The sequence below is a fragment of the Indicator indicator genome, chromosome 4 (genome assembly GCF_027791375.1).
Source record: "Indicator indicator isolate 239-I01 chromosome 4, UM_Iind_1.1, whole genome shotgun sequence".
Classification (NCBI taxonomy): Eukaryota; Metazoa; Chordata; class Aves; order Piciformes; family Indicatoridae; genus Indicator; species Indicator indicator.
Window position 1 is genome coordinate 19432969 of NC_072013.1, and position 138036 is coordinate 19571004.

The 138036-nt window shown below is 38.7% G+C and overlaps 4 protein-coding genes across 4 annotated transcripts; 1 reads left to right on the top strand and 3 right to left on the bottom strand.

Moving 5' to 3' along the window:
• The first annotated feature begins 7975 nt into the window (after positions 1-7975).
• On the top strand, positions 7976-61206 carry PPP4R4 (protein phosphatase 4 regulatory subunit 4). Its single transcript, XM_054400329.1, has 25 exons — positions 7976-8065; positions 8530-8603; positions 27558-27660; positions 30647-30794; positions 31539-31612; positions 33661-33767; positions 35959-36066; positions 38208-38329; positions 40696-40818; positions 42910-43079; positions 44133-44252; positions 44924-45001; positions 46400-46483; positions 47698-47880; positions 48572-48677; positions 49471-49618; positions 51562-51706; positions 52539-52580; positions 52665-52733; positions 54924-54999; positions 55413-55493; positions 55828-55921; positions 56358-56428; positions 57194-57332; positions 61182-61206. Exons 1-25 carry the CDS (start codon positions 7976-7978, stop codon positions 61204-61206), a joined length of 2580 nt encoding a protein of 859 aa, XP_054256304.1.
• A 3260-nt stretch (positions 61207-64466) lies between these two features.
• On the bottom strand, positions 64467-69649 carry SERPINA10 (serpin family A member 10). Its single transcript, XM_054400638.1, has 4 exons — positions 68917-69649; positions 67195-67468; positions 66355-66502; positions 64467-64658 (listed from the first exon to the last, which is right to left on the bottom strand). The coding sequence occupies exons 1-4, from the start codon at positions 69623-69625 to the stop codon at positions 64467-64469; spliced, it is 1323 nt and encodes a 440-aa protein (XP_054256613.1). The 5' UTR covers positions 69626-69649.
• Positions 69650-91862: 22213 nt separating this feature from the next.
• On the bottom strand, positions 91863-96441 carry LOC128981692 (alpha-1-antiproteinase 2-like). Its single transcript, XM_054400621.1, has 4 exons — positions 95793-96441; positions 94569-94839; positions 92619-92766; positions 91863-92057 (listed from the first exon to the last, which is right to left on the bottom strand). Exons 1-4 carry the CDS (start codon positions 96439-96441, stop codon positions 91863-91865), a joined length of 1263 nt encoding a protein of 420 aa, XP_054256596.1.
• Positions 96442-121709: 25268 nt separating this feature from the next.
• Positions 121710-126267, bottom strand: LOC128981691 (alpha-1-antitrypsin-like). Its single transcript, XM_054400620.1, has 4 exons — positions 125607-126267; positions 124671-124941; positions 123565-123712; positions 121710-121919 (listed from the first exon to the last, which is right to left on the bottom strand). The coding sequence occupies exons 1-4, from the start codon at positions 126265-126267 to the stop codon at positions 121710-121712; spliced, it is 1290 nt and encodes a 429-aa protein (XP_054256595.1).
• Between the last annotated feature and the right edge of the window lie 11769 nt (positions 126268-138036).

The window sequence follows — 138036 nt, forward strand, 5'->3', positions numbered from 1 at the left end:
AAAAGAAGCATGGCCAGCAGATAGAGGTGATTCTGCCACTGTGCTCTAGTAAAGACCTTATCTGGAGTACGTCATCCAGCTCAGGTGCCCTCAACACAAGAAGGACATGGACCTGATGGAGTAGGTCCAGAGGCAGGCCACAAAAATGATCAAGGGGCTGTAGCACCTCTCCTACAAGGACAGGCTGATGGAGCTGGGGTTGCTCAGCCTGGAGAAGACTCCAGGGAGACTTAAGAGAGGCCTTTCAGTACCTGAAGGGGGCCTACAGGAAGGCTGAAAATGGTGTGTTTCCAAAGGCCTGTGGTGATGGGACATGGGGTAATGTTTTTAAATTAGAGAAGAGCAGGTTTAGGTTGGACATTAGGAACAAGTTCTTTACCATAAGGATGCTGGAACACTGGAACAGGTTGCCCAGGGAGGTAGTTGAGGCCCCATTCTTGGAGATATTCAAGGTCCGGCTTGACAGGGCTCTGGGCAGTGTGACATGGTGAAGGATGTCCCTGCTCATGGGTTGGACTAGATGACTTTTGGAGGTCCCTTCTGATCCAAACCATTCTATGACTCTATGACATATGGCTGCAGCCCTAACAAGGAATAGAAAAATGTACTTGCCTTCCCGCTACTGAAAACCTTTCAGAATATAATCAACATCTCTGTAGATCATTTGTGTACTATTGTGTGCAAGACATCTCATTCAAGAAAGAATGCACACAGGACCTCTTAAATTCCAACTCAAATTTGCAGCTACAGTTGCCTGTCATCAACATTGCTCATTCAATAAAAAAACGTCTTCATTGCTTGCTTGTGTGTTAATGTCTTTATTATTCCTTGTTTAGGAGAGTACTGTACATAAAGTAATGGAATTTGGACAAAAGTTGCAAAAAGATATAGAAGCATATCACTGAGGTCACAGTATACTGATGTATTTTTTTTCTCCTGTTTGATTATATGCTCCTTACAGCTGATCTTGGTATAGGAAGAGGACATCATAAATTATATACTATGCTAATAGATTTTTATTTCTGCTAAAAGACTGGCAGATTGTCTGATGCTTTCTTTTATTATGAGAGACAGGGAAGAGAGGAAAACTCAGGATATTTCTAGTTGATAAGAGACCAAGACAGTAGATTAAGGTGCAGTTACAGCAAAAATTACACTTCTCTTAGGTATCTGCAGGCATTTCTTGGTTCTGTGAGAAGATAGAAAAATGACAGGTTGTTTTGCTTACTCTTTTGTTCTATTTTTTTTCCCCAAGTGCTCAGGCCAAGGGCAGAAATAAGCATATTAAATGTTTTCAAGGACAGTTTCAGTTCCAGGTAATCACTGTTAATGATCTGCCAATGCACAACATGTGAAGTTACTTCCAATTCATACTCTCATGCGAACAAGGCTGAGGCACAACTGATGCATCATCCTCGTGTTCTGTAAGAAATTAGTGGAAATCAATGAGAGTTCCAGGAGCAGGATTTGATACAGTAGCTTTAATACTTCATCCAGCAAACCTTATTTATGTAGTACTGAACAGGAGATAGTGGTGGCTGATAGTGTTGGCTCACTGATAAGAGCTGTGATGGCATCTTCACAGGTAAGTTTAATGAGGGGTCTCAGCAGTCTTTATTCATTCCTTCATTAAAAGTGTCTTTCCTTCCAGGCTGTGTAAATTCAAATTTATGAGACAATTTTGCTAGTTTACAATTTTTCCAGTTTACAATTTTTCCTCCTTATCTCTTTTTATTTTACTGTATGTTATCAAAAGTAAAATTGTAAAAGCAAAAGAAATTGATTATTCTCAAATGCTAGTGCAATTGACAGTGCTGATCATGAATACAGTGCAGAAAAAAATATGTGGACAGGAGATTTCTTAGTCATTAATCTGTTTTACATTGTTCCAGAGTTTGCAGCTCTTACCTGAAAGAAGTGACTTGCTAAATTATGTCAAATTACATTTTCTAATGTAGTAGCAAGTATATTTTTGATATGGCATAGGAGTATTCTGATTCTTTCCTCAAGAATACGTTTATGGAAGCAGCTGACTTTCCTTGATCAGTACTGAGCTCGATATACAATTTATAGACAAAGGGACTGAATTAAGAGTCCTAAATTGTAATTTGAAAGCAAGCATATGCCTGGAGGTTCAGAATGCCCTTGCCTGTGTAGTGGGGGGAACTCTTATTGCCATGGTGTGAACTGGTTGTACAATAGGCATTAATTTTCTGAATCCCTTTGAAAAGGGATAACCAAGGGAACCAAACATTTGCTTAGCTTTAGAGTAACATTTATCTTCCTGAGCCTTTGTAACCTGAAAGCGACAGCATTGAAATGTTGTGACAAAGCTTTGTAAACAAGAAGTAAGCATTTGTGTCAGGGAGTCAGCTGTTAAACTCTTGGTACATACAATTCCATTATTGACAGTGCAAAGGGACATTTTGGTTAAAATGCCAATGACAGATGCAACAAGTTTGCTTTACCTCCCAAGGACTTATTTAGATCAACAGTTATTGAAATACCAGGAAGCAGTGAATTGAAGATAATAACATATATAACACTTTAACAAGCCATGCCATTTGTCTGCTTGCATAACTCATGTCCATATATACATATTTATTTTATCAGTAATTTCCAAATGATTTAAGCCAATATATCAGATGGCCCAAGAAAATTGAGGTGTTTGATGCCTTTATTGTAGAACTTTAGCTGACGACAGATCCTTCTGTCCTCATCTCTGAATTTAACAGTCCTACAGATCATTAGATCAGGGACTGTATCTAGTAGATACAGGGGTCTGTACTGGGACCAGTATTGTTCAATATATTCATTAACGACCTGGATGAGGAAACAGAGTGCACTGTCAGCAAGTTTGCTGATGACACAAAACTGGGAGGAGTGGCTGACACATCTGAAGGCTACACTGCCATTTAGTAAGACCAGGACAGGCTGGAGAATTGGGCAGGGACAAATTTATTGAAAGGGCAAGTGCAGAGTCTTGCATTTGGGAAAGAACAACCCCATGCATCAGTACAGGCTGTACACACATTCGTTCTTAACATAATTCTTAACAAATTACTTCCCTGAAAATTTTATTTGCAATACTATATTCTGTTTATCTTATTTCAAGAGAGGAGAAGTCAAAATGCAGTCAATTCTGACAGGACTGTCAGGATGATTAGCAAAATAAAGAGTATGGTTTAGAGGTGAAGACTAAAGGCTGAGCTTAGCTTGTTTAACCCAGGATTATAGCAGATATGTCTGTGGTCTTTAAATACCAGGAAAGGAAAAATAATTTGAAGGAAAACACTGGCACAAGTGTGAAGAAATTTTGTAAACTGACTAACAATTTTAGGTAGCAAATCTGAAGATTCTATGGCAACCAATGAGCAAAGAATACTTGAGCACAAAAAGTTGTTAATTTAATATAAAGTTTGACATGCGTATGAACATGTTCATGCTTGTTGTAGGAAGGAACTGGACTTACCAAATACCCTTATGTTATGAATGTAACAGTGCTGGTTTTTGGTTCTGAGGCAGACTGGTGTGGCTTGACTATGTCCATACTGGTACAGTCTCCTAACCTCCTGAGTTTGGGTGCTTGTATCTTTACTGCTTATGGGGAGGTGTCTGGGCCAGCACTAGTGTCTGTCCTGAACCAGGGAACCATGTGGGAGCAGGCAGTCTGGCCTTGGGGACCATGCTGATGGTTTCATTGTGTGAAAAGGTAAGCTCTTGACACTATACCAGGCCTTCTACCATTTAATCTGTTACTGATTCCAGAGTTGTTTTCCCTTTCCTGCTCATTGTAAAAGGTTCAGAAAATTGCTGGTGGAATATGGTCTGGACCTCCCCACTGAAATACTGATGGCACTGACATTTTTGCATTATTGTTAGTATTTCTAAAATGTAAATAAATCCTGCTTTATGTGGATATTTGAAGAAAAAAATCCCAAACAACAATGCAAACCCAGAACCCAACAGTAAACCTGAGGGAAAACAAACAAACAAAAAAAAGTAGTTTTTTTCAATAGAAAACAATCCACTTAAACTTTGTAAAGTACTTTGCTATTAGATCCCACTCTCAGGTCAAAAATCATACAAATAGCTGGAAGGTATGAAGAAAAATGTCACTTTCTGTTTGCTCTGTTGTTACTCTCTCTGTGCACGTGCTATTAACTGCTTTTGGAGAGAGGGTAGCAGATTAGATACTATAGAAAACATTACTAGTTCTTACAGAGTGGCATGAAGAATGTAGTGATTGCAATCCTACAAATTTGACATATTATATAAAAACAAACCCAAATGTAAGGATCTTTGCTGTGTTCATGTAAAATAATCTTTTTTGGGGGTTTTCAGATCTTATTTGAGGATACTAAGTCACAGGAGAGAATATGGCAGACCAGGCAATGAAAGCATGAGTACATTCCAATGTTTTCTCTTACTCCTTTTAATTATATAGTTGTTACAACAGGTTGAATTGGCAAACGAACAATCAGAAATTTTCTGCAAATGGCAATACAAAAATGAAACAACAGTTTCTTAGCAACAAATTGGATAATATGCTAAAGAATATGTTTTCCTTCTGAGGCTTGTGTATGCTATGTTCCAATCATTTTTCTGAAGTAGGCACATATTTTTGTGCATGTTTCTTTTAGATTAATGTTTTTGACTTAAGGTTTGACTTGATATGGAGCTGGAGTTTTTCTGAAGAAACACTGTTAATGGCGATATTCTTACTTGGAGTATGAATGGAATAAAAAAATCTTGTTCTGTAAGGCTAGGTCATTAGAAGAAACATTAAAGCTGCACTTTTTCTCTTCTTCCACTAGTTATGAATGCCTTTTCCCAGATGCTCCCAAGTTGTGTCACTCAATGAAGGACTGTGTTAAAATACAAGTTCCAGTTCACTCTGGATTGCATAAAAGCAGTATGAAATAGTTCTTCATTCTATTACAAGAGCTATGACAAGGTTAGAATGAAGTCGAAAGTAAGTCTTTATGTGGGAGGAGAGTAGTGGAAAAGGGAGGAACTGAAGGCACTAGCAGTGAAAGGGAAGTCATGTGTGACTTTCATCACAGATGAGAATGACAGACCACTTGGGGCGAATATGCCTGCAGATATACTATCTGAGATGATTAATTTTTTATATATGTAGTTTTGAAACAAAATATGCAAGTTTCCTTCCCTCCACCCCCTTTCTATTTGGCAAATATATGGGTGAAAAGGAGATATGTTTATATTGAATCTGGGCAAGCTAATCCCTACTGTGGTCTTTGTTCTAATCCAGTATTCAATTTACAGGAGAGAAAAAAATTCTTATTTTTATCCTGCTTTTCACATTTCTATGATATTTATAGATCTCACTGATTTTAAAGCTTATGGTGGTTGTGATTGCACAGTGCTTCCCAGACTCAGTTATAAGGACAGATTTTTAAAGGCATTAAGGGAGTTGTTTACATATTTCTAAGAACCCCCACTTCTCCAGTGGTTTATAAAATTTATGTAAAACATAAACCTAAAGTCCACATTTTTCAGTATTTAAAAGTGAGTTCTGAAATACCTGATTTGAAAACTGCATTGAGTTCCTAATTCAAAGCACACCAAAGAAAATGTCTTTGGTCTCTTAAGATCTTCGACATTCCTGAGAACTGTTTGCAAGCTGAAATAACCACAAATCGGCTGTGAAAGAACTTGCAAAGCCTTAATGTCAGAATTCCAAAATTGGAGAAAATAACATTTTACAAAACTGGAGGTAGTTAACTACTCTGAGAGCCTAGGTTCAATTGTGGCTATCATATTAACTATCTGATGATGTACCCTGGTTAAAAGGATAATGCAAAGGAGATACTCAAAATAGATTAGAATTTTCTACTAGCAATTCTGTTGTACATTGGAAAATACTGGAGATGCTTTCATTTTTAATTATTTTACTAGTTTAACTGAGCACAACATTTGGCATGCTACACAGAGAAGTAATAGACAAAGGACCACATTTATTTTTTCCTAAATAAAGACTGAGGTACTTACCAACTATAAATAAAAGTTAATAAAATTCTGAGCAATATACTACATCATGTTATCTAATCCTTACAAATTCTGGAATTATTTGTACACTTAACCAACAAAACATGTTGGGCCATGAGGGTAATTCACAGTTACAGTGAAATGTGATGAAAAGATTAAAACAAAAGACACATTCTATAAGACCACGCTTTGGGAAGAGATAATATTGTATCCACTCAAAGAAGGCCTTGTAAAATATTTACAGGCATTTTTACCTCCTGGTGAGGGTGTGATTGTTTAGTTGTGTTCCATGTAATCATTGAAAAGACCACTGACTTAAGGCCTGAAGAATTACTTAGCCGCGTAAATGCTAGGTACAGCTGCATGTGTTGATTCTTGTTCTGCATGCATTTTGAATGTCTAACTCACCCTAAAAGAAGCTTGCTATTTTTTTTTTTTAAAGATAACATTTTCCACATTTATTTGTCCACCAGTCAGGGGTATTTTAAAATGCCATACCTTTATTTTGAAATAAATACTCTCACTTGTACATTCAACATGCTATTTGTGAGACAGAATAATAAATCCTACAGTATCCAATGCCTAATTGCATGTATCAGGCAGAGTATTCATATGGAAATCTGTCCTGCTGTAAGTGTGCATGAGTAATGTGACCTGAGTCAGGGAAAAGACTAAAAGGTGGAAGTCATGCCTTTGGTATACAGTCACAGTTCACTGCCAGGGACTTGAAAGATAGTGTTTTCTAAGTTTGGTTGTTTTTTTTTTTTTTTTTTTTTTTTTTTTTTTTTTTTTTTGGGGGGGTGTGTGTGTTTCTTCTTTTTTTTGTTAGTAATATAAAAACGTCAATCGGGGAGAAACCGTCTTTGGAATTTCCATTTACATATTTATTGCTTTCTTCTGTGTGATTCTGCTTTGAAATAGCTGTGATAGTAGGTCAGCACACTGGTGAGGTGGTGCTCGCTACCCGAGCTGAGTGGACCAGCAGCTCCACGGGGGAGGCCGCAGTAGTGGAAGAGGTGCTTCAGGGAGGCTGTAGCTATGAGAAGGAAAGCCCATGGAGGCCACAGCTGTGGAAAAGAGCCCTCGGGCAGCCACAGCAGAGCGGAGAGCGCTCGGCGGGGCAGGCTGGGTTGTAGGAGGCGGTGAGCAACACGCCGGGGAGCGAGGTCCCGCGCGTGGGTAACGGCCGTGAGGAGGGGGCTCTCCCCGGGCGCTCGCTCGGATGTTGCCGCGCACGGGCAGCGTTTTGCCCCGCGGAGGCCGCTGTAGCGCCGCGTTGCCCGGGCGACCGGCACAGCGGTGCTGGGGCGGCCACTCCGCGGGGGCCAGCGCCTTGCGAGCCGCGAAGCTGCCCCGGCCCGACCCGGGTGCCCATGCCGCGCGCCCCCGCTCTGCTGACGAGGGCGCTTAGGGGGCCGCGCCGCGGGAGCGGGACGGGGGCGGGGACCGTCACTGCACCACAGCGACCGTCCCTCCTCTCGGGGTGGGAGGGCAGAGGCGGCACCCGGGCACCGCGACTGGGTGATGCACCATTTCGCGCTCTGCCCCGTCGCTGAGGAGCAGCTCCGCGGCACGGGCACTGAGCGGATAGGTTCAGCGGTCCCCTTCGCGCGCCCAGGGACAGCTTGGTCCCCTGCCTACGGCTCTGCGGGCAGGGGCGGCCCGCAAAGAGGGGAAACTTGGCTGGAAACTGCTCCCACGACGAGTTACCATCCCCGCTCCTTACCTGCCCGGGCCAACCGGAGAAAGTTTCCCTTCAGGAGGCTCGTCGGGGGCCAGCGGCGGCGAGCGGCCGCTGCCGCAGTGTGCGCGCTGAGGCGAGTCTGCTGGCGGCGAGCGCGCTCAGAGCGGGCGCTGCGCGGTGCCGCTCCTGCCTCCTTCCGTGCGATGTGAGACTCGGGGGAAAGCATCGGTTGCCAAAGGCTGTAGTTGTTACATGCATCCAATAATTTTCTTCTCCAAAATGGATTTTAGTCAAAGCAATTTATTTGGCTACATAGAAGACCTGCAGGAACTAACTATTATAGAAAGGCCAGTACGCAGGAGCCTGAAGGTATATGCTGCAAAATAGAACGATGGTTTAAAATCCTTTTGGAATTGTGTCTATTTCATTTATGCACGGCTAACGGAATAAACAGGTTTGCTTTTTTTTTAAAGCACCAGGATACTAAAAATTGTTCTCAGGCATTTTGAAATAAACTGGAATTCTGTATAGCAAGGATTTAACATTTTCCATATAGGAATATTAAGATAGGAAAAAAACCAACCAACCAACCAAACTTTGAGTAATTGATAATGCCTGACATGAATCTCTACTTCTATGACATCCCATCTTTTCCTAGTAAAAGATTTATTTGATTGAATTTGAAATGTTGGCTAGGGATTTCAGGGATTAAATCCAAATTACTCATGGAACTATCCCTTGCTATGTGGGGAGGAAGGGGTTGCTTTAAGAAGATTAATATGATGAAATAGTAAGGCATTGTAAACTCACAATCTCTATTTCACACTTGACAGACGCCAGAAGAAATAGAAAGATTGACTGTTGATGAAGAGCTCAGTGATATTGAAAGGGCTGTTTATCTGCTCAGGTATTTCCTAAAATACTACTGTGAAACATTGCCTGACCATGATGCTCACATTCAGCTTTTGTAGTGCTTTACTATTCACTCCATTTGTTTTATGTCTTTCAAATAGTAGTTTTTTTTTTAACTTTCTGCTACGTTAAAAGTACAGTCAAGATAAAAATAGGTACTGTAATTTTTTTTTAATGCATGAAATAGGATGCCTAAGTACATGCATATTTATTTTTCAAGCTTGTGATCTGGCTCTCACCGACTTGTACTTCATCTTCTTTTCTCCTATAGTTGATCTTGCAAGATTACCTGAGTGCTAACATTAATAACTTAATATTCAGTCTAAAGCTTGAGCAGTAACCCTTGGCTGATAACAGAGCTGTCAGGGACATACTGTATACATCTGGGCTTTCAGAAGAGAAAACCTGAGAGATTAGTTTTACAGTCCTTGGGAAATGCTGTAGAAGATGCTGTATTAATACTTGCCCATTTTCTGCCTTTTCATTTTATCTGCTTCTTTAAAGTATTTACGTGCAGCTACTTGAATAACTTAAATTTTGGTAATTTAAAATACAGATCTTTCAACAACTGTGAAAATCATCTTTGAGAATACAAATGTTCTGAGGAATTTTGATTTGAATATGCATTTTTAAACAATATCTAGTAACTGAAGAACCAGCTGCATCTCCCTCTCACTTGGCTTATTCTGCTATTTTAAGTGCTCCTCTAGTCTGTGCCTGTTTAGAGTAGATATATTCAGTGCCTTAATTTTCCCTTTTTTTGGGCATATGGCATTATTTTTAGGTAAGCGTTTCTGTCTACTGGTGCTACTTTTGATACTGAGGGTATTTTTTTTTTAATGCTAAACTTCAATAAATAGTGGATTTTTAAACTTGCTTTGCTAATAGTTCCTGTAATGGAAGCAGTCTGTTGTCTAGGGAAATTCAGAGGAAACAGTTTGCATGTGGTGAATATCACAGAAAAGGATGCATTGATTCTTATCTCACAGCAGTTGGCATAGCTGCATTTTAATTCTTTTTTTCTTTCCCTGCGTGGCAGCTCATTTCTTTTCCAGTTCCCCAAGATCATGTTTCCAGCAGTATGTCTTCAGTGGATCATTGCCTTGTTAAAGGTTAAAAGGGTCCACTTAATCTCTTTCACTTTACTAATTGCTTTTCAGCTTGGCCTTGAACTTCTCCTGACATTTTCATCTGCTTTCACTCTACTTGAAGAGCTTTTCTGGGGAGATAATATTATTTATCTTTTGATGAAGTTTTCATTTTTGACTCTACATTGTCCTCATTGTTGAAAGGTAGCTTCATTGCTGCTTAATAAGCTTTTTGTGAGGCAGTCACTTGCTGGGATTGTCTACTTACGTTAATACAATAATTTACTGGAAGCTTTTGCTATTCCATAGTGCATTGCGTTCCCTGAGTGGATTATAAGCAAACAGAGTTAAAAAGCTGCCTGTAACATAGGTAGTATCCTTTATACAATATACAAAGTTATGCATTATTTGCTGTCCTTCAGGTTGTCTCCCCTCTTCTCCCTTCCTCACCCCTCTTCTCCCCTCTTCTTCCCTCTTTCTTCCTCTTTTCAGTTTCCCCTTTCCCATGCTAATTTCAATTTTGGTAATCCTAACAAGTATATATAATTCCTATTTTTAGGGGATGACTATGCTTTCAGTCTCCCCTTTTCTGCCAGTACTGTCATCGAGATAACTATGTAATGCAGATTGACAAGATGATCTAGCCAAAGCTGATTGTTTTTATCTTTTTAGTTTTCAGCTAAATCAACCTGATTTGTTTCATTACGTGGATATAGAAACAGTTGTGCAAGCAAAAGCTCTCCTGCTGGCCAGTCACTTTAGTAGACGTAAACACTGGGTGAACTTCAGCTTTAGATCATTATTGGCCCGAGTACTCAGTTTTAATTAGGTAACATTCTGCCATTAGAGTAAGCAAGTTCTAATTTAGTAAGAATGCAGTAGCAAATTGGACTGTCATTTGTTGTAATCTCAATTAACCTTCATTCTTCATGAGGAACTGGGCTTCTTTAGACCAGGTTGTCAGGATTGTTTATGAGTTTGCCATGGATTTAGGTACCTGGAGGGGGAGTGTCTAGGATCTATGTTTCAGAGCTTCAGTCTGAGTGCTTGGGACTTTCTAACTGAGACTGTATTTTGGATGTTGCTGGCCAAGCAGAAGAACAGGAATAACAAAATTGCTGTGTGCATCCCAACTATGTTGGTTTCAGGGCTGATAGTTTACCATAAAACCATCAGATTAAGTATAAGAGGCCAAACGTTGCATGAAAGTGACTGAATAGTTTGCATTCCACTTCAGGACATTGTGACCTCTAGCAGGACCATGGCAATAAACAGATCAGTGATTTTTATCCCTGCTACAAACTTTTGCCTATAGTGTCTGTGTTTGCTGATGTTTGATGTTACTGTATTTTTTTTATTTGTCTCAGTGGAGCTTGCTCTTTTATGGTATGCAGCCAGTAGCAAAATATGTATTCTTTGCCTGATGTGAATCTGGTTTGGATACAAGGATGCTTACTGGCATGCACACTAGCATGCTTTCTTTTCTGAGACTTTTCTGATGGACTTCCTTAGAAGTTTTTACATTGTTGTGTGTGCTATATTATTTTGTATTCAGCTCCTTCTTGTTTATTTGTGCCTCTTTAGTGTTAAAACTTTCAGGCCTTAACATACCTGTCATACTCAAAATCAGGGTAATAATGGAAGACTGAATTAGTTACCCGTTTGGGACCATACTGTACCTGGGTTTTGGAGTGATCCTATCTCTCACGATAGAAAACCACACAATCATTCTCCAAAACATTTAGCACAGTTTTTGCAGACACAAAAGATACTTTATCTAGATTGGAAACAATTCAATGTCTATAAAGTTAGTGTATGTGAAAAAAACCCCATGAAACAAAAGTTATACTTCATTGTAGCCACCTTTGATTAGCTAGGGTATTTCAAATTCTAAACATCTTTTATACAATATTTGTTGTTAATGCAGGTGTCAAACCCACTACTACTATTTAAAAGATTTTTTAAAAATTCCTCTTCTAGTTTTTAGTCTTAATCATGTTTATTTTGGAGATTTTGTTTTCGCTATAGGTGCAGGCAGCTTGCCTTTGAATTTAAATGAAAACTTTTATTTAACTGTAACTGTTAGGAGCTAATTTTCTGATAAAAACTTTAGGTCCCTTTTATTTCTGTTTGTTTCATAAGAATTGATTACTGTATTCTGGTTATAGACCTTCTGAATTTATGGTCCTCATGCATACACAGTACTAAGCACATTAGAAAATAATTCTTCTAACTATACTGGCAAGCTGTAAATACTGACATAAAAAGTATTGCTTCTTTCCCTCCCCTTCCCTTCCCCTCTTTTAAGTCACAGCTTAAATACTGTAAAAGTTTCATTCTTGATTCATTTATTTTGGCCAGATAAATTAGTTATTTGACCTTGACTCTGTTATGCAAATAAATTAATGTATACAAAATTGATTCTTTCACTTCAAACTGAAAAGTGTATCCATAGCCTGAAATGATGCTAAGTCACATACTTCTATTAAAATTTGGATTTTTGCAAATACTTCTGTTCATGCTAGTACTACAGCTGGGGAATTGTAAACATGCAGATTAGAGTTAATATATCTCTCTAAGAAACAAAAAGAATGGGGAAAGAGGAGAGAGAGAAAAATATTTTCATTTCAGTTTGGTTGGCCTAAGAAATATGGCAATGCCAGTCCTCTCCCTGTTCAAGCTTGTATTCTGTATTGGCTGTTATGCCTGCGCAACCCATTGGGGAAGTTATCTGAGGCAAACCATGAAAATAATATTTAATTTTAAATCAGACCAACTGTCTAATCCAGGACTTCATGCACCTGAAAAAACCTCTGTGCCAGTACAAGAGATTGGGTAGCATCATGGGAACAGCACACATGAGTGAGTGAAGTGGCTTTGAGACTTAGCAGTATGTTTGGATGGTTCATTTTCATGAAGCAAAGGTTTCCTGGTGTATAGTTTCAGAGGCAAGGTAATAATGAAGCTCTTCATATATCAGAAAGAGTAGCTCTTATATCCTTTCCTTATGTGATTGGATTACAGATAAATTTTGTGTGCTAGCGCTAATTCTGCCATGTTTCCAACAAAATCTGTGTGACTGTCTGTGCTACTGTGAGTGGGAGCATGAACAGAAAAGAAGCCACAGCTGGCAGATCACTTTCCCATCGATAGCAGAACACATTGAGTTCAGGTTACAAAATCACAGAATGACAAGGTTTGGAAGGGACCTCTGAAGATCACATAGTCCAAGCCCCTACTAAAGCAGGCTTGCCTAGATTGGGTTGCCACAGGAATACATCCAGCTGGGTTTTGAAAGTCAACAGGGAAAGAGACTACAACCTCTCTGGACCTGTCCCAGTGCTCTGTCACCCTCACAGTAAAAAAATTTTTCCTTATGTTTAGGTGGAACTTCCTGTATTCTAGTTTGTGCCTATTGCCCCATGTCCCATCACTGGGCACCAGTGTCTGGCCCTGTCTTGTTGACACCTGCCCTTTAGGAGCTAGTATTGAATCTATATGTTGAATTTGTGAAGTCAAATACTGGTTGAAATGATCAGAGAATATAAAGTATCAGCTGTATTGTATTTCATTATCCCCTAGACATTAAATGGACTTCTGGAAGTCATCATGAGAGCTGAAATGTGTGATACAGGTGATAGCTCTTCCTAATGCATGGTCAGATTTTTCTCTGGAGGTGTTAGTGGTGTTTCAGAGTATCTTTGTGGCATAACAAGGAGAAACTAGGTAGCTCTTTGAATGTCTTTTTCAATAGTAAACACAATTCAAAGGATTGTGAGTTTTCTTAACGTGTAAAAATTGTTCTGTTGACCTGGGAAAAGCTTATCATGCTGTCTTGGATAAGATCAACATAGGAAAGTCATGCTAAATATTTACTATGTTTCTTTCTTTCTACATGACAGATCCCAAGCAGGAATAGCATGTTGCCCAGGAGGAAACCAGGGGTTTGTTTTGTTTTTGTTTTTGTTTTTGTTTTTGTTTTTTTTCAGATGAGCACTGACATTTAATGAATAACTTTCATGGTTCATTTTGAGATGGCACGTAATTGATGTGTAAGGATAATAATTCTCCTTTATAACACCTTCCTTAGAAAGCTCCAAGTGTTTATAACAAAATTTTGGTACTTTTAAAGAGCTTTTATCCTCATGCTTGTTCAACATTACTTATTTATGTTTGTATCCTTTGCCTGATTTGGCCAGAGTTAGTAGTATACACTAGCTTATGTCAGGATCTGAAGGGGGGTTGTAGCCAGGAGGGGTTTGGTCTCTTCTCCCAGGCAACCAGCACCAGAACAAGAGGACACAGTCTCAAGCTGCGCCAGGGGAGGTTTAGGCTGGAGGTGAGGAGAAAGTTCTTCACAGAGAGAGTGGTTGGCCATTGGAATGGGTTGCCCAGGGAGGTGGTGGAGTCCCCATCCCTGGAGGTGTTCAAGAGGGGATTGGACGTGGCACTTGGTGCCATGGTTTAGATAGTCATGAGGTTTAGGGTGACAGGTTGGACTCGATGATCTTTGAGGTCTCTTCCAACCTTCTTGATTCTATGATTCTATGATTCTATGATTCTATGATTCTATTCTATGATCTGGAGATGAATCCAGTGTAAACCACAGGGGAAAATGCAATGTTTTGTGTTAGAGTATATCAATGGTACAAACTCTTCTAAGAGTAGGTCAAGCTATCCATTTATGGCAACTGAGAACAATTTTCACAGGATGGTGCCCTGTGATATAATTATTATTCTGGTGTTTTGAGGACTACTTTGTTGTAGGCATAGGGGACCTTCAAATGTCATGGTGTGATGCCTCCAAAGCCCTGCACTGACTCCATTTTTGCTGCCAGAGAGAAGCAGTAGTAGGTAGTACTGGTTCAGTTATTCTTCCCCTAAAATCAGTAGTAGGCATTTCAGTATCATTTTTTTTCTGCTACTGATTTAAGGACTTCAAGAACTAGGACTGAGGAACTGGGACTGCAGGCTTGGGCCTATGTCTGTGCCTCAGCTGATATGCTAGGACAGGAATAAATTGAAATGAGATAAATAGCTACACTGAGATTTAAAATTAATCCTGTTCTCTGGCATATACTTGCTGAACTGTTTTATGTAGCTGTTTTCTGAGTTAACTTTAGTAATATTAATGTTTTTATCTTTTTTTCCACCAGCTGGTAGTCTAAATGCCAACACTGTGGTAAAATTACACTGGGTCTTTGTCAAGTCTCAGAACCCAAAGCTTTATGTCACAGGAAAGAAAGCAGAATTATTGCATTACTTAAGAAATTTTTGCATTGGAAAAACAGAATAGGAGTGCAGACAGTTTTTGAGGCTAAGTAATTCAAGGATGTCTGCATTATTCTTTGAGAAGTTTGAATGCTTTGATAGGGGCATTTGAAGTGATTTCTGTAGTGAGGATTTCTATTGATATAGTTTGGAAACCCCTATGTTACAGCTAAATAATAACTATAATAGCTAGTAATTCACAGTTACAGGACTTTGTGCCTGAAAAAGAAGGTCACTTCAGATTCCGAAACAGATTGCCACAAGTGACATCTCTAGCCAAAGACAAAATTATGCCCTCAGGGAAGGATTTTTAAAAGTAGGCTAGTGATGCAAAAGTAGCAAGCTTCTTTTAATTTGGATTGATAGTGGTGGGAATGCTGTAAAACTGAGTTGTTCTTGATCTCACACTTAGAGAATTAAGATGTCACTGGCATTCTTACATCTTGATTTCTTCTCCTGCCTGATGTATAGTTCCAGTCTGAACAACAATAGTATCCTTTGCAGGCTTTGCAAGTAAGGGTTTTCACAGTCTTATGCCTCAATCTGTTAAAACTAGTTTTATGTGACTTACAGTCACTGCATTTCTTGAAGTTGCTCGTTTCTTGGTGAAAAACCTTGCTGGAGACAGTTTTGAACAATATGGAATCTTTCAGACGGAATGTTAATGTCTGGGGAAGAGCAATGCCTTTCTGCTTGATGAGTCATAATAGGATGAAAACAGACAACCACTTGGAAACTTCTGCTAGATCTTTTAGGTATATCTATCTGATGTATGCTTTATTGCCTCTGGCTTATACTTTTACACAGGCAGGAAAATGTACCAGATGTTTCATATCCATATTCTTATTTGAAGGGACTCTTGATGATGCAGGTATTCTTGTTTAGGCCCTACCTTTTAGTTTCTTTTGCGTTCAAATGAATGTTTCTGCATGTTTCCTTTTGCAGAGCTTTACCCTACAAGGGGTTAATGTTGAGGAATAAAAATACCAGACGGTGGATATATTCCTCGGTATCTTGGTAGCGGTTGTTTGAGGAGCAATTTTCTTTATTCTGTGTTGTGTGACTGTAAGTTCTGAGAATGTGTTTAGCTGTTGTGCAGATTAGCTGAGTCATTCGTTGTCAGTTGTATCAATTTACAGCAGGACTGAAGGGAATTGGGATGCTTTCTTGACAATAGTTAACATCCTGCCCATCTACCTACCCCTTACATAATTATGGATTTTAGATATCTACCCCTTTCCTAACAGACTCCAGAGATAGACAATAATTCTTAGTCTAAATATATAATTTATATATTCCAAAATTGTGTATAATTCCAAAATCACACACACTTTGTTTACAGAAATATGTTACGGTGTGACTTTAGTCCCAGTGTTTCTCTGTAATTCCTACTTTCCTGCTCTTCCACTGTTCTTAAATTAGCTACAGCATAAGAAAGTCAGATTCAGGCTACGTGTAAGCAGGGGGAGATGAACTGACATAAATGGAATTGAATCATTGTAATTGTATATGAATCCAAGATAAATACAGTTAACTAAGAGGTCTTGGTGTTTGTCTTTTTGTTGTTGTTTTTTGTTGGTTTTTTTCCCCTTTTTTACTTTATCTACTTAAGGAGAGTATTTTTAGGTCTTCAGATTTTTTTTTAATATTTGCATTTTCTATAAGCTTTTATAAAGGTGACCAGCATCTCCAAGTCAGAATAATGTATAATGATGAAGAAAAGGTGACCTCAAACAACATATTTCCTCATTCTTTCTTATTGGGAAAAAGAAGTAATTTATCTGTTCTTTTTATCCTCATGTAGTTTTCAATAATACTTTAGTTTCAGACAATTCTTCTGGCTTTGCAAATAGATCAATACAGACATTTTTTCCTAAATAATTTTTCTCATGGTTTTAAAAAATTTGATATTCCAGATGATTGTGAAAAAATAACTACAGGAATTTTCTTTTTTCCTTCCCTGATATATCTTAAATCAGAATGATATAATTTGTTTTTATTCTTTTTAAACAGCAACACACTGTAACTTTGAATAAAATTGCAAAAGTTGCCATAGGGTTTTCTGTGGCAATCAAGGAGGATGAGAAAAAGTATAAGCAGAAAGTCCTGTAGCCCAGGTTTTGTTGCTTATAAGAATAGCTTTATGTACAAACTGTCAATCATTCCCCTAATAAGAAGCTCTGAGTCCACATTTCTTGAAGTAAAAACTCTGAACCAATTTAAATAGGTGTCATCTGTCAGGTGTCCCTGACTTACTGTTCAACAACAAAGAGCAGCATTAAGAACTGGAGCTATCAGTTTCATGGTGAGATTAAATAGAAGTTGTTCAAAGCTGCCTGCAACTCTGACACATTTCTGTTTACCAGTTGGAGAAGAATAAGAAAGTTGAATTCAAGCTGGGTCAAAGCATTGATAACTCTATTGATATAAACAGAGCTGCACAGCAGGAGAAGTGCTGTTGTACTCAGTAATACATTTTGCTTGCAAGGGGTTGTCTGCAAAATGGGATGATTCACTGTTTGCCTGTGCTGTCTGAGAAGTGCAGCTGACCAGTTTGTGGTCTGACATTCCAAAGTAGTATATACTCCTTTTCTTTTCTTGCCCCTCTCTCCTGTCTCCCTTCTTCCTTTTTCTTCCCCTCACTCCCACCTCCTAGTGAAATAGTCTGTTACCAAGAGTATATTGAGAAAGATAGACTAGGGACAGCAAAGAAATGCTTTAAAAATGTTAACTGTGTTTTAAAAATATGAATTTATTGTATTGTCTCTGACAGACTAAACATATGTAGAGGATGAATGCTTGAATATACATATTTACATGGTAATTTTACTTACATTGTTGTGTATGTCTGGAGATAGAAATGCTGACTTTAAAGGGAGAAACAGAAAAGATGCCATTTTCACTGCTGATATTGTAACTGAGCTTTTTGAGGAGGAGGATTTATGTCCATATTGAATAGCAAAATATGAGTCACTGGCTCATTGCTGCTTGCACCAAAACTATTCTGTTATAAACAGTTAATCTCCTTTATGTAATTTCATCTTGTAACAGTGTGAGAGCTGAAATCCCCCCACACCATCAATAACCAGGCTAGCTCAGTCTGGAATCAAATGAAAGCTGTATTTACAAGCAAAACTGCAATCTACAATGAAATGCAATGAATATGTAGAAATATACGCTATTCACAACATTTACAAATATATACAATCAACAGAAAAGCACAACCAAGCTCCCTTTGCTTCCCCCAAGGGGCCTCTCCCCCAAACCAGAAGGAATCCCCCCAGGCCCCCCTGGCAGAAGGCAGAGAGTCAAGAAGCAGAAAGGCTGTTAGACTTAGCTAGTCAAGGTCAGTGTGTTATCTTCAGCCAGAAAAGAAGCAGCAGCCAGACAGCCCAACAAGTCGAGTCAGACTCAGACTGCCCCAACTTTGTTTTGAGTAGAGATTCTTAAACATTTCTACCTCTTCAATGGAAGTGTTTAGAATAATCATTATTTTGCTTTCTTACACCCAATAGTGACTTATTTACATTCTTTCGCTTTCTCTGCTTGAACTTTGAGAAGAAAATTTTAAAAGACAGTTTTAAACCATCACACATCTGAAAGCTCAGGATTAGGATACCTATTTATCTGCCATTTTGGAACATGGAAGTATTTTAGTATATAGTCTTCAGGGCATTTTACAGCTGCATCAAATGCTAACCACCGAATCAGTCGAGAAAAGAATGGTGACTGCTTAAAATTAACCTGCTTCTTTAGTACAGGTTCATATCTAAGAGTACGTCTATTTCGTCTTTTCCTTACCACCCCATAATGCCGTAGGATACTTGTAACTTCTTTTGAATCTTGCTTGCCTGTTGAGTTACACACAAAGTGAATACTTGCACCATGAGTTTGTAATAAAAGACTGGCTGCATACTGGTACGGAAAAATCAGCCCTTAAGGGCAGATAATTGTGCTTGCCCTCTGATCACTTAAACCGTTCTGCTTCTTTGAAAGTGATGTTAGAAAGTAGATTGATTGATCCAGATCTTTGTATCTTATTTATTGCCAATTCTGAAGGCTTTAAGTACTTAAATTTTGAGTGCCTCATCTTACTTCCTCATAAATGAAGAGAATGATTTTTTAAAAAACAGTAATTGGGAAGTGACATCTTTTGGCTCTGTAGTGTGTAACCCATGGGTTGAAGAAGATTCTAAGATTTTAGTACTTGTTGGGTCATTTGAGGAGTTCATGACTCACTGTATGTGAAGGCTGTAAGTACTAGGAAGGATTTGTCGTTTTGTTGTTTGGTTTTCTTTTGGTTTTGTTTTGATTTTTTTCCCTTCCATCGTCTGTATGACTGAGGGTTTGCCTTAAACTCATTATCTTCAGGAGACTACGTACTGAATACTAATGGAGATGGTTTATGTGATCTATAAAGATTTGTGTTGGCCCTGTGATGCTTGTAAAAAACTTTGGAGTTCTGGATGCTCTGAAGCAACGCTGTTATTATAAGCACTGTGTACTGTTTCTAAGTTAAATTCTACCTATAAAGATGAATTTGCATGGATGCCATATCATATGCCAAACAAGAGTATTATTCATTAATATAATACATTAATATTCCACAATGAGTTTACACTAAAGACTTACTGTTCCATACCTTCTAGTGATCAGGTAATTCTGGTCATTTTCAGTAACAAACAAACCAAAGGGGTGGTGGGAAAGCACTGTGCAAATGCTATTGAATCAATGGTTGCCACTTACTGTACTTGTTATTTTTCTGTGTTATTTTTATTTTCATAGGATACTGATACTAGCAGATATTCTGGTGGTTAGCAATGACGTGCTGTGAAGCATCTATTCAGTTGAGCATATTTGACATACATTCAAACGAAAGAAATACACTTTTCTTCCAGAGATGATTCTGAACTAATTTTAGTAAATGTGGGTGGAATTACTGCTAAATGCTTTATTTATTCTTTCCATTGCAGAATGTCGCAGTCTTTCTGGGATAATTGTACCGTTAGAAATAATGTGAAATATGAGTATGTGAGAAAAAAATAGTTTAACAAAAGGCTGTTTAAGATCACATTGTAGTGATTTTGAGGGTAGGGAACTTTATTTGGAGGATAATTACTTAAATCTAGTTGTGTAGGCAGGAGGATTCTGATGGTGTGCTCATAGTATTTCTAACAGGAACGTAAATACAGATGAATTATCTGTATATGTAGTACTCATTTTTATCTACTGTTTAAAATTATTTTGCCAAAGAGGTGGAAATTTGCAAGAGTTGTGTCATCACTTCGTTTATTATGTTGACTGTATTATCTGATTTGATTATCTGTCCACTCCAAGCTGTATGTCATCAATGGAACAAATCTCATTTGTTTCAGAGAGGCATAACTCTGACTCTTCATTTTAATTAACTGGATTTCAGCCTACTTTCCAAAGTGAACATGAATCTAGCACTTTGTTTGACAGAATGTGAATTAGCTTGAAATTAAAGTAATTTTTAGTTACTTGCATGTTTACCTCAGCTGCATTTCATCTATGGTTGCTTCGATTGATGAGAAAGTAATACTAGCAATAATTTGTATAATAATTTGTAGAAATTTAATGTTAACTGTTTGAAGGTCACAGATTTCCTTTGTTGAGAAAAAAAAGAACTTCTTCTACAGCTAAAGCTTCAATGAGTTTCTAAAATTTCAGATGTATTTTTCAGTGCTCACAATTTTACTGCCCTATTTTTGAAATTGAAACATGAGCTCAGCTTACATTGGTATATATGATATCTATCTACTTGCAATCTCTGTCTCTCTTGATATATTTCTCTTGCATATGGGGAAAAATATTATGAGCAATGGCTTTATCCCTTGCATTCAGTCTCTCTTTTTTTTTTATCTTTTTATTGCGGCTTTTCAATAATTCACTGCGCTTTTGTTTATTCCGTGCTCAGCAACCTTTACAATGTCTGTATTGGTCTTTTCATGTGCCTTTTCTTTTGTCCCAGTCTGTGAATTGTCAGCTCATAAAATCATAGAATAGAGTATAAATTATATTTTATGTGCCGTTTGTCTATGTTACCATGGTTGATGCAGCAACTCTGATTTTGTTGTGCTGCAAGTTATAAGCCTATTCCAGAAAATACAAATTATCCAGAGAAGGAGACTCCCCAACCCCCCCCCGAGTAGTAGTTGCTTTCCTAATCTTGATGTACTTTTCCTAATGGTATGCAAAGGAATTCCCAGTGGAATTAATATATCATTTTAAGTTTTTTATAAATGATTGAAGAGACTCATAGAATGGAACAAGATAAAGGCAAGTGACATCTTCTGTTAGACTAGCCAAGGTACGAAAAAAGAGACAAGTTTTTTAGACTTACAAGTCCATCTTCTAAAGGAGAGGTTGAAATACACAGGTACTTTGTAGATCAAGAACCTCTAAAGATTCAGAAATCAAAATTCAGAAGGTTCTCATCAACTTCCACAATGGTTAGTTAGGGTGTGAAAAACCCAAAACCTCTAAGAATTGATTCAAGATGGGATATGTTACAACTTTTGAGTCTGTTTTGTATAATGCCTCCACACTTTTCAGACCCATGAATAGAAGACAACTAATAATTAGATTTTAGTACTTGTTACATCATTTGAAGTGTTCATCTCTTTTGTGACATGAATAGCTAACTCTGGGAATGAAATACTGATATAACAAAGACTGGAGAATGAAAAGAGATCCAGTGTCTAAATTAGACTATAAGATAAACTTAGGCTAGCAGAAGTAATCTGTACTTCTAGAATTTGCTTAGCATCTGTGATAATTTTTTTTCTCACTTTTCTGTGTAGAAAAATTACAGGCCTTGTACTTTTCCAGAAGACTTCTTATATCATATAATGCATGCTGTGAAATGACAAATCTTGTTGAAAGTGAAAATTATAAATTCTGAGTTGGCAAATAAGGACTGGGTAGAGAGTAAAATAGATCAGCTACTATCTTCTTTTTTTTGTTGTTGTTGTTTATTTTTGTTATACCACATAGGGTTTGGAAATTGCATTATCTAGAGTGAAAAGACTGCTTTTACTTTTCAAATTTAGACTGAAAATAAAAGCCACTAAGATGAATTCAACCCAAAGACCATACAAAATGCAATATGTCTTATAAGTCATCTAAAGAAAAGGAAAATACTAATTTTCTAGAAGACAGTGACATTGGAATTAGGGTAGTATTTGAGAGGACAAATGTGTTCATTTGAGGCACTTTTTAAATTCTTGAAGCTTTTCTTAAAATGCAAGGGAGAAAAGCTTAATATTTCCTCATAGCACTTAGCGTGTAAATTCACAGAAACTGATGATATTAGGAAGAATGAAGTTTTTGTGTCATTATAGTACATTTGTTTTGCTCAAGAACAGAAAGGAGCATCTGTGTCAATTATAAATCCTTTCTCTTCTTGACAGTTATGTATATAATAATGTAGTTTTGAGGTTTTACATATGGTGCCCAGGTATCTATGGTCTTCATAAGGTGTTTGAGAGTGAAGAATGTGCAACATACATTTTTATTCTAATACATAAGATTGGTTACAATATATAAAACAGTTAATATGATAGGCATCTGTAATTATATATATCTGTAGTGTGTCTAAAATAGTACTGTTTTAAAATTCTTGATATTAGCTTTTCCTGAGAAGGAAGCCTTTTTTTTTTTGACTGTTCCTGCACAGTGACAAAAATATAAGCAGCTTGATACATCAGATACCTGATTTTGAAAATATGTCCCAAATAGTTTGTGTATCTTTGCAGTTTTAAATCCTAGGGCAAATTATCAGGCAAAACATCACTTTAATTTTAGATGCTTTTAATATGTTATTTGCAACATGGTAGAGGATAGTGTACAAGTGATTTTGTGCAGCACTTAGGTCTATAAAATCTCCCTTGTACTATGTAGTTTCAAGACTGTTATTGTTTGTACAACTCATACTTCTCAGTCTTTGTTCAACAGAGGCTCTTAAATGAAGTTATATTAATGCAATGACAGATCCTTCCAAGGAACTGTGTTTGTTTATAGCGTATTTTTTACAATATTCATCAAATAGATGTTCAGAAACTCCTGTTACATAATTGATATTTACAGAAGTATACTTAAAATCTAAGAATTTATATAGTGAAATGAAAGGAAAACTACTGCTTTTTACCAGTGTTAAGATTGTACTTTTACAGAAAAAAACAGATTGCATTGTATCGAAGGAGTGTTCACCTAGAAATAAAATGAAAATTAGTCTTAAAGTCACTCAGTATTTGTGATTTCAAGACATTTTTCTGCTTTCTAGAATTTTTTCCCTTTTTGTACCAAAATCCTGAAATCACACAATCGAAGATAAATTAAAAAGGAAAACTTGTAAATGCGTTAGTTTTCACTCAGCAAGTTTAATAAACTTGAAGTCTGTGTCTGCCTGTCTGCATAGGGAAGATTACTATATTTTCACATTAAAAGTAAAGAAGACATTAAGCAAGTTTTATGGGCCAACACTTTTATGATATTGATGGAAATATTTATCTGGATTTCTGTTTTTCTGTGGCAACCAGTTGATTGTATAGGAGAACAGAAATTCTGAAAGGAGAATTGAAATGGAATTGTTCTGAATGGGATAAATCCTGTCAAATACTGAGATTTCGTACAAACAGGAAATGAAGTTTAGGATTTATGAATCGCAGTCACAGAATAGTTTAGGTGGTTGGGATTTGCTGGAGATCATTTGATCCAATGGCCTCCTCACAGCAGGGCCACTTCAAGTCTAATGTAATTTGATGTTAGATCAGGTTGCTTGAGGCATTGTCCAGATGAGTTTTGAATGTCTCCGAGGATTGTCCAACCGTTGGACACTCTTTTTTAGGTGTTTAACAATGTTCTTTGTGAATTTATTTTTCCTAATACTTGGTTAATTATTTAATACTTTATTAAATTTTTATCAGGTTTCTAATCCCTCACTCATTGAATTTAGTAAATTTTTACCTCTGTTTTCAACAAGTGCATGTTTAGACCAACGCAGAACATTTTTGAATCTTCCACTGAGAATAATGTCTGTTACAGAGTGTTATAATGGTAATCTCATGCACCCACCAATCAGAACTTTTAGGTTTATAAATCTAAGTTACCCAAAGCAAGGACTTAAGTGATTAATTCAGTAGTGGATATTTAGCAAATTAGTTTTGCTGAACTGATATAATTAGCCACAATATTAAAGAAAAGTCAGTTCATAAGCACACTTAGTTAGAGCTTGGGCAAACATTGTGTCTTCTTGACAATGCTGCATTCTGCTCCTGTCATGGTGTTTTGCAGGCTAGTGCAAATGAAGGAGAGACGTGTACGTTGATCTTCTCTGTTTCAGATGCCATTATGGTAATATTCTCTTGGGGAACGTTCAGTGGCTAATCTTTCTTCATGCTGTAGAAGGAGCTGTAGTCCTTCATTCCCTTTCCAGATAGAAGTGTTTCTAATTGGGTACCTAGGGACTTTTTAAGCTTTTTTGTTCCTATTTTGCAGAATTCATTTTTAAAAAATGCTTTTGAAGTGAAACTGAAGTTGATTTTTAAGCATCCTTTTTAAGTAGTTATTTTAAAGATAAGAAACCTTATTGTGTGACCTGAACTTGCTTAAAAACTCCTATCCATGACAGGAAACACTTGTCCTGAATATTGTCATAGAATCATAGTATAGTTAAGGTGTGAAGGGACCATCTAGTCCACCTCTGTGCTCAAAGTAGTGTCAATTAGAGCAATATACTCAGGGTCTTGTCCTGAACTCAGATTTTGCATCCTAAGGATGGAGACTCTACCACCTCTCTGGGCAACTCATTCCAGTGTTTGAGTACTCCGACATACAAGAACTTCTTTTTAAGATTTTAAGTGGAATTTCCTGTGTATTGAATTGTCCCCATTGCCTCTCTTCCTGTCACTGGACACCATTGGGAAGAATCTGCCTTTCTCTTTTCTACTGCTTCACATCAGATTTTATTCATATTAAATAAGACCACACACCTTCTCTTCTTGAGAATTAAAAAAATTCCTGGTGTCTAACTTTCCACTCAAATATTAGATGCTGTAGTCCTTTAATCATTTTAGTAGTCCTTCGATGAACTCACTGCTCTTGCCTCCTGTGAGATGCTCATGATCTTCGCTGTGCAGCCCAGGATGCCGTCAGCCACTTTTACCATAAGGATGCATAACTGGCTCCTAGTCAGCTTGGTGTTTACTGGGACCTCCGGGTCCTTTCCTGCCAAGCTTCTTTCCATTTGGCTGGTCTGTAGCCTGTACTGGTGCATGGGGTTATTCCTCCACAGCTGCACATCTTGCATTTTGTGCTGTTGAACTTTGTAAAGTCTTGTTTCTTCAGCTTGTTGAGGCAGCATAGCTATGTGGTTTATGAAGCCTTCCTTCCAGTTTTGTGTTATCTGTGTACTAGCTGAGGATGCATTCTAGCCCATCATCCAGGTCATTAATGAAAGTGTTAAAATGGTATTGCCCCCAGTGTACACCCTGCAGGTCTACATGTGTCTGGCTTCCTGCTGGCTGCTTTGCCACTGATTACAACCCTTTAAGCTCAATAGTTCAGCCAATTTTCAGTGTGCAGGAATTTCCATTTGTCTAGCTCATACTGCATCAGTTTATCCATGAGAGTATTATGGGAAACAATGTCAAAATCTTGCTAAAATAATTTATAAGACTTCCACCTTCCAAACCAGTCATCTCATTGTAGAATGCTGTCAAGTTGATTGCTCAGGCAGGATTTCACCTTCGTAAATCCAGGCTTGCTACTCTCAGTCACTTTTTTTTTTTTGTCCTTGTTTTGTTCGTAAATAGTTTCTAGGAGGATTTGCTTCAGTCTCGAGGCAATCTTAAATATAATGTAGACTTCATTTTGTGAAAGTAGAAAAACCAAGTAAAACCAAGTGCAGGGGCTAGAGGGAGAGAGGCTTAGTGCGACACTTGTGCATGAGAAGTACCAGCTCTTCAGTGAGCCTTCTAGTCAGACCAGCTCTGGTATCGCCAGCTGCCAGCTAGCAGCTGGTGTTGCAGAGGTGGAAGGTATTAGGACAGAAGTGTTCAGGCATGAGAGCTGTTCCCCCTGTTGAGGATTCCCAGCATTGTAAAGTCACCAGGATCTCCTGTAGGATGAACTTATGAGTCCTGAAGCTTTATATTTAAATGATATTATCTATGTGTATTTTTCTGTAGCACAAAAGAGGTTGAGCTAAATTGCTTCTAAATGTAGGGCTCTGTTGAGTTCTATAGTTAGCACTGTTAATAAAGGAATAGCACCTTTGTTACATTGAGATGGTTGTGACTCTGAAGAAGAGATTTAGCATTTATAAAAAATATATTTATTAATACAGAAATGTCTAAGCATTAAGCAATAATTCACCATAATCCTGAAGTCTTCAATGTTTAAAAAAAATCTGTGGTGCAGCTCCTTTGGTAGACATAGAAGAAAAATCTTCAGCAGTTGGAAAATTACAGGCTATGTAGGTGTTGAAACGCCTCCAGCTTCACATTCTTACTTGGCAGCAAGCCAGATGCTAAGCATTTCTGGTTTAAAGGGAAATGCTCCCTTTTTCTTTATATTTCTGATGGATAAATGTTGCATTTTGGTTGCATTTTTTAGTAGTTAGGATTTTTTCCATCTTGACACAAAAGAAATAAAATTTTCAATTAAATAGCTTCTCCAAATTACCATGGCCTGTATTACTGTGTTATTGCTGGATAATACAAAGGCATGAATCTTTTCCTTGGAAGTTGTATCTTAAGAAGTTGTGGGCTTCATCCACCCTGTGACCCTTTTCAGCTCTGGAGTTCTCCGTTCTACTTTAAAGCCTTGTTGGAATTGGTATATGATACTCAGGGACATCTGCCATAAACATGAAAGGCTTTACTATTCATGGCTTTCACTTAGATAATGGTTTTGAATAACGCAAAAGTGTCACAACCTGTAAGTAAATCAGTATTATTCATTACTTTAAGTCCATTTTCAGTAGCTGATGGAATACCGTCCTTTCACTGAGTATAGGTATTACTGGGAGATGTGTTTCTATTGAGAGAGCTCTTGCGTGTTTACCAAATAAGATTGCAGGGATGTTGATACTGAAATCAGTCTGAAAAATCATGTTCGCCAATACTCATCTCATTATCCGACTGTTTTCCCTACAAAAAGGAAAACATGGTAATTTCTGTTAAAATGTTATACATGCAGTGTAGTTTTTGTTTATATCTTTTATTTATCCCCTTCCTATGCTTTATCACTTGTTATAATATTAAAATTTCCACAAAACTACTGCCTTGATATACAGTTTGAAAAGATCTTTCAAATGTTTTTTCAAAGCTATACTAAAATTAGAACATGCCATATTAGAAATTGTATGTTACAGTAGTTTATTGTTGGTATTTTTTAATGTTATTTTCTATTAAATATTATGTACAAAAAGTAATGCCTCTCTTGACTTACTATAGGAATTACCTGGGTAGTGTTGGCTTGTAATTTGGTAGGGTTTTTTTAAATGAAAACTGTGAGTTTCTAACCATCATAGAAATTAATGTATTCTATGTTTGTATTTTTGTAAGTTCTGGCCAGGATATCCAAGGAACAAGTGTGGTGGCAAATCTTCCAGTCCTGGTGCGACAGAATCCTGCAGAAACACTGCGTCGGGTTTTACCAAAAATCAGAGTAAGTTGTGTGTAATGAGGTTTGAATGTATCTTTTTCTGTCAGTGTAAGTATTTTAATAAAGGCAAAAACATCCCACTTTTGCTGTAAATTCAGCCTCTAGGGGGAGGTGTGTTAGGTAGACCTTGCACATTAATTCACTGAATGTACAAAATATTGCAGATATTATATTAAAAAAAAGTTTTGGCACAAAGACCATTTATATATTTAGCATAAATATTTTAGGTCTGAGATGAACAAAATCAAACAAGCAATACATCATAATATATAAATATGCCATATCTAAGTAATTATTAGATGTCAGTAATTTTGGTTATGTTAACAAAACTAACACTTTGTTCATCATTTAGATGTTAATATAGGTTTGAGATTATTAAATAGTTTAAAAATTCTACAGTTAAAATAAAGGGGCATCCTTGTATGGGCTCTTTTGTATAGAGATCCCCACTCTCTGGATATCTGCTTGCACCTCTTCATGAACCTTGGAAGTCATTGAAATGCAGATTTAGGGAAAGCTTAGCCATTTTTCTCAGCATTTCTTGTGCAACAAATGGCTCCTTTCAAATGGTGGTAGTAGTATTTTTGCTATTTTTCCACCCTTGGGCAGAGGGAAATTGCAGGTGTCTGTCCGATTAGTAAGATTTTTCCAAGTGCTGTGATTGCAGAAAACTGTGGCTACTCATGTTGAAGTAGCCTTATTCAATGCTGTCTGATTAGTTGGAAACTCCTTTTCTGTTTATTTTCGTAATATACCAGTCTCCCCTTGAAAGCTTTTGTTCTTCTCTGGTTGATTTTACAGTTTAAGAAGAGGTGGAGTGATTTTCACCCTGTCTTTTGCCTAGCATTGATTTTAAGGTCCATCCGCATTGTATCTTTGAGCTTCTGTAGTGTCCATTATTTCTGCGTCTTTCTAGTCCTAAACGAAGATTTCTGTTGTATCAATGGAATTACTAAAATGATTGATAATATTTCTACTTGCAGCATTTTTCAAGAGAGTTCTGTTGCTGCAGAACATAAAGTGATTTAAGTTACAGGTGATACTTTTCTGTTTTCCAGTTAATGGAATAAGCTATGCTTTCTAAATTTTGCAAGTTTTAATGCCTGAGTTTAACTTGTAGACATTAGGATAGTTCAAGAACATGCCAATATCCTTAAATTCCATTAAATACGTTTGCCTGAATAAGGTAGACAGGAAAATCTTTTTTTCACCTTGAGAGAGAATCTGTGGAGGGTCAGTATATATAAATAAATTTATATTAAGTAAATTTATGTCATTCTACTTGAATTCACTGAAATTTCAATGAGGAGACGCATACATTTTCTTGCATGGAACTGTGCAGTTCTGAGTGCAAGCATCAATGCAGGCAGGTGTGTAAGCAATCTAGAAATTTACATTTCAATGTCTCCCGAGGTCCATGAGGAGGCACATCCAGAGAATGTGTTCTCACACATGATTATCCAGAGTTGTGTGGATCTGTGGAGGAGACTATTTGGAAACTTTATTTGACGGTAAGTAATCCTGTTTGCATTGTGTACATAAAATTGAATTCAGCCTCGTTATGCTCTGATCTGAAGTGGTTTCTTCACATCTACAGTGTGAAAGTAGTTCCTTTGATTATTTGGGGATTTTTTTTCTTAACAGTTGTAATCCAAAATCCCATAATAATACATACAGGAATTCTGATTTCAGAAACATTTGAAATATAAAATTGGTAGATGTCCTTATTCTTGACTGTGGGTGTTACAGTAACAGTGGAGGAACAAGAAAGGAGACAGGCTGTGGATATAAAAAAGAGGGCAGTTTCCATGGCCATTAAATGCAGCTATTGTATCACACTTAGCTGTGCAGTACTGTTTCTTTTTTTCATTTTGGGGGGCAGGGACACAGAATGCCTTTACAAATACACATGGTTGTAAACTGAGACACCTGTCGACAGAGAGATGCTGGTTCTCTTTGAACTCAGGTGAACTGTAAGTTAGACGTTTGCATACACAAACTGGTTGACATTTGCAGAATGAGAATGTCTTGTTTTACTTTGAGGTAAGCAAAGCCTACTAAATAATTGCTCAAGATGTTCTCTGCAAAACATTATTTCCTAAGCAAAATCTCTCTGCTAGATAACACTAAGGTGCATAATGGATATTTTCTTAGTCTTTTCTTTGGCTGATTTAAAAAAAGAAATTAAAATATTAGCATACTGTTGATTTTGATTTGTGATCTGAGAAAACAGTTCATCTCAGGCACTTTTAAAAAAGAAGCAAAATCGTGTAAAATGTTTAAAAGGAAGTACGAACTTTGAACTACTGAGTTTGGGGTCTCATGTAAATGGAATGTAATTCTTCAGTAGTACAATAATGTGCTCTGTTTTCTCAGAAGAAAGATGTATTTAGAGATGTAAACAAAAGCAATGTTCACCTGGCTGATAGATTTGTACACACTTAAAATGAATGCTCTGTCATAGATTGCATCCTGCAAGCTCTTAGGCATGTGCATGAATATGAAAATTAAATTGCTGGTTTGTTTAATTAAAAAAATTTAGTAATATTTCATCCTTGAATTAACTTTAACTGTTGATGGTTTTAAAGACCGCCTATTGAATTATATTCTTTTATGTTAAAGCTAAGTACTAGTAAATGCTGAGTTACTTCAGTAAATTCTAATTCGATATGCTTTACTCAAGACTATGCACGCATTTTCATCTGTGTTCCAAGTCAGTTGGCAAGAGATGAAATTTAAATTGTGTTCTGCTATTTTAGTATCTCTCACTGGATGTATGAAATACTTCTTTTCAATTCTTGTGCGTAAACAACAAGCGCAGTTGTTGGCTGGTCGGGTTTTACCTCTTACTTTGTAGAAAAGAAAAATGTGTTTTGTAGTTTACCCAGGTTGGTGTCTATTCACTCTTAAAAGTGAATGGAAAGATTTGAACGTCTTTCAGTACATTTCTGCCTCATTCTCTAAATTGATATAATTTGTAATTATACAGGAGGTGCTGCATGTCGCAGGAGTGGAAATGCAATTAACAGCTGCTGTTTCATTTCTGACTGTATTGCAAGAGGAGTCTGTGTCCATTCATACATACTCCCACTCCTTCCTACACATCATTCTCCAGAACCTGGAACACAGAGATGCAGGTTAGGGTAGTACAACTATACTAATGATACATTAGCATACATTAATTCTGTATGTTTTGTTTTCTTAGTGACTGTACAATGCTGTGTAAAGCAGTGCATGCAGTCATTCTGACTTTGTGTCTAGACTTGCATGAATGGAAAGATTTTTGCATGCTGACCACTTACATTGTGATAATTAAATGTAATTCTGATTGAAGCAAACAAACCCACTTTTTCTGAATGAATAAATCCCCAAATTGTTACTGAGTCCAAGCTTCTACTGAAATACCAGGATTTTGTGGTTAAGGAAATGGAGGGATGATGGTTGACATTTATTCTGTGTAATGATTATTTTTTCTTAACTTCTTTGATGCTATTTTTAGGATACAAAGGGAAAAAATGGCCTCTTGTAAAACTAGAAAGTTTCAGTGGGCATAAGAAAAGAATATGCCCACAAAAAGAAAAGAATATGCCCACAAAAAGAAAATTTTATTAAAAAAAAAAGAAACCAACCCAAGATTAATATTATTAATAAGTATTTATTAATATTATATTGGAAAGGTAAAAGAAATAGGGACAGAATCTGCTTCTCATCTATCCTACTTCTTAGGTTGAAGTCTTGAATGTTAATTTAGGGGCTTTTAGCTATATAGCTCCTTGAAGAGGATCATGTGAAAAATGAGAAGTAATTTTGTAAAAGTGATGTGTGGTTTGTTATACTTGCTATATGTACAACATAACATATAACTCATTTCTTTCTAACAGGTGTCAGCAATGCATGGCTAGAAACTCTTCTTGCTGTAATAGAAGCTTTACCAAAAGAGACTGTCCGACATGAGGTAATAATATTCTCCTACATATGCTGACAACAAATAATATTTTAAGCAAGTCTCATTTACTTAGTGAGATTTCTGGCAGTTCTATGGCTGTGAAAACAGTAATGCTTATGGATCATGCCGTAAGAGAGTAATGTGCTAAAATTTTAGTGTCCTTAAATAAATACTTACTTACTTACAAACACTGCACTTCCTATTCTCAGTGTCATTTTTTCATGTATCCTGTTTTGGTTTACAAGATGGTATTTCATTCTGTGCTGTCTCAAAGAAGCTACATTTGGTTTGTTACTGGACTGAAATTCTGGTTTCTGTTACAAGTGACTGAATGCTATAGATCCATTTCATGGTGTACCTCAGTTGTTCCTGATGTACCAAAACCCCAGTATCCTGCTAGCACTCTTTCACTCTGTAGCTCAAGAAAGAGAAAGAAAATCTGTTGCTAAGTCACAATGTCACTTCCCTTTACTCTACTAATTTATTCGATTTTGTTTTAATAATTCATATTAAATTGTTAAATTTAAAACTTCAAAAAGTTCATATTTTACCATGTTCATAATTTAAAGCAACACAGAGATTTAAATACCAAATAGTTCACGTAGTATAAAAGTACTAGTTGAAATTAGTGGTTAATCGAAATCCAGCACAGCTTGAAAAAGAAACTGATGAGCAGTTTAGGCTGAAAAGTTAGGTTGGGAAAAAATCTAATTGTAATGTAGTTTTAAAGATGCCATTTAAACAAAGTAGAGTTTCTCCCCTGATTTGTCTCTAAGAACACATTTTTAAGTTTCCACAAATATCTGCTTTGGGAAGATAACTGACAAATTAGTGTTGATTCAGCAGTTATACAGCTACCTGAGTCTGAAAAGGGGCCTTTTGTGTTTTGGTGGAGGATCTTTTTATCAGAAAACTTGGAATATTCTAGTTGTTATTTTTTTCTTTTTTTGGTAAGCAAAAATCATAGGGTAGTCATGGATTCCAAGGACATAAGGGTAGGTCAACCTGCCCAAATATCCTGTCCCTGGCAATGGCCACTTTGTAGGAGAGACTGTCTCTATTTGTAGATCTGGTGCATTTGCTGTCACAGTTCAAAGACCAAATAAGTAATACAGTTTTGTAATTAACTAATTATATGTTTCTTTGTCTGGTGTTATAGTTAGAAACAAGCCTTATCTACTGATTCTAGTCTGGATGATCTATTTGTCCTTAAAGTGGTATGATTCTCTCATGTCAAAATTTCAGCTGGTAATAGGAAGAGAAAAATTATTTCAGAATATTGTGATACTTTCCTGCCCTATATATTATTCTTTTGTGGAGCTCTGCAAGAGAGATTGAACAAGGAACTGTGGCATACTACAGGAGATTCTTCTTTGTAATATTCCTTTTGGCCTGGCACCTGGATTTCTGTGTTTATTTCTGGGGGACAGGAAAAAAAATCTAAGTATGGTGTTCTGCAGACCTTTCGTAGTTTATTTCTGGCACCATAGAGGTAAGCCAACAAATGACAACAGTGATCCAATAATGATGCAGATCTGTATGGATCTGCAGATCCCAAAATAAGCAGAACTGAGAGGGATCAGCCTTTAAACTTTTTGTCAGAAGTGATGCTCCCTGAGATAACTTATGAGAAAGAACCTCAGAGAGACTTCCTTCTAATTTCTCTGGTTTTTTTGATTGTTTTGGGGCTTTTTGTTGTTGTTTTGTTTGTTTGTTGTGTGCAGGAATGTACGTTGGTGAAAACTGCCAACTAAAGGCTATCCATTAGAACTTAGTCCTAAAATAAAGACACAGGTAGACAGATGTAAAATTGTGACTATGATGTGAATCAGAAAGTGTTTTTTTGGCCAAGATCCTAGTTTAATATGCTGCCATTAGCACTGAATATTAAATATGGGTTTCCAATATAGTGTTAGTGTACATAGGCGTTACTATTGTTAGTACTGATGAATTCCATGAAAGAGATTAACGATATTTGGGATGTATAGATTATTTCTTTTAAAAAGGAGAATACATTATTTACTGCTCACATACTTGCTTTTTTTCCTTACCTATAGATCCTGAATCCACTTGTTTCCAAAGCACAGCTTTCTCAAACACTTCAATCCCGCTTAATTAGTTGTAAAATCATGGGAAAGTTGGCTAACAAATTTGAAGCTCACATGTAAGTAGACAGTATGTATATTTTCATTCCATAGTATCTATCAGTATTTCTTTGTTAGTGGGCAAAAATGACAAGAAAAGTGGACTTTATTGCAAAAATTAAATGCTTTCTTTTTTACATTTCCTTTTATCCAGATAATAATAGTGGAAAAATGTTCATTATGTAATGAGCATATTCAGACTTCCGAGTGTTCACCAGTTTATAACTTCAGTTCTTCCAAAGGTTCAGATGGGTACCCTTTTCATGCCATTGTTTCATATTGTTTTTCTTACTAGGAAATAAGCCAAACAGTGGATTTCTCTGCAATTTACAGAGACAAAATACAAATTCAGCACCTTAAGTCTTGTCATAAAGACTTCCCAACTGTTTTATATGTCTAACCAAATTTAACATGTACATAGATTTTTTTGTTCTCCCTGGTTATATGGAGAAGTATCAGGAGCCACTGTTGTTGCGTGATAGTTGTTTCAGGTCTTAGATTCAGTGTCTGTGGGTTTGCACAGTGGTGCAGAACAGGAAAGCAATGATGAAAGTAAATATGAATAACTTATCTGCCCAAAGCAGTTGGCATAGTGCATTCTTTGAACAGTTTATCCATTCTTTATGATAGCAGGACCATTCTGACAGATGTGTTACCTATCCAGGCAACTGGCCACATGTGATTTTGCATTACAAAAGAAATCATCTGAGGGCAACTAAATGCAAAGAAACCATGTCTGGCTGAGGAAGTCTGCTCTAATAATGATTGTAAGAGTGTAAGAGAAATGACAAACAACAGGACTATATGATAAGATATTTAGGAATAAATGCCTTTAAGTTATTATTTCCTTATTTGGTTAAAACACCCAAACATATAGAAGCAACCAAAAGGAAGCTATCCACACCTTCATTTTCAGTGTAGACCACATCTATCAGTAATGCAAAAGGTAACAGCCATGGTAAATGGACATTTTAAGAATGTTGACCAAAGCCTTCAAATCTGTATCTTCAAAATTTACAGAATTCCAGCATGATCCCAGTTGCTTTGATTTACTTCATATTACATTGTAATTTTTAAAAAGTGAATTTCCAGATCACTTGGAATCTTAGGGAGAAATGATGATAATTGTTAGACATAATAAGTTCAAATAATCGTACCTTCTTTTGTTTGGTTTCTTGAAACAGAAACAGGAACACCCTGTTTTCACTGAACAGGTAGTAGCACCATTTCTGTGCAGAAGTCACCTGTTAAGAAGGTGGCTGAGAATTTTCTGGGTCATACAGATCCTCTTGTAGAAGGCTCTTGAGAGCAGTTAAGAGGCCTGGAAAGACACCTGGATCCACAGGTTTAGAACATGGCAGACTGAATAAGGTTCATGACACTCTCTCATTCCCCTTGCAGAAGGGATCTTGATCTAGGATCAGGAGACATATCTGGCCTCAGAAGCAGGCAGTGTGTAAGCATACCTTCACATATGAAGTAAAATTTTGCTGCAAGAAGCAAATTAATTTTCACTAGAATGAGTGAAGGATGGAAATTTTGCTAGTCCGTGGCTTCATATTCTTTCTCCTGAGTTTTGCAATAACATAAGCATTTGGACAGAGATATTTTATGATTACTTATGACAGCAGGTTGGGCAGTGAAAAGAAACAGTGGTTGATTCTCCCAAGTTGTTTTTACTTAAATAGAATTCAGATATTTATTTTCTATCTGCCTTTGATTTGATATGAAAAATTTCCTACTTGCATAGAGACATTGCACTACTAAAGCTTTTAATTATAATTTTTTTTCTACTTTCTTCCCAAATATTTCTTTTGTGAAAAACCAAAGATGAGGTAATAGAGACAATAACTTGGAGTTTGCACTTCCATTTACATTATTCTTTTTATTCTTGTGGTGGCTCTTCAAAAATTATACTGAAGATGGTTATTAAATGAGGACAGGTTTTCTAAGCCAACCTACTGTTTTTGTAGTTAAAAAAAAAAAAAAGATGAAATATGAGCAAATTATAATGACTGTAAATAATCCTTTTTCTGTTTCTTTATAGCACATCTGACGTACAGTTTTATAATTGCAAATTTTCAGAAAAATCAGTTGCCATATGTGATAAGTTAATTTAAAAAACACTGCCAGTAATAAATAATATGTGTGTACAATTTGGATTTTACAAATACTTGTTTTATATGTGAATAAAAATGTTCACATTTTTAGTATTAAGAGAGAGATTCTTCCATTGGTAAAATCACTGTGCCGTGATGTGGAGTATGAAGTGAGAGCTTGTATGTGTCGGCAACTAGAACATATAGCTCAAGGAATAGGGTGAGTACAGTATGTGTAACTGCTTCTAAATGCAAAATCTTTCTTTAAAATATTTAATTGTAATCTAAAACTTCCTTAGATTTCTAACTTAATTCATATATACTCAATAATGATTCTGGAGTGTACAGGTGTGTTCTTAGGAGTTGGCTATTGGCAACTGGATCTTTTACTTTTTATAGGGTTTTGTTTCTTTGTGGTAGTAAAATTGCTGAACCATACAAATAACAGTGTTTTTGAAGTAATGAGTTCATGTAGAGCTTCTTGTAATAATTTAAATGATCCATTGATGTTGTTAGGCTTATTGAAAAATGGACGATAATTATGGCAAGTATTAGCACTTTTTAACAATGACCAAGAAGTTTTTTGCAAAAGGATGCTAAATGTTTTTTTTAAGGAAATTTTGTTCGGTATCACCTCTACTCTAAGCTTGAAGGCCTTCAATATTGCACATATAGTAATAGAAAAAGTCTGGATCTTCTATTTTAATAAACAGTACATGTTAAGTACCTACACAGGATTGGTCTCAGAGAGACAAATACTTTAAAATTCCAGATCTGTCCAAAAAAGGGACAGTAAATTCTCTTACAGACTTGAAGAAATTACCAAGTAAGGTTCCCCACTCTGTGCTACACAGTGGGCATAGATCAGATCTTAAGAGTCCTTCTGGCCTTTAAAATTGTGAATGAGCAAATTCAAGGATGAGGCTAAAACTGAAATGTGATTTGAAAGAATAGTCATAGATTCATGGAATGGTTTAGGTTGGAAGAGACCTTAAAGATCATCTAATTCCAACCACCTTTCCATGGGCAGGGGACACCTTCCAGTAGATCAGGTCACTCAAGGCCTCATCCAGCCTGGCCTTGAACACCTGCAGAGAGTGGGCATTCATGACCTCCTTGGGCAACGAGTTCCAGTGTCTCAATACCCTCACTGTAATTAATTTCTTCCTAATATCTAGTGTAAAACTACCCTCCTCAAGCTTACATACATTTCTTCTCATCCTATCCCAATGGAGTTTATCTCCCAGCCATGGAATACTGGAAAAGTGTATGTTCAGTTAGTGTTTTAGCTTACTCAGATACAGGCAGTGCATAGTCACATCAAGACCTGAGTGTTACTGCCATGTGCTTCATTTAACTTTTATATTTTGGTAAAGTTGTGCAGGATAGTAACTGCTAGATTTCTAAACTTGTCTCTTTATTCCAGTGGTCTTTTGCAAGTTCAGAGGATGTAAATAATCTGATAACATGGTATTACTCATCTTAGTAACGTTTTTAATTTGTCTTTGTACTTTCTTTTATGACATAATGTAACTTAGCACAGGAAATAATTTTAGCATTTTCCATATTGAATGGCTTTGGATTTTAAAGAACTTGTGATTACAGAAAAGAAAGGAGTATTGGTTGATATTATTGATATCTGCAAAACTGGAAAAGTAACACACATTTAACTCCTCTTTAGCCACCTCTTCGATTTCAAAGTCAGTCCCTAATAGAGCAGTCTGCTGCCAATGTATAGATTCAAGTTGTCAGGAATCACACACATAGACAGTACTATTAATTAGTACTGTCTATGTGTCTAATTACTAATTAGTAGTTAGACAAAAAGAGACCATCAGAACCCTTTATTTACTTAAAGCTAGTATCTGGACTAATTGGGAAACTGTGTTTTCTCTAAGCAGTACTTGCTTACCCTTTGTAGAGAAGACTCATCTTTGAAGCATAAGATTTCCAGACACTTCAGTCCAATGTGACTCATATTCAGTCATTTTGGCTTTGGTCCAATGCATTGAGCAGCTTCTGTATATTTGATCAGAAGAGCTTTCTTGTGGAAGTAGCTGGACTGTGTCAAGCTTTTTCAGACTGCATGTTCTGCAATTTATTTCAAGCTAATTTGAATGCTTTTTTTGGTGATGAAGTTTTGCATTTCAGACTTGCATATTTCTTTGGCTGACAAATTAAAAAGTCCTGAGATTGACTGGAGTTTCTTATTTAATTTTCATTTTCTTATGACTTTGTCAGTTTTTCATTCTTGGCTACCCAAAGGATGTCTAAATGAGTACTTCAAGGAAGAATTCTATTCTGTTGTAGCAATATATTTTTGTTACATATTTTCTCTTGACTGCTTGCCTCACTTTGCAGGACAGAATTAACAAAAACTATGGTGCTTCCTGAATTAGTAGAACTGGCAAGAGATGAGGGCAGCAGTGTACGCCTTGCAGCTTTTGAGACATTAGTGAATCTGCTTGATATGTTTGATGCAGGTAAGTATTTAATTTAGGTTTACTAGTCCAGTTCTCAGTGATTTAATGCGTTTTATAAATGTATTAAACACTTTTTGTTCTGTCTGCACTCTTCAGACATTTCTGATTTTGTTTTGTTTATTATTTTATCCTTTATGTCTTTAATGACTTGCAGTGCTTTATACATAGTAACTTTTAAGGATGGTGAACCAGTTGTCCATAAAATAGTTATCTTATTCCAAGTTTCTAATATAATGAGGATAAACGAAATGAATATTGTATCAATGATAGAAATATTGGGTTGTTAGTATTTATTTAATGCTATCAAAACACACAATATAAAATGTTAGCTCAACAGATTCAGTTGCTTGTGCTTTTTTTTTGCTGTTAACTAGGTTCTGCCTCTTAATTGAAGTAAAGCCAGCCCTAACTATAGACTGCAGCCTTCTTCTGAGATAAAGAACCCAGACTGAGGCAATGATGTGATATTTATGGGTGTATCAGTAAACTTTGCAGATTATAACAACCAGTGTTATATGTCAGTTGCATTTGTAAATTTTGGAGCAGAAAATATTTTCTCAAGTCTCACAAACTGCAGTGTGCGTAACTAAGTGTTAGCAATTGCTGCTCAGTCCCTTTGAACTTGTTGATGCATGGCACTGCAATTTTCTTCTTTGCAATGAAAAAGAATGTGTATTTTATAAAGCTTTTTCACTATTTAAAACAGAAAATGTAAATGCTTGTATTTTTCTCCATGGCCTCTATCTTTAATCAACACGAATGCTTCATGCTTTTTCAAGTGTAGGGGTGGGTGTGACTTCATGCAAGGAAGGAGTTTTTTGCTTCTTTTGGCGTAGTGGTAGTGAATTACCAATGTGCATGGCTCTTGAATTCTCATCACAATTTCAGTTCATCATTGAGTTGGGCAAACTTTAAGGAGAGATACTGTAATTGTTCCAGTATAGGGAAACATTTTGAGTAACTGCTCTTCCTTGTTGTCCAATCAACTGTATGTATATTTTATATTGTTGAGCACTGCTCATCATTTGCTACTCTGATCTTTATACTGTCTTTTCCCAAACTCTTCAGTTGTTTATCTTCATTAGCAACTCTGTATTTTGAGCCACATTTCCCACTCCCACTCCATCTTACTAACTCTCTTCCTCCTTCCTGATACATAAGTAAGGAGCTAGTATTTACTGTACAGAGATTTGGTGATGAATTACTAAAATGCACAATTGCATATAAGCCATTTGGAGGAGTTCATAAGGAAAGAAGAAAATTTTGAGGACCAAAAATAGACTTTTTAGCAGTTAATGCTTATATCAGTAAGAATGGTTAATTTTCAAATTATTAAGCCTTTGCATTGATATCAAGTTTATGCTTCTCTTTACATCTCCCAGTCTTCACTGCTTCTCCCCCTCCCTCTCTTCTTCCATTTTTTCCTCCTTTATTTTGTAACTACTCCTTTTAGCTATTGCAGAAATCTTAGGGAAATCATTCAGAAATCGTTTACAGATTTCTAGAAATTCAGTTTGTGTAGTTCTTTTGTTTCATGGCTGAACTAGAAAACATTTTGAAGGTTGATCACTCAAAATTATATACAACTGTTTCTTTTTCACAGTGTAAAAATATTTCTTCAAGTCAAATGAAATATTTTGTTCAACTATAATTATTTGCTGAATTTTGGTGTTGATCTACCATGAAAAGATCCTGATGCCTTTAAAACTGAACATATTAAAATACAATGGTTTCGTTTAAAACAAGTCAAAACACAGACATTTATTTGAACATTTACTCCTTTATGTTATAAGGAGGCAGAGTGGTTGGATTTGACTTTAAATTTCTAAATTAGTTCATTTCTTTCCCTTGCCTTTAATGATTTTGTTTTTCTGTGAATTTATTGTTTACCAAAAGATTTTCAACGTCCTCTCACTAAGCTGAAAGAGTTCACTTCCTGTATGTTCAGGTTTTCACTTTTACTGTCATGGTCTTGTTCAGTCTTGATTTCCATCTATTCCGACGAACACAGAAAATCTGTTGTAGAATGATGAAAGTGTTCTTTCCTTCTTTGTATTCCTTGGTGATTGGAGAAGTTAGTGACTGTTGATTTCTTCTCAGTCTCATCTTTTACTGGAGGATACCTTTTCCCTAAACCCAAACAAAACAGGTAAGGTATTAAAATTTAGGACCTGTATTATAGTAGTGTGTTTGGCATTCTTTATCCCTCTTGTTTTCTATCTCCAGTGAGTGCCTGCCAAAAATATTACTGAGCATGTTAAATGAAACTTTTCATAACTTATTATGGAAGTCCACTCTCTGTGCCTTTTTTTTTTTTTTTAGATGCTAACAAATGGCTAACTTTAAAAATGTCTTTTGTTTTTCAGATGACAGAAGTCAAACTGTGCTCCCCTTAGTGAAATCATTCTGTGAAAAATCCTTCAAGGCAGATGAATCTATATTAGTTTCTTTATCTTTCCATTTAGGGAAACTGTGTAATGGATTATATGGTATGATTTTATGTTCTTTTAAAAAAATCTTTAAAATGAGGAAGATTGGAGAATTTGAAGCGCATGGAAAATATCCAAATTTTAATGCAGCAAATGAAATGATAGTTAGGAAAGATGTTATGGGAAATAAAAATCTGAAATCATCTGTGCCAGGGGAAGTTTAGGCTGGATGTTAGGAAGAAATTCTTCACAGAAAGTGTGATTTGCCCTTGGAATGGGCTGCCTGGGCAGGTGGTGGAGTCACTGTCCCTGGGAGTGTTTAAAAAAAAAAAATGGATGAAGCTTAGTGCTGTGGTTTAGTTGATTAGATGATGTTAGGTGATAGGTTAGACTTGATGATCTCAAAGGTCTTTTCCAACCTGGTTAATTCTGTGATTCTGTGATCTGTTGCATAAATACTGGATTTTGTGAATTTCCTGTTTGGGTGTCCCTCTGTCTATTTGAGGTTTTATGTTTAGACAGAGACAGAGATGGAAACATGGTGGTTTGTTTTTATTGATTTCACTAATTTGTTTTGATTCCTTCTTGCATGTTCAGAAGCTTGTCATGTGGGTGACTGTTTTTTGAAACTAGAAATCAGTTTCTAGTTTCGAAACCAGTTCGAAACTTTGCAGATGCAGTGATACTAACTGTGTGTGTTCACTTCTGTGCTTGATATCTTTTTTGAGGCACAGTGTGGCACAGAGGGAACTCTGAAGGAGAAAGGAGGCATAATGGCATGTGGCTTAGCTGCAGCTGAGGCCAAATCTGTACCCATAATTTTTGTGGTTTTCACTTCAGCTCAGCACCCTCTACACAGAGCTTACCTGGGGAGAGACAGCACAGAATCATGGTTTTACATTGTAGATTATTTTCCCCATGACTCTTAAACCCTTTGACCTTTCTTACAGATCTTTAAAATGATACTTTATGATCACGTTAGAGACTATACAAATAGCTCAAACTGGCTGTTCCACAGTGATGAACTGTTATTTACAGAAACATAGACCTAGGATAGTCCATCTGTTTTTTTCATGTGTTCCCAGTCTTCGTTTCTGTCTGCCAGTCTCTCTCCACCTCTGAACTCAGTCTGGCAAGTTCATATTTTTCTTGAAGCCTTAGGAAATGCGAACAAAGTGAAAGGATTACTTCTTGTGTCTTGCAAGTTATATTGCTGTTCACTTTTTTTAGTATGAGAAACTTTTTTTTTTTTTTTTAGACAATTTACAGTAGTTTTACATTATTTGTTGAAGTGCAGCCTGTGAGATGCAATTTGTAAACTTCTCATGTTTAAGCATTCTCTGCTTAAAACTTGACTCTTTGTCATAGATATTAATTGTACTAAGCCTGTTACTAGTGAAATTTGAAAAAGGAAATAAAAGCATTAGGTTGCCCAGGCAGGTGATGGAGTCACCATCTCTGGAGGTGTTCAAGAAGTATGTGGACATGGCACTTTGGGACATGGCTTAATGGCCATGGTGATGTTAGGTTGATGGTTGGACTTGATGATCTTAGAGGTCTTTTCCAACCAAAACAATTCTATGCATCTATGATTAAGTATTTCATTCTTCTTGGTATCTATCACTAACAGCATTCCTCTCTTGTGAGTAGAAAAACGAGTCCTTTCCTTGATTGTTCTCATATTGCTAATGTACGTATAAAATGACTTGTAATTTTTGAAATCCTCTTGCTATTTACATGCCAGTTAGTTCTGAGTTTTCTAATTTTATACTTATACCTCTTCATTATCTGTAGCAGCATGGCCTAATTTTTCAGCTTTATGCAGGCGTGCATTCTTCACGTGATTGAGTTCCAGAAATACCTAAAAATGTAATGCAAGGATAAACCAAAATTAGTGGAACATAAAAATAAATTCACAATTGTGCAGTAAATTTCTGTGTATTTCAAGAGAAATTAAAATTCACACTGTTACATTTAGCTGTTGTATTTCACTTTTTCTGTGTAATGTGTACTGATGATATTCTTCTAGACTCAAGACGGGGAGAAGGTATGACAATGGATAAATTTGATAGATTTGTAAATGAGATTTGTTTTGGGATACTATTAACCGAATTTGTAAAGAGGAAACAAAGCGTTTTTGGTTTTTTTTAGGCATTTTTACTCCTGAACAGCACTTACGGTTTTTGGAATTTTATAAGAAGCTTTCCACACTGGGTTTACAGCAGGAAAATGGACACAATGATAATCAACTACAGCTTCAAACTCTGGAACAGGAAAAGAAGTATATTTCAGTGAGGAAGAACTGTGCTTACAATTTTCCAGTAAGTAACATTATTTTAAGGTTAAATAATTTGTCATGCATATAGTTCACTAACTAGGACAGCATGAGTGATTGAGAAATTATTCTCAGATTGTATATTATTAGCTAGATTTAGATGTCTTCTGGAAAGTTCAAGTTAATGGCTTAGATTAGAGGTTATCCAAAAATTTTACCAGGAAAGATTTATATTTGCATGTCCTTGAAAAATTATTGGCAAGTTTTGCCTGAGAAAGTGCTGTTCTAAGACGTTACTGGTCTCACTCATTCGTACACATTTTCTTCACACCCTTAGCGCTAAGACACTGAGAAAAAAGCTGGAAAACAGAGCCCCTGGTTTCAAACCACTCAGATCTAGGGTTTTGTATTTGGTGTGTGTCATGGCATTTTAGGAAGTTAAAGATTGACTCTGAATGGTTAGATTTATGTTTTAATTATGTTCCTGTCTGAATAAAGTCTTTCAAGTTTATGTGAAGTCTTCAAATTTACCAAGCACATTTCTGCAAATCTACATTCTATTTTGACATCCTGCATTTATATTTAAAGAAAATATGTTTGTACCAAGAGCCAGGTATTTTTATACTACCTTTTAAAGACATGCAGTCTGTATGTAGGTAGACATCTGTTGGTTTATTTGAGCAAAACCAAGTTATACACACACGCAGTTACGTTGAAAGTCAGAACCTTGCTTGCTGCTTGCTAAAATGTTCTTTGGTGTAGAAGTCTCCAGTTGGAGCTTTCACTATTATATGCAAATGTTAACAATAGTTCTAAAACTAAGCCTTTATAGCTTGTCTTTTTTTAATCTCTGTATTCAGAAAAAAATCCCATTCAGTATCTGGAAGGTATGTAAATCCAATTTAGTTCTCAAGTTCAGAATTTGTCAGATACCTGTGTTTTCACATGGGCATTAAAAATGCCACACTCTTCTTTGAAATCATAACCTGTTGTCTTCCAAGTGTCTTGCTGGTTGTTACTCAGTGTTTTCATCTGACAGTCCCAGATATTGTAGTCCTTTAGCTATCCAGTTAAAAAAAAAACCTTTATCTTACCACAGGCCATGATTGTTTTTGTGGATCCAAAGAACTTCCATTTAGAACTGTATCCTATATTCTTCTGCCTTTGTCATGACCCTGAAGTTCCTATCAGATACACTATGGCTGTAAGCTTCTATGAAGTAAGTCTTCAATTTGTTAGCAATTACACGTTTACATTTTATGCTGTTTTCCTCTTCAAGCTCACATTTGTGAGTCTTCGATTAAAATAAAAAGAAACTTGTTGAAATGATTTTGTTTGTCAAAAATGTTCAGTCTCTTCTAACCTCTGTATATAGAATCATAGAATCATGCAATTCACTGGAAGGGACCACTTCTTCCAGTTACTAGAGACTTCACCTGAGTGCCACAACTTCTCAAGTATCATGGACAGCCAGCATAGGCTAAGGCAATTTTTGTATTTTATCTTTTGTAAATTGTATAGTAGACTGAATGTTATGCTTCTAAGAAGCATGAAGTAAAACTTTTGAATATTCCAGAAGGAATTTTTCTAGCTTTCCAGTTCAGTCTTAAAAGTCTTTGATAAATGTGAAATAGAGTTATTTCTAAAAGCATATTTCATATTTAGATAGTAGAGCATATTTTTAAATGTGATTAATGGGAACGTACCCAACTTAAAAGGCTGATACTACACACTTGTTCTGCATCCCTTATTCGTACAATCAGAATAGTTTCAGTTGGAAAAGATCTTTAAGATCATGTTTACTGTAAAGTAAGCACATACAGTATGGTTGTTGTAGTGCCATGGAAATAAAGAATGTTTCACCTTGCTATCTAACTGTCATTTTTTTAGGTTGCCAAGCTTTTAAATTCTAGTGTCTACACCATACATAAAGAACTGGTTACACTATTACAGGATGAGTCACTGGAGGTAATATATTTTAATTGGAGCTTTCTTTTGCTTGTTACATTGAGGGAAATGATGTTTAAGAACTCTGCAATAAGACAGTAGAGTTACTGAAATGATCAGCAACTTTTTATTTGTGTTGCATGATGTTTCATAAAGATGCTAGTCTTCTGTGAATAAAAGGGAGGAAAATAAGGAATTTAGTAAACCCACATTGAATTTATCAGCTTTTGAAAATAATCATTCTAAATCGTTTTAATTGCTATATTATTTATTACCTTACAAATTCTGTGGAAGGATTTGGTTTTGATACTATATTAAAATAGTCATTAATAACATTCAAGGCTTTTGCTTTGCTTTATTTTCATTACTGCAGTTGAAGAAGAGATGAAGAAGTTGTGTACAGTTCAAAAGATAAAGATTTATGGAAAGAGTTTCAGTTAAAGACCTGGTACAGAAGTTGTGATGTTTATGAAACAGTGTAGTTTAGCATACCGTGGTTCCAATCTGCGAAAAACGTTAATCACTTATTTGTATTATAGTTAATATATTTAGCATATTTTTTTTAAATTGAAAAAAACCCAAATATTTATGTTTGAGACAAAATCACCAGTTCCTCTCATACCAGTTATTTAAATAGTTGATCTTCTTTGTTTTCTTTGTAGGGCCTTTGGATATGGCATTGAAAAATGAGTTTTGCTTTCAGGTGCTCATGTTTGGTTTGGTACCCTTTGATAGACATTTTTAAGGAAATTAAAAGTGTTTATAGAACATCTACTTAGAGTTTATGAAATTCTGACTCATATGAAAATTCTGAAGTTGAACACTTGAAAGCTGAGACTCAGAAGCAGCTGGTGATTTTGAAAAATGCCTTAATTTGATCCCTATACAGTTGCCTAAATCATTAAAAAACATTTGGTGCTTTATCTTTTATACACCTCAGTCAAAATTGGTGCAAAAATATTTAATTATGTAATTTTCTAATCCTATTTCGAGTATTACAACATTTGAAAATAATTTCTATTAATGTAGGCTATATATTGTCTTTTATCAACTGCACTTTTCTCCTAAAGAAGGTAAAATTGCTTTTAGAAGAAAAAAAAAATTCTTTGTATTTGTTGAGGCTCTTACTTAACTGTCTATGAAATACAGATATTTCTTAAGAATGAATGCTCAAGTTATAGTTTGTTTTCCTAAACTGAAGCCAGTAATACTTTTACTGCCTACTACATTAAAACATTAGTTTTATATCCCAGTCCTCATCAACCCAAATATGTTGCATCTAGTTAATTTTTTTTTTTTTTTAATATGATGGTTAGAGAACATTATCATGTGAGATGTCATCAGGGGTATCTTGGGTAGAGATAAAAATTGAGTCAAGTTAATTTACAGATCTCATTCATGCTGCCTTTCTTTAAATAGGTGTTAGATGCCCTGGTAGGTCACCTTCCTGAAATCCTTGAACTAATGGCTAATGGAGGGGAAAACGGTGGCTCAGAAAGCAAGGTGGGTGCTTGCTTTCATGTGTTTTTTATTTGTTTTCTAAGTGAAGGTAGTAGCAAGGTTGTTCGGTCATATATTTTATGAAAACGATTTCATGATTAGTTTCCACTTTGGAGAGACAGAAATTTTCTGTTTTATTTTTAAAGAACAGACTTAATGTAAAAAAAAAAAAAAAATCCATGTTCTTTCTGTACTTAACCACAAATTTGCTTAGATAAATAAAATACTGAAATGCAGTTATGAACTTAAAAAACCCTTTGATGTCATACTAAAGGGGTGATATGTAATACCTAATTTTTTTTTAAGTTTTTGAACATTGGTGTGGTGGCTGCTTATGGCTGACATTTTCAGACAAAATTTCTGCTAGCAAGAAGCTTATTTTCTGAAGTAAAGGCATGAATTAGGATTTAGGAGATCTGTAGTCAGCTCCTAGTTTTGCTAATTTAATTGTATATGGCTGTGGATGATGTTTTTTTCAGTGACTCGTCACATGTAAAGGGAACATAAGAGATCATCTACTTGAAGATGCTGTTTCAAGCACACTTCTTAAGTGTACAGAGAAATTGAGATATTCCAACAATATAGGAACTGAATACATCTGTTTTCTTGTATGCACAAGAGTTGAGAGTATAGTTTAAAATGTGAATTTCAGGTGTTTACAGCTGTGAATTTATATAACGTATAACAACTGCAGTGTCAAATGTGACAATCTTTGCCTCCTACTGAGAAAATGTGTATCATTTTTACTAAAATAAATTAGGGAGCTGAGAAGAATAACCACAAAGATTGAGGCTCGAATGAAAATTGAATTTATTTAGTTTGAGAGAAAAGACTGAGGAAGGTTGTTGTAATAGTTTTCATATCTGTAAAAGGATATTACAAAGAGAATAGTGATTAGTTTTTCTTTGTCAGGAGGAGAAGCTGGAAATGACAGTGTACTTGCTTAGATATTGGGATAGCTTTTTGACTAGTTAAGTGGAATTTACTGCATAAGGGAGAGTATTTAAACCTAATTTTTTTTTTTTTAAAGAACAACGTAGACTAATATCTACTGGAAATGGTCACAGTGTAGTTGATCCTGCCTGAGGAGGGAAATGAATTGACCTCTTAAAATTTCTTCCCTTTTCACATTGCTATGATGTGCTTTTTAAGCCTATTAACGTGACCTACAGCTAGCCAATGTAAAGTTATTTTAACATTTATATTTTTATTTCCAGTTATTGTCTATTCCTGACCTGATTCCTGCATTAACAGCAGCAGAACAAAGAGCAGCAACTTCTTTAAAATGGAGAACTCATGAGAAGTTACTACAAAAATATGCATGTCTCCCTCATATCATATCAAGTGATCAGATTTATTACCGTTTTCTTCACAGAATGTTGACAATCGTTTTGACAAATGTGAGTATGCCTGTTTCTTTCCCATTGTTTTTTGTTTACACTATTTAGAACAATGACCACCAGATACTTGCTTTGTATAGTACTTTATATGTTATATTAAGTACTATTTGTCTTTGTATATGGTATATCAAGCTGTGGGTTTTTTGATATAAAACTGGAAAATTGCTCTGAGAACTCCCCCCATTCGAGGAGCAAAATTTGGATTGACAGATTGTTATGTTTTTCCTCCCACCCTCTCCATGTGCTCATGATCCATTTGTTTCTAGGTAAACCAAAACTTTTTACTCTGAGATATGTCTTCTTTTTCCTGGTTTTTTTCCATATGTTGCTTTGCATTGTGTTCTGTTCTTTATGAAAGAACACTTTCTTCTGAAATCAAATGCAGAGAAGATGCTGTTCAGTTTTATTTTCTAAGACTTCTGATATAGAAGGTGCCTTTCACATGTTGAGTATTTTAAGGCATTTATGAAATAATCAAATAAAAAAAGTTAGGCAGAAGGTATGAAGAAGTAGATGTCTCATGAATTGGCCAGACTTCCTTATTTTCTCTTACATTATGCTAATTATTTCAGCATGTATAAAGTTGGCTAATTTTTAGCTATATTTCCTATTTCTAGATTATTTTTTGTTTTACATTTTCAGTCACATTCCTTCAGATATGTTTAATTGTGTTCTCTTTATTTCTTCCAAGAATGTTCTGCCAGTCCAAAAAGCAGCTGCTCGGACTCTTTGCGTTTATTTGCGTTACAATCGCAAACAAGAGCAGAGGCATGAGGTTATTCAGAAACTGATTGAACGTAAGATAAATTTTCTTTGATTACTTAGAGATGCAAGTTAGTTTTGATAGAAGAGCTGTTGTTTATGGCTATATTTATTCAGTGTAACTTCCTGACGTCATTGGAGGGATTACACTTCGAAGGCATTCAGTTGCTCATATTATCATCAGCTGGCAAAACATACTGTGCATGTGCGAGGATTGTATCTGAAGCATATGCAAAGGAATTGGGAAGCAGGCAATATGATGAAAAATTGATGATTTGGCAAGACCCTTCCAACCTTGAATACGAACTTGCTTAGCTGGATGTGTTACAATATACAAAGTGGAATTGTTCTGTAGAAGTAAAATTTTCCAGAGGCTTCAGCGTAAGAAAAGCTGAATAAATCTTCTCAGAAATTAATTTATGAATGAGTTAGTCACCTAAGTTGACTTTTTGGCTTATGCTATTTGTTTTAAAGGCAGGTTAGAAATTTGAATAGTTCCCATTAGTAATCTCTAACACTTACACTGTAATTTGATACACCTGTGACATGGTTTGAAAGGCATACAGTTCAACACAGTTCACTCGTTATTTTTGCTTTTTTCAAACGGTTAAATAGACAAATCGTATTTCTGAAAAAATTGCACACTGACAAAACTGGTCATTGAATTCAGAAAGTTGGGTTTTCACAGAAAGAAAGAATTTAGATAGGCTGAGGTGTGCCTTGTGATGAATGTGATTACTGTCTTTCAGTCAAAGCTTTACCCTTGAAATGTTTTCTATCTGACATTGAAAACTTAATAGATAGTATCTGTCCATTATTTTTTTTCAGAACTGGGTCAAGGAAAAAGTTATTGGAATAGACTTCGGTTTTTAGATACTTGTGAATTCATTATGGAACTGTTTTCAAAATCATTCTTCTGCAAATACTTCTTTCTACCTGTGCTTGAACTTACACATGATCCAGTGGCAAATGTGAGGTACTGTATGAAGACTATGTAGCAGTGTACAGGAAAAAAAAAGCTTTAAATAACATACTAAGAAATATTACTACAGTTTTTTTTGTTTTGCTTCTGTAGTATAACTTGAGTAAAAAGGTTTGTAATACCTTCAGGATGACCTGTATTAAAGATGTAGAGGATTATGGGAATGATGTTAGCAAACCACAGAAGCAAGTCAGTCTGAGTATTTGGGGAACTGATTGAAAACATCAGGTTTTGGGAGGGAACGGGAGCACTGAGGCAAAGGAGCCAGCAATAGATGAAGGTAATATGCAGTTTCATGAGTGTAGAGAGAGAAATGTAACTTCACAGTCTCCATTAATTTCCATCTGTTAAAATGTCACTATATGTAAAATAAAACACAAAAGCAATTCTCTCAGTGATCTGAGCTTAAGAAGTTAGCATAGGTTTTACCTTATGTAGAAGCTTCTACTTCGTTGTTAAAGTAAATTGAAAAAGAATAGAAAAATATAAAGAAATTTATGTTAGTAATTTGTTAGTGTTTTTTCTGTTTTTTTTTTAAATCACTAAACAGGGAACAAGCAATTATTTCTAATAAAAAAATAGTTCCTTTTTTTGTCTGATGTGTGTAATTCATGTTTCCATTGCTAATGTGTCTGAATATCTAATACTGCATTTAGATAAGCATTAGATTATAAGTCCTTCATTCTGCTCCTTGTTTCTGCAGTCCAGCTTGGTGAGCTAGGTACACTGAGAAGAATTTTGGTCCTTGGTATATGAGAGATATGGTTAAGTTCACTTTGTGTTGTCCAGTTTAAAAGCAGGCAAAGTTTGGCTTCACAGAGGCGCTCCAGTGACAAGTAAAAGTGTATCTTCATAGTGTCTGAGCAGAATGGTTTTAAGATTGAGGTTTCTGTTCTTATTTTCTAGCTGAATTTATGGCATTTAAAAATGTGTCTTCGTTCAATAGAGCAGCTCACAGCTGCTGAAGGCATCATAGCCTGTTACTTCTTATCTTTCCAGATTAAAAAAATAAAACCAAACCCAAAGAAATCGTTATGACTTTCAGATGCAGGACTGTAGTCCCAATCTGTGGAGAGATTTTTGATAATGTTACAGTATGTCTGGAAACAATAATTTCTGTACAGGTTAGGAGGTGATCTGCTAGAGAGCAGCCTGGTGAAGAAGGACCTGGGAGTCCTGGTGGATAACAAGTTATCCATGGATCAGCATTGTGCCCTTGTGGCCAAAAGGACCAATGGTATTCTGGGGTGCGTTAAGATGAGTGTGTCCAGCAGATCGAGGGAGGTTCTCCTCCCCCTCTACTCTGCCCTGGTGAGACCTCAGCTGGAATACTGCATCCAGTTTTGGGCTCCCCAGTTCAAGAGGAATGGGGATCTACTCGAGAAAGTCCAACGGAGAGCTACCAGGATGATTAAGCAACTGGAGCGCATGCCCTATGAGGAGAGGCTGAGAGCCCTGGGGCTTTTTAGTCTGGAGAAGACAAGACTGAAAGGGCATTTAATAAATGCTTATAAATATCTGAGGGCTGGGGTCAAGAGGGAGGTGACAGGCTCTTCTCAGTTGCACCCTGTGATAGGACAAGGAGCAATGGATATAAACTACAGCACAGGAGATTCCACCTCAGCATGAGGAGGAACTTCACTGTGAGGGTCACAGAGCACTGGAACAGGCTGTCCAGAGAGGTTGTGGAGTCTCCTTCTCTGGAGACTTTCAAGACCTATCTGTATGCATTCCTGTGTGACCTATGATAGATTCTGTGGTCCTGCTCTGGCAGAGGGGTTGGACTCAATGAACTCTTGAGGTCCCTTCCAACCTCTAACATCCTGTGATAAGAGATACAAACTTAATTATTTTATGTCACATGCTAGCAATACAAAAATCAGTGATACTCATTAAACATCTGCATTTAAAAAGTGATTAATTTTTTTTTTTTTTAGAATGAAGCTATGCTACTTGTTACCAAAAGTTAAATCTACTCTGAAGATTCCCACTGATAAACATTTACTTCAGCAGTTGGAATTATGTATAAGGAAGCTTCTTTGCCAAGAGAAAGACAAAGATGTCCTGAGTATTGTAAAAAGAGTAAGCTATTTTCTTTCCTAGCAGCATTCTGTCTTGCGGTTAGCATTAAAAGTTAAGATGATCAAAGCTATGCTTTCTGTTGATTCTCTTAAGAGCAGGAGACTAAAAAAATCTGTTACCTGTAATGTAGTTTTAGACCATTTAAAGAAGATACAATATTTATACTTAATTTATTTTCTAGTGACTAGGATTCAGGATTTTGGCCAGGCAAGCAGGCCCTTGACCATTTGTGAAAAAATGGTGACTACAGATAGCATTAAAGATTAACCTAGTAAAAATTATTAAGTCTTTGAGGTAGAGCTGTTTTGTTAATCTACATGCTTTAAAGTATAGAGATAAAGGGTTTGCAGAATTTTGAAATGTTATGAACATTTTTGTAATATGACTATTCCCCAAGAAGTACATTATTAAGGCATACCCATGCTTAATCTCAAAGAAGCAGTGAAGTAACTCAGGAAGGTATCTTCCTTGGGTGAACACCTGTGTGGAGCATCCTGGTTTACTCAGATTCCTGAGTTGTTGGTTTTTTTTTCAAGTCTTGATTCCTGTGCTCCAGCCACTCAAGCTTCTGTGCTTTCCTTGAGTGTATTTTGAGTTCCAAAGAGACAGTCTGTTAGTTCTTCATTGTGAGTCTAAGCAGGCCTCTGAGAAAACTCTCTGCCAATGTTAAACTACATTTGTGACACAAAAATACAAGCATAGGCTTCAAATGTTTTGGAAAAAAAGGCATATTTAATTTTGAGTACTACTATTCTAAGCTTTTTATATGGGCAGGTTTTTAGCATGCTGTGCCTTAGCGTAATGATACATAATATTTTGATTTTCTTTATAGACAGTGTTAGAACTGGACAGAATAGAGATCTCTGTAGATGCTGTGAGTACTTACTAACTTTAATATTCACCAAGTGCTTTTAATTCCATTTTCGTGTAGTGTTGCTTTATTGATTTTATTTTGAAGTTTCAGAAAAGATTTTACAAAAATGGTTTATTGGATCAAGAGAGACAAGAATACCTTCTTTTGGAAGTGGTATATTTTATCAATACAACCTGTCCTTTTTTTTTTAAACAGTTTTCCACTAAATTTTAGTAAGGTAATAATTTTAGAGTAAGAAACATGCATATTCTTGTGATATCCTAGTAGTTTCATTATCTGTGGTTTCATTTTACACTTCACAATAGGGTTAAGTCTTTCAAAGTAATAAATAACTTACTTTTCTTTCTTACCTAAATTTTGCTGTATCAGTTAGAGGGTCAAACTGGACTTCCTTGAAAATTACTTATGCTTGATGTCTCTGTAGTTCTAAAATCCAAGCCTTCAGCACACCTCAAGTTGTGAATGTTATGAAATATTTTTGAAGGAGCTTAGAAATTTTTCAGGTGCATATAACATAGTAAATTGAATAATGAAACACCTCAGAATACAGCTTCCATAGGCAAATAAATTAATATCATAATTTTTGTACCAAGGAAACTGAAGGAGACTGCTTTACAAGCTTTCCTGTTAGCTAGAAATAGAAAAAAGAGAGGCCATTGGTAAACGCAGCCTGGGGCAGAGTGACTTAGTGCCTGTTGTACAGAGCAAAAACTGCCAAAAATTACTTAAGATTTGGAAGAGAAGTCTGTAGAATATTTTTCCAATTAGAACTTTATCTTCAGTCATGACTCAAAGCAAAAGCTGCAGCAGGCATTTTATCATATAGCCTTCTAGATTTTCACACAGCCTAGATTAGATTACTGCAGTCCTCCATTCTGCTGCCTCCTCTCCAGCTTAAAGCGGAAGAAGCTAAGAAGCTGATAGGAATTAGGAGAGGCCAAATTTCATTACCATGGTTTCTCTGACTTGTAGTAATTGAGGTCCTCTGTAGTGAACAAGAAGAGTTTCAAGACTGTTTAAAAAGTGTCACCTTTTCCTTTTTGTGATTGCTACAGAGCCTCCATTTGTGGCCCACTTTGGTGTCAGTAAGTAGTGCAGGCAGCTGGTTTTCTCAATTCTGTGATACATGCCTCATGTACTTCCTGACACGTCCTGTTAGCTAGAGTGAAAGGTTCAAGCTTTGTTCTCAGAACCTGTGTAAGCATATTCAGAGACCTTTAGCAGTATTTAAGTAGATACAATTCATGCTTTTATAGCAAAAGCATTTAGGGCTGTGGTGTCATACAGTCTGTGTTATCATGTATTGTATGATAAAACCAATTTTACTCTGTTTCTATAGCTAGAAAAGCACCAGTATTTTATGATGTAGCCCATTTATATGGGCTTACCATCTGTATCACAAAGGTCTTGTTAAGTATTTTGAGAGAGGCATGCTTTTGAGGAACTGGAGATGTACACAATGAATAGCAACGTGTTGCAGTCCCAAATAGATGAGGAGCTATTGAACCCGGTTAAATGTATCTGACAGCTACAGACTTTAATACTGAATGTGTTAATAAGTTTCCTTAATTTTAGTAATTGACTTAGTTGAAACTATATTCCAGCAATGTTGACCTGAATTAATTACCTCTTTTTAAGACAACAAAACAAAACAAACCCCTCCCCCCCGCCCCGTGGTTAGTAATTAGAGTGAAATGAAAAATGGTAGAACAATTATCGTTCACTTGCCAATTTCATTATGAATATAGTACAGAAAATAATACCACATAGATTTCTGAAGTTGGAGTGATATCTATTCACCAAGAACCCTGCAGGAAGTATTGGCTTTTGAAGTTATTTATGTAACTGTGTTAACATTGTCTTCTCTCTATGACTGCGCTCTCAAAAGATATCCTAAAGCTTGCTAATACTGCAGAAAGGCGAACAAATTTCTTGGTTTTGTTTTGCATAAAGGCTTATCAATTGTAGATATTAATTTTGGACCTTTAAAATGTTTGAGTATGTGTGACACACTGTACCATTTGGGAAGAATGCTTTCATTGATTTGGATGTTTGAATTAAAAATATTGGCAGCTCTATTACCAAAGTGTCTGTGTAGCACAAAAATTTTACATTGTCCACTGCCAATGAGATTTAAATGCAAACTTCAATTGTAAGGGTCCTTCATCATTAAATTCTGTGATTTTTATTTAATTGATTGTCTAAATATTCACTAGGAGTTGTACTAATAGCAGGAGAGAATAGAAATTGACTGTTATTTTGGTCATTTGGAAGCAATGCCTAGTTGAAACACAATTAAATTTTTTTAGAGTAATACCTTAGAAAATTATTATTTTTCTATAGGAACAATTAGAAAAGGAGAAGCAGCAAAATGAAGGAAGGTCTACAAACATTAATGATAAAATGTTTGAAAAGAAGCGTAAGTTTGAGGTTTTGTTTATGTGTCGTTTGTGCATGCATTACTATTCTACAAAGGCAGAAGTGAAAGGAGCAGAAAACATGGTTTTATACACTAAACAATAGAGTGTTAGAAAGGAGCAAGAAAACTTTTTTCTATATATTTTTAAAGATATTTATGTAAAATAGCCTCATTTTATTAGAGGGCATTTGGCTTTATTAATAAAATACATGATGATTTTAGTTCTCTAATATTTTTCATTTTGGGATGTAATGTGTAAGTCCTTTCCTGTGGTATTTCTGAAGTGTTAGTAGCACTGGATTAGATATTACTGTTTGCCCCAGGACTGCGTTTTATTTCATCCTCTTTATTTATTTAAAGTTAAGCTTTAAGAGAGAAGTATTTGTTTATTTATTTGTTGGGGTTTTTTTTAGGTAGAGACAGTAAAACATCATCAATGTTGACAAAAAGTATCACTGTGTCTGTTCCAGGAAGCTCTTCTGGTATATCAGCAGGTAAGAACTCTTTAAAAAACTTTGGGAATGCTTTGATCTCACATCAGCAGGTTAAAACTCAACAAAGCTTCCATTGGTACTTTTTGGGCCAAGTTTCACCTACTTCACCTCTAGGGGAAGATTCCACTCTTAAAACTGAATGTGTTTTCTATGATTTTTATTGTTATTCTTCAGTACAGAAATCAATGACATTAGGTTTATTTTTTATTACTGAAGTATTTAAATCGGTTCCTTCAGTTAGCACGGGATGAGAGAAAATTATGTTTAAAAGTGTTCTGAATTACTGCAGAAATACAATATCTATGTTAAAATTTTCTGCTGCTTACAATTTCAGGCAAAGAAGACAAAAAGTCCAAGTTGGTTCGAAGCCAGTCTTTCAGTACTCAAGCACTGCATCCAAAATACAGCAACACAGACAAGTGTCCTAAGTATCTTTGTCTTCATTGTTTACCACATAGGCATCTGTTTACCTAATAGACAACTGTTCTGAAATTATATGCACATGAATCTGTAAATGTAGTGATAAACTCACTGAGTTGTGACCTAAAAGATCAGCTTTCTGTTTAACTGATTAAGGTATATAATTCAGAGCTGAGAGAAAAAAATACCATTTTAAAACATGCTGAGGCCTATAAGTTATTAAATCACATCTAAGTTAATATAGGTCACCTTTTGTCATATCTAAAAAAGATTTTTCATTATGAACTGCTAGATCTAAATTCATATATTTCTTAAAGAAATTCCAGCATAACTATCTCATTTAATTTTTTCAGATGAACTTAGAAATTTACTTCTAACACTATTAAACAGCATGATGGTGCAATTGGTACACAATTTTTGTTTTGTTTTGTTTTGTTTTTTAAGTAAAATCTCTAATACAGGATATACATCCTCAATATCAGGAATGGGAAAGAGTTGTATGTTATCCTTTAGCGGTAAGTAGGTTATCATATTATATTTTACATTTTTTTGGGGGGTGCTGAATGTGTGGGGGCCTATTAGGCATACTGCAAGATACCATTTCTCTTAAGAACACAGAATAATAGATATAAAATACGATTGAGCACTTAGGTGCTAGTCCAGTTTTATTTCAGATTCATTTTTTTATTTTGTTACACTTTTGTTTAAAGTTACATTTAGTAGTGAAAGTAAAATTAGCTTAGCATTTCTTGATTGGCATTTTGGATGTCATAAAAAGATTGATATTGTAATTTGCCTCTCTACTCATTTTGCTCATTTTGCTGAAGTAGGGAAATAAATTGCTATCTGGAAATGCCCCTCTCTCCATTTGCTGTTGAAGAGTTTGGATAATTAAAAATTAGGAAAAGATGAATTGCTTCCTAGAAAAACCTGTCTTTTTCTGTTCACTATCAATGAACATTGGATGATTAGCTTGCATGAAGTAGCTAATTTTTAAGCAGCTAAAGCCTGGCCAATCAAATCTCACTGTTTTCATTTCTTAAATGTATTATTCCTGTTTTCCAAAATGTGTCTTCTGTTTATTTTTATTTAGCATTTTCATAAAAATACTTGAAGAAACATTAAATTGAAACCATTTCCTTACAGAAAGCTAAAGTTTTGGATTATTGCCACAGGAAATACACCACTATTGCCACAGGAAAGAATGGCTCATTCTGTTTACGCTCTGTGTATATTTCTCAGACAAATTTTTTTGTCTAAACTGTAACTTTTTATTTCAGATGATTCATTCCGGACTCATTCCACTGGTGGTAGTGGGAATGGTACCTTACCTTCCAATGCTGCTTCTCGCAGCTTATTTAACTCAGCTCATCAAAAGAATAATGGAACCAAAGAGAGTCAGTCCAGAAGGACGAGCATGTAAGTGATTGACAAGTTTAAATCAAGCTTATGGGTAACATTTACAAAGGGCACAGAAGCCATGTAAATTTAAGCCTATATTTATGATCCTTCTACACCCAGGTTTTGAAATACGAAAATAGCAGGGTAAAAATGTAATGTGTGCAATTATAAGTGTTTTTAAGATTAAGCTCCCTTTTAATTACTCTTTGATGTTGTTTCTCCTGCACATGTTTGCATTCAGCTGGTACATTATGGGGAGGGTGGAGAGGGAGTAAGTGAGGGTTAGCTCATTTGATACATAGTAACTACAACTAGTGATTTAACTGCCTCTAGTAGAAACAATGTATGTATTGTTATATGATTTAGGTTTTCCTTTTCCTTCTTTTAATGTGCTTATGTATGTTTATGTATTATTGTGTAACAATTTCATGATGAATTTTGAGAGTTATGGTGAACTAGGACTGCTACTTGTTATTGTGGCTGCCTTCTTTGGCTTACCTTAACCATTTAGGCAAAATTAAATGCTAGGCATCTCCCTCAGACTGGATTCCTTCAAGTATCAGTCTAAACTGTTAAATGTTTTGCAAGAACAAAATCCAAGATGAATTTATTTCCTCCTGTGAGAAAAGTGTAAGAAAAATCTTAGAAAACTGCTGTGATGTGTACTTAGTCAAATCTCTGTAGTAGCCAGTTCTCTGCAGATTCCTTTTACACTATAACTTGTTCTAATTTTCTATCATGACACTACCTGTAATTTTCGGTGCTCAAACTAAGTTTTTTCTTTGCTATCAAGGGAGATTGTTTGGGAAAGTAGACTTAAGTATAGCAGAAACTACTAGAAACTGAAAAGTATAGGGAAATTCAAACTGGGCCTTGGAAATCTGAATAGGTATTACAGACCAAGGATGAAAGGAGAGTCTGAGAATGTGAAGCTTTGACTTGCTGGTCAAAGATAATGAACTTAAGATTTGAAACTTGCACCAGACAGGAAAGAAGAAATACCTTACATTGGTTTGCCAAGTATGAAGAGGAAGCAATAGCAACAGTGATCTCTTGAGAGGTCTTTTCAGATGAATTAAGTATCCATATGAGCTCGTATTTTCCACATCACTATTTTTAGGTTCCTTTTAAAAAGTGAACCAAGCCCACTTTACTCACAGATATAAGTTAATACAATTCCTAAAATGTAAAATAAAATGCTCAAAAGTTTAAGGAATTAAGTTCTCTGAACATACATTCTGTTACTTGTATGCATTAAAATATGATACAGTCTCTTGCTGTATGATCACATAGGAGTTTTTCTACTGGAATTTTACCTCCTTCACTCTACAAGATAAATTTGCTCTGGAATTAAATCAAGCTTGCTTAATGCTCTGTTGTTTCTAAAACTACATTGTCTTTGTAGAAAAGGTTGGAAGATAAGTAGTGAATGAAGGTGGACTGTTTGTGTGGTCAGTGATTTCACAGCAGAAGTACCTTGAGGTGCCAAGTCAAATTACACTCTGCTCCCTGGTTTTTTTTGGGGAGTCTAATGCTTTTTCCTAAATATTACCCAAAAATACTTCAGATGTTTTATAGGTGATCATTTGGTGATCACTTACTTCAAAGTGCATGATTTCAAGCCCAGCAGTTAGATTAATAGACATACTGATCTTTTCAGCTATCTATAAAGAAAATAGGACATGTATCTTGAGTACATAACATACAGTGCTACATACTTTGAAAAATTAAGTGTGCTCAAATCTCCATGTGCTTCCACCCCAATCACTGTATACCTCCATTCCCTGTCTTTGAAATCAGCAAATTTGTTGAAATGTAAGTTTTTTTTAGCAACCATTATATAAATTCTACTTATCAGTCTTACAAGGATTTGGGGAAAATATATTCATTAATACTCACAAAGCAGTTAGATTAGTTGGACATACTTTTTTACATCACATAAAAATTTTCCACGTTTCAAAGGTTTTTCTGACTGTCATTTCAAATAAGGCTGATATCATTTGTTTGAATACAAAGGAGCAGAAAAAGACTCACATGGAGCAGTTTGTATCTTTGTCTTCAGGCAGGAAAGCAGAATGTAGGAGACTCAACTTACAGTCACAACGTACCATTCCCAAGTGAATAGCTTAGCAGCAGACTACTTGAAAGTAGGTATCTGATCAAACACAATGAATATTCTCACTGGTTCACAAAGTCCCTGAACTGTATAGTGTCAGAAGCCAAGAGGATATACTAAGGGAAGAAAAACATTTTTGGAGAATGAAGAGCAGGCTTAAAGGATGACCTACATTTAGTTTTGAATGTGAGTTTTAATCTTCCATGTTCTTGTGGGAAAATGCCTCTCTCAAGCTGGTATAATGTCTGCTGCATTGTAGATTCAATTTCTCTTTTGTAATCTGGCCCCAAACTTAATTGTTTTCAAAATAGAGCAGCTCCTTAAGGAGATATTAAGAGATACAGATACAGGTGGTAAATGCATTCATCTACATAACCTTGTTAACTGCAGATGTTTAGGTGTACCTCTTTTATCTTTCTTTTGTTCAGGAAGTCAGTCCTGGTGCTAAATAGACACATACTAAAATGAAAAAAAAAAATCAGTTTCAAGGAAACATTTTTTTCTAGATTGAATTTAAAAAATTATATCAAATATATATAAGCAGTTTATGCAAATAACTCGTATTGAGAAAATAATTTGAAAATTGTACAATGAGTGGTGCAATTGAATAGATGCTCATGAATGAGTCTCACCAAGGCAGAACATTTGTGAGAAATGAAAGTTGAGTATATATAGTATATATTTAGGCCATATCATCATGTAAATTAACATATGTGCTAGTTAGACATTACTCTGACATCTTCATTCTGGCAAGGTCTAACTTTTAGATCATTGGCTCTGGAACATGAGTAAGGTGACTTCTACTATGTAATTATGTGTGCTTTTGAAGAATGGAAAATTGAGCAGTAATATGTTGTTTAGTGATTAAAATACCAGCAGATATAATTAATGATTGTTCAAAGTGAGGCATATTTTGACAAAAAATTATTTAATTACTTAAGTGTACTATTTTCTGTAAATATAGTCTACTGATTATTGGCAAATGTTCACTTTTGACAATGTAGCGTGGTTTGCAGGGATGAAGGATTTCTGATTTCATACAATCCTGTTGTTCCAGGAATTTTTCAAACCCCAAAGTTACTTTGTTGGAAATCTGAGGATTTCACTCATGAGTTCAAACATTTTCTCTGTCCTGTTTCAGAAATACGCATGCCAATTAAAACATTCCTTCATTTTGATGATAATGTAGAAGCAAGAAAATTAAAAAAAAACAACTCAGTAAATACTGATCCAGTGCTCACAAACAGGTGACAAGATAATGATAGTTAACTTCAGTATCATTTTCAGGATTTTGGGTAATAGGCAGTAGAAATTGCAAGAATTATGCTGAAGATGCACTCCTATAACTTAAAGAGATGAATACCTGCTTTAAGCACCTATAGGAATAGGAAAGAATCAGAAAGAGCACTGGTTGAATGTTTTATCCCACAAGAGACCTTAAGTCAATTTACAGAGCAAATGTACTTTTCTGATTTTCTGTGGAAGAATTAACCATGACTGCTTGTACTACCTTCGCCATCTCATTGAGAGGAGTCTCTATATGACCTGTATGTGTCAGTATGCCCTTATTGTGAAGAATGCCCTCAGAATGTGTCCATTTGGCGTTTTCAGTGGGTGCAGTAAAGCAGTTAGTAATTTTTAAAGTACAGCAGCTAAGAATTCCATGCATATGTTGCACACAACAATGTATTGTGTTTTGTTATTTAATAGTATAGCAATGCCCTATTATGTGTTTCTTCTTTTGTATGAAGAAAAAACAGAAAATCAAACTCTTAGACCTTCTGGGAGAAAAAAGAAGGGAACCAGAGACTGGTGGAAGCAACATTCTGGTGTGAAAAGGTGGGAGCAGCAGATGGCACTCTCTAATGCCTGGAGTGAATAAAATGCATCTTACAATGTTAAAACTTTTAAACTTTTTAATACAATCCCAAGATGTAAAATAACGTTCCAATAAGTAATGTAATGGTTGCAGAATTCTAATGTTGTAGTGAAATGTTATGAAATACAACTTCAGCTCTGTGTTTTTAACTGCTGCAGCTAAAGAGAGGATTTTGTTTCCTTCAATTACGCCTTTGTAGTATAAATTCTTGGATTTAGAATGCACATGTCCATTACTTGATTGGCTTATTTACAATTTTCAGCAATTCTTAGCACCCATGTTTTATGCAGGAATAGAAGGAATTGTTACGAATAATGAAAAAGAAATGCCACATTTTAAAGAACCTTCAAACCTGATTTAAGACCAAAGTCCAGAACCATTGATTAGTCTGTATAAAATATAACCTTCAATAGCATTGTGCTGTGAATTTGGAAGTAATGTTTTTATGAGTATTAAGTTCATAAAAATCCTGTGTAAGTTTCAAAGCAATCTAAAAGCAATGTGTCCAGATGATATAAAAAAACCCTTTTATTTCACAAGTTTTGTTGTATAAATACTTGTTTTAATTTTTAGTATTTCAGATTGTATTTTCACTTGAATAATTTATAATGATGAATCTAGTTTTTAATCAGCTGCTATTGCAAGCTATCATGCTTCAGTGATGTCATCTACATTTGTTTGTATTAATGCAAATGTTTCTATCAAAGTTTGTCTGTGGAAAACATGCAATTCTATTAAAAAAATATTTATGCCAACACTTGAGATAGAGCCTATGAAGCTATTGTCAGCTTCGCTATTTCAAAATGGGAGCAGCATAAATATATTGATACAAGAAATATGTGGTTTTTAGACTTTACTGGTGTATGATAAAGATGATCTGATCTGTGAATGCGTATGCGTGTGTGGTTACTTTTTATAATGTAAAAATGCAAATGATGGTATACTCAAAATAAAGCCTAGGACAATGCTATACATGCATATTCTTGAAAAAAAACTCAGGGCATCTTTTATAATTGAAATAAAAGCATTTACCTATAGAAGGTGTTTATTTTACATAATAACAATGCTAGATGTATTCTGCTGTGTGTGAAATATAAAATGCATCTTTGTATTTAGCAGTGTTTAACTGTCTGAATTCTTAAGTTGCACTGCAGTTGGATTTAGGTGTGTTCTCTGTCTTTAATCACAGATATTGTTCAGGTTCTGCAGCCTGCTGTAAGATACTGTAAACCAGGGATTTCTTTAAAATCATTTTCAAGCATTACGATGTTTAGCATGCAATATTGATACAGATTCATGGATGACCTATGCTGGCTCCTCCCAAGTGCTGCTTTTGTCTCATTCATGAATCAGATACTACCAGTTCCCCAAGGAACAAGTAACTCAAAATGACAGCTATGCTGCTGACCAATGGGCTCACCCTGTTCTCAGTCTGACTTCTGCCAGAGACCAAACTCATCACAGCAATACCTAGCTTGCAGAAGACACTCAAAACTGTGTTTGACTCTCAGATGCCTTTACTAGAACAATGCAGAACAACCAGTAAGCTAAGAAACTTGAATCCAAGCTATTTTCCCCTTAGTAAGCATGTAATGAGTTCTGGGTACAGTCTGTCATTTTTTTTTTTATTGGCTACATTTGTCTGTCATTTTTAACTGGTTAATTTAGTTAATGCTGATAACACATGCTCCACTCAGTAACACTGCTATGTATTAAACTCCTGCTACGTAATCTTTAAACATTCTATTTAGATAGTTCTTTGGTCTACACATCTTCCTTGTACAAACTTCTGGTGCCTCGTGCATACGTTCATCAGGCCTTCACACTACAGATCTCCATCCCAGCAGTCTTTTGTGGGCTACTTGCTTCTGGGTTACTTCTGTTGGACAGCAGCAATAGCTTTGAACCCATCATAGCAATTGTTTTTACCTGCAGTTCAGAATAACAGCTAGAGGTCAATTGTACAGTGATAATTGTGTGGTTCTCTATAACAACATTCATCCTGTTAATCACTTAGGGGTAAGAAGGAGTTTAGATTCATGCAGTGTGAAGCAGTCTAGTCAGATACCAGTCTGCCTGCTAAATCCTTTGGTGAGTGGCTCATACAAGTGTCTGGGTGCTGTAGGCAACTGAAGAAATTCTTTAGAGATGTTTACCAGCTTTATCCTGTAATGTATGTTTTGTATATTGTCTTGTAGAAGCATCTGTCTATATGCATTTGCTGATAGAAGAGTTAAAAGATTCTATGATTTTGAAAAGTCTGCTGCCCCCTTTTGGGCAGCTATTTTGAGAAGACCATGAGCAATCAGAATAGCACGTAGATCTGTAATTTACATTTAGCTAGAAGTAGCTTTTTGTGTCGTTTCATACTTTATATTTAGGACTCTGATGCTAATTAAAATTTGCTATATGTTAAGGGTCTTGCTGTTCTCCTGAAGATTCTGCACTCCTTCAATAGAGTGAATTGAATGCTGGAAATATTTTTCTGAAATATTTTGGCAACACCTTTTCGATTTTAGGATCAACTCTAAATAGAATTATTCCACTTTTATGAAGGTATGTTTTTGCCTATCAAAGTCTGTCTTAGTTCAGGCATGGAATCATGTTACATAGTTCATCCTTTTGGTTTTATGAATAGCCTAGCTTGATGTTACAAAGTAGTACAAAATCAGATATTGCCAGTTCTGAATTTTTAAGAATTATTTTGTTTTCAATAGAAAGAACATTTTAAAAGCAGCACATCATGTACCCTTAGAAAATGAGGGTATTTGAGATTTTGAATAAACACTTGCAAGAGGTCACATTCCAGACAATGCAGACTTCATTGCAGACTCAATTTAATTTCTACACTAGCAAAGATCTCTAGCCAGAGGCTGTAAATTCTCTTTTAGAGCTTGATCCTACTTCTGTTTTTGTAAGTGGCAAAATTCTGCTAATGTTGAGGTCACTAGGCTCATTCCAACAGTAGAAAATGTTGAGGATTATCAAGTACAGCATTTTGGAATGCATTTCCTGAATATTTTGGCATATGAATCTATGATTTTCATTCAGACTTGTCACTAAAATCTTGGGTTTTGAAAGTTCACTTCTGTGGGTTTATTTTTTTAATTTGCATGGTAGATTTTACAAGACACAGGATAGATAGTGTTACCTTTGTTCACATTTCTGTTGGATCAACCACCCTGCCAATGAACAGTAATGTTTTAAAAGTTTCTTCAAAAATCATAAAAAGGAATGGTCGGTCCACTTTGATGATGGGAGGCACTGTGAATGCAGTTATTTCTGATCCACTAGCTGCTGTAGCTTCAGTTCCTTCTTCATCCACTTCAATTACTGCTTTTTGGACAACCTGAAATGTAATGCAGAAATAAAGTAGTGGCAGACATAAATACTAACACAAAGAAATGTTTTTCGAAGTGCAAGGCATTAAGTAGAAGTGGACTTCTGTTAAGGGTGAAAAATGAGTAGGTCTGTGCATTCTGGCTCAGTGTTAAACCAGTATACCCATAAGCTGTCTGCAGAGCTGTTAGTACAGCCACCATGACAATAGTGCTTAAGAGTGAGGATGTTAGTTCAGGTGTCGTTGTGCTTTTCCATATTTCTGAGCATAGGCCTCACTTAGTTATTTTGTTCTTTCAGCTGGTAGCATGAAGCAACCATTACATTTGTGTAGTACTCATCTTTGATATTTAACGGTAAAAGAGAGTTTCTCAAAAGTGGGAGATGTTTTTGTCAGTCACAAACACTGACTGGCTGGATACACCATTTGCAGCTGAGGGCTTAGGCAAATGCACCAGTCTTGGGCTTTTGCCTGTGTATTTCTAATTTGCACATTTGGCAGCACAAGCTAAGTATGTACAGCGATGAGGTAAAATCCTGGAATGGTCTGAGGACCTTTCCTTCCCACTGAAATTGCAGCCTGACATGATCTGATTCCTTTCCCTTTTTGTTCTTTGAGCCTGTATATACTTCTTAATACTTCCCCTCTATTTGGTCTGTATTGGTGAACTGCCTAGTCAGCTAGTGTATTCCCAGCTCCCAAACTCCTAGGAATGATTTACATGAAGACAGTTGAAGGGCTTCAGCAGTGTTGAGCTCTCTGCTAACTATCCTTAAATAATGAGGCTGGCTATCATGATTCACAGGCACAGGATGCTCCTCTGGCACTTCATAGTTGATGAACATATTGCTTCTATTATCAGTTAGCTGCTACTATTCAAATATGATTTTTTTTTCATGATAACAGAATAGTTAACTGCTGAGAATCATCATGGAATACTTGTATGATCAAAGGGAAGGGAGAAAAGTGCTGTAGATTGACATTGCACTTCCCAACTGAAAATCACTGCAATCTTGTCCATTAGATGTTTATTCTTAGGATGTTACAATTTCCTAAAAAAGGTGTTTTGTTAAGTCAGACTTGTAACAGCAGCACCAGTAGCTTAGAAGGTTCTTTTTGATAGGGTACAAATCCATGAGGGGAGGGTGCAAGCAAGACAGAGCCAGGCTCATTTCAGTCATGCCCAGTGACAGGACCAGAGTTGAATTGGCACCAGCTGAAGCATAGGAGGTTCCCTCAGAGCATCAGGAAACACTTCTGCACTGTGAGGGTGACAGCACTGCCACAGATTGCCCAGAGAAGCTGTGGATTCTCCCCTGCTTAGACATGCTGAAAACCTGTTGGGACTCAGCAACTGACTTGAGGTGATCATGCTTGAGCAGGATGGTTACAGAATCAGAATGGTAGAGGTTGGAAAGTGCCTCTGGAGATCATCTAGTCCAACCCTACTGCTATGCATGTATGCCTAGATCAGGTTGCACAGGAATGTATCTAGATAGGTTTTGGAAGTCTCCAGAGGAGACTCCACAACCTCTCTGAGCAGCCTGTTCCATTGTGTTGGACCAGATGACCTCCAAAGATGTGCATATACTTGGAAAATTAGTCCCTTTCCTATTAGTGTTAGAAGTGCATATGACATAGTATCTTGGCTGGACTATTTACATACTATTGTAATTCAAATAGCAAATAATTTTAGAAGGCTTACCTGTGAAACTGCTACATATCCTTGATCTGTGAGATGGCTAAGATCTGCTGTATGTGTAAAAAGATTTTTCATTCCAAGAGCATGAAGCAGTTTCTTCATTTTGTATCTTTGCTGTAGTTTGAACTTTGGAAATGAAATGTCCACTTTTCTGCATGGGGAAAAGAATTCAATGCAAAATTCTCAGCTGTATAGATCACTTGACTGCTGAAATGCACTCTAGTCAGGAATGAAGCTTTACACAGAAAAATAAGGGGCAAAACCTAAATAACCTCTGCTGGAATGTAGGTTGGCAGAATATCATCTCTGATCTGTTGACTGCCAAAGATTCTAGAAATCACTTCCTTCTCTGTATAAAATTCTTCTGCCAGTACTTACACTGTGTAGATATCAGGGTGACACACTAATTTATTGACCAGTGAAAATTTATCTGATTTTATCCATTACTTCACATTTCCACTGGCAGTAAAGGTTTAGTAAATACGCTGTGTATTTACATTTATTCTTCACTGTGTATGGCAGTGCACAATTTAAAATTTAAGGAGAGAGAAGGCCTAAGGAAGAATTTGGAAAGACTAGATTGACTACACCTGCAGAGGGGCAGACATTTCTAACTGAGCTGGCCAACTTGTCACCTCAGAGTAGAAGCTTTCCCCTGCCATTCAAAGGTATTTAGGGTGGGCTGTTGTTAGGCCAGTAAAGGATCCCTACTCTGTGGAGATACCAATGCCACAGAATTGACAGCATGTGAAAAGGGTAGCAAAGCCAGCTAATCTTTGTTGTGCTTTCTTGCTGTGTGTCAACAGACAAAGAAGACATTAAGGCCAAAGTGTCAAACAATACCTGGTTTTCATGTTTCCAAGCCAGGATTCCACAAGCTCCATAGTCAAATGGTCTTCAAGCGATATGTAATCTCCCTCCTTTTCTGGGATGACAACTAGCATGTGGGCTTTCCCTTTGTAGGGTAGCTTTATCACAGTGCATCTTAAATTCTCATCAAAAGTTGAATTAACTTTATCTGACTTGAACATCATGGGTACCTGCACGCTTCTGTATTTGTTTATGTGGAAAGTCTCCACTTCTGTGAATTTGGGATTAAAAGGATAAACCCACTTGCCTGAAGAAAGAAAAAAAAAATCATTATGTGCTTTCAAGGTTGTTCAGAAAATGTTCAGAAGCCCTTGAAAAAAAAGTATATTTTCTATGTCTAGCTGATGTGGATGTCAGTTGTGTCTGGGATAAGTGGATGGCAATTGCAGTACATTTAGTTTATGTGCTTTACATTTTTGGCATCAGGAAAGGGAAGTAAGTCACAAAATAAACTCCTCTATTTGTAAGGAAAGAATGGAAATATTTTTCTAAGGTTGATTAGTTGCCAGTGAAGTTCAGAAATGATACCCTTGATGTTAATTGAATGCCATATGAGTATTACTAACATGACACCTTCTCCAGGATCCTCTACCAGCTGTTCAACATCCTGTTTTTAAATTAGTTATACAATCTTTTAGTTCGAGATTCATCAGAGCAGACTTCTAAGGTGCACTGGAATATAACCTCTTCTGGACTAATGATTCTGTTCTCTACCATTGCTTTCAAACATAGCCACAGCCATTAATCTATTTTCTCCAATTTTCTACCAGGAAAAGTAATCTTGGCATTGGACTTTTGTGAGAATAAATTTAGTCCATAGAGAGGCCATATGGCTGAGGGGTTATTTTCTGTTCTCATGTGTGCATTTATTTTAGTGGGGTTTCCATGGATGGCATGTGCTGAATGCTTTGGACTGGAGTAGTGACTGTGGCTGTGGGTACTCCACACAACATTCCTCTTGTGCCCCTTGTCACACTAACTCTTTGCTTTTTACCTGACTGGGTGTCTCTGGCTTCTGTATGGCTGTTTCAGAGAAAAGGGTGGGCTATGGCTCCCTGTCATTGGCAGGACCTTCTTTTGGAGTCCCTTATCTATCTTGTAAACCAGTAGTCAGAAAGACACTAACAGAAAAAGGAGTGTAAGGTATTTGTCAGTACTGGACTTCTCCACAGAACAATCTCTGTCCACCACAGCTATTTTTTCCCCGCTCACCCTGTAAGGTAATATAGTGGCATACTTCAGTTACTCCAGGGAAAAAGATTTGTGACTGAAATAGAGAGAATTCTTTAGTTTTCACGATTTTGTGCAAAATCAGTAAATGATTTTATGCCCAGTACCCAGTATTCAAAAGACTGTGACAATTAAGGCTTTTTCATTTTAATTGGTGAATGAAAATTAAACATCCTTTTAATAATGAAAAGGGATCATTTGAAGATGGATTGACATAGGTTGATGCAGAGTTTTTTGTTCTCTTTGAGGCTCTGTTGTATGGAAGGAAGTACAGAATAATTGTGGTTCCCTATCATGAAAAATAATATCCTATTAAATAAAATTAATAGAAGAAATTACATCTAGATAGGGACATGGGGAAAACAGGGCATCTGGAATTCATTTGAACTTCCCCTAATGTAACTGAAGACAGAGTGCTGACTCTTCTAATAAATAATAATTTTGCAAAATAAAACAAGCAATTACCTTTAAAGACAATGTAGTCCACAAGCAGCAGTTTATTATGGCGGTCAAGCTCTTCAAAAAGCTCTGGGATTTTTCCTTTAGTCCTTTTGTTAATGTTTTGATTTATGACAGACTTTGCCTGTGCAGAGTTTTGAAAGTCCACCTTCAGAAATTCCATATCAAAGTACTGTTTTGATAAATTGAGGAAAGACTCCTTGATTCTGAAGTCTTTTTGGATGAAAGAAAGAGTACCTTCCACAAGGAGAAGTTCTTCATTCATCGTAATGTTATCTTTCAGTTGTTTAAACAAAGCTGGTAAGTGATGGTGATCTGCTCTGTCCTTCAAGGCATGGAGGTTTAGGCTTTTTACTATTTGTCTGTGTGTTTCCCCTTTAGCTGCCAGCATATATGTGGTCATGAGAGCTGATACAGAAAGGGGAGAGAAGATTACATTGTTATCATGTGTCATAGCAATTTTTCTGTAAAGGTTAAACCCAAAATTTGCAGTCTTTTCAGTGAAGTTGTAAAGAGTGAAGTCTTCAAGACCTTGGTCTTCAAAAGGTTTAGAGATGTTTTTATGATGATGCCATTCTTCAGAAATACTAACATTTTTATTTATTTGTAAGAAATTATTATCTTTGTCCTTCCTTGGAATTTTAGGTTTGATGCTAGCCTTGATCGTTTCCACACATATTTCACTTAAGAGAAGTAGGTAAATTCCTGTTTTCATGTTGAGATCCAGAAACAAGCTCTTCTTTTCCTAGTAGAAAAATGGAGAAAGAAAAAAATAAAAAAGGGCATAACAACGATTTATTAGTTTGTTCTTCTATTCACAATACACAAGGTCATAGATATAGAGAGGCAATCTTTCTGGGTCTTCAGTGTATATACTCTAAACCTGAGATCTGTTTCCTATCTGAAAGATCAGATTTAGGTCAATGAAAGAAGTTTCCAACGTCATTAAGTGAATCCAGAAGAAATACTATGGTCTTCTGGTATTGGTGGATCACATCAGAAGTATTTCACTGATTTTCCCTTGCTAATTTGTAATTCTGTTGCAAAATGAAATGGTAGAGCAAGTGCAGGCTTGTTGGGCCTGTGCCTCAACTTTCACTCCTGTGAAATAGATGTCATCGTTAAGCACAAGAGTTCTAGGCAGGCATGTGGTGAAAATCCCACGCTTGCCTTTCATGATTTCATTTCACTTATCATCCTTCCGCTATAGGTTGTTTAGTACCACCACTCAGATCATTCTCCTAACTATATGCCATAGGATTTCCTGTTCTGTTAGGGTTCACTGTCAAACAAATGCAGAAGCAGATTTGTCACTGCTGACTCCTGCCTGAAAATACCATGTTCCAGTATCAAAGTTAATACTCAAAGGGCCTCTCATCTGTCCAACAAAGTACTAGGAGAACTGGACACATATAAGACACAGAGCGTTGTGATCAATGGTCCCTAGTGGTGTTCCCCAGGGGTCAGTACTGGGTCCAGTCTTGTTCGACATAATCATCAACCACCCAGAAGAAGGAACAAAGTGTACTCTCAGCAGGTTCGCTGGATACAAAACTGGGAGGAGTGTCTGACACGTCAGAAGGCTGTGCTGCGATTCAGCAATACCTGGACAGGCTGGCAAGCTGGGCAGAAGTGAGCCTCATGAAGTTCAACAAGGGCAAGCGTAGTGTCCTGCAGCTGGGGAGGAATAACTGCATGCATCAGTAGGGGTTAACCTGCTGGAAAGCAGCTCTCTGGAGAAGGATCTGAGAATGCTGGTGGACAAGAAGTTCACCATAAGCCAGCAATGTGCCCTTGTGGCCAAGAAGGCCAAGGGTATTCTGGAGGATAATAAGAAGACTGTGGCCAGCAGTTTGAGAGAGGTTCTCCTCCCCCTCTGCTCTGGTGAGGCTGCACCTGGAGTATTGTGTCCAGTTCTGTGTCCCATGTTCAAGACAGACAGGAAACTACTGGATAGAATCCAATGGAGGGCCACGAGGATTAAGGGACTGGAGCATCTCTTACAAGGAAAGGCTGAGAAACCTGGGGCTCTTTAGACTGGAAAAGAGAAGACTGAGAGGGGATCTTAGAAATGCATATCAATATCTAAGGGATGGAGGTCATGAGGATGGGACTGGTCTCTTCTCAGCTGTGCCTAGTGATAGGACAAGGAGCAACAGGTACAAACAAGAACACAGGAGGTTTCACTTGGACTTAAACTTCTTTACTGTGAGGGTGACAGAGTACTGAAACAGGCTGCCCAGAAATGTTGTGGAGTCTCATCTGGAGACTTTCAAAACCCATCTGGACATGTTCCTGTGCAGTCTGATGTAGGTGAACCTGCACTAGCGGGAGTATTAGACTAGATGATCTTCAGAGATCCCTTCCAACCCCTACCATTCTGTGCTTCTAAGGCCTCAGGCAAACTTTAGCATCAGGCATTGCCTGTGTAAATTTGCACATGCAAATGCACTTTTCAAGCGTAAAATGCAAATATGCTCATTATTCATCTTCCCATCAAATGTCTTTCACATACAGCAGTGTTGGGATTGCATCCATTGCTTATTATGGAAAAAATGTTAATGGCCACAATCTTTGGTTTCACATTTTCCCATTGTAAATTAAATAGGATGTTCAAAACCAGCAAGGCTGCACGGAAGCCTTTTGTATAGCAGTGGCATATGAATGAATAAATGAGATGACAATATGGATTATATGGCCCACTGTTAAAGTAGTAAGTGATTCAACAAACACATGGAACTATTAACTACTCCTTTTAAGTTAACGATCTGTAACAGCAAATTAATAAATTGTGTCATTTGTGATTTGACATATGGGAGAGCTGGTTTTATTTGATTGCTGTTTCTTCACAGTTCTGCTGAATTTCACAGTTGCCTGATTCAGGCTGTGGGAGTTAGTCCTGAAAAGGTATGTTTATGTGAGTACTGAGACATTTGGGTGCCAAGTCACAGGATGCTTTTGGCAGTCAGGTGGTGTGCTATTTTCTTTTGATATAATAGGTCACGTTCTGTACTTGGTGCAACACAGATGGGCTGTAAGGACTTAATCTGGAGACAGTGCAACCCCTGAATGTTATGCCTTCTCTCAAGTGCATGGCAGCCAGGGATCAGGCTAAAATATGCAGCGTACTGTGTTTGTGAATATTTTTTCTTTCTCACTAACTCTTGCTTTATTTTTAATGAGATTTCCAGTGTTTGGATTCCATAGTACTGGAACAGGGAAGGGGATGACTTGATTTCAGCTGCTGCCTTTCTGGTCAAATGGTGCATATGACTTCGGCAGGGCTGCGGTACTTACTCTCCCCTGATAGACTGCAAGCTGTTCTGTTAAGAGCTATTACAGTAAATGCTAGCCAGTTCTTTTCCTTATATAGTGACCCACTTTTGTGGGAAATAACACAGGCATCAAGGTACTGTTCTTGCCACAATGCCGTGCCTTCCCTGGCAGCAAAGACGGAGGTTGTTTCCCCTGGGAGTGTCATCCCTACTTCAAAGAGGTATCCTTGGACATTGCAGAGTCAGCTCTAGCAGAGGCAGGGATTTGAAAATTTTGCTTTTGATCATATTCAGTCACAGAGAAAGGGTTTTCTGCAACAGCAGCAGTCCTCTAAAACATCAAACCTAACTGCTTGTTAGACGTTGCATAACACCAGGTTCCCCCCGTATTTTCTGGGACTACTGCAGTTCCTTTGCAACATCTGACAGTGCTGCATTTAGCAGCAGTATCTCTGTCTGAGAGGTTTGGGACAGTATGTGGCTAAGGTGGGCCACCACATTTCCCACAGGAAACATGAAGCAACTGAATGGGGAAAGTGGTGAGCTGCCTTCCAGAGGGCTCTGCCTTTCTAATACAGATAGGTTCAGATTGAAAGGAAGGGGCAAATGCAGAAGCCCTTGTTTACAGGCATGTTCCAGACCATACAATACTCAAGGAAAGAGTCCTGCATCCTTAGACACACACAAATGCTACTGATTTGGGTGTTATGAACATCATAGGAATAAGAACCTCACAACTGCACTAACCATTCACTGCAAATTTCAGATTGCAAAAACGTGAAGTTAATGTTACAGCAGCTTTATCATTCACCTTTAGGAACAGTTAAAAATAAAATGTGGACTAGGAAAAATAGTCCTGGAAACAATAAATATTTTTGCACATTATAAACTTTTATTTTTAGACCCAAATTAAGCTTATTGCTAATTTTAAAGAATTCATTTTATGTGTAGACAGTTTACTGCTAAACATATAAGTGTTAATCATGTGTTTCTAGTAGTCTCAGATAACAAAGCAAGAAGTTTCTTGCTCAAGTGCAATTTTCTTCCAAAGGCATTAGAGAGAGAAAAATTAAGTATAGTGGAATGTAGACTAAAATCTAAAATAATTTAAAACAAATATCTAGAAACTAGCAGATAAATGTGTATAATTATGTGTGTATATATATATATATATTTTATAATATGGTAATCCTTTACAGTCTAAATGCTTATATAAATCTGGTCTTACCTGTTGGGTAGCTCCTCTTAACTTTTCTTAGCCAACTATGTTTAAAATTGAGATGAAGATCTGCCCCATATAGAAGTTTTTCAGCAAATATTTGCTCTTCCAAAGAGTGATAATCTGGGTTTGTCTGTTATAAATTAACTGCTTTATAAACACCCCATGTTGTGTTTCCTATAAATGGCATAATGAAGGAGGGTCTATTCCAGTAAATATGTTATATCTTTAATGAGAAACAAGAGAACAGTAAATTCTTTGCATCCAGCCCTTCAGCACCTAGCAGGATTTCACCCCAGCACACATGCAGCTGCCCAGGTGATTTATTGTAGAGACAGGTTCTAAGCAGTGGGGAAAGCAGTACCCTATCCTGCTTAAAATACTGTCTTCCATAAAAGAATAGGTCACTATTCACTAAGACACCTCACAAAGGAGGGAGGAAGAAGATACAGGACATTTGTAGGGGTGTGGCAGCTCCCTTGCTATGCAAGTTCTTTGAGATGAGAGACCAGGGCTCAACTCCCTGTTTCAAGAGTGTGCCAGGTATTCAATAACACCAGTATGTCAAAATTAACCGACTGAGAAGCACTGTATGATATGTCTCCTACAAAAGACAGAAGAGGGGAAGCTGATATTCCTGCAAAAGCTGCACAGAGCTATGGAAAGTAAAAATAAACTTTTTGAATTTTCCCTTGGTCTTGCTTGGACAAATTTGACAGTCTGGTTTTGGGTCATGAGCATTACTCATTGTGCAGGGCACATTCTTTAAGACAGATAATTTACCCATCAATTTCTATAGTGTGATCATGATCTAAACTCTTCACAATTTTGATCATTGGCCTAATTCTAAATAAATGTAAACCTGGAACTCCCAACTTCCCCTTCATGCTTCTAAATTACTTTTTAAAATATTCCCAAATGAAACAGGACATTCTGATTTGATTGTAAAAGAAAAAGAATTTGGTCTAAAAACTTGAGACAAGAAGACTAGTTTCTATTTTTCAACCAAATTGGAAAGAAAATAATAATTAAAATAAAAACCAAATATATATGTACATATGGTACATATGTACATATGGTATGGCCATTGCAAGGACACATTACTGGAGTGCATTTGTGGGTTTTATTCTCTTAAGAGGTTTAACAGAAAGGTCATGAAGTATTGCAGGCTCTAGGTACTTATATTCTTCCTTGGTTTAAATTATTTTAAAATATTCTTCCTTTTAGAAACAATCCTGGTCATAACAGGCTCCAAGCATGGGCATTATACTAAAGAACACAGACAGATTAAGGTTACTGAGTGAAGGCCCTGCCCTAATGTCGTGTTGTCTATTCCCTAAACATGAAAGCTCCACTGTGAACACCCCAGTGACTCCAGAACTTCAGTTCTCTGTCTAGATGACTGGACATTTTTTTTCCTGCCTCCTAGTCTAGATTTATTTGTAGTAAATCAGTTATGTTTGAAATTCAAATTCCTTCTCATTACATTACTGCAGTGTGCCTTTGAATCTATTCATCTTGTGGAGGCTGTGGAAGTGTATTTGTGGCCCAATAAGACAATACAAGGAAAACCTGATTCACTCAAAATCTTACCTAGCTTTTGTGCTCAGCAAAATCAGTAATATTCTTTGCAATGACAATAGCAACCAAGCCCCTTCTTAGCCTGCACACCAGAATTCTGCCACACACAGTCACTGCTGGAAGCCCTGCCTGAGTTAAGATCCAATGATACTGATATGTGATATTCAAAAGCTGAAGTTTTGTTTTGTGGTTTTTTCTTTTTATTATTATTATTTTGGTGGTGGTGTTGTAGATGGTAGGATTTGAAGAAATCCTAAAGCTTTTTAATCTCCCAGTTAAATCTTTTCTGGAACACAAAACCCCACACTGGTCGTATTTGCTCTGGAAGAAAAGGGAGGCTGCTATGAGATGTATTGGCTCTGTACAGAGATCTGAGGGAATTGTCTTCCTCTCTAGTTACTCACGAAACTCTTGCTAGTTTTTCATGCTGGGTTACACCTTGCTGAGAGTGCCCTCCACATGCTACTGGGAGTAACATATTCCTTCCACCAACTACTATTAATATTGTCAGTTACTCCATGGATTCAACAGAGCTTTCTGAGCAGTAAAACACCACACAGTGTATGGATAACATTCTGCCAAACTATACATATTTGCAGAGTGATTCTGGGAGAGGATTGCTGATGTGTTACACTGGCAAAATTGATCTTTCCCACAGTTTAATACAAAACCATCCCTGAGACCAGAAAAAGCAAGGGCAAGTACTGCTGCCCAATTGCGTCTCTGCTAGGAGCTTGTGCCAGCGCAGTGCTGAGTCTGAGCAATTAGGTAACTGATATGTCAGCAGCTGAGCTAAAGAATGTCTTTTCTTTAACAGAGAAGTGGTTTTGGATGCATATACAACTCTGTAAAACTTGGCAGTGATTATTTAGTCCAGGTTCTCAGCAGTCTGTTTGTTGAAGGCCCCATGACTTCTAGTACCTGGGTAGAGAAACTGCAGAGGCAGGCTCAGCTGCTGGTTCCAAATATTCAGAAGATTTCTGTTAAAACCCCCTTTCTATCTTTGGCAGTTCTTGTGGGACTGGAAACAGCTCTGCATCAGTGGCTGCTTTTTGTCTTGCTTTCTCCAGTCTGGTTTAGGAAACCTTTGGTGACTCTGGAGCAATCAGTCATCCTACTATTTGGATCATTTTGGACTTGGGTTCTCTAACTGTGGTTCCTTCCAGTTACAAGCTCCTTGGTACAGCAACAATGCTTGCCTGGGTAAGGCCTCTGTTTCACATGCCATGCCCCATTTTAGCAATGTATGTAAGTCAAGCACAGCTGAGCTTCAGTTATGGGCTATGAGACACAATGGGCATGATTGTAGCACCAAGAGATCAGGTTCTGAGAAGAAAATTGGTGATTTAGTTAAGTGTATGTGTTTCAGGTTCCCAGGAAGAGGTTTGGAACTGAGTTTCTTGCCTTGCTCAAAAAAAGATAGCAACCAAATAGACACATTTCACTCAAGGTCCTGTGGATTTCTGTCCCCAGCTAGTGGCTACCCATTTGGTTTCTCAAGGGCAGACGTAAGATATTTATGCTTGTCTTGATGAGGCTAGTTGAGATCAGTCAGAAATACTGTCCAGGCTGGAGTCTGAAGAGAAAAATTAAGATCAAAAGTGTTAATTTAGGGAAACGTTTTGGGTGATTGCAATCCAACCTCTTCCACGTTTTGTAGACTAAACAAAATACCATTGTAGCAGGGGCAGTGCAGGACATAATGCAGAGATGATTTTCCAGGATTTATATTTATTCTGAAGTCTCACTATGAAATTACTCATAACACATAAACTAACATGTCTTAACAGTTGTAACACAGCTCTTTATACAATTTCTTCAGCACAGTTTGTCAGTGAGATGATTCATCAAGGTGGCTGCTGCTTCCCCCACACTGAGTGCACATTGTAATTGAAATCATATGGGTGCAAATGCTCTGATGGCTCCACACCTACATTGTTTGTAAGCCTGACTCTTTTTCTCAGGGAACTAGGCCTATGCAATTGTTCATGTGGGAGGATTCCTGTAGTGAAAACATCTTCGAAATGTATGTATTCCTGCATCTCACCTGGAGTGGGATGAATCCATTACCGTACAAGATGGACAAGGACGGTAATGCTGTAGTATTTTCTAACATAGGTCTGAAGTATCTCCTTTATGTTTTCAACTTCACAGTCAAGTGCTGTCTAATTCTTCTTGAAAACACAAGTAAAATTGTGATGAAATGCTGTAATTGTGTGACCAGAGAAATATTACAGATTTTCAGTTAACAGGTAAAATAATAACCCATGAGGAAGTAGCATGATTCCTGCTTTATTGCAGGGAATGGAGTAAACAACCTTTTGAAGTCACCCCCAGCTTTGTTTCCTGTGATTCTCTGACTCACAGCAAAAGAACATTTTCATTCCCAATAATTTATCTGGTGCGGGTGTTTGCTTAGTCTCTGTGGAACCAGCAGGTGTCATCAGAGCCTTTATTTTTCTGATGGGAAGAAGGATAATTTTGTGCATTTGGATTTGGACATCTGGCCTTCTCTGTGCCCTACTAAGTTTGTATTTTGAGGCAGGACTTCAGCAGGCAGAAGAAACAAACTTAAAAATGTGACAGTGGAAAATCATAGAATCATAGAATCAAGAAGGCTGGAAGAGACCTCAAAGATCATCGAGTCCAACCTGTCACCCTAAACCTCATGACTATCTAAACCATGGCACCAAGTGCCACGTCCAATCCCCTCTTGAACACCTCCAGGGATGGGGACTCCACCACCTCCCTGGGCAGCACATTCCAATGGCCAACCACTCTCTCTGTGAAGAACTTTCTCCTCACCTCCAACCTAAACCTCCCCTGGCGCAGCTTGAGACTGTGTCCTCTTGTTCTGGTGCTGGTTGCCTGGGAGAAGAGACCAAACCCCTCCTGGCTACAACCTCCCTTCAGGTAGTTGTAGACAGCAATGAGGTCTGCCCTGAGCCTCCTCTTCTCCAGGCTAAACAGTCCCAGCTCCCTCAGCCTCTCCTCACAGGGCTTGTGCTCAAGGCCTCTCACCAGCCTCGTTGCCCTTCTCTGGACATGCTCCAGCAATTCAACATCTTTCCTAAACTGAGGGGCCCAGAACTGGACACAGTACTCAAGGTGCGTCCTAACCAGTGCTGTGTACAGGGGTACAATGTTCCTGTTGTACTGGAAGGGCATGTCAAAGTCTCTCCAGCAGACAGAAATTAGAAAGTGTCTAAGAGATTGGCATGTCTAGGGGCAAACACAATGTATTACACCTCTTATAAATGGTGGAAAATATTTACATCGATGTCTTCTGAATATCGGAATTTGGAGTACAATCTATTTTCCCACTATTCCATATCCAAATTCCACGTTTGCATACACTGCACATGTATCTCCTTACTACTGCAATAATCAAGATCCTGTGACTTGCAGTCTTTGTCTGGTCTGAAGCAGCTACCCGATATAATGAGGAAATCTCTGCACTTTGGCCTCTGTAGAAGACAAGCACTTGTGAAATGTGCTGAGGTTTACTAAGTACCAAATGAGTGCATGTTAGTGTTACCCACACTGCTCAAATTGCCTGGCAAAGATCTCTGCATTGTGGGGTGGGGGGAAGTGTGTGTGTGTGTGTGAGAGAGAGAGAGCTGTGGGTTTGTGGTATTTAATTTTTTTTTCCTTTTAAACATGAATGTCAATACAGAATACACAATACACATCCAGCTACAGTTCTGGTACAGGTCTGGTACTAGTTCTCATGGCTTGAGGGGGAGCTTCCTGTAGGATACATGTGGTGAATACTCAAAAAGCAGCTCTGCTTCCTAGAGAATTTATCTACCTGGTTGTGTTTTCACAAAGTATTTAGGCAGGGATTAGTTTGTATATAGAACTTAGTGCCTTTCTTTAAACTGCTTCAGCACTGTATTGCTCTACTTGGCCTTCAGTGAGACAAGTCTGTATCTGTATGCTTCTATTCATTTCTGCATGCTGCTCATGGGACCAGCCCCTTCTTAAGACTTTTAAAGATGATATCTGAGTTGACCGGAAAACAATAAAACTAATGTGGAGGAGCAAGGGCAGATAAATTAATCTTTGAGAGAACATGAATATTTTCTTCAAATATCGTATCATCAAATGTCATATGGCAACAGCATAGTTCTCGTCAGTTTGAATTAAAAAGATAATAAATTACACACTGCTGCATACAAGAGACATCTATAATGATCAGTCCACAGATGCTGGATACTTGTGTCTATCACTCAGTTGTATATTATATTAATTTTCAAGAAACAGACATATTATACTAAAAATGCATCATCAGTTGAAAATTTGTAACTAATATTTCCATTGTTTCTTTACCATAAGGAAAAATATTTAGACAGTGAAATAGTTAAGTGAACAGCAACCCTGACTCTGAGCGGTATGAGGATTCACATATGGTTTTCTTTATTTTTCATCTTGCATCTTCACCTGAATTTATTTCAGCTATTAAATTGACTCTCACAAACATTCCTGACAGGACAGCAACTGCAGTGCAACAGGGCACTTGTTATAGAAACCACTTAACTGAGGAATCAGCCAGATGTGGCTGGTGAAAAGATGTCAGCTGAGGACAAGGGATTCATACAAGCAGGAGAGAAGACAGCTCGGGGTTTCTAAGGATATTTAGAGCCCTTAGGCATAGCATGGCCCCCTTATACTGCGCAGGAGTGGCCGAAAGAGGCGGGGTGGGGTTGTGCGGGCGTTCTGCAGCATCCTCGTACGGCGCTGACAGGTACGGCTGTGGACCGCGGCGGGGGCGGGGGGAGAAGCGCTGAGCCCTGTAGAGTGGGGGGCGGCTGGTGACCGGGACTGGCTGCTGGAAGGCAGCTGGGAGGCTGCACTGGAGGTGACTTGTGCCGGCGGAGGAGGAAAGGAGGCGGTTTCTGCAGCCGCGGAGAGGTGGCAGCCCAGCGCACCAAGCCAAACTTGATGCAGGCTCTTAACTACTGTAACTTGATTGGACTTCTTCCATCGCGTTAGATTAAGGGAAGTGATGGAACGCAATAAAGCAGTTACAAAACAAAGTCTTGCATTGGGAAGTGTGTTGGTTTTTTTCTCTTTAGTCCTATTTCTCCTTTTGGCCTTACAGTGCAGTTTAATAGGTTGAGGGAGAACCTGCAGAACTGAAGATGTGACTCCTTCCTGTGTGTGTTCTTGCTTAATAGGCTGAAGCCTATGGAGAAAGTGAATAATGCTATAGAGAAGGAAGATGTTTTTTGTCTGTAGCATGTGTGGAATGACTGATTTTATTATGTGATATCTCTAGATAAATCAGTTTTGCAAAACTTTTTTACTGGTAAGTTGCTGGGTATGTTCAACTTTAGACACTACCAAAAGAATTCAAGGATTTAATCTTCCAAGTAAAATTTCGTAAGGTTTCAACTAAACACTGTAGTTATTACTTTAATCTGTTGGACTGCATAATTGTATTTTAATTCAGAGTTCTAAGGGAGAAAGTATGACAGTACTCCAGTGCATGGAGAATCATTTTACTATTTGGTTACCTTAGGGCATATTTAAACTAGTTCAGGAGAAGTTTTTTGAATGAATCAGCCAGGGTTGTAAGGGACCACAAGGATCATTTAGTTAGTCTTGTCTGGCTTTCCAAAGTCACATCCTGTTGTAATAAAACTGTTAGAATTGCTTTCTGATTTTTCTTTTTTAATTTTAAAAAAATTAAAAATAGATGACTGAAAGTAACTGCTGTTGAACATAGCATATAATGAAATGGAATTTAATTATTTTTCAGGTATTTGAGGTGAAAATACAAACCTAAATCCTGGCTTTTATAGAACATGAAAGACATCAACATAGGAAAAGAGTGTATTATACTAAGTCCTGGGTATGGAATTGTGAGGGAGATAACCAACTCAGTGTAGCATGAAGAGCAGGAAGGGTCATGATTTCTGCATGCTAAATATAAGGTCTGGTTAATTTTTCATTGTTTGTTTTGTAGTATATAGTTATTAAAATATATGCAGCAGACTTTTTGCTGTGCCAGATACAGAGACCTGCTGGAGAGAATCCAATGGAGAGCCAGGAGGATGATAGGGGACTTGAGCATCTCTGCTATGAAGAGAGACTGAGATCTCTGGGGCTGTTTAGTCTCGAGAAGAGAAGACTGAGAGGGGATTTGATCAATGTCTATAAATATCTGAGAGGCGAGTGTCAAGTGGAAGGGGCCAAGCTCTTTTCAGTGGTGTGCACTAATAAGTAACAAACTGGAACATTGAAGATTTCACCTCAACGTGAGGAGAAACTTTACAGTGAGGGTCACAGAGCACTGGAACAGGCTGCCCAGGGAGGTTGTGGAGTCTCCTTCCCTGGAGACTTTCAAAACCCACCTGGCTGCATTCCTGTGCTGACTGCCCTAAGTGATGCTGCTTTGGCAGGGGTGTTGGACTTGATGATTTCTTGAGGTCCCTTCCAACCTCTAATGTACTTTGATACTGTGATACAGCTTCACTGCATTGAAGGTCAATAGTGAATGCTCCCTTCTGCATGGAAGAGTTCATTCCAGGGGTACTGTAACTATCTTAGTAACCAGTCTGAGCATTTATTAAGCATTTTCACTTGTAAATGTGACTTTTTAACATTGAAAGAAATACTCTGTAGCGTTCAGATCTTGATCTGAATCTAGAAAATGGTTGAAGCTTTTGTACTTAAGAGAATCATGACAACCAAGTTAGAACAGTGAAGAGCTCAGCACAAACCACGTATCATTCAATGCTGACAACTGAATAAAATCTTAATCCTTGAAAAAGCATGGCATGATTATTTTTTTCTAAAGCAGATGTCTAGCTTGCTGTAGTAGCAAGACTTTTACTTTTTCTCTCAGATGAAATAAATCTGTATTGAATATGCTTTCTTGTGTACCTATTTATTTAACTTAGTGAGATGCTGTCATAATTCTAGCTTAATTTGAGAGCTGGGTCTTGAAGCATCCACTGACATAGAGCTTTCGTGTCACTGTTCCTGAGCTGATTTCTAGAGGCTGTGCTCACTGAAAAGTGTGTGTGCCAAGTGCTGCAGGGCAAAATAATGCTCGGATAAATGGGAAGCCCCCACGCTGGTGCAAGATTTGCTCTGAAACTAACAACCTGTACCAGCTGAAACAATCAAAAATTCTAGATACTCTGATTGCTAACACTGAAATGTTTTCTTGTATGTCCTATGAAGAAAATGAAGACTACCAGGGTCTGATTTTTTTTTTTTTTTTTGCAATGACAGGTACTTGCAAATGTGTTGCTGCATATTCTGTATATATTGCCTATGAAATCTCTGGTGTGAGTGGGTTGGAAATAGGGGAACTCACCATATTTGTGTGGAGGGATTGTGAAGTCGTTTAATTGTATTATACTGGACACAGAGGTACTATGTCCTTCAGATAAGGCTCACTTTGCTTCTCTTGGAGGGTAAAGGATTTTGCCAGGTGTTTTTTGTGGGCTGACAGCGCTGCACTGCTGGTTTTTGAGATTGGAGTGATCTGCTTTGGAGCAGGCAGTGCAGTTTGTACTTGCAGGCCCTGCAGCTCCTGTGTCCCTGTAGGCTCCATTAAGACTCAGCATTATGACTGTTGGTGAGGGTGTTTGTAGGAAGGTAGGGTGTTTGATTCCATTAGAGCAGGCACCAATGCAGAGCTCTCTGGAGTTGCAACGCAGCTTCTTAACAGCGTTTATGATGTTGGTATCATGGGCTTGCCAGCCACTATTGACCATCCAGCAGCAAATCTGCTCTATCACATTAGTGGTGATGACAGTGATGCCATTGGTGGGCAGCTGTGTTCCCTGGCCAGTGGCAGCGGAGTTAAGCAGTGCTGTTTTGGATTTAGTATGAGAATAATGTTGATAACACACTGATCCCATACAGGGTGGGACAGACAGCCACAGCACCAAGCTCCCAGGAGAGAGGGACACAGAGTAGCCCTCTTCACAATAGATCTGGGGGTATCAAAGTGGTACTTGGGAGCATCTAAAGGGTTCTGGGGTCATATAGGGGTGCCTGGGGGATCTCTTCGGTCTCTGTCGGGTCCCCACAGTGTCTGGGTTCTTGTATGGAGTGGTGCCCTGGTGCCACGGACTCTCGTGCTCACTGCTGCCGCCTTGTGGGCATGGTGAGGTACTGCTTGCTGCCACCTGCTGCGAAAGGGTCTGAGGGACCTCTACGAGGGGTTTGGAGGCAACTGAACGCCATCTGAGCGCACCTAAAGGGGTTTTGAGGGTGACAGAGCGGGTCTGGGAGTACGAAAAAGGGCTTTTGGGGACATCGAAGGCGGTCTAGGGGGCATCTAAAGTGCTGGTGGGTGAGTCTAAAGTGGGTCTGGGGACATCTAAAGGAGATCTCTGAGCATCTAGAGGGGTTATGGGGGTCCATAAAAGGGTCTGGAACTGTATTAGGCAGTTCCAGCGTCATCTAAAGTGGGTCTGGGGGCCCTTGAAAAGGTTTGGGGACATCTAAAATGCACCTGGAGAACATGAAATGGGGTTTTAGGGGCATCAAAAGGGTGTTGTGGGCACCTAAATTGGTCTGGGGTCCTCTGAAGGTTCCCTTGGGGACTCTTGGGGGTCCTGAAGGAGATAAGCGGGGTGGGGGGGTGGGAGGTGGGTTCAGTGAGATTTTGGGGTCTCTGTGGAGTCCCTATTCTGTCTGGGGTCTTCTATGGGATTGGGAGTGACTCAGTGCTCTGTTTTGGTGGCTACAGGGCAGCAGGTATCCACAGACTGGGGCTGTGTTTTATGTTCCACAGGGGATGGGAATGTGATGGGTTAAAAGCTTTCTGTAAAATGACTTTGGGGTTTTTCATATGTTTTGTTTTGATTATCTCACTCTTTCCTGTCTTGTTTTTATTTTATTTTTTTATTATTTATTGAGTAAAAACTGATTTGTCTACATCACTCCATTGACTTTGCTAATAAGGATAAAAGTTAGCTGCGTAAACATTTCTGTCTCTTTCCACTTCTTTCTCTTGCAGCTTGCATGGCTTACTCCCTTATCTCTACAGCTGATGTATACTGTATCTGTGAGGTACCAAAAAGGGAAGGTGGGGGGGAGAGGGAAGGTTGTGAGCACCCTGTTGGAGAGGTGTCCAGAGAGGTATGGGAACAATTGAAGGGGATCCTTGTGTTGTTTCTGAATTGTAAACATATATAAATACATTTTATACATATTAATTGCATTTTATATTTCTAAATTTTGCTTGCTTTTTGTAAGTATAGCTTCATGCTGCTTTTCAGCTAAGCTCGTCTGGTGATTTATTTTGGGGGTAATTCTCCAAATTTATTGGGGGGTAGTCTCAACCCACCACACCATGCCGTGCCATGCACTTGGAGTATATTTTGAGGGTATGCGGACAATAAATCCCTCTAGCATATATTGCTAAAGCTTTTGTTAAAATTTTGGATGTTATACAAATATTAAGTCTTGCTAGACCTTTACCTGTGGGCAAACTTGTTGCGTTAAACAGTTATCTCTTGTTTTGAAGCCAGTGATTTCAACACACTGGGTAGTCTGATATTCTTGCAGCTGCATGATTTAGCAGGCGAATAGCTTCTTTGTGTAAAAACACTTAGCAAAACCAGGGATGCAAGGTAATGGTTAGAACTAGATTAAGCTGTAATACAAACATGTCATTCAAGCACTCAGATTGCTTGGTGAGCAATCACAAGCACAACCGGATTCTCGTACTGGTCGCCAATAACCCACACAACCTGGTTTGCACCTGGTCCTTAAAAATGCTCCCTGTTGTCAGTGCACCAACAGCAACAAAACTGTGTTTCAACTTCAGTCCTGGTTAGAGTCTGGGCTCTACCTGGACCCAGTGATTTTGACACCTGTGACTGAACATGCAGAGATTTTGCCACAGGAACATCTATGTAGCTGTCAAAGAAGGACAGTCACAGTCATTTGCAGCTGGGAAGATTTGGTTTTTAATAGTTTTTCCATGTAACCATTAAGAAAACAACCCACTACAGTTTTTAGCTGTGATTTCACCTAAGCTGCTGTCCCTTGTCATTGGGTAGACACTAATCTGTAGCCGGCTGGCTCTGTTACTGAAGATAAGACAGAATAAACAATGATGAAATCTTATTTCTTGTGGCTATCAAAAATGAAAAAAAACCCCAACCAAACCAAAACCCAACAACCAGGTGCTTTTGGTCAAGTTGCTACATATCTAGTGACTGAATAACAGAGTTTCAGTATATCAGATAAGATAAAGAGGCAAAGGAAAAGGAGTCATACTGGTGCCTGTTGTACTGCCTTCCTTGGTTCAAGATTAATGAAGTGGTTTAAAATACTGTTCATGGGACTGTCTCCTCTGACCACCTCAGCAGAGTGGAGGACAGCCTTTTAGCCCCAGAGTGGTTACCTAGAAGGTCCCTGGTCTGCAGGTCACAGTCCTCTCCCCTGGGATGTTCACTTTCACCGAGAGAGAGTGGTCAGGGTCTCCTCCCTGTGGCCACCCAGATCTTGCCCCTGTGTGACATGGCCTGCCCTATGTCAGCATTCCCCCTATGGCCTGCAGCCTAGCTGTGGAGAAGAGCCAAAAGTTAAGTAGTCTAACACGTGGCAGGGCAGGCAAAGCTTCTTGGAGGATGGGGACCTGGATGACATCCAGGGCTGTCTCCTTGTTTTGAATCCCACTTCCTTCTCTTTCACCAGCTTTTGCCTTTTGTCATATATTGGTCCACAAGTGCTCAGCAGCTGTCAGAGCTTACTGCAAAGGGGTGGGGTTTTTTGGGGTGTTTTCTTCTCAAAATGTCAGTTCTTTTTGTGCTGCCATCACCTAGGCACAAGGAGAAGAGACATCTGGGATGCTGGTATCAGTCTTTGAAGCTGATCTTGTGCTAAAACACTGCCTTTTGGGTAAACTCATGATGTATGCTCCTGCTCCAAATACCAGAAAGCTGGCATCCAGCTGAGCTTTACCATTGCCTTTCTGGATCCACTATGTGGCCACATGTGACTCCCTTGCATATTTCATGGGCTCCTGCCCCCCCTTCCCTTCTCAGTAACCTCCAGGATCATCCTCTCATGGCTGGGGCACTGTGCTCACCATGTTCTCCACTTCCCCATGAATGCTGGCATCCTCCAGTTTACTTGATTTGCTGCTGAAATGCATTTTGGTGCTGAAGCCTCAAAGTGCCCTGTGGCTGTTCAATTGCTGCCTTGGTCTTTTGCCAAAGAGACAGGTTGGACAGATCTGTGGTACATCATTGCATGTGGTATGTCAGCCCTTCACGTGTTGCCTGGCAGACAGAAGAGAAGCTGTAGGCAGTCATGGAGTGGCAGGTACTGGTGCCTCAGCCTCAAAAGCTGCTATTAGTTATGCTTGTCCACATCTGTGGCTTGCAACAGCCCCCACCTTGAGTCCATCAGGGGAGCACTGTGTTTTCTGACAGCATTCTCTCTCCTTGAAACACTGGGGCTGTGCTCATGCTCCTCCTCCACATCCATTCGTTGCAGAGATTACCTTGCACTATATGGAATGTTTTCATATTGCAGATGGGAAGCAAGAAAGCTCTTTGGCTCTCCCCTAGTGTGCAGGGAACTCATTTGCTGACTTGCACCCAGATAACCGAGTAGGTGTCTTGTATTCCCACTAATTTTTAAATGTCTGTTGTGATGAAAAAACTCCAGGCCTTTTATGCAAAGATGAGAATTTAGTAGTAGTCTGTTTAAAATCTTAACAATCCTACCCAAGACTGTTAGTCTGGTTGCAGTACTAAGACTTACAGTTCAGATTATATATAGTTAAAATTAATACACACAAACTCTGTTGTAGTACCCTCAAGTTGATGACCTCAGCCATAAGGAAAGGGGATAACAGGATGGCTGCATCCTATGCCCTTGCCAGGAGGAGTATGAGGGTGGTGGATGCATTCGGTGTGCTCTGGAGCCTGCTGGGGGTCGTATTTGCTTGAATGCTCTACCGCTTGCTCTTCTTTCATTGGTTCACAGCTCCACATTACACATGTTTACTACTTGTGCTGTGTTTTACATGCACTGGGTACTCAATCTCTTGTTATCCCCCAAAACTGTTTTTATGCAGCTCCCAAGGCTGCAGTCCTTTGATGATCAGAAACTGAGCACAAGTGAGCTGTTTACAGCCCTGAGGCCTGCAGTATCATCCCGTGCCTATACTTTGAAGTCCCCTGCTATCATGCCATGCCTCTGCTCCTTTCAATTTTTGTTTCCTGGCCATAGACACTTCACCCTATGCAGAACTACTTGTTCTTCATATCTCCTAGTTACAGAAATACCTATATACGTAACAATATGTAAATGTTCTACCATATAATTTATAAGGGTAAGGAAAAAAATAAACAAATTTGGTAATAGCACATGAATGCTGGATAATTCATGTGACAAAGAATCTAACACAAAACCCCAGGCAGGCCTGTGCTGTTAGTTTAACACAAACCAGGTAGCTGTGTTACAAGCAACAATACTGCTGTATTTGCAAAACTGGAGGTTATGCTGACCTATGTCTTTCTTCATGTTGAGCAAGAGCTCTCAGATTACAACCTACCTGAAGTGGGAGTTTCTCCCTTGACTCCACCTTGTAGTGACTGAAGGACATGGGGTAGGTAGTGAGGGGAGTTTTGGTTCCCTTCCTTCAGGGACAACCTTGGGTGATGGTGAGAAGAGCAAAACGTGCTCTAAACACCTCTTTCCAGAAACTCTGTGTGAGCCAGGAAGGCTGTTATAGTCTTAAGATGTGATATACTTGGAGGCTATCAAGCTACAGCTGATGGCATGGCTCTGATGCGATCAATCAAACAGGACTTTCTGCCTGGCCAGGGGACAAAGAGATCACCCAAACCTGGGATCACTACAAGCACAGCTGTGAGTCCTGTTCCCACGCTCATTATCTGTGTCAGTGGCTAATGAACCTGGCAGTTAATTGGTCCTGAGGTGTGCCTCTGGATGGTTTATATCTATTCACTGCCCATCACACTAAATGGGAATAACTCAGTGGCCTGAAACCCTGCCTTTATGCCCAGCCTTCACTGTGCCATGAGTACCCTTGAAATGGTCTGTTTGAGGCAAGGAGCCTCATCTCCTCCTGCCCTCCTTTTCATGGGAAGGAGGAGAGCAGAACCTGCTGGTGGAGCAGGCACTACAGCCAAGCTGCCAGCATCCACCTCCCACATGAACAAACGGCACCAGCGGGTGGGAGGGATGAAATGTTAGTCTGCAGGAGGGAGAGTGGGATGCTGTGAAAAAGATCTGGTGTGCAGAGGAAACATGAAGAGCCAGCCTAATAGGGAAAATCTGTTTGGTGTTGCTTGCAGCGACAAGAACAGAATCAGGAGAGTAGGACTTGCTGGATGGGGGAGAGAAATGAGAACTAATGGCACAGCACAGCAATGAGTTAGGAAGGGAACAAGCTGTCTGCTGCTCTTTTGTGCTAAGTGTGGTGCCTGCCTCTTCTTCAACACTGTCTTTGGCAAGTCCTGCAGTGGAAAATCACAGTGTGATGTCAATGCTTCAGGAGCTATTGCCTGATGAAGCAAGTCTGGCAGACAGCTCCCACATGCTGATCTTGACACTGGCAGGACATACCCTGTGGGAATGGCAGTCACCTCTCAACCACTGGTACACAGGTACTGCATCAGTCCCTGTCTCTGCAAGCTCTCCAACAAATTTTGCAAACACAGAGAGATCACACAGAAGGTGCAGTGAGAGAGGAAGCACAACCTGTGGAGTGTCAGTTCTGTGTGGCAGCATCTCTGCCATTGCATCTCCCTCCTAAGGGCCCTGAGGACCCATTTTTCTGGAATATGGGAGGAAAATAGAATTCTCTCATCCTTCTTCACCAGTGACCTGCATGAGGGGATTGAATGCACCTATGGCTGATGATAAGAAACTCAGGGGTGGCCAACACGCTGGAAGGCTCTGCTGCTGTCCAGTGAGATCTGGACAGATTGAAGTGCTGGCCGAAGGTGAACATCATGAAGTTCAATAAGGAGAAGTTCAGGGCCTTGCATCTGGGAAGGAATAACTCCAGGCACCAGTACACACTAGGGGTTGTCCTGCTGGAAAGCAGCTCCGTAGAGAAAGACCTTGGAGTCCTAGCAGATAGCAAGTATCCATGGGACAGCAATGTGCCCTTGTGGCCAAGAGAGCCAATGGCATCCTGGGGTACATTAAGAGAAGTGTATCCAGCAGGACTAAGGAGCTTCTCCTACCCCTCTGCTCTGGTGAGACCACACCTGGAGTACTGTGTCCAGTTTTGGGCTCCCCAATTCAAGAGAGACAGGGATCTGCTAGCGAGAGTCCAATGGATTGCTATGACGATGGTTAAAGGACTTGAACTTGTCTCCTGTGAGGAAAGACTGAGAGAACTGGGGCACTGTTTGGAGAAGAGAAGGCTGAGAAGGGATCTTATAAATGTCTATAAATATCTGAGAGGTGGGTGTCAAGATGAAGGTGATAGTCTCTTTCTAGTGGTGTCCTGTGATAGGACAAGGAACAACAGGTACAAGGTAGAACACAGGACCTTCGACCTCAACATGAGGCGGCACTTCTTTACTGTGAGGGTGTAGAACACTGGAACAGGCTGCCCAGAGAGGTTGTGGAGTCTCCTTCTCTGGAGACTTTCAAAACGTGCCTGGGTGTGTTCCTGTGTGGCCTGACCTAGTTGATCCTGCTTTGGCAGGGGTTTTGGACTTGATGACCTCTATAGGTCCCTTCCAACCCCTAATATTCTGTGATTCTGTAATTCTGTGATTCTTCTGAAGGGGACATGTGTCTCTGAGTGCACCAATATAACTGAGGATAGGCAAGAAAGGAGTCTCCTTCCCAAAATATGGATTAGCACCCTGAAAAAGTCTGATTTACCTCATGTGAGTTATTCTCTTGAGCCTCAAAATCTCTCCTAGAACCACACAGGGACAAACCTTTCTTCTAGCATGCTTTCATTCGCTCCCAGACTGAGTTAGCCTGGTTATTGTTGGTGTGGGGGGAATTTCAGCTCACACTGACACACTGTATTACTACATATATGTCTCCATCCATTCCAAAATGGTTTACAAAGGAGTGAGCAGTTTTAAGTCCTACAGCTGCCACAAGTTAACTGTGCAATTGGGACCTCTGTTTCTTCCACAATTCTTGATGTAAACTGAGGATCACTCTACTAAAATTAATTATGACAGTGTTTCAGTTGGTGCAAATTTATGTGACTCTAGTGAATTCAACACATAGCTAAAGATCTTACCTCTTCGAGCTTTCTCATCCCTGAAGGTTCTACTCTTCTTTGCTGAATGCTTGTTCTTTAATAGCAGCTAAGAGTAGGAGTGATAATGACTAAGACTGACCCTTTGATGATGCACCATGCAGTTCTATTTCAGGAAGAGAAGACACTGGGTCTAGTGTGAGGTGTCCCTGTCCATGGCAGGGGGTTAGAACTGGATGATCTTTGAGGTCTCTTCCAACCCTGACAATTCTGTGAAACCTACAGATTCAGATAGGGTGTCTTATGAATTACTGCTGTGTGAATATTGGGCCACAGAGCTACCCAAACAGATGGAGGTAAGTGTGGGAAGAAGCCAGGAGGAAAGCACAGTGCACATTTGTCTTTTTCCCTGAGAGTCCTGCCATCAATGCTTGTGAGCTGTTCATACACTTGTCTATACAGAGACTGTGTCTGGTTAGTCAAAAAAGCACTGTCAAGAATCATGTACACAAGTTAACATGAGATTTTTACTAGGAACATCAAGTAAAAAAAGGAGTTTTCCTCTTGGCTGTGAACAGCGAAACAGTGCTTTGCACCAGGCTGATAAAATCACACTTGCTCTTAATTTCACAGAGGGAGCACAAGATCTCAGTAAGATTGTTTTAACTTCTCAAGCCATTTGATTGCTCCTAACATGATTCTGATGCTGTGACACAATATCATCTCCTTCCAAAAAGTACAACTGAAGGGAAGAAAGTGGCAGTTATGCTGTTGCCAAGGCAGGTCTGTTGAAAGTGGTTACCAGCCATCCTTCAAGGTGTTCTATATCCTACCAGGGTGTCTGCCCCCTCCCTGGGTCAGGTGATCGGCTTCTTGGGTGCTCCCTTTCTACTTTTTTTGGCTATGAAACAACAACACTTGAAATATCCACAATTTTCTAGACCCTCATTATATGTTTTCCAGAGATCTCAGCTGACAGTGCTCTCGTGTAATAGCCATCCAAATACCTCACCTGCCTTCCAGCTACATCCTCCTTCTGACCCCTGATGGATACATGAGTGAAAAGTCAGCTACACTCAGGCTAAGTCTGTCAAATGGTGGAAAGTGTTCAGGTTCATCCTCCTGCTCTGTTTTGCAGAAAAAGGAAGAATTGCTGCTAGATTAATCCTACATATGATAAAAGGTCTCTGGTGAATAAACAGATTTCTTTCTCTCTTAAAGACAGCTTTTCACATTCTCAGTGCTGTCTCCATTAGAAGCTTCAGTTTCCTGTGACCCTGCATTGTGTTGATCCAACTCTTGCTGTCTCTTGTTTACTTAACTTCTGCTTTGTTTGCAAGAGCGTTAATAATTTTATCTGCTGTTCTGGCTGACAACCACATATTAAGCAGTTTTCCATTGCAATACAAGTCTCTCTGTCTCTGAATGCTGGCAAGTCTTAGGTGTTTTCTTGGCTTTTAGTCAAGTAAAAAAGGCGTTCTTTACTAGCTGAATTTAAAACATTTTCTCGGCTTCCTCTTAATAAGTGTGACAGTCAATACCAGGAGTTTTTGATAATGGCATAGAATTAAAACTCTTGCTAGAAAAGAACCATATACTGAGCTGGTACAAATGGAAATAATTCACATTATGCAGTTTCTCATCTTCTTTAATCAGTAATAGCAAGCAGAATTCATATGTCACTTCAGCTAATGATAGTTGGGTTAACTATTTTTCCTATGAAGAGCGTGCTGTTTGTGTCTCTATCAAAAATCAACATGAGGAAGGGATGATTGAATTCAATGGTTGGAGGAAGAGACATAGGCATTATTTCAGCAGCAGTTGCTGCTGCTGCCTCGGTACCTCTCTCATCAACATCTAGAGAAGCCTTATGAACAACCTAGGAAAAAGAAAAAGAGAGTCATTCTGGGCAAACGGCAACCACCTGAGAGATGAAATAGAGCCCTTTTAAAGCAGCCCTGCTTTGGAGAATCCACTGAGAAGTGAGTAGAGATAAGAGAGATGTAAACCGTATTGTAGTCATGGCTGTTTTAAATGAGGGCCAGGACAGAGCTACAGAAATCTCCTAAAAATCTCTGTCCCAAGTATTGGATGGAGGCTTCACTTTGGATGATTTTGTCTGCAACTCTGAAACTGAGTCTCCAGGTTGGGAGAACATGCTGTGGTGGAGGGGAGTGGCTCCCCTTGAGGAGCTGGGATTTGATGTTCCTCATCACAGTCTTGGAAAAAAACCCAGACATGCAGCAAACTAATCTGATCTCTGCTGTCAGCCAGGGCCAAACTCCTTGTACAAACTTGCAGGCTGAAGCCAAGCTGAGGTCAGCTGCAAGCCAGATGGAAGGCTGGAGCTCTATGTAGCTGATATTTCTGGATGCTATGACAGAGGGATTTTTCTTCATGCTCATGAAAAAAAGGAGAGGGTCAGCAAACGTGGACTTACTTTAGAAACCTTCAGGTCTGGAGTGCCGGTGATGCCAGAGAGATCTGCCTGGTCGGTGAACACATCCACAATTCCCATCTTGCTAAGGGTGTTTGTTATTTCATAGCTCCCAGAAATAGAAAATTTGGGGAAGTAGAGCCTCACCATCCTGTTAGGTAGAAATGAAACACGGAATGTAGTGAGAAAGATTTTTCATGGAGGTAAATGATGGTGGGAAAGCAGTGTAATTCCAGAGTGTCAAACCCCAAGGGGTTGGACCCTGAGTGTACAATGAGCACTAATTCAATTGCTGATTCTTCTCATGGTAATATAGTCACTGCCCTTCATCACTGTCATCATCACAATAAAAATAGCATTTATCTATTTTTTTGATGTGGCAAATCTGAGAACACTCTGCAAAGGAGGACAGTAATGAGGAAGCCTATTTGCAACCAGAGCAGATGAGGTGTGGAGGTGACATCACCTGTCACTCAAGCAGGTGAAGACCTTCACCTGCAGTGGGGCAAGTGCCTGCTTGGGACAAGTGTGGCAAATGCCAGCACTTTAAAGCAAAGCAGTGGTTTTGGCATAACTGTGGCTATTGGCATGGCTTCAGGGAAGGTCCGTGTCCCAAAGATGCCTGCATCATTGGACACCCTATCTGCTAACTGACTTCCTTCCACAGGCTGGCCGTGATTGAGTTTGCCTCTGACTGTGAGCTATCTGTAGGCAGGTCCTGCTTGCCAGGCTTTCTGTTGGATTTCTCTTCATGCTGTGAAGGGTCCTTGGAGCCTTCAAATCACTTACTACAATGATTACTTCTTAGGCAGCTCAAGTCTTTTGCTGTCTCACTCAGGGAGAGCTTGGGTTGGATAGCAGAGCAGATAGGATTCAAACCCCACTTCTGTATCCTTTATGTGATGCTGCAAGAAGATGATGGCACCAAATGTATTAGCGCTGGCATCAACTTAATAATAGAACTGAAGTTGTTCTTTGTTTTTCACAGCCTCTCTCATGAAGAACATATTCCTGTGTTGATCTTGAAGGAATTTTCACCAAGAATTTGTTTAGATAAAGATTTTCCTGATTTTGCAGCTAAGAATTACATGGCTTTATTTTTCATATTTGAGGTATCATGTTATTAGCTCACATCCAGTTTGATACCCATTATGTTTTTATTAACCTTGCTGGCATTTCCATAATGATGCACCAAGAATCATGGTTGTGAACTGCACAGCTTTATTAGATGTGAATCAGGGCAGAGCATGGTAAACTAGGTGCATATTAACTTTGGTATTACTCATCTACTGGTGCTAAGATCTCTTCCCTCCCAGACAAACAAGGCTGTAAAATGTGTTCGCTGTTGCTAGTGTAATGGTAGGAGCTAACAGAACCTCATTATATTTTTATAGTTTCAAAACCAAAATGCCAGAAAATCAGGACACCCACAATTAATCACTAGCCTGTTCTAAAAACCACTGTGTGCTGCAAGGGTTCTTGTAAGGAAGATATTTGTGTAGGACATATTAGGTGTGCATGCATTACTGCAAACTGTTTAAGTTATGATTTGTTTAATGTTTAGACATATGTCTGAGTCATGGTGTGTCAGTGACAGATAAGAGGTAAAACACATTAGCTGAAACTTCAGTATAAGTGATTTGCCTTAGAATTGTCACCTTCCCCTTTGGTCAATGGACTGTTTTAGAAATGCCAGTCAAGACTTGCTATCTGGGACTCCTGAGAGCCCATCAGGATGGCATCTGCTCTCATGGGGTCATCAGTAAGTCACTCAGGCATCAATAAGAAAATAGTTAAATACAAACCAGCTGCAAGATTTTTACAGCTAGGGTGCACAAGTCAAAAATAACCCACTTAGTTCCCTGAAGCATCAAGTTCATAGTGTTTGCTTTCCCAAGAAAGACAAAAGACTGTAAATCTAGGTGCTGCTGCAGCTGACTGGCAGAAGATTACCTCTGGGAGAGATGGTCTGACCATTCCTGGATGATTTCCTTGACCAGAGTTTGCTCCAACTTCTTCATTCTCCCTTTCGCTGGCAGAACCAGAAATGCAGTAGCACTCCCATTGTAATGAAGCCGTACCACAGTGCATGACAGCTCCTCATCGAAATAGAAGTCAAATCTGCCTGTCTGGTACATCATAGGGACTTTCACAGTAGTTTCATCATCCACAAAGAACTCCCTTTCTTCTGTATGCTCTGGTTTAAAAGGCTTTTCCCAATTGCCTGATACAAAGGAGAATGCAACTGAATACCATACCATCATAAACTGAATTTTATAGAACTACTGATAATATCCACCTATTTCTCCATTTTTTTTAAAATTCAGAATTTTCAAACAGAATACTACAAATGTGTATCATGCTAGGACAAGAATCTTTTACCAGTACATAAGACTCCAATTTCACTTTTTTTTCCTCAGATGTCAGTAGTGAAGTAATTAGGCATTCTACTTTGTACTTATCACTGCTTTTCTGTTCAGGTGGTCCACGCGGCCTCTCTGCAAGTTATCATTTAAGGACTTACCTGATATCATCTATGTACCCACATACCATACACATTTAATTTGCAATTTGTAGATAAAATTAATGTCAGATTTCATGTCTGAGTGCTGAGGGTACGTCATCTAACCCACACCAGAAATTCACTGTTTCTGCTTTGTTCCTTAAAATGTCCTCCCCTGTTCATCACTAGTTTCTTCCATGTATAAATATGTTAGTGCATATACATAAGAGTCTTATAGAAGAAAAAAAAAAAGGAAATAAAAAAAGAGTGCATAGTAAATTAGGCCATTGAATCATGCTCACATTTAAAGAGAGGCATTAAAAAGGTTAGGTCATGCATGTGTCTCAACACCTTTGCTGAAAATTGGAAGAATATGGGGCAATGGGACTTAAGGCTAAACCTAGGAAAGCGAGCTCAGGCTGCCTGAGAGACTGCAGCTTGCAGCAGAGCTCCTATGACTACCACCAAGAGAATCAAGCCTGCATGACTGGATGCCTCTCCATGATGAGTGGCATCCTGCCACCTTTCTACTGCCTCCAGTATGACATTAGGAGCTCTTCTGGCACATCAAAGAGCTTTTGGAATTTTTCTGAGAGCAATTTCCAAATGAGGTAGATGACACTAGATCTGTTGAGAAGAATGAATAACAGGAACATGAATCCTAGAGACCTTACCTTTAAAGAAAACATAGCTAGCCAGAAGCATTACGGTCTGTGGATCCATGTCCTTGACCAAATTAGTAATTTTTCCATGTGTTTTTCTCTCTATATAATCATTGATCTGCTTCTCAGCCTCTGTGGGATTGCTAAAGTCAGTGGTGAAAGCCTCCAGCTGATACAGAGCTTCAGCATCATCTAAAAACTTTTTCAGAGGTTTCAGTTTCTCTGTTAAAAAGATGGCATTCCCCATGTTGAGCTGGACTCCATTCTCAGGATGACTCAGCATGTGGATGAGGTTGTGGAAGCCTTCGTGTATCTCTTTCTCTTGAATCTCTGTAAGGTTGAATGTGAGTCCTTCCAGGATTTGAGTCTGAGTGGTTGATCGAGCCCCTAGGGCCAGCATCGCAAATGCAGTGGAGATGCTTACAGGAGAGAAGAAAATGTTCCTATTAGGTGCCTCCAGTGTCACTTCTTTAAAAAACTGAAATGCAAAGTCAGCATTGTTTGGCACTAGTTTGAGGCAAGCAGTCGCTACACTTTCATGATGCATGTGATATTTAGGTTCCTTTGGATCGTGTCCATTGTGATAGCTGGGTGAGAGCTGACCACAGGTAACAGCATGAAGCCCAGCTAGTAGCACACTTATGTAGAATATGGTCTTCATCTTCATGTATTAAAATCCTATGGAAGAAAGGGGAAGTTATTAGGGAGGCAATTCAACTAATTAAGTAGAAATAGTTATTCTGTAATTCCTACCAAACACAAAATTTTAGCTCTTTTGTCCTCAGTCTCTGTGTTCTCCAGATATTATTTTCCCAGGCCTCCTGGCAAGTCTCCACCAACTCTTTCTGCCACCCTCACCCTAAATATCTGCAAAGGCAAAATTCAGCATGGATTAGCTGAATATGCAGCACCCTCAGCAGGTCAGAGAATGGAGCATAATCCATCAGAAAGCACACCATGGCTAATCACTGGAGGGCTGTGATACTACTTTGCTTTTGATATTAACAGTGTAAGATAATTCCTGGGAAGAACATCATAGAAGTTTGGATGTTTTGTAAGTAAAGTGAGAAAGAGGAAATTCACGCAAGTGGGCAGGAATCAATAGGTATACACAAACAGAATCTGAGCAAGCAGACATGAAGGAGATTTTTGAATAAGCTTTTGGTCAGATTGGTAAGGCACCCTGTTTTACAAGAGAGGACAAATCATGGCTGTTTTTTAGTAGCAAGTCAAATAGAAAGCCCTGTGTCTCCAAGGATAGGTTCTCCTTCAGTCTGAATAAAAATCATTTAAAGTTTTAAATAAGAACATGAAGTAATGTGTTTCCTCTTAACAGACAAACCAAACCATTGCAATGAGCTCCTTTTCAGCACAGCATAAGGTGTCAATTTCATTAACAAAAGCAGGGCCTTGTTTTTATCAGATGCTCTTCTGGTCAAAGGGCAATACATTTATCAACCTGTTACACTTGGCTGTGGTAGCTGCATTCCTTTGCAGTGCTGACACTCTGCACTGTATAAACACTTACAAAGGGACCTTGGAAATGTAGATATTAATGTTCCAGTGGGCCTCATTTCAGAGAAGGAACCTAGAGCAAAGAAATGGTAAGAGATTTGCAAAGGATTTTGGTTGATAATGAGCCAGATATGCTAAAACTTGAGCAAGGAGAGACACACTGAACTGATTGCTGCTTTCTGTTCTGGCGTGATTCAACTTGATAAGCTGTCATCAAAATGTGCTATGGTTATGGTCCTGCTTTCCCTATAACATCAGAGGGAGTGATTTGTATTAGTAAGTTGAATATCCAGTGTACAGTTAGACCTGCATAAGAACAAGAAAGCATTTTCAAGCTATAATAAAATATTCAGACATTTCTGTGTCTGACAAAAGTATTTCCAAAAAGCAGGTCTATGTGCAATAACACTGACAATGGAAGACCACAAGGGTTTGTGGTGAGAATATTTTCCATTATTGTGCACAATAATTTTCAATTATAGTTTGCCCTTCTCCCAGGGTGCTGGGTCACCTAATTTAAACTATACTATCACCTAGAAAGATTGGACCAGATGATCCTTGGTTTCCCTTTTAACCTAGTGTTCTAACATTAAATGATACTTAATGTATCTAGCTAATCATAAGAGCTCCAATTCTGAATATTTAAAACTGCTATCTGCAAGCCAGTGTGTTAGACTTTGAAAAGAAATCAACTCCCAAAGCAAAGCATCAGAGCTAAGCCTAATCTATTTCCACATATCCAGCAGGATGATTCAGAAGCTACCTCTGGATAAATTACTCACTGTGAACTATTTACTCAGTTGCAGTTACAATTTGTTAAGAATAACATGAATATCAAAGAATGAAACATTTAATTTGAAATGTAAGTTGCCACCTGTCCCCTATCTCATCACATTTAACATTTACTACAAAACCCAGGAATTAGATGGACTTTTTAATACACACATTGAACTGCCAATTTCTATTCATTTGGAATACAAAGTAGGACTCAAAATTATGGTAAATGGATATAGCATGATTATGCTGTAAGTGTTCTCTAAAATATTGGTTACATTTTCCTGAAGTTTTTCCTATCCTGACTTTTTTTTTTTTTTTTTTGCTCTGTGTGGTTATGATGTGTTTGAATTTTGTGGTTAATTTAAGTACTTTCATGAAATAAATTTCATTTTATTACAACTCTAAAATCACAGATAATTAAATACAATCTGAATCAGAGTCATCCATCTGTTACTCAGTACTGGCCAATCTCATCAGCCCTCACAAAAATCTTTACAATGGTTGATTTAAAAATTATAAGATTATGAAAGACTCAGCAGCTGCAGTTTGTAGAGGACTTTTTGGTTGTTTAAGCCTAGAAGATACAAGGGACCCACTCTGTTAGGCCCTTCTTTGAAATGTAAGGCAGTTTTATAATAGAATTTGCATCCTGTAAACCTTTAGAATATGACTGGGGATTGTTAGTTCATACTTGCTATTTACTGTTCCATTTGATGGTACTGTAGCTTCTAGGTTAGCAAGTGATAAGACAACAATAAGCTGATGAGACTCTTTCAGTATGAAGAAGAAGGTGCATATTTTCATATGGTCTTAATGGCTGAGGAATTCTACCAAGCATACTTGCTTATTATTTATTAAAAAACAAAGACCTGAGGACCTATGCTAAAAAGACATTAGGGAATTCCCATCTGAAGGGGCTAATTTTGCAGAAAGTTTCCTGTTTTAAGCTCTTTACTTGTATAAACTCTAGAAAAAGCGTTTGTCCAGAAACATGGGAGTAGGAAAGCTCTTCAATTCTGCTTCCAAATCTACAGTGAATAGTGGAACAGCCTGGAAGGAAACCCATCTAACTCTCTGTATTTTCTTCTCTTTGTCTATCTTAAGCAATGACAATATACCTGTAATATTCAAGAGAAGATTGCTTTCATGAAGAATTATCAATCAAATCACACGCTGGCACAAAAGCATGCTGACACCTGGAGAACAGTGTTCCTTTAAGCAATTTACCTGTAATAGACTTGATTATTATACTTGTTGAATATATTACCTCTTCCTTATCCTTATCACACAGTCTTCCCTACCATGCAACCCAGAATGGCGGTATTTATTTTGGACAGTATATCCTAGAAAGAAAGTGGAAAAATCTATGATTAGCTGAAGTTACCCTAGAATAATACCACCAGAAAGCCTAGAAGTGGACTGAATGAAGTTTTCTGACTGACAGAACTTGATTCTTTGTATATCCTAATTTGTATATAGCTAATTTGTTCACTTTAGGGATGATTTTCATCTCCATGATAGTGGAGACACTATTCTGAAGACAATTTTCTGCCTTTAGAGTCCCATGTAATATTTCAGGAGATGAATATTCATCTCCTGCTACCTCCATAAGGGGTCCTCATTAATAATCTCATTTCAGACAACATGAAAATTTGCACTGCTCAGAAATACATGCAGGCACAAAATAGCAAAGCTGTTTGCTCACCAGATGGTGCTGCTTCCCTCTTGATTGCTATATAAAAAAAAAAAAAAAACACAAAACAAAACCAAAACCACCAAAACCCCCCAAAAAACACCTGTGTGTGAGAAACTGACCTCAGAAACCTACTGTCCAGGACTGTCATAGGAGCACCACAAACTCAGGTATGCTTTCCTGTCTGGCCAGGAAGTTCTTTGCATACCTTAGAGTACACACTTGGACAAGCTCAAGGTTTTTTCCAGACTGACAACGTACTTCTCTTACAATTTGGAGTTTTGATGCTTCTGTGGCTGAGGCCCCTGAGAAGGTTGCAAGTACAAGCCAAACATATTGGATGCTGCAGAGAAGCCAACCACTGTAATGATTTTGTTAAAAGTAATTCCTTTTGTAGTAGAAACTTGGAAGATAGTCTAAACTATCCTTTAGAAACGTATGAGGCTATTCACAGAGTTGTTCCAAGTGTCATCTATTTTCTGTAAGACAGCTTAGAACTGGAGACCTCACCTAGGAGGTGCACCCTCCAAGGGTGGCATCACCCACTTCTAGGTCTCCTTTTACCTGGAAAACAGGTAAACATGAGCTCTCACTCTTCTACTAGGTAGGCCATCATCAGTATTCACTGTTGAACATGAGTTACTTACGGCATATACTCGGGGATAAAGCATCACTGAGGCCAAAGGATAAAATAAGATAAGAAAGTGAAGTGGTTAGGGCAATCAGGTGGAACAGAGATTTTCTTCTCTCTGCAAAGCAGCAGCAGTCCCAAGAATAGATTAAACCATGTTCCCAGTTCCTACTTTCCAGTATGTACCTGACCACTGCCCAGTCTCTGGCTCCAAGAACATTGCCTCACTGTGATCTTAGCTCCCCTGAGCATGTGTAGAACACCATTTTCACTCCTCTCTCAATGATCCTGTAATCTGATGACTAAAGAATTAAGGAGATGTTTTATCTAAAAGGGAAGCAGACCTTAGATATCTCATTCCCTTGAATATGAAACCCTGCAGAATGAGTTGAAAAAAATCAGCCATATATTTAAAATGAGCTCTAAGCACCCATCCTTAGGCTTTTAATGGAGCAGAGCCTATTTCCTCAACAGGATGAACATCTTGGAAAAGCTCCAATTTTAGATGCTTAGAACTTCCTGGCTCCAGAGACAACCTTGTTTCCCTGCAGTTCTGTGAGACACCCCACTCTGTCCTTTAGATTCTTACTAGATTCCTGCCAGCCACCTGACAATATGCAGGAACTCCATGCCTAAATTGTGATGCCTATGTCCTCTATATACAGCTGACAACATGAAAGCCTTTTTATCACTGGAACATTTGTTAAGACAGAATTCAATTTCAGTTGCACAGAATTCAATATTTGTTCCCTAGGAAAAGCTTGAAATCATTTGTATGCAACAAGAAGACACGCTCTGGAAGCCACTATAAGAAACAAAAATCCCACTACTTACAGCAGCTTCCCAGGATCCTGCTGTCTTCACTAGGACTACCCTGCAGCTCCCTCTCTTATTTATACAGTTAAATAGCATTATGAAAGCAAAGTGTCCTCTAGAAAACATTAACCAGGGCAGACAAGCATTATTACTTCAGGAACGTTGCAATGTAAACAGTGAAGACAATTTTTTGGGGGAGGCACCTGACTTTGGCTGTATATGAACAGCCAAACCCTGTCTTTGGTTATAACAGTCATAAGAGTACTCCTGCATTTCTGCAGATCCTCCTGCTGGTAATTCAGCTCCTCACGCTAGCAAATACTTCATATGCATCATTAACTTCTGTAAACTGCATGGATTCACACAGTAGAAGTACTGAAGTGAGTAAAATTACACACATACATAATACTACACAAGAGCCTAAAGAAAAGACAGCTGAAGAATGCTGCAGCCAGATCCCATCTCTGTATTTTGACAGAGGTTTTTTTTCCTCTACAACCGCTTTTAATGGCTTTTATTTAGCGTATTTGGTTATAAATGATCCACTGTATTTTAATTATCTACATTGCCATTAATAAGGGCAATTTCTGGGGACATCACTGGTAAACTTTAAATTAAAGCAGTAGTACTGATGTTTGTGGTGGCTGAGAGTTGCTCTAGGGATGGTAACATGATGGCAGAGATGGGCACTTAGAGGTTTATGGTACCCAGCATGCCTCAGCTGGACTGTCATCACCTGGTACCTCACGCAGCAATGCACTGAAGGACAAAATGTTGCCCTGTATTCCACGTATGTAGGGCTGGCACTGCCAAAATGCAGGCAAGGAGGTGTGAGGATGGGATAACACATGCTTTCCAAAAAGGTGGACCCATGTGATCGGGCCTCCTGTGTTTTATGTGATCCCTCCTTAAAGCCAAACTCCATGCCGGAGGCTGTGCTCCAGCAGCACTCACGAAGGGGCTCTACTAATGTGTGTATGGACTAGAAAAAGGTCACAAAAGTCATTGCCAAGTTGAACACTTTCCACTCAGGAGGAGCAGCCCCTTGTGAGGCACAAGTTTGCAAGAGAAAAAGCGCTGTGTTTCACAGAAAGAGAATAATTTAGTTTAGAAAAGACCTTTAAGATCACTCAGGCCAACTGTAAATATATGTGGCAGTTTAGGCTGGGTGCCCCCTGCCACTGCTGCATGAGATACACCTCTGGTGTCCTGGGTGCCCACCCACAGGGGTGGACACAGGAAACAACGTATTTCTACCCATAAGTCCTGCACCCTATAAGGCCATCTGCAAAGTCATTCTCTTGCTCTTTCTTCCCTCTCTGCTCCCATGGGAGATGTCCTCTCTTATCGGGTAATGCTGGGGGAGTATCCTCAAGGCCTCTTAGGCCTGTCTAGGCCTAATGCCAGGAGGAGAATGGAGGGGGGGGCAGTCTCAGACCTGGCCAGCCTGAGACTTGCCTAGCAGCGGGAGGGGGAAGAAAGAGCCCTGGGGGGGTTTGGGTTTACCCTCAGGTGGGAAGAAGGGAAGGATTGGGAAGCTCTGGGAATTATGTAACGGGCTCCGTACGTTTTGGGATACTCTTTGCCACTATGCTTTGTAGTTTGTAGTTCTCTGTAGCTTCACCAATTGCTTTTCCGTTTAAACTTTCCATCACTCTCCAATCCGTTTGTGTGAGTCTCATTCTTTTGTCCCTTTCGGGGCAAGAGAGGATCTGTGTCTGGCCCCAAACCAGCACAATATAACACTGCCACAACTAAACCGTGTGCCTAAGCACCACATCTACATATCTTTTCAATACCTCCAGGGATGATGACCCAACCACTTTTCTGGGCAGCCTCTTCCAGTGCTTGATAACCCTTTTGGTGAAGAAATTCTTCCTAATATCCAATCTAAACCTCCCCTGGTGCAACTCAAGGCCATTTCCTCTTGTCTTGTCACTTATTACTTGGGAGAAATATACCCACCTTGTTGCAACCTCCTTTCATGTAGTTGGTGAAAACTGAGAATGTCTCTTCTGAACCTCTTTTTCTCCAGAAAAATACTACCCATTTCCCTCAGCTGCTTCTCCTAAGACTTGTGCTCTCAACCCTTCACCAGCTTCTTTGTCCTTTGGACATGCTCCAGCACTGCAATGTCCTTCTTGTAGTAAAAATGTCTTTTATAGTAGTGTATTTTAAGAGAAGAAACTCTCAGAAAGAAAAGTTTTACACCAGTAGGATAATTATTTTGGTGGGAGCAAATGGAAGAATTAATTTTCCTCTGTTTTCCAGCAGGTATATTTGCACATATGAAATTACCAGTAGGTACAGCTTGGAGGGTTATATGGATGCAGGGCTTCTGCAAAGCCTTTCATTCCTGACTCCTTTTCTCTTTTTCTTCTGTGGGTGTCTTTCACCTGTGCAAAGGTAAGCAGAGCACTTCAGTGTAAATTTTGACCCAGGCTTCTAGAATATGTGTTTGAATTGTTTCCCAGCTGGTAAAACATGCATCCTGTTTCTCTTTCAGGTAACAAATGAAAAAAGTCTCTAAAGTTACAGAGCTTTACCTAGAACATGTGCAGGCTCAAGATGAATATGTATGCCAAGAGGTGAATGATAACACAATTAAAGGAAAAAGGTGCAGCTATGAGCAAAGTTACTGAGAAAAGTAAAGAAAAAACAACTGACTTGATGTCATTTAAGAGCAATTTAGTCTTGTACTTGAAAGGGTACTTGAAAGTTTTTCTTGTTCTTGTTTTTATTATTGTTATTACTATTGCTATTGAAAGATCTTATGGAATCATAGAACTGTTTTGATTGGAAAAGTCGACCTAACATCACCATGACCATTAAAACATGTCACAAAGTGACTCCATCACCTTCCTGGGCAGCCCATTCCAATGCCTAACCACTCATAAAATAAAGAATTTTTTCTTCATATCCAATCCTAATAATATTATTTCATTTTCAGTAAGTTGGCAACATTAATAAGAGTTATCCAGCACAAATTCCCTTGGAAACAGGTTGGCTGTATTCCAAACTTAATGAATTATTTAAATTAGAAGAGCTGCAGGCTTGCTTCTCTGTTAGAGTAATGCTTTCCACTTTAAATATTTAATTAATTACCCTGAAAGCCATTTTAAAAGGCAATGGCTGTTGTCGTTCTGATGGTGCCCTCTGGAGTACAAAGAGCATGAGTCCCACCTTCAATAATGCTGAGATTAAATGACACTCTGGAGCTGGGGAAGGCAGCATCTTTTTCTCCACTGCCAGGCCGTGTTTAGCTTTATCTCTTGCTGTGTTTCAAAGGGAAATGCACTCGTGGTTACATGAACAGGTCAACAGTGACTTGCTGTAACAAGTTAACCACAGCGCCAATAAAGATCAGCTACGACTATGTCAAGTGTCTGCTCCAGTCATTGCAAGTGAAGGTATGGGAGACCTTCACCTTGAAGTTGCTTCTTCCTTGATTTTGTGCTGTATTCAGGTCTCACTCCCTGTCAGCCTCACAAAATAGGTCTGGGCTCACTCCAAGGGGGAGTGTTTCAGTCAGACATTAATTCTCACCTCAATGAGGGGATGCACACATAGTACTGACCCCAAGTCACTGCAATGAGTCTCTACCCTTGCTTTCACTCTGGCATCAGTTTCTTTCTTCAGTGCAGTTACCCCCTTGGGTCCCAAGGATACTCTTACTTTCAATTGCTTCCAAAACCTTGGCTTTAAGTCTGCTTCCTCCTGTACAGTGGCTGTGGTTTAATGGTTACTTTAACCTGACAAAAGTACAGGATGCTACTGCCAGAGGTGTCTCACTTTCCTGCGTCCTTGCCATGTCTCTCCAGGACAGCCAAGTGGCTAGAGCCCAGGACAAGCAGGAACAGGCTGGGAGAACAGGGCTGGTTCAACCTGGAGAAGCGAAGGCAAAATGGGAGGTTGTACCTGCTATCCTGCCCTGTGTAACAGGGTACATTAAAGAGGGAAGATGCAGACAGAGGTACACAGTGGTAGTGTGCAAGGCAGGGTTGCAAGCTGCAGCAGGGTAAATGCAAGTAAGGTGTAAGGAAAGTAATGTTGAAAAAGGGGTGAAGACCAAGGGCAGGTCACTGTGTAAGGCCATGAAATTGCTGTCCTTGGAGGCATCCTAAACCTGACTGGACATGGCCCTGAGCAGCCTGAGCTAGATTTCAGGCTGGTGCTGCTGTGAGCAGGTCATATGATTGAAAGACTTCCAGAGATGCCTTCCAACCTAAAGTATTCAACTTTTCTAATAAAAATGATTGTGAAACCATGTTCTAAGGAGTCTCTGTCTTCATTTACACTTTTGTACCTCACTCTGAATAGAAACATCGCTCTACTTCTCACTGTATGACTGCAGAGACTTTTCCCTGAAACACTCAGTACCCTTGGAAGGTGTCATCTCCCTTGTCCTCTGGGCATTCCCCAGCAGAGCCAGCACAAGGCAAGAAGATGGACTCCCTCCTGGCTGCCCAGACACAGGCTCTGACAGAGCACAGCACACAATATGCATACTGGGAACAAACAAATCTGGTGGACCATCTGCTGTGCTCCCAGCATGACACAGCCATGGCAGGCAGCACACACTCCTCCATGATGCTGCCTGGGCTCAGGCTTGCAGAATTGTGCATGACTGTGCTTTTCTCCTCGGAGACTTTGAAAGTTTCCAGTAACGTCAATGATTTTAGTAGAGATCCATGTAGCTGTCTTGATTTCTTTAGATCTGCCTGTAATTAAGACATGCTAATAACAGGGTTTTTAAAAGTCTGTATGGGAGGGGTGAAAGAAAATGGTGAACCTTGGAATAGGCTGGAACGGGCTATTTCAAAGTTAGAAGTCATTGCCAAAGAAACGTTTGATACCATCGTTTCCCTTCACATATCTCCATTAATATGATAATTTTTCAGATGTGCCTGTAGTGGGGCATTCAAGCAGTTGTGATTTAGCTGTCTTTATTTCTTCAGAGATGCAAGAGGCATAACTTCCTGCAATTGTCTCAACAGATCTGATTCTTTGCTGTCTAGCCTTAGGGCAAGATAAAATGTCTCCAAAGATGGACTTGTGTAATTGCAGTGGGGAGAGCTGTCTCTATTGACAAAATCTAATAGCAAAGAAGAACAGAGATTGGAAAATGGTCAAATGAATGCGAATGTGTTTTGTAGGTTTACAAGTTTGTTTGTTTAAATTATCTGAGTAGACTTGTGGTCTGCTTTCTTGTGCCATGAATAAGCAATATATGAGTGCATCTGAGAACAAGTGTTGACAGTTCTCTAGCTTTTATCTGTGCAAATTTATTTCCTCTCTGTGTCTTTCTTCATTTGTTCCCTCTGGAGAAAGAAGAGGACAACTCAGTGAACTTGTTGCTTCTGTGCTCTGAAATTGTGTGGTCTGAACATAATCAGTGCTAGATCTTTATTTTGATAACAGTTGGTCCTTTCACCAGAGAAAAGACCTAGGTTTCTGCAGGTTTAAAATGCCTGCACACCTCTTACTCTGCACTGAGACAAATAATCTGTAAAAGATTGCAAACTGCCTGAGTGTTACCAGCTTTGGTATACGCCCTGTGGAAATGCTTTGTTCTTTCAAATCCCTCCTTAAAAGCACATCACTTCTGCCAAGATGCCTTTAGATCTTTCTGAAATGGCTAGGAAATTGGGGGCTGTCCACTCACAGAAATACCCACCAGACTGACAATTACTTTGTTATTTACCTTGATTTTAAACCCCACCAGTCCACCATCACCTGTGTATTAAGCTGATTGTTCCAGCATTTGCATTGTCATTTCTTCCTCCAGAATCTTATTCTTTGTCCCACCCGCCATCTGTAGTAACTATCACATACTCAAACACCTCAGAAACAGCTAGCATGGGAAACTGCAGGTGGTAAAATCTGGGACTCTTGGGTTAGCTGCCATGTGCTAGGCACCTTGACAGAGCATATTAACTGCAAACACGTACAGTAGGGAAATGCCAGGGTGAAGGTGGCTGTGCTGTGCTTTTTTTTTTGGCCAGGGAGGGAAGTCATGCTCCACTGATAATGATTTCATGTTAGAGTTCTTCAACAGCAAAACTGAGTTCCTGCCCCTGGGCTGCACTCTGCCTCCCTCTCCTGGTGTGTGCTCATACCTGGGGTCTTCTCACCAATGATAATGAAAATATTGAATCGCCCTACAATCAGAACACCCCACCCAGGAAATTATTTCCCCTTAATGTTGGATCACTACAACTGTTGAAAATAGTTTCCAATCTCACACCAATCTTGTATTGCAGATTTCTGTACCTTATGTAAGAATATGCCATGTAAGAATATAATGCCTTGCTAAACCTAAATATAACCCAGCTGTTGCTTAGCTAAGCTATGCTTTAGGTCAACTACTTCCTAATGACAAGGCTTGTCCCTCTGCCATTGGAGGGGTTTAGAATGGTCTGATGTGGTTTGGTTTTTACAAAACCATGTTCATTTTGTCATCCTGCTTTTTTTTTTTTTCCTTGCTATTTATCATGTTTTTTTCTAGATGCGTTACTAATATGTCCAGCACTTCTCCAAAAATCTAGAATTGGGCTGAGTGGCCTATAATTCCCTAGGTTTTCTTTTTTTTTTTTTTTTTTAAGGAAGATGCTTTTTATTCTCAGCACTAAACAAGACATGCTGGGAACTCCTGGAAGGCACCAACCCATCAAGCTTCACCCAGAGGAGAGCCAGCTGCTACCCCAGGGCTCTGTTGTCCACAGAGCCTGTTATTCCTGCCCTGGATGAATACCATATTTCTGACTGGCTTTGTTTTCTTTATTGCTTAATCCTCTAGGCAAAGGAAAAGTATGTTATGGTTCACAATTCAGTGCTTTATCCCTGTCTAAAATAACCATGGAGGAAGGAGCAACTGAAAGGTTACTTGTGAAATTGTTTTTCCCCATGGCTCAGATTTTTTTCTGGACAGTTATTTTCTGTCCCCTCTCTTCATTTGTGCTTTAACAGGTGGGGCGAAAAACCCTCTAGCTTTTCCTAAGCAAGACAACCATAGAGGAAGGCTCAGAGAATTTATACTTGTATGTTTGCAAATTTAGATCTCTTAAATATAACTTTTCCACTATTGTTTCTGCAAATAATAAACCAATGTTGGCCAAGATAATTTTTTATGTTTTCTTGTAAACCTGCTTTGAATCCTTACTTCTCAGAGAGTTATTGCACTTGTGTTCATAAACGCTCATCAGTGTTCACCATGTTGCATCTAACAACTGCATGGTCCCTCTCTCTAGAAAGCCTCAGGACGGTGTCTCTAGAGTTTATATCTCATCAAACTTCCTGATTTTGAGAGCTTTCAGCATTTTTCTGGCTCTACATAAGAGGCTCCAAGTGCTGGGTTAGACAGAGTCACAAGCAATCAGAAGTTACTTTCCTCCAAGGTGTCTCTGAGCTGAAGTCCTTGCTTACAGCATGTCCTCCTTGGTGGACATTAGTATCACACAGTGTCCCTAGGATTTCCTTGGGATATGGCTGAGCACAATGCAGGGAGTGCTGGGTGATGTCACTGAGTGAGGCCTGGCAGGACTGCACCTACTGTTCATGCACTGTGCTTTCTACAATTGACACAAATGCTGTTGGCAAGAATTATTGCCTTGTCGGTGGGATCAAAACCTGTGGCTTCACCAGTCATTTTCTCACGTGTTTACTGGGTTTTACAATTACTGTTCCACTGCTCAGTTTTGATGAAGTGACAAAGGTCGTGAGAGAAGGCATCTGCTTCGTGAACAGCTTTCACATCTGTAAAAGTTGTAGTCACTGCTTCGTGAACATGACATTTCCCATATTTAATTTTATGACAACATTTTATGAATAACTTAGCAATTTAATGAGATGACACAACTTCGTGCCTATATCCTTTTCCTCAGCTCTCTGCAAAGTTAAACTAAAAGCCTTTTGGTTTTCTGATCATCGTGGCAGATCTGTTACCCAACACTAACACTGCAAAAGCAGTGGAAATGTTAAGGGGGAGAAGAATGTTTCGGATATTATTAGTGCTTGACTTACATGTTGTGTGTTGTCAGGCTGATCTGTATCTGCGTGATGATCTGCACCTGAGTTACTGTGCAGGAGGGATGGTGGCAGTGAGGGATCTCATGGAGCCAAAGAACATTACAGACACCCCCAAATTTCTCAATTCACACATCTCTGCAGGTCAGGGAGTCCAGGAGGGAGAGTGGATTTACTGCTGACATGATGTTGCTATACTGTATTTGCTCTGGTCCTGTTGTGAGAGAGCAAATTCACCTCTCTTTTAGTTAAAAGGGATCCTTTTGTCTAGGCGTCTTCCTAAACCTGAGGAAAAATGCTTCTTATGCTTCTGTTCAGCTTTTCCTGCCATCTATATATTCCTCTGCTATGTTATCTGATAACATAGAGCTATTCATGAGCTATTCATGACTTTTTTTCCTTTCAACATTACTCTAAGTTGTGACTTTAAATTGTGTCAATTCAAGCTTAAAAAAACCCCAAAAAAACCAAACCCAAAACCCAAAACACTGAGAACTCACTCTCCCTTCCAACCACAGATATTCTTACACTTGAGATAAGAAATATCCATCATTTTTCCAAAATAAAAATGAAGTGCCTCTCCAAAAGCAAATGTAAAGATAGTAACACAGAATATCTGCACAGGGGTTCTTGAGGCATGTTTTTCAGTGCCACATTAAATTCTGTTTCCTAATGCCTAAGTAGACCGTTGTGCCAATTCAGCATTAATCTAGCTCTGATTTTAGTTGACACTGATTGTATTTTGTTTGCTCCTATCTACAAGATGGTGATCACAGCAAACAGGCCCAGATGGTCTTGACCATTACCATGAATAACCTGGGCATACATCCAGCATAATCTGGCCAAAAAGTGCACAGCGTGCACTGATATTAGCAGGCAAGAGTTAGCCCATGTCTTCTTATGAAGAGGAATCCCTGAAATATCTCTTATTCAGTAAAAATGTGTTTTCACGCCTACTGTAATTGTGAACCTTGTTTTGCTTATACTGAGAAGACTTGAAGTGATTTTATTAAGCTTCCTGTTTTTATAATTTCTGCCTTTCTTTGTGGCAGCTCAGAAACTCACCCAGCTATTTGGGATGGTGGTCATGAAGGTGATCAGAGATTGCAAGCTAAAAGGAACAGATAGGCACTGCTACTCATGGTCCCTTGGGCCCCTGAAGTTTTGTGGAAAATTTGGTGCTCAGTAGCTGTTTCTAAATCTGGCTATTGTAGACTTTTACTCCTGCTCTAGTCAATTATTTCCAATGCATAGGGAGGTCAGAACAGCAAAGGTCTTTGAGTCTGTTCTGTTTTTCATATTCCTTCTGCTGTTGAGCGGTGTTATAAACCCAGACTATACCATAACCATTAACCAGATCAAAGACAGATAGTCATTCCTGAGGAACAGCAAATAATCTAGACATTGCTTATGCTTCTTACACGTATTGAGGGACTTTCCACTTTGAGGGAGTCGACTGCATTGCGAAGAGAGAAGAGCCTCCAACAGGGTGAAATTCTCTTGTCAAAACTCATCTTCAACCAAACATGTTGTGTCGGGTTGCTCAGAGTAATTCCTGAAACTTTTGCTGAATCTACTGAATAGTTTCTCCCCAAATAGTATTCAGAGAAAATTTTAAAGCATTTAGTTTTGACAGTGTCTGAACAGGAAAAATGTTTTTAACAGCTTCTTTCAAATTTTGTTTGACTCTTATAATATCTATCCCAGCTCAGTAATGTGCAGTTTTCAGCTGTGGTCAGACAAAACATGGTTGCTTGGAGAGCCCTTCTGTACATTTGCTGAGAAATTGACAAATGGCTTTCTGATAATGTCTTTCATTCAAAGGGCAAATTTGAAACTGGTTGTTAGCACTGTGCTGGCATGGTGTTTCATTCACTTGGGAGCAGATCTGGGGATGAGACTAGTCGGGATTAGGAAAGGCTGCGGAAGACTATGAACAGGCTTCAACCTGTCTCCAAAAGGGAAGACTTCCACCCCATGCACGCTCTCTTCAGCAGCAGCGGAGTCCTACTTCTGGTGACTGAAACTCCTAAATGACATGAATGCACAAGGAATAGATGACAGAAATTCTGCATGGAAAATTCTGGTAATCAATTGCTATGAAATAGTATTAATATAATTGCTCTTAAGAAACTTGTTTGAGGGGGTTTTTGGGGGGTTTTATGATGGCTGTGAGAAAACATCTGGTCCCTGGTCTGAGATAGAAATCAGCCACATCAGTCAGTTGAGGAGCCCTCATACCTTTTCGATAGTGTATGAAAAGGGTGATCTAGAAAGGTGAAATGTGAAGTTATTTGCTCAGTACATTGAATTCAACTTTGTAAAAACTGCAGAAAGAAGACTGCAATTCTGGTCAGCATTAAAAAGAGAATTTTTATGGAAAACCAACAAGAAACCAGAGATAGCTCGCGAGATGATAACTGCATTGTGAAATCTACAGGTCTCTAAAGCACATCCTTCATAGCCTCTTTTTTATTCCTTAGACCTGAAACAGAACACTTGATTAAAGATCTCCTTACTGGTAATGACAAGTTGGTAGTTCTCCTTCAGTTGATGAGCTGTGAACAGTAGAGTGAGAGAAGAACCAGTGGAACTGTAGTTCATGGAGTGCTGCCTTGCCCTTGTAGTAAATGCATGTAAATGCAGGGTTGGACCTGATGATCTCTTGAGGTCCCTTCCAACCTCTGATATACTGTGCTACTGTGATACTGTGACTCCTGGTACCTTCTTATGTGGCAACCCAATAGTCAGTCATTTATCATGATCAGTACAGATACCAGCATGAATGTCTTTTAGTGATGCTATTTAGCCTTCCTACACTGTTTTCTATTTTGACTATACATAAGGCAAACCATAAGTGATAGGAACTGAGTAAGAGGCAGCAACTTTGTCTAGAGTATTTTAGTGTATGAACACCTGAAGTAGCTGCTGCACATCCCTATTCCCTTCTACTACGCCTGTCAGCAGGGTAAGTGACAGGCATTGACTGGTGGATCTTTTCCACTTTCTGTTTGCTGTGGTGGTCAGAAAGGGACTGACATGGGGCTGCACCATGGGGCCTGGTCAGCAGCACACTCTGAAAAAGACCTGTGCTCAATTTCCTCTGGGATCATCCACTTCTCTGGGTAATATAAGTAGCACTAGATATGAGAATCTGACTGCATTTTCCAAATGGCCGAGTCCTGCTGTTATCCTATGTTGCCATCTTCAGCATGCTTTTATCACTACTTCTTTCCAACGTTCTTAATGGTCTGTTTCCCTTATTTTCCCCCTTACTCTTCTCAGTCACTTGCCCAGAAAAGGCCCTGATATTCATTCTTCCCATTGTCACTAATTCTTTCATGGTACTCAGATCTCTGCCTTCTGACCCCATCAACACCCAGAGGTAGGACGTCTGTTTTGGGCTGCAGATTTGCTTTTGAGCTTCCTGATTCCCTCTGCGGAATTTCTCTATGAGACACCCTGGATTTATTCCTTACTACGAGGTCTCTGCTCTGACAGGATCTATGTGCTGAAGTACATGGACTTGTCATCCCTGTACCAAAGAAACAGACATCCTAGTTATCTACTAATGATAAGAGCTAGTTTTTCTTAAAAATCCTGCAGTTTTCTGTAACTTAGTGAGCTATTTTTTCCCCATTGCTGTTTCCTTAATAGTTTCATCCAAAAATAATTTGTGCATCAACAAGAACCTCATCTGATGTGTTAGCTGGAGAAAGAAGAACTTCTTTGTACAGGATAGATTGTCTTTGCCATAGTGAGCTGTGTCAGCTGTGCATGAATGATCTATTAAATGAGTTAGTCTATGACACAGACAGCTAATATGAGTATAATGTCCCTACCTACTAAAATCTAATGGCAACCACAGCACTTTCAGAAGCACCCCACCATATTCAGCTGACCTTTACTGTTTTTTGCACTGTTTTTACACTATTTGAAGAAGCTTAAACAGGGAACATATTGTTATACATTAAACAGAGCAAATAAAGTCATCACTGTAGCTGTAAAGCAAGCAGTGACAATATTGCTGTTCTGAACACAGATAAATACCTGATGCATGCCAGCACGAGAGCCAAACCATCACTTACTGAGTCCCAATGGTTCTGCTATTTCTTGTCACCTCCTAAGGTTCATGCCAGAAATGAAGGGCAATGGGATTTGCACACAGATTCTCTTGGACAGAGACTGGCAGGCTGTAGCAAAACACTCTCCTTTCCCTGCTGTTCTAATGCAAAGTCTTCAGATAAAAGCCATCAGCAGCATGGCTCCAAATTCAGACATACCAAGTAAAGCTGTTTTCTTCATAAGTCCTGAAAATCCTGACAACTTATAGTGCTGGTTTCATGTGGCAGGTGCAACATTTCTTCTTGAGACATCTTTTCTAAATGGTATCTCATGCTTGAAAAATCAACTTCTCCTTTTGATGCTGTCACTTTTATCCTCTTTTCCATGTTTTTTTGCTATAAATATATTTAATATTTCAGTCAAGGCATGTAAAACAATTTGTCTCACAAACAGTTAAATTTTAAAACCTAGAGAAATTTTAAGATGAATTAAAATAATAATTACAGTCAAAGTAGAATTTTGTGCCATTCTTTTAATAATGGTAGACACTAAGCTGATCACAAATATCAAACTGTACCTATTTTATTTTCTTTCCTGTCTAAGTATGTGAGGAACTTTTCCTAGTTCACACCTTTAGGATTATTTAAGCCTTTAGACCAAATTTGCCATCATAGTGTCACAACGAGATGTCCCTTAGTTAAGGCTAAGTAGGAATCTTTTAAATGGTAAATTGACAAATAAAGAGGATTAGTTCCCTGGACATTGCTAGAATTATTTAGTCTGATTGTATCCTTTCTAAAACATGCCTAGAAATTTAGATCCCTGTATCACATAGGACTCAGCACAGTAGAAAGTTCATGGAAATAGCCTAGAGATCTCAGGAAGTAAAACTGTGTGCCAGATTGGTAAAAACTCTTGGATTTCCAGTCCAGGAAGACCAGTCCAGAGGAGTATGCATGTTAACTGTTAGGGTGGTACTTAATTGATAAGAACATGAGTTCTTATCATCACATATAGATCAGACATATCAGATACTCAGAGGAACACAGAGTAGTTAGTTACAGTGAGTTCATTACGTGACTGAGAAACCTGGGTATCCATGTACACGAACAATTGTGAATTCAGCTGTATTAAAAATGTGACACAAATAATCCTTGGGTTATTGTCTACCCTTGCACAACTTTTTGTGATTTCCAACCCTGACCATCATGTTAATACACTTCCTGGTTTGATACGTCCTGCATGCTTATGTTAAGCCAGCTGGAGTCTGAGCTGGCATTGCCACTTTGAGCCAGCAGCCAGGCTGTTGTGAAAAAGCAAATATCAACAGAATGTTATGGGCATGCATTTTGTTTCATCTGCTCCACAAATATGATAGCCTCTCTAATCATTCCTTAGAAGTTTCCCTTGAACACAGAACCCCTAAATTACTATTTCACCAATAAACTACTCCTGATAGTACTGAAGAAGCTAAGTAGGGGAGGTTCTTCATACTGAAGTAGGAGTGTGCAGGCTCTAGTCTAGTATGAAGAGAGGAAAATGGTCTTATTTTAGTTGGGGTATGATGTCTCCTTCAATGCAACTGCTCTGGGAAAATGCCAAAGGAATGGTTTCCCCTTCCCCTTCTCCCAGCTGTGCAAGATACTGAAATTATTACCTATGAGGAAATTGCAAACCTTGAAGTCACAACCCATGGGGAGGAATATCCTGGGAAGAACAAGCCTTCATATGATATATGTCATCCATCTCTGAGTAAAACCAGAGAAAGGTCTATGAGTACCCCACAGCCAGTTCTAGAGCACTTGCTCTATCATCTGATGACTCTTCTCCAGCAGAGAAAAGTTATTAGGAAAAAGAGAGAAAACTCATAGGTGGAAATAAAAATGGATCTAATGAAACAGACAAATAGCAATGCAAATATAAAGTATACAAACTATACCTGGGGCAAGAGGAGACAAATTCTCATCAAACTTCCCCCTTTATTCTGAGCATGATATTTATGGCCTAGGGTACACCTGTGTGCCAGCTTGGGTCAGGGGCCCTGGCTGACTCCTAACTGCTAATAGCCTGCTGACCATGGCTGGTCTATAATAGAATTATAGAATCATTGATCCTGTCTTATGAAACCAGGACAGGAAGGAGCACTTCTCTTTCGCAGAGCAGACCCTCAGAAGCAAAAGGGCTCAGAAAGTCGCCCTTCAGAGACCAAAGGGTGTTTTCCAAGAAGAGTGAGAAATACAATTTTCCCCCTTAGTATTGTACAAAAATCAAGAGATCACACACACTTGTACTACACTTGTACTGTGAAGGCATAGATTTCTGACCTGTTCTGGCCTTAAGTGTATGTAAATATAACAACTGATAAAGATTTGCACTCCAACATTTTTTTTTCTGTGTTTATTTAGTATTTCATTCCAATAGGTCTTCTATGCCTCTTTCATTTTCCACTCTGTAAAATAAACAACAGGAGATTTACTATGTCTATGGGATTTCACCACCCAGGCAGGGGCCTCCAGTGTTCATGAGGCTTACTCTAATTACTCAGCTTGGTCCTTATTTGGGCTTTAATTGATATTTTGCCATCATCAAAAAACAAGCATGATCCTGAGTCATTCTGTAATAAAATTCTTTGTTCATGAGGCTTTTGAGATAGTGGAAAATGAACCTAAAAGATTGGGAAATATCCAACAAATCAGAGTTTAGATAGTTATTTGAGGTTTTTTTGACCACAGAAATTTTATTTCTGCATTGGAATATCTACCCGTAACCAGATGGCCAGATTCATTGAGCAATACTCATAATTACTGGTGCTCTGAAAGTTTTATTAGCTAGTAATATTCCTGGTGAAAGGCAAACATGTGAAATGAATGGAAACTGATTTTCCTTAAATCCACAGTTTTAGGAAAGCTAGTTTTCTAACTGTTTTTCTAAGTTGTTACTGTTGTTACCGAGGCTCTTGCACGTGTTTCACATCAGTTCCAGTTCAGACTGTTTCATTTTTAGAAATGTATAGACATTAATAATCCTTCTATTTCCTTGGTGCCACTGAAATTCTTCACATAAACCCTTACAACATGTGGTTCAAAGGCTGAGCCAGAGAGTTGACTCATACTTGGCTTACATGTAATTTACTTTTAAACTCTAATAGCACAGGGAATGCAAGAGATAGGAACCTAGATGAGAAAGTGACAGCATTCAATTTTATTTTTCTTTTTAATTTAAAATGCAGGGGTTTTTTGTGTAGGTTTTTTGTTTGTTTTGTTTAGCTTAGAATTGTTGGTGCAATTCAATTAATTTACAAACTTTCACACAACTCATATCCCATCTACAACCCTTATGGACTGCCAAACATCCTTACACTAAGCAGCCTGATAGATTGGAAGTTACATTGTTCAAAATGGATTCTGCTTTCTCCCTTTCTCATCCATGTGCACAGGTGGACCTCAGCAGGGCTGTAGGAGAGGGAACAGGGACGTTCAGGGGGCCAGCATCTCAAACTTGGTCTAATACCATCTGCTATTTTGGGGAGGGACCTGTTTCTTCATTGTGAGCTGCTTCATCAGAGTCAGCTTGACCACTTTCTGAACAGTCACAACACTTCAGCTGTTGGGTTTCTTTTAGGTCTTAAGGTGAATGTCCAGGATGTCAAACCGTCCCTCACAGAACAGAATTATAGATAGTGCTCAGTTTTATGCAGTTCATTCTTGAATGAGAATTGAGCAAAGAACAGTGCAAAGGCACTGTGCAGTGAATGTCACAGACCCTGCAGAAGTTTGTATTTCTAAATTAGGCAGAGGTTGTGGATTTCAGTTTCATTTTTCAGTGCTGCATTGAAATGGTAAAATCAATCCCACCTGCAGTACAGTCAATACGTATCTACAGCTCCCGTTGATGTCGTCACAGCATGTAGGCATGCCAAATTGAGGCAGAAAGGATTTACTTGCCTACAGAGAGATTTACAAAATGAAGACTAACAACGGAAAAATTAACAGAGCTAGCGGTTGTTGCAATTTTAAAAGACTGTCCGGGTGCTGCACTTCGGCCACAACAACCCCATGCAGAGCTACAGGCTGGGGTCAGAGTGGCTGGAGAGCAGCCAGGTGGAAAGGGACCTGGGGGTACTGGTTGACAGCTGCCTGAACATGAGCCAGCAGTGTGCCCAGGTGGCCAAGAGAGCCAATGGCATCCTGGCCTGCATCAGGCATAGTTTGGCCAGCAGGAGCAGGGAGGTCATTGTACCCCTGTACACAGCACTGGTTAGGCCACACCTTGAGTACTGTGTCCAGTTCTGGGCCCCTCAGTTTAGGAAAGATGTTGAATTGCTGGAACATGTCCAGAGAAGGGCAACGAGGCTGGTGAGAGGCCTTGAGCACAAGCCCTATGAGAAGAGGCTGAGGGAGCTGGGACTGTTTAGCCTGGAGAAGAGAAGGCTCAGGGGTGACCTCATTGCTGTCTACAACTACCTGAAGGGAGGTTGTAGCCAGGAGGGGGTTGGTCTCTTCTGCCAGGCAACCAGCACCAGAACAAGAGGACACAGTCTCAAGCTGCGCCAGGGGAGGTTTAGGCTGGAGGTGAGGAGAAAGTTCTTCACAGAGAGAGTGGTTGGCCATTGGAATGTGCTGCCCAGGGAGGTGGTGGAGTCCCCATCCCTGGAGGTGTTCAAGAGGGGATTGGACGTGGCACTTGGTGCCATGGTTTAGATAGGCATGAGGTGTAGGGTGACAGGTTGGACTCAATGATCCTTGAGGTCTCTTCCAACCTTCTTGATTCTATTCTATTCTATTCTATTCTATTCTATTCTATTCTATTCTATTCTATTCTATTCTATTCTATTCTATTCTATTCTATTCTATTCTATTCTATTCTATTCTATTCTATTCTATTCTATTCTATTCTATTCTATCTTTAAAGAAATATAGCTGGTAAGAAAATCCACTTAATTGTGCATATAATAGCTATTGACTAAGCCAGCAGTTTTCCCAAGGACTCATGAGAAATACTTTGCTTGAATACTCAACCACCAAGGAGTTCCAAATACTGCTAGAAACAACTCATGCCAGGTGGGCTCCCAGTCTCTGGTTCTCTGATCAAGGAAGTGGAGTGCATTGGCCTTCTTCACAGTCTTATGGAACTCTTTTGAGCCATGTGTACCTGAGATTTCTTGTAAAGCTGATACTTTAGTATCATTAGTAAAGATACCCCTTACTAAACTGGTACTGTAAACCTACAGAGAAGGGGACTTGAAGAGAAAAAGACTCCAGCCTAGCAAAAGTATATTTTTGATATACAATTTTACGTTAGCCAGGGACAAAACATGAGAGCTTTTTCTGATCCTTTCTCTTTTGTGGCTATTTATAGTTATTATTTCAATATGCATTTCACAGAAATCAAGAGAGTTCACAGTAACTTTGAAATGCAATATATTACTTTTCAAATATGCCAGTCTGCCCTGTTGCTGCTCATAAACCTTAATTTTGCTGCATGCTAGGTCAGACTAGAAATACAAAACATAACCACCACTCTGATCATCTCCACTGATGTCTGACTATAGGCAGTGCCAGGTCAGGCCCCTGTGACTCTGGCAACAACATTGCTGTCTCTGAGCACTTCAGTAATACCTGTTTTTCTCAGACAGGGCCTTGACATCAAAAGTGGCAGGGATAGGTGGTGAATGAAGGCAGAGAGAGACCTGTCCATTCAAATCTATGCAAAATGGAGGCAAAATTTTGTAAATTTAACACAGTCTAGTTTTACTCATTGTACTTATTGATCCTGCATGCTCAATATTCCTACATTGTATGCTCTGGGTAACAAGGGAAGCTATCAAAGAACAAAATCCATATTCTTGTTTGTTTAGCTAATTACCTACTGGCACTGTGCTGATGGAGGACAAAGTTCCCCCTTGATAACACAGGGGCATAGCATATTGGCAGTCCAAGTTTTCTTTCCCTTTGGTCAGTATAGCTTAAGTGTGAGAAGATGAGGATGTTGAAGTGTGGCCAAAGATTTCTTGACCTCTTCAGAGATATTTCACTCTTCCACTTCTCTACTTTTCATGTTGCTCCCCAAAGTGTGAAGGAACTGCAGGCTGCTCATGTCATGTTGGCTGAGGGTGATGTATTTTCTTGGTAGAATTTCAGTTTCATGCAGAGATGATTAAGGGTATCTAGAGCTGGACCACTGCATTGACTTTGGTTTTACACAGACTTTTCAAGCATCTATAAACTTTTCACTTTTTTTGTTCAATCATTGTGGTTTTGCTACACTCCCACTAGCTTCACTATGGAGCTAAAATTTTGGAGCAAGTCAGCTCAACACTCCTGCTCCCTTCCAACTCTTTAAGACCCTTTCCAAAACCCATGTAAATCTTCAACAAAGTCTTTGAATTTAACTGCTTATTTGAGAAATCATTGGCCTGCATTCTAGATTTTTTCCGAGTGGTTGTCCTTATTTACAGTTTTAGGGAGGTTAAAAAACGTATCCTGGAACCGTCCTCTTGGCTGAAATTATTTTTCCATCCTCAAATAACTGCTTTTAACCCACAGGGCACCATTTCCCACAAGAAAATGCCACAGTTCTGATAAGAAAAGAAGAATTTTTACAAATGTTTCTACTTCATATATGTAACATTTACAACTAAACAAAAAGACTAGATTTGCTCTTCATTTTAATTTTGCAGAACTGGGCAGAGGTGGAAGAAAGAAATGAAGTAATATGAACAATTTCTTATTTGTTCTTCTTCTTACCTTCCCTCTAACTTGTCCCAAATAGTGCCATTAACTTCTCACCTAAACCTCACCACTCCCAAAGCAGAGGAGCAATGACTGTGCAAACTGTATTAGTAGCTGTGGGTAAAGAGACCTGTAGTTTGTGCAGAGCTGAAATCCTTGGCTCAGCTCCAGCAACAGAATTTTACCCCTTTAAGCACTGCTGAATCAATAAATTTTATTTTTCTGAGAGAGAAAATCAGTTAGACAGATACAGCTGACTAAGATTTCCCACAGGGCGCTTTTAAAGCATTGCTGGTTTTCTTTATTTAAACTCTGAAGACAGAAGGGATGATTACTGAGAAAATATTTTACATTAAGCAAATCTGTAGGTTGACTAGAGGCTGTTTTCTTTCACCCATAGGTCTGGGAAAAGGTTTGCACCTGCCCACATGAAAGGCCTCTGACTGGAATATGCATACCATGGTTTTCTCTCATCCGTATGGCCTGTCAGGGCTTTGCAAGCCAAGCCACCATGGCAGAAGCATTTAGAATTTCTTATGTAGCCTAGCCAAAAGCCAAAGCCCTCCAGCAGTGGCAAGGACCCCCAGGCCCTCTCAGGTAAAGTTTTAATTCCAGCCCCTGCACAGGAGGAAAGCAGAACTGAGATTGGAAGTGCTGGGAGGAGGCATCGTCACTTAGCTCAGTCTGATTTTGTGAAGTGCATGGAGCCCAAGTTCCCCTTGCTGAGATGACACTGAGTCACAGAATCAGTCAGGGTTGGAAGGGACCACAAGGATCATCCAGTTCCAACCCCCCTGCCATGGGCAGGGACACCTCACACTAGATCAGGCTGGCCAGAGCCTCATCCAGTGATGGAGAGACGGGAAGCTGCTTGGTACAAGCAAGATGTCGATTTATTGTACAAAGCTTTTTCTTTATATAGGTTAACATAATATCAGAAGGCAGCTTGTAATTGGTCATTAGTATGTCCAAGCTACAGTTGTAAATTCATGATTGGCTACAGAGAGAAAGTATCACGCGAACGCATATATTTTTCCAAGGCTTAAACAAGCGTCAGGCAAGAGATAAAGGATTCCATCTAACCTAGCTTTTGCTTTGTTCTTGTTATCAGGTAACTGCGTAATCCCCACAGGTCACAGTGACCACTAGGGAGTCGATCTGTCTGTGTTTTCCTTTTACACAGCTGCACTCTGTTCCCAGGGTTTGCCACCCATCAGAAATACAATATCTCCAGAGTCTGGGGTGCTGATCCCTAAATCAATTCCTTCAGATGAGTGAATGAGGTAGGGGGATGTTTGTCTGTTTAAGATACCACAGCTGAAGAAGTCCTTTACTATGAGGGTGGTGGAGGCCCCATCCTTGGAGACATTCAAGGTCAGGCTTGATGGGGTTCCGAGCAACCTGATCTAATTAGGGATGCCACTACTTACTATGGAGGAGTGGACTAGATGATCTTTAAAAGTCCCTTTCAACCCAATGCATCCTAAGATTCTATGATTTTGTAAACATGGCCAACTCACGCTTGTTACCAACTCTCTGTTTGTAAGTGAAGAAAAATTTCATGTAGTATTTATTTATTCGTTAATTAGGAATGAATTCTGTTCCATTTTTGCAAAGAAGTCCCTGGGATGTGCACAAGCTCTCTTCTCTGCACTTGGGAGTACAGGTGCTCTGGCCTAATCTTCCTTGCCAGCTGGGTTCACAATTTTTCCCATGAAGAGGATGCTCTGGGTGGTTTTGTCAACAATCATTATCAGGAAGGGCCTGTTGAATCTGATGCGAGGAGGAGGAGGAATCATTGCAGACAACGGTACCATTTCTATCACAGTCACTGCAGCAGCCTCTGTGCCGTTCTCACTAACATCTACCATAGCCTTGTGAAGTGCCTGCAAGGGAAGAAAAAAAAAAAGTTATGGACAGAAGAGTGGGAAGCAGCAGGGGATGGACTTGCTTGCTTTAACACTGTGGGAAGACAGTTTTAAAAAGAAAACAGGATTAATATAGAACTGGTGTCAAAAAGATACTTATAGCCAGCCTTTCCAAGACAAAGTTTGCTCTGAGTTCAGGGAGTGTTTTTCATCACTCTGGCAGAGTTAAGATTGGCTGCTTGCAGAAACTGAGCAACATAGGCAACATTTATTGTTCTGTTGTTTCTCAGTGTAAGATTTTACTCTGAGCAGAAGAAGGACAGAAGAAGAAAAACATAATTTTGCATGAATTTCATTGTATGCAAAAAAAAAATCTTTCTGCAAAGACAGACAAGCTTTATAGGATGTCTTTCTGCAACACAGCCCACTGATATGACTTTACAGATTTTTCTGTGGTAGGTATAGCAAATTCATATTTCTGAATTCATGTGATCTTATTTCATTGTCTTTGGTCATTCTTTTACTTTGTTCTTCATTGTCCATAATGCTTCTGAAATTTCCTCTCATGAGGTCCTGCTACCTTTCATCTATTCACTTGTCTTATATCTGTAATCCAGGTGTTTATACATGTATTATTCAGTGTGAGGAACCACAAAATCATTAAATAATACAGTTTGAAGGACCTCTAGAGATCATCTATTGTGATCAACCACTCTGCGCTGTGTCAGCCCTGATATCGCATAAGGTTTCTCAGGGTCTCATCCAATCAGGGTTTCAGGAATATTCCTAGCCTAACTAAGGAAGCCATCCTAATTCTTGATCACCCTCCTGGTGATTTTTTTTTTTTTTTGCATAATATCTGATGAGAACTTCCCATTTTCTCTCTTGTGTTCATTATCTACTGTCCTGTCAATGTGCACTTATGAGAAGGTCTGGGTCTTCTGTGAGCCCTTGTAATAAGTATCTGTAGACTGCATTAAGAAACTCCCTTCACCTTCCATTCTGCTAGCTGAACAACTCCAAGTCTTTCAGCTTTTTCTCATTACATCCCATGCTCCAACCACACAACCATCTTGCTTACCTTCCACTGGACTCACTCTGCTCCAGTGTGTCCACATATCCCTTCCTCTAGGGAGCCCCAAACTGGTTATAGAGTACTCCAGAACTGGTCTCACAAGTACAGAACAGAGATGAAGGATCACTTCCCTCCTGATACAGGCCATATATTCTGAGACACTAGGGAAATCACTTTACTTGTCTGCTTACCACTTGCTCGTTGATGAAAAGAGGCTATCCTTGTCCCACAAGTCTGCTGTTCACATAACTTCTGAGGTGGTCAGATAATGCAGTAATGAAAGGTGTACACATAGGGTAAGAATAGCTATCCCCAAGCTCATAACTATAACTCTTATCATTCATTATTATTTCACATCAGATTTTTGTGAAATAATTCCTGTTGTCCTTTCCAGTTCTGTTTTCTGCTTGAGAGACAATTTAAATCAAACTGTAGAAACAATTTAATTCCCAATCTTTTCTTCTTCCTTTATTACCATCAGTGAGTTGTAATTCCCCAGAAGTGGTATCAGCCTATTTGCAGATATAAAACTCACATGTAAAAGAGACAGACAAATCTCTTGATTACCATCTTCATTTGCATACTTACTTTGGAAACCTTCAGAAGAATATTTTCTGACACTCCAGAGAGATCGGCCTTGTTACTGAACACCTCTGTCACACCCATTTTCTCAAACAGCCTCTTAACATCATAGGAGCCAGAGATGGAGAATTTTGGAAGGTCCAGGTAGATTTTTCTTTTGAAAAATAAAAGAAAAAATGTAAGTTTATTATTACAAGATCCCTCAATGCAATAGCTGTTGCAGGCATACAGCCATCCCAAACAGCTGTGGATCTAAGGCTTGACTTTTTAAGACAGTGATAAATCTGATGTTAGAGAAGCATGGACTCATAAAATGGTCATCTAGCCCAACTGCCCTGCGGTAAGCAGAGACATCTCTGACCAGATCAGGCTTCTCAGAGCCCCATAAAGCCTGACCTTGAATGTTTCAAGAAGTGGGGCATCTATCACCTTTCTAGGCATCTTGTTTCAGTGGTTCACCAACCTCATTGTAAAAAAATTCTTCCTTTTATCTAGTCTAAACCTACCTTCTTTTAGTTTAAAATCATTATGCCTTGTTCTATGGCAACATGCCCTGCTAGAGATTATCCCTGTCTTTCCCATAGGCCCACTTTAAATATTAAAAGGATACAACAAAGTTGCCCTAGAGCCTTCTCTTCTCCAGGCTAAATAACCCCAACTCTCTCAGCCTGTCTTCACAAGAGGTGTTCCATCTCTCCCTGATCATTTTTTGGGGCCCTTTTCTGGACCTGCTCCAACAAGCCCACCAGCCAGTCTGGTCAGTGGTGAAGGGACACAGAGCTAGTTTATGAAAGTGACCATCTGGAAAGTATCATCCCGACTGGAGAAAGGTAAACTATATTTTATTTCGAAGCGAATTCTTCCTACTCAAGGCAGATTCCTGAGGGCAATGTAGCCATATGCAGGATTTTCACAGCTGGTATCACTTCTGCTTGCTGTGACTCAGGGATTTGAGTAGAGGGTTTCTTTTAGATATTAAAGTGCCTGAGACTTCATCTTAAGTAAAGAAACAATGCAATGCTTATTCCTCAGAGCTATGCTTAGCAATTCATGGTGGCATCCTGAGCTTTACTCTTCTGGATGACTAAATAAAGCAGCAGTTAAAGGATTACCTTTTTTTAAATGATTGTGTCCAATTAGACACTGTTTCTTTTACCAGAGCATCTTCCACCTGCTTCATTGCCCCTTCATCAGGCAGAACAAAGAATGCAGCAGCACTTCCTTTGTATGGGATTTCTACTACCCAGCAAGACAACTTCTCATCCCTATGGACGTTGAAGACTTTGTTCTGATGCATCATTTTGACCTTAACAGAATTCTTGTCATCCAAAAAGAAGTCTTCGTCTGTGGTGGACAATTTGTTGAAAGGTTTTTCCCAGTAGCCTTTTGACAAAAGAATAAGTATAGGATTGAATAAGCTGACAAAAAGGACAAGTCACTTTAGTTGATATTTAAAACATTACTGGAACTGTAAAGGTGACAACAAGCCTATCTCAGTTTAAGGATGCTTGTTCCCTCTCTATGGAAAGAAGCTTGTAATGGCTGTAATAAAAATCACGCAAGAGAAAAATAGACTAAGGGTAGCCATGTTAAAAGCCTGAGCTTTTGCCTGATAATGCAAAATGGTAAAACTTCAACAGACTCCCATTATACAAGCTCCAGGCTTATAATTTTCATAAAAGTTTTTCCATGTTTGACCGTATCCTGCACAGCCAAACATCTGTGCCATTGAACAATGATCATAAGTTCCCATGTTCACCCTTTCTGAATGTTTCAAGATCTGAACCCGGTTTAAAATTGATATGACATTAATCAGTACTTTATCAGTTCTTTCTTTTTTTCTTCCTTTTTTTTTTTTTTTGGTTTGTATAAAAGAATTATTCTTTAGACCTAGCTTTCAAATATTGCGTAGGTCATTTAAAAGTAGAAAGACATATTTTAAATTAGATGATAGCATAGGTTCACAATGTGAAAAAAGTTGCATTTCTTACATCTGGATAACACTTGCAGAATTTATGTGAGTATCTGCTACTCATGTTGTCACTCACCTTTAAAGAAAATGTAGTTAACCAGAACCATCATGGTGTCCTCATCAAGACTCTCGAGTAAATCAACAATTTTCCCATGGGTTCTTGTTTCTATGTACTTATTGATTTCCTTTGTAGCCTCAGGAAGATTCTGGAAGTTACTAGAAATAGCTTCTGAATAATAAAAATTTGTGACACCATCCAAAAAATTCTTGAGCAATTTCAGTCGGTCATCTATGAACAGAGCATTGCCCAAGCTCAGCTGGTCCTCTCGCTGAGGGTTGTTCAGCAGCTGGAGGACACGCTGAAATCCCTGATGGATCTCCTGCTCCTCTATCTCTGTTAGGTTGAAGAAAAGGCCTTTGTGCAACTGACTAAGAGTGTTTGATCTGGCCCCCAGAGAGAGCATTGCAAAGGCAGTGGAGATGCTCAAAGGAGAGAAGAAAATATTCTTGTTGCCTGCCTCCTCTCTGACCTGCCTGTAAAACCTAAATGCAAAGTCAGCATTGCTATGGATTATCTTGACATGAGCCAAGTTTTCACCTTCATCTTTAAAATGGTCTTCCAGAGAATGGGGCTTTTTTTGTTCCTGCTGTTCATCATTGAAGTTGGACCTGTATTGACCCTGGACTTGAAGTCCAAGAAATAACAGGCACAAACACAATGCAGACTTCATTTTCATTCTCAATAGTTCTGTGAAGAAAGAAAAGAGCAACTTTTAGATCCAGATAATTTTATCTTTCCTAAATAAATATAGCTTTTATATACTATTTCAGACATCAGTCTGAATTACTGCTCTGTTTAGACATACTCTTCTGCCTGGCTTCCTGGGTAGTCTATTTCTAGTTGATTCAGTTATTGACCAATGAGCAAAGAAAGGAAGATATTAATGTGGCATCACCAGGGAAGATCCACGTTGTATAGGCTTTTGTGAGATATTATGCCTGGAAAAGTTCTTCCTTCTGACTAGCATGGCCTCATTGCACTCCAAAGTGTCTTTGGATGCATGGCTGAGCTCAGCTATTGCCCCCATGTATTTGGGATGTACTTTGGTAGAGGGAGCAATTTTTGCTGATATATTTCTGTAATACCCACGGTTTTGTTCTGACTTAGATTTTCAAGCACTGCAGTGATACAGAGATAACGTCAGTTAGAGCTGTGGATAAAAGCCATCTAAATATTCAGTTCCTTAAACTGTTGTAGCAGCTCTGAACTCAAGAACTCTGTTATTTCATAACATTACCTTACATGTTCCAGCAAATTGAGGATAAATCAAGAAAGTTTATTGGCTCTCTCTGCTGCACATATACTATCCACAAGGTTGCAAAGCTCAAGACTCAAGAGCTTAGGAAAAGCTGTAGTGGAATCTTCCTGGTTGTGTATGCACAATTTCATGATCTCTCTCTTCAACTGACATAAGAAAATTCCACATAACTCCACAGTCTCTCTTCTGTGCTTTTCAGAGGAAAAATAATGGAATATGCTGGAGAAGAATGTTCTTCACAGGATGCCTCACCTAAGTTATTTCAAATGACAGAAACTCAAAAACATAAAGCAGACAGTGGCCTGCAGGAAAACAGAGACTATCTGGCATGGGATTCTGTCCCAGGGCCTGCCTCAGGTTGTGTGTCTAATGCCAGGTTTAGTTCTTACCTCAAAATTTTCAGGGGTTAGTGTTAATTTTGGGTTCCCCTTTTACTGGCTGTCCTGTATGAAACACTAGAGATATAAGTTGAGACACTAGAGATAGATGTTGATTAGAGGTGTGCTCAGCATTTCTAAAATGTGGCTAAAAACATCAATGATGGGAAAAAAAAATAGAAGAGGCATTTTAAATTGAGGTAATTAATTTTGGTCTTATAAGAACTCTTTTTGTAATTCACCAAATCTGCTTTTGAGAGAGACTAAATTCTCTTCAAGGCCACTTGGCTTCAAGTAATCTGTTCTTTAAGCATACTGGAGGTACAGGGATGTTACTCTCATTAGCCCTTCATCAGCCTGGAGTAGTCAGAACACTGCAACTACATTGACTCCTCTGGGAGCAGATACAAAGTTTTGTTCTTCATCTTGGTATTGACTAATGAGTATTCATCTTGGACCTCATCTCCCAGTCATCCTGCCACTATAGCTAGGAGCTGCATCACTGACTGAATGCTGCTTCCAACATTTAAACAGAAGCTACAATAATTTCCAATTACTTTACAAACTAGATTAATCTCAGAAATGGCAGACATCACAGTTAACATGAAATGAAAGACTTCTAAGAAAGTATGATATGGTACTTACAGTGTCGGACCTGTCTTTCACAGTGCTTCTTTCCCATCCTTCATTTTGTTGGGCAGTATTAAATTAATGCCCATTGGTAAATATTAAACAGAGCAAATAAGATTTGTTTGCAAAGCAAAGACTGAGTAAGCTGTTATTTTCTGGAAATCAGACATTGTAGGTCTCCCTTCCCATCATATAGACAGAATGATGCCAGCTCCTAGGGCTCTGAAAAGAGAGAAAAAGCAGGGACCTTGCTGCTTTTGGGCTTGGACTAAACTGTGCGCAAAAGAGCTTTGCAAGGCAGCTTGGCATAACCCCGGCAAATGAGCTTTGGAAACCAGAATATTAGAAGAACTGGAAACCTAGGATAGCACCAAAGCAATATATGTTTACAAAAACAATGCTGTGTCCCACCAACCTGCATGGGATATCCTGATGCAAGGATGCCAGTTAAATAAGTACGCAAGCAGCACCAAGTTTTAAGCAGTGTTTACCATGGCAAAATGTTATCTGGAGAGAAGAGATCTTCTTAACACCTTGCTACATCCACATATGCTAGGCACGATTTACATACATACTATATATGACTTACACTGGGATTCCTCTCAGGGAGAGCTGAGAGAAGTAGGCCAGATTTAGTTATTTATAAGATTATTTAAGAATGACATATGTGGCATTCATCTTAATTAGCAGTGACTAATTATTTCCATTGAACGTACATGATTTCACCCCAGGTAAATCCACAATTTAGGTACAAGTATGAATCTACCCTACATGGTTATTGCTATATGACTACTATCTCTTAAAAGACAGAGGCAGAGTTCAGAACATATTTCCACACAGGATTTTTTTTACCATGTTGTGTGCAAATACCCAAAAAAGTTTATTGCAGTATTATGTAAAACGACCGAGGTTCAGCAGAAGCAAGAATACTATTGCTTAAGTCTAGCAAATGCAAGCTATTTTTCTCAAGTCTAGGCCTGCCTACATAGAGAGTATGAATTTTTCAACCCAGCCCTAATGTTTGGCTAACCATCTGAAGTATGCCACTGTTTTCAGGGAGGAACTGCTGGGAACAGCAGAGCCTCTGCAGTGATTCCTCTGTTTTCTCCCAGGACATGCAGTAATACTCAGTACATCAGGGAAAGACTGAAAATTTGCTGCTCTCCCTGCTCATTATGCCCAGGCACCAGCTTCTCTGAACCTGGCCTAGGTATTTTCCTAGGCAAGCTTAAGTGGTTTTAAGATTACGTCAGACCCACAAATTTCAAATCGTTCAGCTTCTCAGCAATTCAAGATAGATCATCATGGTTAATGAGTCCATCAGTCACACCCAGTCCTTTGAAAATTTCCATTAGGTCATATCCACCAGAAAGAGAGACTCTTGGAAAAGACAAATCTCTCCCGTTGAATGCAACAGAAAATGAGTGAATCAGCACACACGGGTATCATTGGCATAGCTGCCAGTTGCCAATGTCTACGAAAATCAAGGGAGTGAAAAGTAGTTTGCTACCTCTCTGCATATTTCTGTTGGTGTAAATGGCTGTGCCCCCAGAACAGATGTCACTGAGAAACACGAGGCTAAACTGAAAAGTCTGTACAGAGTTTTACAGGAAGGAGACCCATCCAGGGGAATTAAACAGAGGATCATATGGAGCTCCTGGATGCTTCTAGACAAGCAGTGGCAGGAACAGAGGAATTCCTGATCCAGGATCTAGAAAAGTCACATCAAGAAGTGACATGCTCTGTTCCCATTGACCTGATAATAGTTTATATAGAAGGAATTAAGGAAAAAAAATAATTATATTTTTCCCTACTCTCTGCCAGTGACTCTGCTCCATTATGCAATGTCTTGGTTCCTCCTTACAGGAGCAGTTTCATCCTGTATTATTAACTTTCTCCTGTTGCTGCTTGATTGTCAGGGCATTGTATGCCAGTTTTGCAAGTTTAATTCTGTGTTTTACAGGGCAAAGGATTTCTCACTGTGAAAAGAAAACGTCAGCAAGATGCTAAGCACTGAGCAAGAGAAATACAAATGCATGATAAATCCTTATGCAGCCATTTCTTGTTGCCTTATAAAGTTGTATCACTCAGTATCTGTCTGCAAAAGTTCATATAAATAAACTTCTTGACATAAATAACTCCATTAAAATTAGATTAGTATAATTGAAAAAAAAATCTATAATAAGGATAAAAATCGAGTCCTCTCTGTAGATTTCTTTGTCATAAAGGGCTTCCCAAGTGCAATCTCCCCCTCTTACAAATATTCATCCTCTTCACCTCAGATAAGGAAAATTCTTGTGGCTCCATTTCAAAAACCAGCAAGACTGACAGAAAGATAAAATCTGAAGGCTAAGCAAAAAAGTTGATGACAAAACCAGGAATAAAACCCAGACCTTTTCTGATTTGTTTTCAGCTTCTTTAACCAATGCAATAGGAATCTCTGAATTAAAATTTCCTATGAAGGCACTGATTGCAAGATGAAAGCTGTATCAACAGAATCTAATAATATTATTTTCTTCTGTTTTATGTCCCAGAAGGAAGTAAAGTTCTTTCACTACCAGCATGAATTCCATTCCTCATAACAGACATTTCAACTAACATGATCACTTTCTTCAGTTTGCAGAAAACACCACTTTAATGTTTCTGCTTTGTCTGCACCTAATCTTCTAGAACTGAAAGGAAATACATTTCCAAGAGCACACAAGCATCTAAGGCCTGATGTGAATTCCATTGGAGTCAATCGGGCAGCATTTTAATATTCAAGATGAGTAATCTCTCACTAGGAGCTTATCTCAGGTTTTACTGATATATTTTCCATAAAGTTCCCAGGTGAAGACATTGTAATTGTAGACCTGCTTGATATTGCCAAGGCTTTTCAAAAGTAGTTACAAGAATAAGAACTTAGAGATGGCATGTATAGCTCACAGAATTAAAATTAACGGCAAGAGAAGGACATGATGAAAGCTGTCCTCTATCTCTCTCTCTCAAGTGTCATTGGTGTTAAAGGCCAGGTCTTCCAGCACCTGTGCCTAGCTAGTAGCTCCGAAATACAGCACTATCAGGGCCAAGGCAGTGGAGACACTGACTGGATAAAAGAAAATATTCTTGCAGCATTCTTCTTTGGTTGCTTGCCTGTAAACAGCAAAGTCCGTGTTGCTGGAGACTGTCCATTGGCAGGACCCAAGAAGATCTCCCTCATGGGGATACTCCTTTCGGAGGTCAGTTGCCTTGCACTCATCATTGTGGTGGTCAGTACTACTCAGGCTGTGGACAGTGAAGTGAAACATGGCCACCAGCAAGCACACAAGGAGGGTGGCTTTCATCGTGGTTTGCATCTGCTGTACAGACAAAGAATGAAATTGTCTTGGATGCTAGAGGTGAGCTGTGTCAATATCTCATCTTTTATTTCTATCTGCTATTAGCTCCAACAGCTATCTGGCAATCACTGTTATCTCCTGACCTGCTCCTTTACTATGGAAGTGTTTTTTAAATCATTGTGCCTCTGAGTTTGTCTGTAATTCCTATCCATTGCTGCCAACCCAGTTCTTTAGCTACAAAAGTCCCTTGTTACTGGAGAAATGGGGAGAAAGAATCATAGAATCAAAGAATCATAGAATCAGTCAGGATTGGAAGGGACCACAAGGATCATCCAGTTCCAACCCCCCTGCCATGGGCAGGGACACCTCACACTAGATCAGGCTGGCCAGAGCCTCATCCAGCCTGGCCTTAAACACCTCCAGGGATGGGGCCCCAACCACCTCCCTGGACAACCCATTCCAGGCTCTCATGGGGAAGAACTTCTTCCTCACTTCCAGCCTGAATCTCCCCACTTCCAGCTTTATTCCATCCCCCCTAGTCCTGTCACTACCTGATATCCTAAAATGTCCCTCCCCAGCTTTCTTGTAGGCCCCCTTCAGATACTGAAAAGCCACAATAAGGTCACCTCAGAGCCTTCTCTTCTCCAGACTGAACAGCCCCAACTCTTTCAGTCTGTCATCATAGGAGAGGTGCTCCAGCCCTCTGATCATCCTGGTGGCCCTTCTCTGGACATGTTCCAGCATGTCCATATCCCTCTTGTAATAGGGGCTCCAGAACTGGATGCAGTGCTCCAGGTGGAGTCTCACCAGAGCTGAGTAGAGGGGGAGAATCACCTCCCTTGACCTGTTGGCCACACTTCTCTTGATGCAGCCCAGGATCTGGTTGGCTTTCTGGGCTGCAAGTGCACATTGACAGCTCATGTTGAGCTTCTCATCCACCAGCACCCCCAAGTCCCTCTCCTCAGGACTGCTTTCTAGCCAGTCACTGCCCAGCCTGGATTTCTGCTTAGGATTGCCTCGACCCAGATGCAGGACCTTGCACTTGGTCTTGTTGAACCTCATGAGGTTGGCTTGTGCCCACCTCTCCAGCCTGTCAAGGTCCCTCTGGATGCCATCCCTTCCCTCCAGCTGTCTGCTGCACCACACAGCTTGGTGTCATCAGCAAAATTGCTGAGGGTGCACTCAATGCCACTGTCCATGTCACTGACAAAGATGTTGAACAAGACTGGTCCCAGGACTGAGCCCTCAGGGACTCCACTTGTCACTGGCCTCCACTGGGACATGGACCCATTGACAGCCACTCTTTGGGTGCAGCCATCAAGCCAGTTCTTTATCCATCTCGTGGTCCACCCATCAAACCCATGTGTCACCAGTTTGGAGACCAGGAGGTGGTGTGGGATAGTGTCGAAGGCTTTGCTCAGGTCCAGGTAAATGACATCAGTAGAAATGTGAGAAACATGTGAGCATTAAAGAAAAATATGAATCAGAGGAAGAGAAGAAGTAAAAAACCTTTTTTTTCTTTTCTTTGTGTAAATCCATTTTATGATGGGACAGCACTTCTGAACTTACTTAGACACTTTCAAAATCTGCCTCTCTGCTTCAATCACCAGGTTTCTCATGTGGTGGTGGCTTGGAGAAGAGATCTATTATCCTGCCAGGGGGGGTCAGCAGAGACAACAGCTGGTTCACCTCAGGTCCTGCTGCTGAAAAGAGTAACCTGCTGATTTTACAGATCCTACCTGCCCATTTATACTGTGGATGGAGATTAACGAAGCCTCTAAGTCAGGAGCTTGTTACTCTGTTGAGTCTTTAATACAGTAATTTGAATAATTTTACAGATAAACCTAACCATTTCAAATTATGAGTATGGAAGTTGCAGATGATGTACAGTATTGTCAAATTATCCAAAAGGTATGCAGACCTATGATTCTCACTGAATCTAGATAGAACAGGGATTCACATGTCAGTCTAGCATAATGCAGAGTGAGTTCAGTTCCTGATCACCATTAAAATCATGGCTTTAGGATAACAAATTTCATATTTCAAGGTTTTAAAATGTATTCTAGATTTTTTTTTCCTTTTAACAATTACTTAGGTAAAAAGCATTCCCAGCTAGAGAAGTGAAGTGAGAAACACAACTTGATTATAAAGATACATTCCAAATGGTTGTGTATTTTCATATGGCAAAGCCTTGAAGATATTTCAGCTCTAAAACCTCAGTAAAGAAAGGATATGATCCCATTTTAATTCACTAAATCATCAAAGGTTTCCTGTCACTGTATAGTATTTACCAAAACAGAGAAAAATTGTAGAATTTATGCATTTTATATTTTATGTGTCATGTGGAAATTTAGCTTCTTACTCCAGAATGTGTAAGAAACTGATTTTCTAAATCCATGTTTATGCAGCAAAACAAAACTCTCTTAGCAATCATCTGCAATTCATGCTTACGTTTGGCTAATGTTTGAAAGAAATGTTAAGGTGCTTAGTGTTTGCTGGTCAAGCCATATTTTTGTCCAGGAATCCTGCTGTGACTTAAGTGCAATTTTAAGACTCCAAAATAGAAAACTCTAGTTATGCTAGTGGAAAGTTTTTCCATGGAAAAATTTTACTGGTCCTATGTAAGTGTCATTTAACCTTTTCTTTCTGAGTAGCAATGCTTGGCCTAAAAGAGACTTTTTAAAAACAGCAGCCTAAAATCCTACACTAGACATGCAAACACAGATTCTAGATGCATAAATATGTCTCTCAGTGTCTTGCTTCATTTTTCTCTTCAGCACATTTGCTAAAGAAACAGTTTTTCTCTTAGCTTTAACATAAACTTTACTCATGTGCAAGGTTGTTCTAAGCTGATGTATTGTGTTTATATTTTAATAGGAGCCAGCCATGTTGATTTTTGTAACTGATATTAAAGAGAACTCAGTTTTCTTGGTTTTGACTTGCATAGGGCTGTAAGAATGAACACAGTGGCTGTTGAGTGAGCTATGCCTAACGAAGTAATAAGGTTTAATTAGCTCAGCCTAATCTGCTGGCTTGCTGCTGGCACACTGTCTGTTAGTTCGGCTGGTTAGTGGTGCATATATGCATATGATATAAAGATGACTCCTTGCAACTTTTCTTTGCTTTTGAAGCATTGTGTGGTTGAATTCTTGCAATTTCAAGTTGTCTTCTCATACTAATTCCTTTTCTCTGGGTCCTATTTAAAAACAGGTCTTAATTAATAAGATAAAAATGTTCTTCATTTTGAATTTTGATAGAAGCTGCTTTCAAGCTAAACACTAGAAATATTCACACACAAAATTCATATTCTAGTTGTTTGTCAATCTCCAAAGTTTGAATGGCCTAAGAAACCACAATTGTTGTGGATAAGACCCTAAGTTCATAACACCACCAGTATGTACTATTGTGTCAGGGTGCAACAGCCCTGAACACAGCAAAGACCTAAGCTTTTCAAGGCAGTGTTAGGCCTGGACAGAGATAGTGACAATTTTAAGTTTACAGCATCTTCATTTATACTTTAAACATGAGACCTTTTATTTTGTTCACATATTGATGTTCATAGTACATGTGCAAGATCAGGAAATTGCCTTACATGGATTTCCAAACCCAAAACTCTAAGCCAAGGCTTCCTCATATTTTGCTACAGACAGTTTAACCTACAATCACAATGATTATTACTTGAATAGTGAGAAGACAAAAATAAAGCAGTATTCAGCAACCCCGGCTAGTGAAGCCTCCATGAGCTTCCAGACAAAAGTTATCAGGGCTTTCTAAACATCTTCCAAAGAAAGTAGGCAAACTTCATAGTAACAAAGATTGGCCAACAGAATTGTGAAGGGAGGTCCTCGATGCAGTGACTGACTCTTTATCATTTGCATCTGAGGAAACTCAGGCCAGAGGCTGAAAAAGACATGGTGGAGAGCAGAGAACTAGAAATGCTAGAAAGAGACTGAAGTAGAAAAGAGAGTTGTGCCATGATCCTCAAACAAAGGATATGCATCCTCTCAGGAATTAAATCTTCATTCTCTGTCCAGCCGTGGTGTCCAATGTTTTTTTTTGCAGCAACCTTATAGTCAAGCAGTATGTCAGAGAAACATTAAAACTCAGGGATCATAATCAGACATAAAAATATTATATTTCTGAAACTGTCCCTCTGTACAACATATTTTATTTTTAAGGAAAACATAGTTGGCAAGTGTGTCACAATCTTAGAATCAAAACCTAGGTTGGAAGGAACACGTGCCTCAGAGGCACGAATCCAAGGACAGGGATTTCACAGTCTCTGTGGGTAACCTCTTCCAGCATTTAACCATCACAGTATTTTCCTAATCAGAATTTTCTACGGTTTAACTCTTTATTGATCCTACCTTCAATTTCTGCCAGCTTTGGCATCATGCACCCCTTTATCTTCCAGAAAATTCTGGGCTGTCATTTAAAGACAAGGCGTTGCCTTTTCTCGGATGGACTTTGCTTAGCAGTAACTGAAAGAAAACCTTCATGCATTTCCAGCTTCTCTGTCTCTGCCCAGTGAAGTCATTGGTGGCTAATCTCACATGGATGCTTTATCTGTCCAGGAGAGTATTGCAAATGCAATAAGAAGGCTCAAAGCAGAGAATAAAATGTTCTTGTCAGTTTCTTCTGGCATGACCTGCTTGTACAGCCTAAATGCAAAGTCACCATTGCGTTGTCTGCCTTGAGATGATCTACTACATTGCTGCTTTCCAGGAGATGTTCAGGTATTTTATAGCTCTCTCAAGATGCACTATTCACTTGGTCAATCAGTTAGTATGTTGGAGTGAAACCTAATCACAGAGTGGACTTGTTTACTGACTGTCAAATACAGGATAGTGAGGAAATGGAAGGGGCATCTGGGTAAGAAAGGATCATGAAAATTACATATTTCTCCATAGGATGCTATTAGCACGCGTTACAGAGCTTAATTTTATGCTAGTTGAGATGTGTGATTGAACCCAAAGACCAGCATGTAAATAATGAGAAAAAGGGAGGTTAATTAACGTCTTTGAAGTAGTTTCTAAAGAAAGGCTGGAGCACTCATGAAACCCACAGAGAGCCAAAAATAGTTCCTTGGTTTTGCCCACAGAAATGAGAGACAAGACTTAGGTCTCAGTGATTAGTTCAGTGTTGCCAAACTCCATGAATATTGACATGTTTAGAGAGGTTATTTCCCCCTTAAACCTCTCCTGACCTTTCACCACCTTCCCCCACCCAAACTCCACCTCTATCCAAAGCATATGTCACACCCAACAGGGGTGCTTTGGAAAGAAAGCAGAGCTGGATTTCTTGGGGGATTATGGGAAGAACATTTTGGGGATCAATGTCAGTAAAAAAGAAACCAGACAAATGTAGTCTTTACTATTAAAATTGAAAGATGAGACATATCAGACCACTCTACTGCCCCTGAACTAATTTGCTCTTTCAACTTTGCTGTGCTTAATTAAAGGAAGATGTTGATCTGTGATGCTTTCTTTTGCACAGCAACTACACAATTACAGAAAAGATTTTCTTGTAAAGAAGCAAGAATTAAAATTACTTATGTTTATCCCAACTGTGGTTTTGTCCTCCTCTTTTTCTTCACTCTTTTTTTTTTTTAAGTGCAGAAAGTGAATTATTTCTTTGAAAAGCCTCCACATGATATATTATCCAAAAGCTGGCCAAAATGTGAGTCACCTCAGACTGGAATAGCTCTGAGTTTTACAATTCATAGGACCTTATTGAATGAGTTGGATCCAAATGGGTCTAAACTAAACACTGAGTTTAACTCCACTGTACCAGATCTACAAAGTCTCTAATATAAGTGTTATTTCCCATCCACACCTCTTGCAAGATGCCCTTTTTAGCCAAGGTATCCTTTTCTGCTCTCTGTTCTATTGCTTGAACTCCACACAGCGTGAGGCAGCTGGATCGGTGAACTAGGGGAGGATTGGACTAGAGGATTTCCATCACCTTTCATCATCTACTGTTTGCAGTGCTTTTTAGAGGTATTATGATGAAAGTCTGAGATATATTTTTTTATTATCTCATAACAGTTTCAAGTCCATTTAAATTGGAGAATTCTCACAAGAAACATCAGAGTCAGACACACAGGGATAATGAGAGATATGAAGAATGGGATGGAAAGCCTTAGCTAGAGCATGCTTTGCTTATGGAGCCATCAATTTCTGATGGTTAGTGTAAACCTTCTTCTTTCCCAGCCCTTTTCCCCAGACTGAAATGGTTTACAACTGAAATTGTTTCTGGTTTATGTCAATCTTATGTCATCTGGGAGTTGAAGCATGTGGCTTTTCCTGGAAAGGTGAAGTAGGAGGAGCTAGTGAGATGTTTTGACAGCTCTGTAACTTCACCCTCTGAGGCTACAATCCGGAAGCAGTTCTCAGAAAAAAACCCAACTGATCCTTAGGAAAAGCATTCTGTGAATCTTTATCTGGAAGAAAGCTGTAACCTGGAACGAAGTAAATTTTCACATAGGCTGGAGGAAAGTTTCAAACAAGAAAGTAAAGGAGTGAAAGGCAGCAGCACTTTTAGTGGTTGACTCGCTTCTGTGCATCAGCATCTAATTATCATAATACTGGATCTTCGTTGTGTGTATTTTCCTAATTGGAAACAAATATCATGTTATATGTAAGACAGACGTGACCAGAACACGTTATGTTTGAAGAAAAGAAATATGACTCTTTGCCAGTCCTTTGAAGGAATCAAATAATTACAGACCTTCCATTCTTCACCACAGATACTTTTTCTTCTGGCCAAAGGAGAGAGCACAAGCCAGGAATCTAATATATAGCAGAACTGCTGAAGTAACATTAAGGCTTTGTATAAAAAAAGCTTGGAAACATTTGTGTGAA

What these genes read in the sequence shown, in the direction of transcription:
- PPP4R4 (XM_054400329.1), top strand. Translation starts at nt 7,976, where the DNA reads ATGGATTTTAGTCAAAGCAATTTATTTGGCTACATAGAAGACCTGCAG. An exon ending in CAGTACGCAGGAGCCTGAAG is followed by an intron (nt 8,066 to 8,529) that starts GTATATGCTGCA and finishes CACACTTGACAG; the next exon opens with ACGCCAGAAGAAATAGAAAG. An exon ending in TATTCAGAAACTGATTGAAC is followed by an intron (nt 48,678 to 49,470) that starts GTAAGATAAATT and finishes ATTTTTTTTCAG; the next exon opens with AACTGGGTCAAGGAAAAAGT.
- SERPINA10 (XM_054400638.1), bottom strand. Translation starts at nt 69,625, where the DNA reads ATGAAAACAGGAATTTACCTACTTCTCTTAAGTGAAATATGTGTGGAA. An exon ending in CTTGGAAACATGAAAACCAG is followed by an intron (nt 66,503 to 67,194) that starts GTATTGTTTGAC and finishes TTCCCCATGCAG; the next exon opens with AAAAGTGGACATTTCATTTC. An exon ending in GATATGTAGCAGTTTCACAG is followed by an intron (nt 64,659 to 66,354) that starts GTAAGCCTTCTA and finishes ATTACATTTCAG; the next exon opens with GTTGTCCAAAAAGCAGTAAT.
- LOC128981692 (XM_054400621.1), bottom strand. Translation starts at nt 96,441, where the DNA reads ATGAAGACCATATTCTACATAAGTGTGCTACTAGCTGGGCTTCATGCT. An exon ending in TAGCTATGTTTTCTTTAAAG is followed by an intron (nt 94,840 to 95,792) that starts GTAAGGTCTCTA and finishes CCTTTGTATCAG; the next exon opens with GCAATTGGGAAAAGCCTTTT. An exon ending in CAGACCTGAAGGTTTCTAAA is followed by an intron (nt 92,058 to 92,618) that starts GTAAGTCCACGT and finishes TCTTTTTCCTAG; the next exon opens with GTTGTTCATAAGGCTTCTCT.
- LOC128981691 (XM_054400620.1), bottom strand. Translation starts at nt 126,267, where the DNA reads ATGAAAATGAAGTCTGCATTGTGTTTGTGCCTGTTATTTCTTGGACTT. An exon ending in ACACAATCATTTAAAAAAAG is followed by an intron (nt 123,713 to 124,670) that starts GTAATCCTTTAA and finishes ATTTTTCAAAAG; the next exon opens with AAAAATCTACCTGGACCTTC. An exon ending in TTCTTCTGAAGGTTTCCAAA is followed by an intron (nt 121,920 to 123,564) that starts GTAAGTATGCAA and finishes CTTCCCTTGCAG; the next exon opens with GCACTTCACAAGGCTATGGT.